The sequence below is a fragment of the Limanda limanda genome, chromosome 9 (genome assembly GCF_963576545.1).
Source record: "Limanda limanda chromosome 9, fLimLim1.1, whole genome shotgun sequence".
Lineage (NCBI taxonomy): Eukaryota > Metazoa > Chordata > Actinopteri > Pleuronectiformes > Pleuronectidae > Limanda > Limanda limanda.
The window spans coordinates 9,915,417-10,031,379 of record NC_083644.1 but is presented as its reverse complement, the minus strand read 5'-3'; the positions used below and the strand labels follow the sequence as shown (position 1 = coordinate 10,031,379).

Below are 115,963 nucleotides of genomic sequence, written 5' to 3'. Positions count from 1 at the left end.
CCACAAACGAGTGACTCAGGTTGGATGGATAAAATTGATATAAAATGGACGAGTTATATATATTAACCAATGTTGTAGTGAAGCAATTTTCTCCACGGAAAGTTGTCAGGAAATCATTAATAAACTCAGCACAACTAATTGAACCAACGAATCAACAGTATCAGAGTTTTGTCTCTATTTTCCTTGTAATTTATATCAAGCTGTTTCTTTCCAGGAAACTTTCCAAGAATGTTAAGGGAAATAACAGATTCTGTCTTTGGAACAGATATTTGATCCCAGTTTATTAATAGCTATAACAATCTGTAAAATATCAAAGAGGATGTCTTCTAGGTGGAAATATTTTTTCTGTCGATTAAATAGACCAGATATTAATTTTTCCAATGATTTAAAAGAAGAAAAACCAGCAACCTTTCACATTAAAGAAGATTCCATTGTCAAGATTCAAGTGTTTGGTATTTGAGCTTCATATATATGTTAAACAATTACGCTATTATTAAAAGTGTATAATATAAAAGCTTTTTTTAAGTATATACGATTACTGTTTATTAATAATCCTACAGTAAAGTTATATATCACTGAGTCTGTACCAAGCAGTGAGTTGGTTATCATTGAATGATGTTATAATAATAAAGCAGAGCGAGGATGAACATTAGAGGACTCTGGCTCAGCTTCAGTGTAAATGTTTACTCTGGTGTTTAGACCAAGTCGTGCTGCTGATGTGATTGTTCCTGTTGAAGTGAAGGTAAACTGCAGTACACCCCCCCTCACTCCTCCTCCTCCTCCTGCTCCTCCTCCTGCTCCCCTGGTTTTTATTTGCTCCATATGGTGTTTGACATGGTACCCAGGAAGAAAGAAAAAAAAAAAAAACTCCTGTGTGGGCGGAGGAAAAGCCTCGTATTCTGTCCGTCCTGAAATCTGATTCAGAAGTTCAGGATCCTGGAAGACAAAAAGCGAACGGAGGGGGAGGGCAGAAAGGCGCAGACGGACGGAGTGGAGGGTTTTTTTTTCTACTGCCAGAGGAGTAAAGGCACCAAATACTCTGCAGCCTCCGACCAAAGTAAGTTCATTTATATAACAACTTAAGCATCTCATTGCATGGGAACTATAATATGTGCATTTAATTAATGGAGCCAAACACTAAACCTCAGGGTCTCTGCAGTTTAAACAAGGGAGCTGCTGCTGCTGAGTGGCCACAGGATATAAGACCAGACACACAAGGACTTTTACGCACAGATCCGTGCGGGTTCTGGCTCATTTGGGACCAAGTTACGCATTCTCCTGCAGCCTTTGTACCAAACCAGTCAGGGTAAAAGTCCATGTGCTTTCTGCGGGAGGAATTTAAAAGTTTTTTTGGGGGGTTTTGCATCTGGGAGATTGGCTCCGCAGCGGGAGAGGGGTTCTTGTGCCTCGGGGGGCTCTGGAGAAGCACGTTGCCTCCATACGCGCGGTTCCACATCCAAGCCGACATGTAGACCCCCCTCCCTCGCTCTATACATGGAGAAGTCCTCTGTGTTTGGAGAAAGATCCTCGACATCGGATTTCTTTGCTTCTCCTTATTGCGTGCGCCACAGCTGGATGTGCGCCAAAAACTCAAAAGCTACCCCCCTCTAAAAAAGCGCAGAGGGAAACGCTCCAGCTCCAGACTTCTTCTGCACATCATGGTCTTCAGAGAAAATCACCTCACGGCTCAGATAACGGCGGAGCAACAAAAGAAAGACGCGTCACTGGTGTTATTCTACACCCACAGCTCCCAGTGACTCCCAGCGACAGACAGTCACTGGGATTCAGCCACAAGTGATGGGAAAAACACAGATTCAGATCGTGCAGGAGAGAAAATACATTGTTAAACAATAGTTCACTAATTACATATACACTTAATAATGTAAATCAATTACTAAAGAACGAACTACTGAGTACACTCACCCATACACACTCAAGAGCAGCTGAGTACTATTTTTGTATATGCAACTTTTTTATGAGCCCTAAAATCTATGTTTATGTTTATTATCTGTATTTTGTACTGTTTCATTTTACTGGACAATTCTTTAAGAGCTGCTAAACATTAGATTTTTTTTAAAGACGACAATAAAGAGCCATTCTATTCTATTCCAATGTCCTGTATGAATTCAGACCTATACTAAAAATGTACAAAACTGTAAAAGTAGTTGATAAAAGTCCTCATTATGCAGCCTGGGAGGCTTTAGCCTGAGATTAGGGGTCAAAGGTCAAAAAGGTCATGAACCATTCTGCTATCAGGCCAGCTATAAATGTCGAGCTAATGGGCCACCATTGTATCCAGGGCAGAAGTCAAGATTTTAGAAATACTGAGATCATATGTTCGTCCTCAGTGAAAAACTCCTAGATCTGTTTTTCACATTTTTATTTATTGGTTGAATGATATTTTTCTGTGTTTTACTTTAGTAATGAGGGTAAACCTTCTGATTTAAACCCTGAGCTAACACGTTGATAGGAAATTATAATTTACCAGACTCTGTATTGAGCCTCAATGTGTTTGTTGCATCAGGTATCGAGACCTGACAGCTATTGAATGTTTGGTCAGATTCTTGGCTTTGAAGCAGGAAACTTTTCTAACTTTAACTCACTGATCATTCAGGCAAAGTTTTTTGTGTTTTTCTAATTTAACACTGACTCACTGATCAGTCTGATTCGTTTAAGAAAAGGTTTGAAATGTTGGGATATACGTTTATTAGCTTTCCTGATGCGACTGATTGCTCCTCACTCTCATATCTGAAGCAGGGCCAAGAATCTGTTAGCTTAGCATAGCATACAGACTGGAAACAGAGGGGAACAGCTAGCTTGGGTCTGTCTTGTGTCACTGAAAAACCCACCCGCAGCTCTGTAGCAGTTTGTTTAACCCGGAGATTCACCGATTCATTAACAGACGACAAAAACAATGTGTAGATTTTAGAAAAAGTCTCGAGAAAACCAAAAAAACGTGCACAATAAAGATTTCCAACCTGCAGAGACAGCATCACGTCACAGAGGAGGATTAACTTTGACAACCTGTCAGTGAGGATTATTGTACAAGTGCTGACATCAACTCATATCTACATTAATTGGCTTTTTCACCGTCATAAAAATTGAACTCAATGTCAGAAAGCCACATTTGTCAGAACAGAGGTTGTAAATTGGTGGAAGAAAATTGGAATAAAGAAAAGAGAGAGAGATGGCAATTTTTAAAAAGAAAAAAGACATCTGCCACTGCTAGAGACTTCCACTGTTGCTCCATGAAATCAGGGTTAGAATAACACTTTAGAAGTTTTCCAGTCTTCTTAATGAATGACCTTAGAAGTTTGTCAGGATCTATGGTGATGTGGCATCTCTCTGTGCCACCAGTGGCTGTAGTAATTGGCTCATGTGGGTTTTACAGAAAGGGGATCTTGACACATGTAGGATCCCTGTGTTCATGCCACTGGCCACATTTCCCTGGTGAGGTGACTGTAACTCTGATTCTCTCTCTCTCCCTGCGACCACCAGGCTGAGTGACTATGAGCACCTCAGGGCCTCAGGACTCCAACCGGCAGAACGTGAAGGAGCTCGACAGCATGAAGGAGTCCATCAGCGACATCATCAACCAGCTCCAGGACATCGACCCGGCCCGGCTCTCCTTCTCCCCCTTCCTGGACCTGGACACGCAGATCTCTTTGGCGCCTGTGTCCGACAGCCCCGAGTCCTCCATGGAGGAGCTGCACTCGTCCTCCCACTCCGTCTCCGGCTCCCAGCGCTCCCTCGAACCACCACCAGCCACGCATCAGCCAAAGAGTGAGTTATTACTGGGACTAGTTTACTGTCGGGCGGAGCTGTGGGATCTGAGTCCAGAAGCAAGTTAACAGAGTTTAGTTTGAGTCCAACTGGAGTTACAACAGAGTCAGGACTGATTATGGCGGAGCAACAATTCATCAGTCAGTGTGTATCAAGTATAGAGCACTGGGCTAAATCAGCATCTATGTCATATACATAAAATACCTTTAAATCCTTTGTGTCGGTTTAAACTTTTGGTTAAAGCAAGTTTCTGTCTTTTGATTTTGTTTTTATCAATAGAAATAATACAATAACAACCATATACAATATAGATCCATCCTGGAAGATTACCATTTAGAAACAGGCAGGTTTAATTATTGTATAAAATTATTATATGATGATTTAAGTAAGTTTAGTTAAGTTTTTGTAAAATGTCCATTTCTGGATGTAAGACTGTGTTTGAGGAAGGGAACTTTCTTGTGGCAGATTCAAATGATTCACAGGCAACATAGTTTCTTGTTTGCCGTGTAATTTCACATGACAAAATTCATGTTATTGACGGACGTTGCAACAGTATTTGTGGTGAGTGGGGACAACTAACTAAGTGGTTTACTTAGAAAAAGGTTGTTTATCGGTTTAAAGTCGAGACGCGAGGCAGAGACAACGTTGAAGAGGCAGAGACGTGTTTAGAGAATCTAAAGAAAATCTTCTGTCCTGCAGGAGGGAACCTCGTCTATAATCTGAAGTGGGTGAATGTTTGTGACCCCAACACAAATATTCCTGTTTATGCTAGAGCAGAGATACAGATGTTTGGATGTTGTTGTTGAACACCTGGGTGAGAGGTGAGACAACATCTGCAGACTCTCCCCCACAAAATCAGCGTTATCTTTATATTTGAAGTCAAACATTTTATTTCTATCTATACTCTAAGGAGCTTTAGTTTCTCCTGGGGACGTCGATGATGATCTGGTCTTTTTTAGCTTGATGATAAATCTAATAATTAACTGAAATGAATGATGAAATTTAAGATGAAGGATTTTATGCCACGAAAAACCATCAGCGTGTTATTCTCTGGACTCCTCCGTCCGTCTCTGTCTTGCAGCTCTGAGCCCACTCGCTCCCCCTGAAGACGTAAATCGAAACAAACACATCACCAATACATTTTTATTTCTTTTTCCAGTAGCTTCTCAGCAGTTTCCTAAAACCACAAGACACTGTAACTTTTCAAATATTACTCAACCAGCTGTGGATTAATTCACATTTGGTGCAGTGTTTACAGCGGCAGGATGTTGTTTGTGGGTCTGAATCAATAAAAACAAAAAGAGGGAACGTACTTCTCTTAACGAGGGGACACGTCAACAAACCACTGAAGCTCAGAGTCATCGAAGAGGAATTAGGTTTTGGCCACAGCTACTGGAATCCATTCATTGCTGGTTTGTGTCTTTCGATGGTATTTTAGAAGATAAATATATGATGGTCCCACTAACTTTAACAAAGCCTCGTACAAAATGTTTCTGAGAGGTGACATGAGACTCAGGTGTCTGCTTTGCACGGGCAACACAAAGGAGTAGATGAGGGGTTAGAGTAAACCTGCAGCTGAAGGTTATAAGTATAATAACGATAATAATGATTGGGAAAACTCTATTTCTGAAGCACTTATTTACATAGTGCTTTACAAACAACATGGGAATAAAACAACACAGAACAAAACAAGACAACAACAATCAGAATCAGAATCAGAAGGTATTTATTGCCAAGTAGGTTTACACCTACCTGGAATTTGCTCTGGTTATTGGTGCATACAATGAACATTAGAAACATAAAAACACAATAAATACACCACACATAAGAAAAACAATAATAATAATAAAAAACAATATATATTTACTCACTTTTTACTTCTTATTTACTCACTTTTTCGAATATTTATACAAGGTAGCATTTATTTAGACATAAACATATCTATATAAAAATATATAAAAGACAAAAGATATAAAAAGTGAAGTAAAAAGTGAAATTCAAAATGCAAAAAGCAAAACAGTGTCAAAGTGCAATATGCAATGTAATACAGTATAATATAATATAATAAAATAAAATATAAAATATGTGTTAATGTAACACATCCTTGAGGTGTGGGGGCGGATAATATAAAGATAGTGTGTGAAAAACACAGTTCAAAATCGGACATTAAAAGGATATGTTCATGCAGGTTCCAGAGCCCTGAGGCCCTGGTAGTCACCCTCAGTAACCAGCTTTATGGAGATACTAGCAAATGTAGGTTGAGCATACAGGGTTAGAAGCCCCCTGATGTAACTGGGGTCCAGACAGTGGCATCTGGTATTAAAAAACCTCTGCTCTGCTTTGAACAGGCTCTGCTCCCTGCCACCACCCCCCCGGCGAGGGCCTCCCAGAGGAGCCACAGGCGGATCAGACGGAGGAGGGGGAACCGGATCAAACTCTTTCCAGTCCCATCATCACAGAGCACAACTTGGACGCCGCCACGGAAAACTGCATCAGCCCTCCAGCCCCGGCCTCTCAGGGAAACCTCCCCAACGGCACAGACGCCCCGAGATGGAGCCCGGAGTCCACCCGTCTGGACTGCACTGCTGACGAGGGCCGGCCCCTGATAGGCCCCCCCCCGGAGAGCGTGGAGCTGACAGTGTGGAGCTCGCAGGGGGGGGGAGAGACATGCGAGGCCACGGCGGGGGGGGCGGAGCCGGGACAATGCTGCTGCCGCTGCTGCCAGTGTAAATGCTGCCAGAGCGGCCGAGTCCCTGCTGCCGCCTCAGTCCTGGCCTCTCTGCTGTGTGCAGCCGGGGTCCTCTATGCACTCTATTTCTACGTCCCCATCAAGCCCCCCGACTGCCCCGACCTGGCCAGCCGCGTCATCTTCGCCCTCTGCTGCTGCGTGGTGGCAGCCGTCCCCATCCTGCTCGGTACGCCTCCTCCACCTGCACTGCTCTGACTTCGTGTGCACCACAAATGAAAGATTCAGATTAAGAGAGGATTTGGTTTTGTCTGGCCGCCTCGTCTCGGAATGTTTCAGTGTCTCCTGTCCCCTTTAATTTCATGCGCTTTCAACCTCCGTGCAGCAGACGTCTCCTCAGGCCTCTGGAGAGAAGCATAATTTCCTTCTCCTGCGCATAGCTTTAAATGGAAACTACAATAAGAGGTTGGCTGTGTGTCTCGTCTCCCAGGCTTTGACCTAATTGTTTCGGAATATTTTAATCACTTCCCAACCTGGGCATCCAGAACCAGAGGGGCAGGTGGCAAACACATACAGAACCCAGGCTCATCCAGATCATTTTCCCTCTCCACTATGTGACAGTGAGGAGTCTCCTGCATGTGGGCCACTCTCCTGGCAGTTGCTGTATTCAAATGAGGAAAATTAGCAAGTCAAAGCAGGCTGTCATATGAGATCAGGTGCAGCTAGAAGTGGCTGAAAGCAGAGATTTGTTTAGGGAAAAATGGCTCCGATTCAATTTGCTAACCGACGTTCTGCTCTTTGATCCCTCGCAGCGATGCTCACGGGCGCGGCCTGCCAGTTCTGCACCGGCTCCTTCCGCCTGCAGGAGACTTTCCCGAGAGGACGGGCCGTTCAGCAGCTGTTCGTCACAGCCTCGTCGGAGCAGCTACTCCTCTACGTCCTCAACCTCGTCGTCATGGCCGCTTTGCTGCCTCAAGACCAGCTGAAGTTGGTTCCCATAATGGTTGCCATGTTCATTTTTGGAAGGTGAGGCCTACAAGTGGAGCAGAGGAGTGAGTCGAGTGAGCCATTAGGCCTCCTGCTCTGAGGAGCTTACGTTTCTGCACAAATTACAGCGTCTAGTGGATGTTTAGATATTTCGAAAAGTTGTGGAGTGACAGACCAACACAGCCGTGCCGCTCTCATGGCTAAAAACAAACCCAGCCACTGTCATTAGCAGCCGAAGGGAAGTTTGGCAGCGTATCGCAGAGTTTGACAGAAGTTGAGATGAACTCAGCTCCTTCACTTGCCTCTGGGTTCTCAAGCTCTGCTTCTACTCTTTATTCTTCCTATTCTTTTACTCAGTCACTGAGCATTCAAGTCCAGAATGAGCCATGTGAGTTTGGTTTAACAATGAAATACAACATAGCACTTTTACCTGAAACAACAAACAACTGGCCCATGAGAAATTTAGAATCCAGACCAGGTCATTTACGTCATAGCAGGAGGAGGATTATCATTTTTATTAAAACCGAAGTTTTCTATCCGTTTGAGAAAGAGACACAACAACCATGTGGCAGGTTTCTGTTTCTTTAATTAAGCTTGACTGGGTTTTATGGGTTAAGAAAACTAGATGTAATGTGTAGATAAGAAGTGAGTTCAGAGAGGCTGACGGTTCCCTTCTGTTCATAATATTCATGCTAAGCTATGCTAAGACACGTTGAGCCGCATTTCCCAACAAATGAAACTATTTCTTTAGTTCTATATAAGTGACAGTTAGCATTTTCTGTGCAAGTGCATGTATTTTAATGAACAGTGCAGATACTGGAGCTGTTCACTAACCCTAACTCTAACCCAAAATAGATAAAGTCACAATTTCATCAACTTTCACATGAGAAGAAGAGTTTATAAAATGCAGCACTCTGTTATAGTTCTACTTTTAATATTAATGCAATAGTGATGATGATCTTTTGATTTATTGTACTGTATAATCACAGCCATTTTTATGCATCATAAGTACTTTTACTTGTAAAACTTGAATTATTCTCTCCTTTTTATACTCAATTTACAGTGCGGTGTTAGTACTTTTACTGAACTAACGTCTGGTAGATTGGTTGTTTGAAGTTAAACCTATAAACTAGTCTGACCTGAGCTAGTAGCCTGTAGGGCTGTTTTCATAGTAACTTATCTCAGACTAACTTAAACCTCCTTTCTGAAGCAACATTTCCTGATATTGCCTAACTGACTGATTTGAGTCTGCTCTAACTGGTGCTTGCTTTCTGAAACCTCACCATCAGAGCCGCTCTGAGGTTTTTTTGACCTTGTTCTGATTTGCTGTCTTGGTTTCCTTTGATCCTCCGCAGGCTTGTTTACTGGGTCAGCCTGAACGTGTGCAGCTCCTGGCGAGGCTTCGGCTCCGGCCTGACCGTCTTCCCGCTCCTCGCCATGGTGGCTCTCAATCTGTTCCTCATGTACATGCAGCATCTCAAAGAGCCACTCTTTGGCTCGCAGGACGTCCTCTATAATCAGGTCACCCCCTCTTCCTGGTCAGGGGAGACATCACAGAGCGCGAGTGGCAAACCAGACATCCTACCCACAGACATCCTGGACTCTCAGTGAGGAGGCGAGCTGCGCTTTCTTCTTCCAGAGGAGGAGATCCTTCCAAAAATAGGCCATTCCTGTGGTCTGTAGTTCAGCACGCTGCCACTATAACCTCCAAGTGTGTGACGGCTCAACTTCTACTTTTGCTCCGCCTATACAGGACTGTTTTTTATGTGGATTCATGCTTATTATCTGTAATGTAAGAGCTCTAGTGGTGGACGAAGCCTTTGAACAATGCTGTAGTCTTAAAACGCGTGTCCTTTTAAGCTATTCCAGTGCCTATATTTAATGTTTTAAACTCCCAAGTACTTAAAAACTCTGCTATATATATATACTATATATGGCTGAATTAGGTTTGACCCTAAAAAACCACGGGCGAAAGCAACTTCAAAGCTGAGACGTTATTATTATTTTAACTGTCCTGAAGGATTGTACATGATGAAGGAAGAATTAAAGCCATTTGTAAAAAAAAATCCCTTCTCATCTTTTCCATTTGTTTTGACCAGTTGATGCTTCTTGCTTTGACTGAGCAGCTATTCCTGGAGAAAGGGCGGCGTGTGTTTACAGTGCCGGGGCTGTCATTATGTGATACCGTGATCTCCATGATCTCTGCTCGCTCTCCATCTCCAGCCTGCTGGCGTCCACTCTGCTGCTGCTGCTGCTGCTGCTCGCTCCATCTGTGTCAGCTAAATCAGGCCAAAACAAAAACAGCATGTTGAGATAAAGATTAATGAGCGATTCAAATGACTGTAATTACAGGGAAGGTTGTATGACAAAAGGGCATTTATCAAGTAAAAATTGAGATTTTTCAGCCTCAAATGTCAGGATTTACTTCCTGAGATCCCCGACTGAAGGCCATGACCAAAACTGACCATTTTCTGTCTTTATAATATTTTATCAGGTCTGCAATTAAAGAGAGAAACAATATTGTTATATGTGGATTTGGCTGCAGGTCAGATTAGCTCATCTGTTTTAAAAGTTAACTTCATAACTTTGGAGTCACTGCAAAAACACTGCATGATTTCATTTAACATCTTATATATGTTACTATATATTTATATCTTATAATATATCTTACGCAGGATGTGCACACTCGGCTTCTGCGCAGGATTAATTAAATTTGATTTAATTTAACTTTTTTTCCCTTTTTTTTATATTCTTTATTTATTTATGTTTGTTTTCAAATTTACAAAGTGTAAGATATTGTGCAATAAATGTGGAACTAAATTCTTATTTAAGTCCTCTGGCATATACTCCCTGTACCCAACCTGGAATTTTACTTCAATGCCACCAAACTTCTAATCTCATAATAACTGGGAGTAATCTTTACGTCCTTTTATGTAATTTGAGTTGGGTTTGTGATTCTTTGTAGAAAATAATCTGTCAACATAAAACACGTATGAATCAAATAAGAAAGATAACGGAAACAAACACCTATAGAGAAAATTAAGAAAATAAAGAAAAGTTTATCAACTTTGAATTTTTCAAGTATAAACTTTTTAGGGAGGGACACACAAATATGTGACCACTAGTTATCCAGGAAACACAGAATGAAAACATTCAGCTGCTTAACATTTATGACAAATGTGTGTTTCCAACCACTCAAAGTAACTATCCTATAAATATTTCAATAATTCAGTAGTATTTAATTTCAACTGCATGGATACAGTATTTTTTCTTGATAGGAGAACACATTTTCAAATACCTCTAAACTAATTACCAACATTATTGTGAAGCCTTAATAATAAGAATTATTATTATTATTCACATTATCATCATTGCTGATATTATTATTATCATCATGTACTTTAGGGTATTTTCAGTGCCCAGGCAAACAGTGTCTGCACCTCACATATCTACAGCAGTGAGAGTTATTAAGTTGCAAATCCATCCAAACAATGTAATAATATCAATAAATAACCACAAAGAAATAAGAATAAAATTGAATATGATTGTCTGATTTCTGTTTTCTGTTTGTTTTTTGTTAAAAAAAAATGTAAGAAAACACGTTGAATCTGTAGACTACTGCCTAATAGTCTTATTATTGGCATTTGATGGCAATTGCTCATATACTGTAAGCATAAATAAGTATATTTGTTATTTTGAAGAAAGGTTAAATGTTATTTCACAAGTTTAAAAAAAAGGGCCCCAAATGCCCCTGGATTTCAGTCAGTGGGGGCAAAAAGTGCCCCCTACAAAATATGTAAATTTCCTACCCTGAATTATATACACAACAAATGTTAACAATCACAGGGTACATAATATTTGATATATTTAATGAAATTCCCCGTATAATTGTTGTTTTAAAGTAGACTTGACAATCGTTTTTTTGTCTGTTTCACGGGCCAGTGTTTGGTTTTATATTTGGTAAAAACTTTTCAACAATAGTTTTCTCTGGACAATCAACCAACAGTTCTCACACGAATAAATAACTCTATCATTTCACATTAATGTCCCATAAACGCTGAAGAAGGTGTTTTTCTGCTTCAACTCAAACTTTAACAAGAAAACTACAAACAAACGCCATCGTGCACAGAAAAAAATAATTAGTTATGAAACTAAAATATTTGAACTTTGGTTACAGCAGCGCCACCTACCGCTAGACCTCTGACCCGCACAGGAAACAGTTTGACGTAACCAGAATCCAAAGATGGCGGCGTTGGTCGGTGAGTGATGTTTTGACCTAAAAGACTCGTTTCTAAAGATCGTTCCCGAGTTTCCAGACTCACGATGTTCACGGAACTCAAACATCAGACACGTGGCCACGCATCTGTCGCTGTTCTGACTGCTTCCGGGTTCGAACCAGGGACTTTAAGTCAATGCGCACGCTGACCTTGCTCCGTCTGCGTTACATAGCGGCTAACCAGGTTAGCTAACACGAACTGGGATGTTAGCAGCAGCATTAGCGGACAGATTTAACGACATTCGTAGTTTTTAATCATCTCAGAGTCTCTGTCGTTTATTTATTTAATCAGTCTTCTTCGTGGATTAATAAACGAGAAGTGTCGCGTTGTTCGATCAACAGAGAACAGCTCGTCAAACCAAACTCCTCATGGAAACACACTGGTTTTAGTGTCAACACCTGTATTTACACACATTATGATCATTGAAGTATCAATTCACTGCTTTTATAAATTAATTAGGCTCTGATCCGTAAATCGGCACATTTTAAACACACAATTCTCCATTTAATAACGTTAGAATGAGTCCAGATCAGACATGGAGTGTTATAAGTGTGTTATAAGAGGTATCCCGCTGCTTCATGTGTTTACAGTGAAAAGTCTCGGTCTTCATAAAATCACTGAACTTTGTCAAAGTGTTTGCATGATGTCATCCCACTGGCAATCCAATGTTGGCTTTTATTCTAGAAAGAACAAACTTCTGAAATACTCAGTTAATGGCTGTTGTTATTATGTTTTCCTCAGTTGATCTGATGTTCTTGTTTTGCAGCACCTCGCCTGGCCATGTTTGGCTCCTTCTCATCAAGGTAAGCACCTACTAATCCTGGTCCCTGTTTAAAAACCTAATTCGATCCAGCTCAGTACTATTAATCCTGTCTCTGCTTCAGTATCACAGTCGATGGCAGGGGTTGGGTTTATTCTTCATTTTTTATATTCCTGCTAGTTTCATTCAGTCTCTCAAAATTAGATATATTTACTAACCACATTTACAGATAAACAGTTTGTTCCACATCTGACACATCGACATGTAACCAACTCATCCAAATTTAGTTTTGTTCAAAGTTTATCAGTTACTGTGTTAATGTCTGTCGAAACTGTTCCAATCAAAAGCTCGGGCTGAAACATTTATTGTGAAAGTATCAAGTTCAGGAGGACAAAAACAGCATCTCTCAAAAATGTAATATGTCCTTCACACATTAAGTGTTTTTAATGATTCGATTTCACATCTTAAGACTAATCAGCCACAACATTTAAACCAGTTGCTGTGTATAATATTCTGCTGGGGCTTTTCATTCTTTAACTAACAGTTTTATAACATACATATGCTATGATAATAGTTTCAGCCTTTTCTTCATAATGTACTTCTCTGACCTGCCAACAGACACATCTCAGTGTTTGCTGTTCAGCAGAAGAGTCTGCACAGCTGTGCTAAAAGTGAGAAGACCTGCACGAGGTGAGATTTCCAAACGCTGCCCTGCTGTACATGTTAGAATGAAGAACAGAACATCCTGTAAACACTCTGCACACGGTAAAGCTTTCCTTCTGTCGCAGTCTGGTTCCAGTCCGAGAGAAGAGCACGGCGGTGGCAGCAGCAGCAGCCATACCGAGCGCTGTAGCCAGCAGCAAGGGGGAGTATGTTATCACCAAGCTGGATGATCTGGTCAACTGGGCTCGCAGGGTGAGTCGGTCAGGCGCTGTGTTACTGTCCAGCCGCTGTGGAGCAGACGAGTGAAAGTCTGGATCCTTATTTGTTTTTGTAATATGTGAATCTAGCATGACACATGTCGCAGTTCGGTCTAAAATATCACATGGTTGGGGATTTGTCTTTCACTTGAATTACCATTATTGGATCTCATGTGTAGGTGAATCTTTTCTGAGCTTGTAATTTAAGTCAACCTTCTAGCTGCTCAGTTTATTTACTGTTGCAAAAGTACTTTTTATATGAATTGTTTTCTGGTGCAGTTATATTGTTATTTTAAACCTCTAATTAAGGCAATAATAGTAAAGGCAGCTTAACACATGTTAAACTTCATTGTACAGTCAGTCATCACTGTGGCCTGAGTGTCACACATTTTATTTTCAAGGTCTCAAAATTCAGATTGAGAGACAAAAACAGGCCGGAGTTGTTGCTTGAATGAACACTAGTCACATTCACAACACAACTATGGCAAATGGAAACAAGGGCTGTCTCAAATGTGTCATCGACAACAGACTGAGGCCTCCCCAGTTATGGTCTGTTTGCTGGACAACCAGAAAAAACTTCATTCTGACTAAAATAGAACCCTCTTTCTGCTCAGGTGTTGTGTTTTCAGTTCTCATTTGACCCAATCTTTACAAAAATCAAAACCTGCCAAATATCAGCAGAGAGAATAAAATCAATATACAGAGGGCTGACAAACTGAAGGAGAAGCCAACATAACCAGGCTGCCTGACCAGACTTAATGCACCATGGCATTCAAAACATTCTCCCACTATCCCATTTGGTGTTTTGATGATTGGGGTGTAGAGTCCAAAATACACATAGTTGATTCATTTGTTCAAGATCTGGTGACTGTGAAGGCCAGAGCCAATTAATCACATAATCGTCATTCTCATGAAACCCTTCAGTGACTCTCCATCACCCTGTTATTTGGTGTTTGTGTTTTTTGCGCCGCACCGTGAGTAACTGTGTCTCTGTGTCGTCTCTATCAGACTTGTGTGAGTTTATCATCTCTGTGTTTCCCCCTCAGAGCTCTCTGTGGCCTATGACCTTTGGGCTGGCGTGCTGCGCGGTGGAGATGATGCACATGGCGGCGCCCCGGTACGACATGGATCGCTTCGGAGTTGTGTTCAGAGCGAGCCCCCGGCAGTCTGACGTCATGATCGTGGCAGGGACGCTGACCAATAAGATGGCTCCGGCTCTGCGGAAGGTGAGAGGAGTGAAAGAGGGGGATGTGTGTGATCTCTGTAACGGAGGAAGAAGCTGTTCTTTTTGTCACTGCCCAGAGACACTGTGGGTTACAAGAGCTCTGTCATTCAAATGTTTCTGTTTGAGAGCGCTGAGAACAGTATATCCGTGTAAATGCTGGTTGGATTATCTCCCATCTGCTGGTGGATCGGTGGAGTTGAATCAAGACTTCCTCGAGCTCAAAGGACGGATTAGTTCTTCAGACTTTATGGAACAGCAACTGAACTTCCTCTCTCTTACAGGTGTACGACCAGATGCCCGAGCCCAGATACGTCATTTCTATGGGAAGGTGAGTTACGTCCTGAAGAGATTTCTGATTATATATATTCTCCTCCTGCTCTGTCCCTTTATTATTTATTATTATCCTGTAATAACTCCAGAAATGTCCCTGTGTCCCTCTCTCAGCTGTGCTAATGGAGGAGGCTACTACCACTACTCCTACTCTGTCGTCAGAGGCTGCGACAGAATTGTACCAGTGGATATTTATGTCCCAGGTAAACAAACAGCATAATGTGGAAATGATAGAATAAAAAAAATAAAAAATCATTTTGAATAGTGATAGAAATGCTGTTTGTTAAAATCACGACTCCTCAACACAGAAGTGGGTGGCTGTGATGTAGCTGTAGTATATTTAATATAATAATTACCTCAAAAACGTTATTATTGGTTAAAATCTCCTCCAACGACATGTAAGAGTGAAAATGTTTTCATCCCGTCTGTCCTCAGGTTGTCCTCCCACTGCAGAGGCTCTTCTCTACGGGACTTTACAGCTGCAGAAGAAAATCAAACGTGAGAAGAAGATGAGGATCTGGTATCGGAAGTGAATGTGTAAATTAAATGAGTGTATCTTCTATGTAAATGCTGTATTTCTGGCTTCATTTGGAGCGTCTGCTCCTCCAAGTAGAGCTGCAAGAACTAACTTCAATTAAATCATTGTTGTAATTTAGAGACAATTTAATGAACATCATTTTCAATAAAGTTGGCTTACATGAAAATGGATTCTCGTAACATCTGTTGTGTCATTAAAGGTCCAGTTTATGATTTGGGGGAAGTGTATCAGCAGAAATTCTATATATTTAAAATAGTTTTTTTTAGTAGATAATTATTTGAAAACAAAAACCCCTTTTAATTTGCTTTAGGAGCAGGTTCTCTTTACAGAGTCCACCATGTTTCTAGAGCCCAGTACAAACAAACCAAACACTGACTGTTTCCTGAAGGCCATGGTGGTTTCTCCTTCATGCTTTAAAGAGCAGAGGGGGGCGAGGAGGGTTCAGTGGCAATATGCAGCTTCACACTCCCACACACAGGTTTCAGCCACTAGGTGGCTCCTGTGACCAGCTCTGACCTCGGCTGCTCTGTGTCCACGTTCAGCAGTGATGGAATGTTTACTGAGGTCATCAAGTGGGGGGGGAATCTCTGTGAACTATACCATGTGCATGTGTTAATCATGTACATTGTGTATGCTGCAAATGTGGCTAGAAATATCTATTGTAGCACTCCCCATTACTTCCTATTCAGAGTTGCTGTTATGCAACAGCAAATTCTTGAGAGGGAGACTCCCTGGTTGTGCAGCTTCTAAAAGGTTGAAATGAAACTGTCATGTTGATAATTATCATATACAAGTTAGATGTTGTGATGGGTTTTAAAACGGTTACTGGGATTGTCTCACTTTAAAGATTCAGCAGGATGTCTGCCCTCCATAAAGCAGGGATCAATCGAAAAACTTACCTAATGTGTTTCAAGTACTTTTAGAATGATGAGTCAAATATCTGCAGTGTCAGCAGTATATCACAAAAGACCATATACCACCCAAAAGATACACCTATAAGAACAGACCACATTAGAAGGAGAACACTGGTGGATGTCGGCTGAACAGTTTTCATTATTCAGTCCACTGATTTTTTTATTGATCCATTGTTTTGTCCCCAACTGTCAGAAACTAGTGTGAATTCTAATTTCCCAAAGCACAATGAGTCACCATGACAACCATTGGACCAACAACCCGAAGATCCCAGTTACTCGGCTCAATGCGTCATGTGAAGAAAAAAACAAACCGTCACATTCCAGAGGCTGAAACCAGAAAAGATTTGGATTTATTTTGCCTATAAAACATCTGACTGATTATTGCAGTTCCAGTCTCTTGCTTTTGCCTCTTCATGTTTCTCTAAGTGCGACGTCTCACTTCCTAAAATAAAAGGGTCACGTGCTCTGGGTTCGGATCCGAGCCGCGCCAGCTGCTGTAGTTTCCCTCTTTACTGCAGCTGAGTGTTGCATCATCCATCTAATGATTAATGTGTCCTCACCAGGTGGGAACTGGTGCCCACGTGTTCAGATAACATGCAGCTTTATCTGCAGCCGTTAATGACGATACCGTCTTGTTTCCACCTTCCTAGACTGTTCAACACATATTGTTATTATGCAGGAAGTTATGCACTTTAACAAGTATGTAACCAATGCATTGCACAACTACACATAGCGTCACTACTCAAATTCTCAATTTACTGGTGTCTCTTAAAAATCTGTGAAATTAAAGATTTTTGCAGGTTCAGATTTTGATCAGTTTTCAGACTAATTCATACATGATTCCCTACATTTTATTGTTAATTGTGAAAACTGGACATTAATTTAAGAAAACCACACTTCTGATTTGCCCTTTTGTCGTCACATTCTAACGTGATTCTGCAGAGTTGAACTGGAACATGGAGACGAGACTAAACCTTCTGGGGTGCATGACAACGCCTGCATTGAAACATGTAGTGATGAATGTGCTGCTTGGTCTAAAAGTGGGTCATGCATGACAAATCTCTATATGCATGCAGTCGGCTGCTGTTCCATATTTGTTACTGGGAAGAATAAACTTTATCAGTGTAGAGATGAACACAAGTCTGATGGGACAGAAGCTGCAGGAGCTCAAAGAAGAAAATCACCTCAAATCAATAAGGTACAGGCTGTTATTACGAAACTGAAACCACACAGCAGAACGAACTGATGTCTAAGTTAATGTATAAAATACAACACAAGCAGCTCGGAAGAGAGTTGGGAGGGAACTTGGCTTTATTGAGAAATGTCCGTTAGGCACAGTGAGAGGTAAGGAGGTTCAGCTGAGAAGGCACATGAGGTGAAAGGGTGTGTTCAGACTTTACTCCTTGACAATGGTGGGAGTGATCATCTTCTTGAAGGAGTAGTATTTGCATTCACTGGGGGGGGCGATGTCCATGGTGGTGGTGCTAATCTTCTCCTTCTTGAATCCGGCCTGGAGCAGATGAGGCACCTGAGTCTCCTGGAAATCATTGACAGACAGAGTTGATCAGTCTGAGGCGGCTCACAGCTTTTTCAACCTGGCCCAGTTTATCATTAGCCTCGGAATTACTGCTGCACGTTTTTTTTACGTTGCCCTCGACTCAACCAACATGTGCACTTAGTACTGTGGCTCTCAGATAAATACAGTCACATTTTGAACAGTCCTGTCGAAACAGATGTTGCAGGACAGTGAGAATATATCCACTTCAAACAACTGCAGGAGTTAGGTGATTATACTGACGTCACTTCTCAGTAACTTGAACCTTTCTACGGCCTAAACTACTGTAAACTACTTTATTTATGGCATCACAGGAGACTAATACTGAAATCAAACTAATTACAGTTAGCAGGTATTTAAAGCAGCACTAGAGCTGCTTTCAGACAGGCACTGAACTCAGAACATTGAGGATTTTTCCTGCAATTCCTGAAGTAAAATGTGGTGAAAATATCAGAGTTGGTGACAGGCTAGTATGTCTAGTTTTAGTTTTAACAGGTTCAGTTGGATTAGTAGTGAAGGGGACAAACCTCGAACATCTTTTCGATGCTGTCGAATTTGGTCTTGAGCAGCTCGCCCCAGGAGGTCAGGTTGCAGTAGGTGAGGATGCCACCGGGCTTCAGCATCCTGTGAGCGTGAGCCTGCAGCAGAACGCACACGTCAGCAAATCAATCACTAATCAATCCTTCAATCCTTCAGGTCCCGTTGTGATATGAGTTTAAGAAGACAAACTGGTCCGCTGTGTGAACCAAATTTAACAAGATTTAATGTTATCACTGTTACACACACTATGTGTGTTTATTCATGTCATGTCATTGTCTTGTACCAAACAATTCCAGGTATTCAGAACTTAAACCCTCTGGAGTCTCAGTTGCACGATTTAATATAAATGTCCATATATCGAAGATGTTCTCCCTGCCCTTAGAGTCTTGTGCTTCCTTTGTGCTGAATCTAACATATAAGAAGTAAATTGAAATCAATTATTTTAGTTATGAAATATGTAAAAACAATAATGAATGTCATACAATCTCCAAAGAGGCTGCAATATGGGAGAAAAATGAAAGGGTCAATTTACACCCATGGTCTCATCTAGAGGAAAAGTTTCTCTTTTACCATCCTGACAAATCTGCATCCTATGTCCAACAATTACTGCAAAAAGGAACTAAGAACGAGAGTAGTCATCGTATAATAAAAGGCATTTCAATTCTTTGACCTGACGAGGACTCGGATTACAGAGGACTCATCTTTTGTGGGTGACTTACTGTGTGTAGATTTGAAGTACTCACCTTGATGAAGTCAAACTGGTGAGTGTGCCATGTGTCCGCTGACAGAGGGTATGTGTCGTACAGGATACCTGAGAGAGCAGAGACACAGTGTTAGTCTCTGAAAAGGCCTCGAGCTGCACCCATCTGTCCCTCGAACTCCACATGGATGATGCATCTTCACACCGTGTTGTCAGGGTGAAGTGATGACAACTTCACGGGATGTTTCGTGTGATTATCGCGTGTCACAAAAGTCATCAAGACAGATTTTTCAAACTGTAAATCCAGGATCGTGCATTAAGTGAAACATTAATCTGCAAGTCTTCACAAGTTCTTACCATCGAAGTGGTTGTCGGGCAGGGTAGGGACAACGTTTTCCCAAAGACCCTTAAGAGGGACGACCTGCAGTAACAAACACCAAATCCATTAGTTAGCATCTTCACGGAAAAACACTGTGGAAGCAAGCAGTTACACCAGATTTCAACCAGCACAGGTAGATGATATCAGCCTACTGACCTTATGTGGCTGAGACTTGGCCCAGTTCTCCAGTCTGGCGAACACACCGTCGTTACACTCGATGATCCAGTGCTCCTCGATGGGGAAAGACTCGATTTTAGTGGCGGCGATGGCCATGCCGAAACCGATCTCCAGAACCCTACCGCCTGCAATTCAGATCAGAGCAGAAACTCAAATCTGCTCGAGCTTTCCGGGTTTTCAGAGTCAGAATATCTTTCTACTTTCTACTGTGAGCAGGTGTGATTATGCTAGACCATTCTCAGCATTAAGACATGTGTGTATTTAAATCATTTGTGACATATTTGTACAACTGTTACATGTCTGTGAAACTGTCTGTGACATTTTTTGTCCATCAAACTTCCGGCATTCGGTATCTCAGCACATACAAATACAACATGGTTCGGTTCTACCAAAGTTGATCTGGTTCCACAACTACAATCACACCTAGACTGAGACTGGTGGAAAACAGCATCAATACTTTTGAGCCACTATTGACTGGATGTATTTCTTTTGATATAATTGTGACTTTTACTAGTTCATGTTTTCTCCCTTCGGTGAGTGTGGGAAAGCCAGCTGTTCACAATCTGGTTGAACCCGAGAGGCCAAAGTGTTTGGTTACTTAGAGGCATATACATAGATGAGGGATAAAGGTTAATTGTTATTACTTCAAGCCTTTATATCGATTTATTGGGCCTATAATCCGCTGCACACTCTGATATGTTTATTTTGTATAGAAGCTCTTAAAAAAATTAAAAATAAAACCTCCTAAAATGTATAAATCCGTCTAAAATGCTTTAAATTGTCTGTTGTCAGTTTTTAGGGGAGGTCTGGAATCAAATTATGAATTTGCTGACAAATATGAGAATACAGGAAAGTATCTTAGATACACTTGTACAAATGCTGTAGTTTAGTGGACAAAATAAATATCAAACAAAGAAAGTACATTTAAATTTCATTGTCAAAAATACTACATGCATATCACTGTAAAATTGCAGGTGAAATGTGCATTTCTGTGCACATGCCTGTTCTTTTCTCGTAAGTCTGCTGGGGTTAGTGTGGATCATTCTATTTTCACATTACAAGCAGATGAGACGTTCCCCCCCTGCAGATTTCTGTGGAGTAGTGGAACAGCTGCTCTCAGCTCAACCGTGCCCCTCAAACTGTGCACACGTGTCCCCAACACAGCTCCGCATGAAATAGCAGAGGCAGCCAAATAAGTGTGTAAACACTCAAAACATACTTTATTGTTCCTGAGGGAAATGTATTATTATTATTATTAGTATCATTGTATATGTGTGTACATATGTGTTATATATATATACATACACAAATGCACATCAGGGATTACGTGATTTTTTTCAAATTCTAAAATTGTATAAAGTAGACCAAAGTATTATAATAGTTAAAATTGGTTATTCAACATTGTAAATGTATTCCCCATGTACTTTTTTTAACTGATCTAAATTGTATCTATATAAATGCAGACTCGTGCAACAGTGTAATTCAACTTTAACTCACAACTAATACTCATTTCTAATTTTTAATTTGTGTGTATTTATGCCATTTCACCTGCTGGCAACACATTCGATAATATATATGCATGGAATATAACTGTTTGCAAAATGATCATCAGTCATTTCTGAAAGTAAATCACATGAGCATGTTGTTGCAAATGCAAAAACAAAACAAACAAAAAAGTATCCTATGAGCCTATTTTCGGACACATTATCCAAAGGGAAAGCGTCCGATAATGGATGCAGCCCCTTAACCCGCTCGCGTTACCTTTTGAGGCAGCGACCGTGGCGAGGGAGTGCATGTACGGGGTCTCCCAGCGCTCCATCACGGGCTTGCCCATGATCTCCAGGTGCGTGTCGGCCTCGTTGTACCCGGCGCTCGCGTCGTGCCAGGAGGCTTTGCAGTCCTCCCCCTGGGAGAAGATGGGCTGGGCGGCGGAGGTCATGCTGAGCTGCGGGTGGAGGAGCTGAGAGTCGTGGAGACAGAAGATGGAGAGACTCCGCAGGAGGAGGCCGCGGCTTATATCAGGCTCAGAGATGCTGACACAGCGAGACTGCACTAGGCAAACATACCGAGAGTGAGCCTCTGCAGACAGGAGGCCTCACTCTGCGGAGATAAAGCTCAGGCAGTCAGGTCCTCCAGGGTTTCTTCTCTCATGTTTCCTCTGCACTGGATCCTTCCAGTCAATCAAGTCCTAGAAATGTGTTAACGCCTTTGGCTTTGCTTCGAGGAAACTTAACAACACCATTAAAGGGATAGTTCACCCAAAAATGAAAATTCACTCAGTATCTCACATCTTATTTACCCTGTGCCTTTGACTGTGTACTTTGTTGTGTACCAATACCACTTGAGTACTTGTACATGTTGCATACTTACATGATCTGTATACTTATAATACGTGATTAGAGAGAAATTACATTTTAAGGCCACCTATGTCCTGGACATATGGCAGAACTGAAAATAAATTTGACTTTGAATTCAACTTAATTTTGGTGATATTGTTATGTAACAGTGAACAATACTTTGTTCTAGTGCCGGGCCGATAAAATCAATGCAGATACAGATTCAAGGGATGACGAAAATGACCTATATAATGACCAATATATAGGCTATATCTGAAATGTAGTTGTACTTTCCTAAGATGTTGTTATGTCCCTATGACAAAGAAATGTTAGGGTTAGGAGGTACAACCTGTAACCCAACATTCAAATCAAAATGAACTAATTAAACAGTATCAATTGAGAGCTGCCTATTAATTTAACTGTGTAATACACATTACTTAAAACTGCATCCAAAGGTCAGTGCTTCAACCATAGACTCTGGCTGATTTGTGTGGTACCCAGAGCTCGCAGCAGAGTGAGAGCTCTTTGTTTTTTCCTGCTCTGGGTCTTGGCCTGAACAGCTGAAGTCAACCAAGGCCCTGGATGTCATTCAGGCATGTTGTGCATTTGCTCCTGTTGTAAAACGTAATCTGAGCATCCTGATTAACTGGATACGGAGTAAACGAGTAAAAACATTCACACTCGTAGATATGGTTCCTGTTGGGACAATACGGACCAATAATGTCCCAAAACATTTACTTCCGATCAACACAGACACTGGAGATTTCTCTACGCGTATCACAGGAGGAGATGTTGACAGGATATTTGAACAAATTAACTCAGAGACATTATAAATTAATCAGTAGATTAATTCATGATTAGTTTATGATTAGTTGAAGCCCCGATAGCAGTGGATTATAGTTTTGTCCTGAATAATACAAAGACAAAGTAATGTGTTTTTAAATAAACATGTATCCGTAGAATCCAATGTTTTACTCAAACTGACAGACACAATCCCTCATTAAACCCTGAAGGTCTGTCGTTTTGACCATCACTCAGCCTTTTCTTGTGTGTTACATGACTCTCAGCGCCGTGAGAAGGCGTGACAGTCAAAAATGTATCATCCGATCATTTCCACAGTGCCTCTGCCCTGGTTACCCATCATCCACTTCACTCCCATTAGGTGGAGCTGAGTGGGGCCCGCTCCCCGGTGATGGTCCTCATCAAACTGCTGGTTTTCATCCACCTACCACTCTTACACAAGGCTCTTCTCTCACACTTGTTTCCACAGAAAGTCATTCATGCAGCGACCGCATGTATGCTACCTGAAGCAGGAAACGATAAACCATGATCCTCAATATTCTGCGGTGCATGTCACAGACTCCAAAAAGTCCATCTGAAACCAAATGATGAGTTATAGTCGCAGGAAATGTCTCACTTTGGTAAAGGTTGATATGGAATTTCTGCACCGCTCTCGCACACGACAGTCAAACATGACGAGGATCATTTCCACTGATTTCAGCTCCAGCAGTTTGAAAGATCTCTATTGTATCCAATGCATCATATGACTTGCAAAACATTATTGATTCTTCACACCAAAGTTAAGACCCTGTTGTGTTTTGCATGTGAATATACTCAGTTAGCAGTTTATTAGGTACACCTAGCTAGATAGTATGCAGTGTGCTACAACAGCATTAGAAGAGTTCCCCCATCGTGAAGTCTTCAGTTTGTGCTGAAGCTTTGTTAGGGAAATTTTAATTCAGCTTTATGGTCATTTTGCAGGCTGCAGTTTGTGATGAGGTTGAATTGTAGTGTTTACATTTACCATCATCAGCAAGGAGCAAACAAAATGTGCTTTATCTTACTCCCTCTTTGTTTTACTCTTACCCTATTTTTCAGAAAAATGCTACTGGTTTTATTCAGTGACTTGTTTCATCACAGGTCTCCTGCTTTGCTCTTTCACCGTGTTGTCACTGATATTAAACACAGTGCTGCCCTCTGAGATTCTCCAGCAGTGTCACATTAAAGGTCAAAGGGCCGAGGAGGCGCTGCTTCCACAAGTCAGCAAGATAATCTCTCATTTCACTATCTGTCAGGACAGAGCTCCCTTGTGTTATCCAGTTCACATTCCAGAAGATAGACATTACATCAAGAACGTGACTTAAATTTGAAAGAATGTGGTGTGACTTTGGGCCCAAAATCAGAGGCAGCGTGACAAATACAATTGTGGTAGACAATATGTTCTTGATATAGAAAAATGCTATGAATACAAATCAGTATATCATTCTTTTAGATATTTATATATTCTGTTTCCTGTAAAACTGTTATAGCATCTGCTTTATGAGTTCTGACATTGAGTTAAATATGGTAACATTTTTTTGAAATATTACTTATTGATTGAGTTTGACTCATTTCATCAGGTTTATGACAAATTAGTTTGACTTTAAAAAACCAACACATTGTTACTCACACCCAATTTCCTGAAATTATTTTTTACCAATTGGAAAACAATGCACTCAAACCCCCTAGTGGCAGTTAATGCTAAGTAGTGTGTGTGTGGTTTGTCACTCTTATATCAATTCACAGGAAAACAAGTTATGAAAAAGTGTAAAAGTTCATCTGAGAAATTGATTCCAGCTTGTACGTGATGGTACCTCCATCAGAAAGTTACTGTATAACCCTGTTGTTGATTTATAGCCGGTGCAGTGACCCATGTTCACGGTGTTGGACCTGCAGAAAGCAGTTTGTGAAACATATGTTGACCCATTAACAATGTGGGTTAGTATGTATTTCACTGGTTCCCATGTTACTCAGTGGATGTGAAGCCATTGGCTCACATTAGGAAGGATGTCCTCTGGCTTGCTGTATTACACACAATAGGAAGAGGGCGCTGTTCTTTCAGTGCAGTCTGTGGCTTTATGGTGTCTTGACAATTGTCTCAAATAGATGAGGTAAGACTGACGTTCATGACAGCCTCACCTCTAGGTCTCATGTCTTTGGACCTGTTTTGAATCGTAGCATTAACTTATATCAGAATTGAATTAAAACATGTGACTGAAGTTGAATGGTCCTAACAGACCTAATCTCTATTGACGATTACGACCCAACAGCTGTTCTAACAAAACCACATTTTTAAAGTCTTTGAGTAGAGGACAGTTACTGATCACACCATCATGACCTTGCAGTCTCCTTCTCCTGCTCTATTTTGAGTACATAATAGAGATCTGCCAGTTTCCTCTGAGAAACCTGATCAAGCTGTTTCTTTGATAACATTGTGGATTGAGCTACATATTGGTCTTAAACCCGTCTATAAATAGATAATATACAGATAAATATCTTCTCAAAGACCTTGTGAGTAAAGAAAGCCAACTTTACTTTGTGCCTTAGCTGCTGATGTATGAGTCTGTGAGAAATGTCCTACTTCTTAACACCGGCACAATGTTTCTTTCCAGCTGGCAGAACATTTTGTCACTAAATCTCAAATAACTTGAAAGCAGGTATTGTTAAACCTTCAGGAAGTGTTGAGGGGTTAATTCAACAATAAAAAGAGAAATGTAGCAGAGGACTGCTCTCCAAAAAAGTGTTTCTAACACAACATGAGTTTTCCTCCGTTGTAAAGCACAGTTTCACAGTGAAGAGTGAAACCCATTCAGTCATTATCACATTTTTGTTTGACAAGGTTGTTAAGTTGATTGGTGATTGAACTTAACTGATCCTCCAAAAAACATTTCCTTGCAGAAATAAACAAGTTGCAGTTAATAACTTGTAAGCCGCCATCATTGTTTGTTTGTCATCCATATTTAAAGTTAGAAGGGCGGGTTACTGGAGTAGCAGAGTGACTATTGGCAGAGTAAGTGTGACTGCAGGGGGTGTGGAGTGAAGGTGTTATTTATGGATTATTATGGCAGATAGCTCCTGTATGGCCACAGGTTTTCACAGTGGGAGGTGGTGAGCCTCCGCAGGGGGTCACTAAAGAGTTTCACAAGAGGATAAGTTGATGGAAGTGAAAAATATCGTAGAAGATCAGAATCAGAAAAGATCAAGAAGATGAGAGTTGGCTCATACAAGGGGTTGAACTCTGGTTTTACATTGGTCTCTGTGTACTAACACAGAATCAGACATACAGAAATGAAAAAGGACAGAAAACTGAACAAATCAGTTCAAGAATTTGACTAATTTCTTAAATTATAGTGGTGGGCGACCCAGACTGTTCTCAATAATAGCACATGAAAAGAAAGTATGCAGAATATTGGAAACACTAATGAGCAGCACCCTAAAAGTACACACCATGAGAGTATATACAAGTCAAGTGCTTCAGTATGTTGTAAAGTGCATGTTTAGAGCGTCATCAATGTGTTGAAAGATTGCAAATAATAAAAATACAGGGTCCTTACCTCGCTCAGGGCTCAGGGCCTAATCCTGAGGTCTTAAACCATGATTTTGACTTGATAAATCCAGAGCCCCAAAGTGGAAAGACGACCAGTGAGAGTTGATATATGAAAAAACTTGAAGCAGAACAATTTCTAACAAATTTTTAATTAATCAAAATGTGTGGAGCCAAATCAAATGGACTAAACCTGGAGCTGTACAGACCCCTGGGCAGTTGCCTGCTTGGCCCAGTTGTTAATGTAACCTTGGCCGCATGTTAAATGTATTTGTCTTGCCAAATACATCACACCTTGTCCATCAGTGTATGGAATGCTGCTGCTTATACTGCTGAGCACAAGGCCAGACTGCAGCGCATCACTCGCTCCACCGAGAAGGTGATGGACTGCGACCTGGCTCTCCAGGACAGTGACAACCGGGACAAATGAGTTCCCACGTCTGTTTGTTCAGGCCCGGGACCCAATCACTGCACTGCATAGATGTCCTCACCTTCAAAACCTGAACCTCCTGTGGACAACATTGATCATAACTTACATCCATGAAATTTTGAATATCTATTGTTCATATTGCACATATATGTTGTTTCCTATTTGTATGTTTTTTATATTAATGCTTGTACAAACACACCACAGTAAATTCCTTGTGTTTTACTTAATTAACAAGAAACCTCAATTCTGAAATGAAAGGTCCAGTTGGAAGAAGCTTCACCTGCTCTGAATTGCTTTGCTGTTAATCAAATATTCTTAATAATGAAATAAGAAATATTATTTATAGAGCACTTTTCAAAATCTAAGTTCCAAAGTGCTTTATGAAGGAATCACAAATATTAAAAGACAGAATTAATTTAAAAGAAACTCTTAAAGAATGATAAAAGTGTGTTTTAACAATAATCCAGGCAAAGTAGCGTTTTACAACCGACTAATTGTAAAATAATTTTTTTCAGCAAAGATAATTTCCATGAGGTGTCCAGAACGACATACTTAAAGTCCTAAGAAATCCTAGTTGAGGAAATATGTTAAATTCTCATCAATCCCAGATGTGTGCCAATAAGCCCAGGCAACAATACACCCCAATAGGGCTATTTTTTTCCTTTACTCCTATCAAAATGAAACTTTACACAATGAAAGTACCCATGAAAAGTAACCTTTTTTTGTATTACAAGTTTCTTTGAAAATGAATTTTAATATGCAAATGAGCTATACACTACTCGAATATGCCCAAAATACACTCAAATAAGCTTAATTTTGTCCTTTACTCCTACTTCAAATAAAACTTTACATTGTAAAAGTATACATGAAAAGTAACTTTTTTTGTATTACAAGTTTCCTTTGAAATGAATTTGAATATGCACATGAGCTCCACACTTACTGAATATGTCCTAATTTGCATAGGCAGAAACATCATTCATATGTATGAAAAATACATTAGTTAGTTCGATTTTTCGCTTTAAAATTAGTTACTTTGCCTGGACTACAAGGGAAGTTTTAACAAGTGACTCAGCCGGGACCAGACGTGTTCAGGTGGTTCGCTGCAGGTTTTCTTGGTCGAAGTTGAAGGAACGTGCAACTGCTCTGAATTTCTTTGCTTGTCATCAAATATTTTTAATAATAAAATAATAGTTATTATTATTTATAGACCACTTTTCAAAATCTAAGTTCTAAAGTGCTTTATGAAGTAATCACAAATATTAAAAGACAGAATTAATTTAAAAGAAACTCTTAAAGAATGATAAAAGTGTGTTTTAACAATAATCCATGAGGTGTCCAGAACAACATACTTAAAGTCCTAGGAAATCCTAGTTGAGGAAATATGTTAAATTCTCATCAATCCCAGATGTGTGCCAATGAGGCCAGGCAACAATACACCCCAATGGGGCTATTTTTATCCTTTACTCCTATCAAAATGAAACTTTACACAATGAAAATACCCATGAAAAGTAACCTTTTTTTGTAATACAAGTTTCTTTGAAAATGAATTTTAATATGCAAATGAGCTATACACTACTCGAATATGCCCAAAATACACTCAAATAAGCTTAGTTTTGTCCTTTACTCCTACTTCAAATAAAACTTTACATCGTAAAAGTATACATGAAAAGTAACTTTTTTTGTATTACAAGTTTCCTTCGAAATGAATTTGAATATGCACATGAGCTCCATACTTATTGAATATGTCATAATTTGCATAGGCAGAAACACCATTCATATGTATGAAAAATACATTAGTTAGTTCGATTTTTGGCTTTAAAATGAGTGACTTTGCCTGGACTACAAGGGAAGTTTTAACAAGTGACTCAGCCGGGACCAGACGTGTTCAGGTGGTTCTCTGCAGGTTTTCTTGCAGGTTTGCTTGTGAACTTGCTCAGTGAAAGCACCCAAGCTGCTCCTGCGGGATCAGTGGTGGATGGAAGCGGACTGATCGGGTGTGATGTCCCTTTAAAGGCGGATTTGCCCCCCGCAGCGTCGTCACTGCGCAGAGCAGTTTGAACCAAAAAGCGGAGTGACCTTCCTCCTCCTCAGTCTGACAGGCACTGAAGCCAGAAGCCGGTCGCAGCTGCAGCTCTCCGCCGCATCCGCCTCAGACATGAACAACAACTTGGTGGGAGATGAAGTCGGGTAAGACCCTCTCGCTGGAGCCTCCTCACAGCCAGTGCTCTCTCCGCTCCGAGCTGTCATCTGAAAGCTAACGCTAGCTAGCAGGCTAGGCTAGCCCTAGTAACTCAGCTAGCCCGAGGAAAGAGGGGCAAAAAGAAGAAGTGAAAGTAAATGGTTGAAGTGGCTCAGTGGTTGGTGTTGATGGAGGAACGAGCTGTGGTTGTCTCCGGGGCTGTCACTCACCTTGACACAGGGGGGGAGGCGTGGAAGTGCGGTCACTTGTTTCCCTGTAGTTTGCAGGTTAGCTGGGTTAGCTTAGCTGTTAGCTTAGCTTTCGCTTTGCCAGCGAAGCGAAAGTCTCCTCTCGTCCCCTTCGCCCGGGCGAGGACGTTTAGCGGGCACCGCCGGAGGATGGAGCCTGTGACCCCCCCTTTCCTCCTCCACCAGGGGACGTGTCCCAGCGTGTCCTCAACCAGACGTGTGTTAACTCGGGAGCTTGTGCGATACCAGCGCCTTTTAAAGTGCCATTAAAACTTCCAGCTCCATGCAGGGAGCCGGGCAGCTGCTCTCCTCTCCCCCGCTGTGAGAGGCTCTCACTCGGGCTGCTGGAGGAGCCTGGAGCCGGGGGAGGACCGTGGAGGGGAGGGGGGCTGCTGCAGCTTCTGGAGGCGGCTCACTGATGGGCTCCGTCCCGGGTAACTTACGTGGCAGGAGGTTCATCAAAAGAGCTTTTATATGGTCGAGGCCATTTCAGCCGGTGCTGGAGGACTGGATCTGAATGTGAGTCACAGGAACCGGTCGTTTGAGCCTCATCTCCTCCTGCTGCAGCAGCCTGGTGCCCCGGGTTGTGTAATGTGTGTGTAGTGGAGTGTTTAGTCAGCTGGAGCTTTGTTGTGGTTCTGAAATCTGCCATCTTCTCCACAAAGACCTGAGAGATTTTTCAACCCAGTGTGTTTTCTCTGGTTTTTGTGTGAGACAGGGCAGAGATGCTTGTCAGGCAGTTTATGAATAACTCAAAGCGATGATCAGTGACTAACTCGATTTGTCATTTATCTACTTTTCCCAGGAAACTTTTTGTGGGTGGATTGGACTGGAGCACCACACAAGGTAAGTCACACCTGTTTTAACCTGTGAATGCTTCTCACTTCATGTTCCGAGGAATTTGGAATTCACTGGAATTGGTCTGGATGGCTGTTGTAGTCGTCACTGTTGTCAGAATTCAGGATGGGTAGTTGTTCATGGTCTTGTTTGGTGGCTGAGTTTGATTAAAACCTGCTTCCCAGTCACAAGTGGGAAGTACTTAAATACGCAGTACATGTACATTTGGATACTTTTAGTAATATAAGATAATGGTATTTTTGGCTTCTACCTTTACATCAACAATGAATGGTATTTAAGTGAATTGTGGTGTTATTAATAATAATGGTGTGTGTGACATGGTACCTGGATATAATGGTGACGATGGTCAAGCAGACGAAGATAGTAATTGTATTGTTATTCTTATCGTAAGTCCTGGTTCAGTTTTGTTGTGTTTTATTCAGAGAAAATACTTATACGACTGCGTTGACACAATAACACTGATGTATTTGAAGCAAGTGGTTGATTTTGTAGAAAAATAATTGTGCTATGTGGAATACAATGTTTTGATATCAGTGCAGTTAGGATAAATGTGTCGCCCTAAGCAAAAGATAACATTTAACTTTTTCATCTCCATAATGACAGAAAGTAGCAAATATTGTATGATGAAAAAAGTTGTGTATTAATGTTCATAACCTATCAAATTACTGTATTGATGTTATCAATATCCTGTGTTAAAATGAACCAAATCACAAAAAGCCCATAGAGTATATTCTCCCTGTCACATTTCATAATTACTCATCGTTGGTAGAGTCTAGGTTATTAGTGCAATGCGCCTGTGTATACATCTCTCTCGTTCAGAGCTGTGCAGAGTTGGTTTTGTCCGTCTTAAGCTTCTTTCCACTGGCTCATGCTCAACTAGCCATTGTGTAACTTTGCACAAGGGTTTGTCCACGTTTACATTGAGATCTGAACCACAACGCTGTGTTACACCGAGCCTGTTTGCCCGCCGATGCCCTGGGGCCTTCTAGCAATGAGAAAGGCAATTACGACAACACTCTCCAAAGTGACTCCTCGTTTGTTCAAACTTGTACGCTGATCTCGATGGGCGTGTGCAGGCATTACTGTAGTTGGTTGTACGTTTGCTGCTATGTGAAATGACAGCGGGTCAGGGCTGTATTTGCTCTGTAGGAGTATCAATATGTGAGGTGAAATTGTTTCCCTATAAAAACATTGATATAATCCACAATATTCTGGCGAAAGACAAAATCAAGGTCACTGAATGACGGTTTCCAGTGTGTCATAGTTTTAGTTGCAGTTCCAGTTATGGTGCAGGTTGCTGACGATATTTTAATAGTATAATATATTGTAATGATGGTACAAGTGTTGTAAATCATCACTTCTTTGTGTTCAGGAGCCAAAGTGGGCTAAGTTAAATCTTTAAATTAACAAATTTGCAGTATTACTGTTTAAATCTGTGCTTATTTTTGGTGGTCGTTTCTTTCTCTTCTCAGAGACACTTAGAAACTACTTCTCACAGTATGGGGAAGTAGTAGATTGTGTCATCATGAAGGACAAAACTACAAATCAGTCGCGAGGCTTCGGCTTTGTCAAATTCAAAGACCCCAATTGTGTACGGACAGTGCTGGAGACAAAGCCGCATAATCTTGATGGAAGAAATGTGAGTATTTAAAGAATCAAAGTATCAGATAGTCGAATCAAGCTGAGTAATCTGCCAACGCTAAGTAAATGTATGTCATAATCCTCAGTAGTGAGAAGTTATTCAAGGAGAATTAAAATGTTGGTTGTTTAGATTGTACTTGCCTGCAGCCAATAGTACAGATGATAAAGACTGATATGTGCTTGCCCAACAAGATTTACCTGTTCAACGATTATAAGCAATATTGGCAGCAACGGTTTGAATTGGCTGAAACGAAAGTGTTGTCAGTCTAGTTTCCCCTTTCGATTTATTGTGTCATTATTAGCTCCCTCATGAACTATTTTGCCCCATTCGATATTTTGACTGAGGCAGAGAAAAGCATACACTCTGGCCAATTATTGTTATGAATGTATGTCCTTACCCTGCTGTGTTAGGTACTTTAATATACACATTTTAAGGTTACTTAGAGAAAACGTTTTTCTCTCTCTCCGCTGTCAGATTGACCCGAAGCCATGCACTCCCAGGGGGATGCAGCCTGAAAAGACTCGAACCAAAGAGGGCTGGGTAAGAGGAATCTGATTTCTTATGGCGAAGGCAAGGCTAGGTGTTTCTGCTGGACTAAGGCTAAAAGCCGTCCGTCTCACCAACCCCTCCTCCTCACGAGGTTGAATTCTGAGATCTTGAGCTTCATTAACAAAATCACTCTGACTTTAACCGTCATTTTATTTTCAGATATTTAGTGTTTTTCTAAAAGGATTTTTTTTTGTAAAGCTCACAATGAGCAGGCGCAATACCCTTGAGAGTCCTTGGAATTGGTTTGGGGCTTTGATAAATCACAGAAGCGTTGAAGAACTTACGTCTTGTATCGACCTCTATTTGTGACCAAGAGACTGCAACAATTTCTGCAGATCTCTGTTAGAACATACAATAGCCTTGTATTGACCCATAATAACGTCACAATTTTTCGAGATGTTGATAAAATGACTCATGAGATTGTCATGCATGGCCTTTTGTCACCATGCTAAACATTGGAATTATAATTGTATCTTTGCATTATTTCATATGGATGCTGCAGTTTTATTGATCTTGAAGTTAAGATATCATATTTTGTCCTTGCAAGTGACTTCTCTTTGAATAAAGCTGTGAAAACACATAAAGATTAAAAGAACAGTAAGCTATTATGATACGAGAAATTGCCTTTCAGCAGTGAACGTTTTGTCAGGCAAAAATCTCTGCACCAACTTGGGCAATTTCCGGGTCGATCAACAATGCTATCAAGCCCCTGCAGCTCTATTATAGTCATTTTGTCCCTTTGGGCAGCCAAGGGTTTTATTATTGCGCCGCTGCTGTCATTAAAGCATTTTTTTTAAGTCACATATTTGCCTGAAAGCACAGGCTTTGTATGTCGGATGCTTTTAGAAATAAGGCTCTCTTCCTCCTACCGGAACTCCTTTCACTGAGTTTAAGTCATGTAGTTGGTAGTGAATGTTTTACCAACAAAGCAGAAGACGTAACTGGTAAAAATCGTTGTAAGCAGCATCTAGCCTTTAAAGCACGAGTGCAGTGCACAGCAATGCTCAGTGGTAGAGAGTAAGTGGAGGAAGCCGTGTTCTCTGATCTGTGGAGACCAGTGTTTGCATTGACATGACATGTTAAGAATTATACCCCAGGGCAAGAGGAGAACCTAATTTCTTCTGCACTGTCTGAATAGATGATGGCTAACTGGCCCCATCTCAGAGTGATCCTTCAACAGACACTGAAATGCATACACTCCCTGTTTTCTTTCAGAAGGGCAGCAAAGCAGATAGCAATAAATCAAAGAAGATATTTGTAGGTGGAATCCCCCATAACTGCGGCGAGCCTGAACTCAGGGACTATTTCAATAGATTTGGAGTGGTGAGTATTGCCAAGCACACAATGCAAGTCAGTTCACATCATCATTAAAGACTGCTTGAATGGATGTGACATTGTACAGGGTCAATAGTACATTATAAAAATGTTGTGGGATTGTAATAGGACGAGTATATATTTGACCCAATTGAGTCTGAATATTTTAATTGGAATAAGAAGGTACCCGGCCTGGTTTGCTAAATGGAGCCACTGTTTCCCTTTGTCCCTTTCAAGGTCACAGAGGTGGTAATGATCTATGATGCGGAGAAGCAGAGGCCCCGAGGTAAAAGCTGATCCCGTTTTTTTTCCCTCTCCCCTCCCCATACCGTACCATCTTAAATCTCATGACAAACTATTCTGGCCCAAAGAGAAAAAAAGCCCCTTCAGCCCCAGATGTTCAATTCAATTAAAACACTGTAACCCTTAAACAGCAATTTGATGTATGGTAAAGGCACACAATAAAACACAAAATGCGTTAGAAGCGTGCTAAATGAAACCCGTACAAAGTCATTACCGTGCAGTGACAAATAAATCACTCCCGGGTCAAGAACATTAAATTCTTTAGCAGCCCTGATGGCCGTACACTCAGTTCAACATTAACAGATGGTATCTTGCCGTGTCCCACCTGACCTTGTGGGACAATTCCAGTCTGTTTCTTACATCTACCTGGTTACGTTTTTTTATGGAAATAAATCATTCTGAAGGCACATTTTTTATTGAGAAGACTACACCCAGTCACATTTTTGCACATTTGCTTATACATTTCTCAATTTTATTGTTGAATAATTTTTAATAATAGGGAATAATTTTCTGTCGTATAATTGATTATTGAATTAACAGTTTCAATTCTAGAATTAAACCTTTTATCAATAAGGGATGCCACACACAACAGAGCAGATTGCAATACAGCTGGAGATCCTTGGTCCATTAAGAATACACCAAGTGTGAAGCCGATAAGATGAACCTTTTGAGATACGCGCTTAATGTACAGACAGACAGTTTTCTGGATTTTGTAGATGTATGTCGATTTTTCAATGCTAGAAAATCTTCACTAAAACTTTATGAAATGGAAGAAGTTAAATTTGACAGTGGTAAAAAGGAGTTTTTGGACGTAAGAAGACTCACTAGCTGAAGAACAAAAACAAGGCACTCACAACATGCATCTGGTATATTGAGAATGGGAATATTTGTCCTTCACAGAGACCGGTTCCATCGCGGTCGCTGAAGGTGATTATAATTAAAAACTCTTATCACGAGAACAAATGGAATAATGAAAATGTTTTAAGTGCCCTTTCATACTCCAGAAATCTATTCAACATGATTCCTGACAGTAGCGGTGACGGACATTAATATCTCAGATGTTTGTCCAGATAAATCCTAAATGTATCGTGAGTGTCTGACATGTGCCGGCACTTAAAGCACGGATGGCCTCACTGGGAATCAGACCCGTGCCACCGGCAGTGTTGGTGTCAGACTCTGCTTGCTGAGTTACAGTCACAGCTGTCTCATCTGCATTTGTCCTACATAGCCATGATGTAGTGGCCACTGACCCACAACATGTATCACTGCTCTTCCTTTAAAACACCATACATTCTCTGTTGGGAGAAACCCAGAATAGTTTGTCATTGGAATTTAACATGATGTATTGCATCTGTAACAACCATTACATAATCTTTAATAGTATAAATAATTATTTTACTAAAAAACCATTAGTCTTTGAATATTGGTGTAAGTTTTCTTTACCCTGATTTAGACGTACTTGATACATTTATCTTAGACGACCTAGTGTGTGTTTTCCCGTATGTAGAAAGTTAAGTATTTTTGTAAGTAAGCCCTTTTTCTATTTTTCTTTCTTCTGTCCCCCTTCTCCTTGTGAATGGTTTGAATGTGATTAACTGTGTCTCTTTAAGATTTGTCTTTTCTCCTTTAGGTTACTGTGCATTGACTGGTAGCACAGAGGTACAGGCCAAATGTAAAAGCACTCAGATTTTTCACTTGGTCACAATGGGGCGTACACAAAGTCGCATCAAACTGTTAACTGGGCTGAAGCATAAATGTTCCCAGTAATAACAGAGAGATGTTATTTGAGCCAATGAAGTCTTCATTCTGAATCTGTGTTGATTCACAGAAGATGTTCATCCTCTGAATTTAAGATTTTTAGTTATAGGGGATATGGCCATTGGCCAAACAATAGATTGTAAATCAATTCATTGTTTGAATAAATTAAGTGTCAGATTTGTCTGACCAACATTCCACAAGCCAAATATATTTAGTTTAGAAACCATGAAAATATTCACATACACATTTTCAGTAATAAGATACTTGATAAATAATAATTTAATTGTCACACTTTCTGCCCAAAAATTAGGTAGATTGAGCAATTACTTGAAAAGTCGTTGCATCTTTTCATATATTATTATTAAATTTGTGTCCTGTTCCGTGAGTAGACGTCAAAATGACGGCTGGTCCATGTCAAGTTTCATTCATGTCAAATTATTTATAACCCCTGAGTTTCATCTGTAGCTGATATCTGATTAGAGTCAATTATCAATTTCAGTGTCGCCGAGTCAGTGTAACCAGGATATGTCAAAATTTAATGTGTCAACTTGGTTTTAAATTTAGTTGAAGGACGGGTCAATGACAGATGTTATTAATAGCGATGGATCGTGAGGCTGGGGAAATGCTTGGCATGTTACTAGAGGTCTCCAAATTTCAGTTGTCTCACAGGAGGTTCCGTTGGATTGAGGTTAAGTCCCCAAGTAGAGATCTGCACACAACCCAATTCTGCCACGGAGGAAAGTTAATCAAGTTGAAAATAGATCACTGCGGCGCTAGGCGGCCTGCTAACACTGAAAAAGTTCTGTTCCAGATTGAGTTTTTACTGAGCAGTCGGTGCGGCTGCAACAAGAAATCTCTAAAGTTTGCTTCTGGTTGATGAACGTTGTGTACCCCCCATGAAACCTCTTGAACAAAATCAACAACTTGTCACTTTGGGAAACCAGTCATGGCCTATATCTTTGTGTTATTGTTGTGAACACTATTTTAATTGTCCATTTTAGGCTTATCCTGGCTGACTCAAAAGTAAAATTACTGAAATTGGGAAAGCTTGGAGAAAGCTTTAGGCATTCTACAGTTTGTGTTTCTCCATATTTTTGTGATGCATTAACAATGGCTGCTGCGAGTGTGTGCTCCAAAGCAATATACCAAGGGACAGATCAAGGTGGGGTTTGGATGAAACAGCATGAAGTAACACAACGGGGTATTGGTTCAATTTGGCATTTATCAGTGTTAGAGGGCGAAAGAGTGACCTCATTGTTCTGTGACATTTCACGTGAAATCAAACACTGCACCTGTCATTCTGCATGTTGAGCAGTTAAACCCTCCTGTATTCTGTATTCACCAAATATTTCTCTGCACAGTAAAGAGAAATTTCCCCCTCAATCCCTCCAGGCCTTAGTCTTGGATTTGTGTTGCTCTGCAAGTCTGCGACATCATCCGAACCCCAGGAGCCTCTTGCTCAGTCTTGACGGATCCTCACTCTGCTGGAGCCCAATACTGTTCTTCATCTTGTGTTGTCACAACCCCCCTGCTACCTTGATTCACTCTTGGTCGTTGGCTAGGTTTTGGATTTATTACTTTCGAGGCCGAACAATCAGTGGACCAGGCTGTCAACATGCATTTTCACGACATCATGGGCAAAAAAGTGTGTAGTTGTAGTTTTATTTTACCCTTAAGATCAAACGGAGGCTTGGGTGACACAGTAAGAATTTAATCGGGATGCTGATGTATTTTGTGATAGTACATTTTCCAGTGGCTTTCCATCAGTGACTGTAACATTATACGGCACAAATTTAGCATTTGAAATCATAGAATAATCCGGCTGCTGACATGTCTCATCTAAGTTTGCTCACTCTATTGATCTCATAGCTTCTAAAGCCACTAATGCTTGACAAATGCTGTTATATTACAGTTTGAGCTGTCACCCAAGGCTTTGTTTATACTGACCACTCCTTTAGGATGTCCTAGGTTTATTAAATTGTACTAAAAACTTCCAAATCCAACTGTTTTCTGGCTTTTGATTTGCCATTAAAATGAGAAATAATAATAAAAGTTGAGGCTGAATTTCACAGAATCACCTAAAGGATTGGTCCAATTCTGTTCTGTTTCTTTTGTTTTCTGATATTTCTGTTGACAGGTCACTTACACGTCAACATGTTTTATTTATTTATTTCATTTTTGAAAATTTTAAGAAAAAGCTCAACCCAGTGACCTCAGTTAAAGAATCTCCATACTGTGTCCCCCAGTTTTGGTCATATTACATTTCAAATTTTTTAAAAGAATCAGAAGTATCTAAAGTGCGGTTTAGGATCAGGCACAGTAATATATGCAGTTCACTTAGTGTTGACTTTTACTCAGCGGCTGCACCAGATGGATGAGGGGTTTTCTCTGTGCAAAGACAATTCAGACAGTGTCAGGTAATCTGTCCGTCTGGGAAAAGACAATAACTTCACTATGGCGTAGGATTTAATCACACTTAATAACCTCCTGGCAAACACCACACACCTGCTGGGAACCTCAGCAGAAGACAAACAAAACCATGCTGCGTGTTTTCATTCATCCTTCAAGGATTGATCCACCACTTTGGTATAAAGTAGATTTAAGTACTCATTCATTATCAACCCCCAATTTCCCTCAAATTAAATTTTTTAATTAGGCGCTTTAATAATAAATACAGAGAAACCAGCAGAGAGACAGTCTCATTGATTTGTGAGCATAATACATTTCACAGTGTAGTTATATTCTCTCAGTCATATCCTCATATGTCTCCTGCGTCTGTCCTTGATCTTAAAATGGCTGCGTTAAGTTTCTTAAATATTTGTCTCCAAACACTGAAATCCTCCGTGTATATTTCAGCAGTTATTTTTAATTTCTTATTGACGATATTAAAGTATTCTTCTTTTTTGGGGAAAAGTGCTAGTTATTGTGGTGCTTCTGCACCTGCAAGCACAGTGCTGGTTGCATATTTGGAGTCCTCTGTGCTTTTATTTGAGAGTGGACAGTAGAACGATGAGGAAAGAAGAGAGTTAGGTCTGAATTAGGGAATGACACCTAACAAATGTCCCTAAGGCAGATGTAAACCATGGCTGTTGTGGTTTCCTACAACAAACTAATATTACAAGTAAAACATGTTGCCAAAAAATCAGCTACCAATTACCCTTTAATTTGATAATAAGAAAATATGTCAGAACTAGCCTCAGACATGTTTCAGCAGGATTTCCGTCATGCTGAACAAAGATTTATTTTTATTTAAATGGCCCAGATTATTACAGTGATGATTTTGATCCCATTTTCTTGGTAACAGCTTCAGCCCAACCTGTGTACTCTCCAGTGTGTACTCGCCCCCCTTGACTTTGCCCTGGTTTTTCAGCATGAATCGAGGCTCGACTTAATCCATTGTTCTTGACTTGACATTACCTTACGCTGGGACTTGTGGGAGCCTGGGAGATATGAGTTACCAAATTAGAAATTGGAGCACATCAAACTGTGGGACAAATCCCAGTTCTGCTGTTGGGGACCGTGCAGAAGTCATGGTATCCATCACTCGTAGCTGTGATGCCCACGGGAGAAAGCGCTCAGGTAGCTGCCGGCGGCGGCGAGGCCACTGCCGGAAACATGTGCATGTAATTAGGTCGACAGAGAAGGAAGAGGAGGCTGGGGAAGGTGGCACCACCTTAAAGCGGGGAGGAATTTGTGATTCGTTTTCCTCCCGCAAGGTGACCCCAATAACTCAACCTCTCAGTCTATTTCTGGTTGGCTCCCCCTTAGTCTCAGCCTGTTTCTTTGCTCTGGTTAACGGCTGGTAGCCTTGCCTAGTTGCAGTCAAGAAACTTTTCTTATTGGTGCAATTCATTTTAAATTGACTCGAGGCAGCAAACGTTTACATCGGACAATATATAAAACTGAAATATAAGTTAAGAAGTGAATGAATAAAGTCAGTTTCTAAGCGTTAATCATTTAAAAGTTTAAGACAATCATCAATCAATCAAATTTTATTTGTAGAGCCCATATTCGCAAATCACAATTTGTCTTACAGGGCCCTTAATCCAAGTAACCTTTCATCATAAATATAAATTAAAAGAAACTTGGAGTCTTAATTATAACATTAGGATACTTTTGACTTTGTTGACAGTATAATTTGACATTATATTGGTGTCAAACTGTATCAGTCACTATTTTCTCACCTTTGACACAGTATGAAGATTCAGTTTAAGATTGAAAAGACTGTTCATTTTTACTATCTGCATGTTTACTTTATATTCTGTTAGAACTTAGATACAGATTTCTCTCTACACCCCTCCCACTCCAGAAAAACTTATTCTGATAAATATTAAAACAAGATATTCTTTGTAAGCATTAGCTGGAGAAAGGTAAGTCACGACCTTCCATTAGACGTCCTTATCATATATAGAGGGCAAAGAAATCTATGTTTCTCAGGTACGTTAAAAAAAGCCACTGTAATTCACGTTTATTGTCTTTTTATAATCTGATTTTGGGCTCTCTGAAATTCCTGCTTGATAATTAGTACCTGAGACACATAGCTGTACATCTCTCCAGGCTACACAGTAATATTAATTAACATAGCTGCCCCACATTATTCTGATAAACATAGAGTGAAGAGTTTTCAACCTGGCCCAAAATGTTGAGATTGAATATCAGTGCTAGGAGAGGTCTGTCTAGGTGAGGGTCGTCTAGATCTTACACTGGTGTTGCCAAACGTGCCCTCCTTGTCCTTTGTCCAGGTGGAAGTAAAGAAGGCTGAACCTCGTGACAGCAAAGCTCCTGGCCAGCTTGGCCCTGGCCAGTGGGCACCCAGGGGCATCTTGACTGCAGCTAATGGTTGGACAGCACAGCCTGCCCAGGGCTGGCAACAGCCATACGGGCCACAGGGTGAGTGGGAACACGTCCAAGAGCAGAGCCAGTGAGACTCTTTGTTCAGAGGAAAACCCAGTGGTAACTGTTTGAATGTGTTTAATCCTCTCCTCTAACATTAACCTTGTGCAGGGTGGTCACTGGTTGTTCTCTCGGTTTGAATGTTTGAACTGAATCATGTGAACATTTCATATCTCAGGCATCAGTGTTGTCCTCAGTCTAAATATTCTTTCTCTCTTTTTGAAGGAGTGTGGGTGTCGACCACTGGCCAGCCCATAGGTAGGTGTTGCACCTCTATTCTACCACATAGAAAATATCTTGTCTTTCCAGTCTGTTGAATTTGTTTTTTTTTTCATGTTACACAACAGTGAATTGATCAAACTGCAGATAGATGTGTGTGTGTGTTTGCCATGTGATCTGCTCTTATCTCTAAAGGCCTGTGTCACAGAGAGAGCCTGCATTGAGGGAGGCCAATGGGCTGATGACAGTTAACAGCGCGTGTTATCACTGATTCATAATGGCTGAGCCTGCTGATATTTTTCTATTTGAGACAGATGGCAGCCTTGAATGTATTCCGGCCTCCCTCTGCCATTGGTCAGGCTCGGTTTCATATCCCCACCTCCGGGTCAACCTGCAGGACTCACTGCAGAGTCGGCCCTGTAAGGATACCTCACTGTCCCTCAGCTTCAGATAGCAACCTTCAAATGCAGTTTTTTAAACCTTTTGTCTTTAATTCAGCTGTTTATTAAATCCATAACAAATTGAAACTAGTGTTGTTTGCCTACATCTGTCCTGGAACTTTTCATTCTTCCTGTTATTGCCTGCCTGTGTAATCATGTGTATATAAACAGATATTTATATAAATCATACATATTACCTAGTTCTGTTCTCTGTTGGAGAAGGCGGGTATGTACCTCCGTTGACTGCAGGCCGGGGGACACCCACACAGCCTCCATCACCTTTCAACGCATTCCTGGTCACATCCCCAGCGGGTGGCTTTGCTGCACCTCAGGGCTACCCTCAACAGGGCTACAGCACAGCACCTCAGTTTGGTCAGTAGCACTCGCTCATTACACATTGCTGCTGCTTTGACATCACTGCAACATGCAAACAGATACTATAGCATATGTAAGGGTTAGGGGAATAAGTAGGTGGAGTTTCTTAGATCTGATATTCATATATTTTTATATATGCATGTAAAATGTGTAAAATGAATCCATGACAGGTTTTCTTGGCAACTTTGCTGTTGCTGTGGTCAGGTAGGAACCGGCATCTTATCAGACAGGGACAGATTGATGAGTTTCATGAACTGCTGCTTAAAAAGAAGCCTGCGTGGTGGATTATGACCTTGATCCAGTTCAGCCTGTTAGCAGACCAAGCTGAGTTTAGGTAAATCATAGACCAACAAAAAGTGCAGGCTTATATGTTTTAAGTGTGTTGACAGAGTAGGGACCGTTACATTTGGCAGCTGGTCCTTTCAAAAGACTTGGTGGCACAATTTACACACAATTTCAAAAAGCCTAAAATGAGATTGGATTTGGTGGATTAATTGATAAATACCGACACTATTTACAGTTTTCAGGTGATCATATGATCAACTGGATTTTTTAAATATTCGTAAATACAACTAAAGTCTATTTTTGCTCAAGTCAATGACTTTGTGTCAAAGATAATTAGTATTTTCCTGCTATAATGTACAACATTGATGAAATTAAATCATCATTATGATCTTGTTCCTATCGTACAGGTTACACTTTCGGCGCACCCCAAGCAGACCAGTATGCTCCACAAGTTCCTCCTCCGCCCACCACTCCAGGAGCTGCACCTCTGGGCTTTGCCCCCGCCACCACACCAACTCAGGACTTGAGCAAAGCTCCCACCGGGCAGCCCGACTTCCCTTATAGCCAGTATGGTAAGAAAAGCATTGTGCACAGAACAGTTTGCTGCCCCTTTCTCTCCCATTTGATCTGAATCAACCCCTCTGCCCTGCCCATCTCCCTCAGTATTTAACGGATGCAACTACAGCTCATTCAAGTTCATATTTTGAATTTTAAAACAAGCAGGAGCTCGCTCTTGGTTCCATTTAGCTTGAACAGCTACACATGCATACATGCTTCCTGCATACATGAACCTCTCTGCCTCTACTGTAAAGATGCTGCTGAAGCTTCACCACATCCAGGAGTCTTCAGCAGGCATTTCTGTAAAGTTTTTCCAGCCTGGTTGTGGATTGGTAAAAAAGATTGGTAGGTCTTGGTGGGCTTGAATTAGATCATCCTGTCTTGAAATGTTTTTTTTTAAATTTTGTTTTGCATTTTTTATTTTTTTTATTTTACTTGAATCAAATACTCCTGTCTTTTCATTTCCCTCGCCTCCACCTCCTGTTTCTCTTCCTCCCTGTCTGTGACTTTGCTGGTTTTTTTCCTGGACTTGGCCCGTTTGCCATAAAAGAGTACCAGCATGGCAATATTAGGCCTGTGTTATTTCTGGAAAAAGGCATGTCCAACCTGCCAAGTTACCTTATCAAAGATTTTCAACTTGTCCATCAGTTTATCACTCTAGAGTCTAGAGCTTTGCATGCTTGTCTGCAACTTTCAGAGCCCTGTAGATATGTAAAGATATTCAAGTCCTGGCCAAGTCATTTCTTAACCAAAAGGTCTGTAACATTTACTATCAGTCTTTGTGGTCTCTGAACTGGATTGTTAGTCTGGTCAAATATTACCTTTGGACTGGGTTAGGCTGTGATTAATGTTCCTCCTGAATCTCCCCTGAGCTGATTAACTCTGCCAAATTTCACTCAGCATGCAGGGACTTGAAAAGGAGACGTTACATCAAGCCCCTTCACTGAATGTAGATGATGATGTGCTTTATTCATTTCTTTATTGAAAACAAATGGAGGGGCACCTTTTTCTGATTGTGTAGAATAAAGACTGAGACCTGGAGGTTTTCAGCTCTGAACCAAACGAAAGACTGAAATAATGTGAAAACTAACCAGCATCCAGGGGAACAAGCTTTGTCTTCATCGAACATTCGCCCTTTAGACAACATAATTACAGATAAGAGTCAGATTTTAATTCAGAAGCCTCATGATTTTACCTCTGACAGGTGTCCATCTTGTTCAGTGTTTTCCTGCTTGTGCTTCTCTTCCATCCAGCTTTCTGCATTTAGTGTCGTCTGGCGTTAAGTCCAGTGATGGCAGCACAGAGTCTCGATGGTTTTGTGAAATGGGCAGAAAATCCCAGATGATGTCAGTGATATCAAACAGCCCTAACATGAACGTTTCTGTAGCCACTGGATATGACGCTTTCACGTGAGGTTAGGAAAATAAAGTAAGTTTGTTAAGGTTAAAGTTAAGTTTGGCTTCTGTGGAGTTAAACAATCTAAATAACTTGGTTGTCATTAGAGAAAGGATCTAACCTGTGGTTTTGCATGTAAATTTATTCATGACAAATTATTTTCTCAATAATTCCCAACAGCCTGACTTCACTTTTATTACAGTACAATGTGAAACTTGAAACTTGATGTTCATGTCATTTTCTTGTTGACTTTTCTTGTCAAACTGAAAATTGAGAGAATAATTGCAAAACCTCATGTTTGTTGTTTAATTTTAAATCTTTAAATCTCATCAGTGTAGGACTTTATTGCTAAGTTTAAATATATATATATATATAAATATAATATGCAAAATATACACAAATATAACACAGCAAGGAGATATAACACATAGTTTATCTACCTCAAATTTGATTTTGATATAATCTTTGGCCATATGGTCCAGCCTTACAAAGCACACAACATTCATGGCATGTGACAGAAAGATGCTGACATGCTGTCTATTAGAAACAAGTTTCAAGACAGTTCACATCGATTTTAACAGTGTGCTGAAATGAATGTAAACCAATGGTGGCTTGGAAGATGGGAAATTAATCTAGAAATTGATGGTCTGCTTTGGAAAATGTCTGTGGCGTGTATACAAGACATATTTGATTCAGTACGACATGCAAAACTGCTGGTGTGGTTGCGCTTGTCCCTGCTTTTATTTGCCCTCCTTTCATACATTTTTTTTGTGTGAAAACATTTCTCATGTTTTGGCATCTACCAGCATATCATGCGCATTTTGCAAGATTTCCTGAGACGAGGCTGGCATGATTTTATCCAAAGTCAGGCGTGCTAGCAGATAGCTCACCAACTCACACTCCATTTTGTTTTGACTTCCAGATGAAGCCGAGCAGTGCTGTAGTGCAGACCCAGTAACTGAGTGTAAAGCTCTTAAAGCTCAGTAAGGGGGGGAACTATGTAAAGTAGTCGGCCAACAGTATCTGGGTTCAGTCAACCTGGTCTCCTCATCTCATTGATAGGCTTGGGTAACTACCCTCAGGACCCCTCTGCCTACGGACCAACGCGTCCTTCTCACAGTTATGGTCAGGATGAGCAGGGAGGATATAGTGCAGGTAGGTGCCAGCTCGTCTTCTCCAAAGAAGCACTTTTTAAGTCCTTTAGAGTTTATAGAGCTGCACCCCGGCCCTGCCTCTTTTATTTTGCTCAGTGTTTAGTATTTTGCATGTACATTTTGCATGTACATACAAATTACCCTGGTGTACTCTTGTATAGTAAAACCAGAGAAAGCAGCCAGAGAAATTTGGCATTTTGAGCTTCAGCATGCCATCTCCCCTAGGGGCTGTGGTTTTACTATACCAAGACAGACCATGTCCTCCTTTTTTTGTTTCCTCACTGTCCGCATTGCTTTGCTGATTATAAAAGGATGATCTAATTGTCAGAAAATCTGTTCATGGTTCAGTTGTCTCTGTGCCTCAGCGCAGTCCATTCACCCGTTGTTTTTACCCCGTGTACTGTCTCCACATTGTAGCTCAAGGGGTGAGAAAGGAAAGAAGATTTAAAGACGGACACGATGCCAGTCAATTTTCAATCTCTCTCAGATTCTTGTGTCTGATGCTCCTGTCGGGACTGCTCCCTGTTTGAGCAGCTCAAAACCAATGCTTTTTCAAATTGTCTTTTCTTTCACTTTTTCTGCCTCTTCTCTTTCCACTCCAGTTATTTATAACTCTCTGTACTCCAGTATTTATTGGTGAAATTTACATATCACAAGAGTCTTGTTCTAAGAGCATGTTACCAGGGCAGGAAAATAACCAATTATCAGCAGGATGCTAGAAAGATTTGGCTGCAACTGTGTTATTAATCCCTCCAGTCATTTGGTAGTTAACAAATCAGCCATATTTTTTTAACCATGATGTCCTTTTGGTTTCTACAGTTGCTGCTGCAGCTTTTGCAGGCAGATTAGTTTCTTTCCCTGGATGGCCCTTGTCCGTTTGCGCCATCTAGTGTTGAAAACGAAGAACGCTGTGCGTGTTCTCCACATCATTTTCCTCAACTTAATTACAAATTTGAATCAAATACCAATACTGTACAATAATTTATGATGTAATGTCACATCCCAGTAATTTCAGTCGCCACAGAACAATAATCATCAAGAAGGAAAATGCTTCACTTACAATCATCAGACATGTACCAGTAAATATAACGTGTTAGGGTAAATGGTGGATCATCAAACTTATTTACACTGGTCAATTTATCAGTACTTTTAAAGGACTAAGTGTTTTCTGTAACGATGCCTGGTGATACTGACATTAAAACCCTCTTCTCCCTGCACCTCTCTCCTTTTTGTTTTCCACCTCAGGCTACGGCCAGGACCTGACAGCCTTCGCCCACACCTTCGCGGACCCCAGCCAGCCCACGGCCTCGTATGGGGCACCGACAGCTCAGCCCACCAACGCCCAGACTGCCATCAATGCGTTTGGCCGAGGGCAGAACCACAACGTACAGGGCTTCCACCCGTATCGACGCTGACGGCCGCCTATGGCGATGGGCGCTGTGTAAAGATGAAAAACAAAAACAACAAAAAAAGAAGAAGTCAGGGAAATGTTTGTTTTCGCTAAAAAGCAAAACTGGAATCCTGGATCCTTCTATGGGATGAATGCACACAGTATGTGAAAAACAGGAACCTTTACGAAAGCAGGGATTCCAGTAACTTTTAAAGGGGTGTATTGAAACCCAGGTTTGTTTTGCCTAAGTTAAGGAAGATTCAGCAGAAAGAAGCTTTTTCCCCCACGTCCTTCCCCATGTTTTATAGTAGAACTAAACTACTTTGCAATAATTTTGATTGTCTGTTCAAACACTAGCACAGAGACTATATGTAAAGAGACTTGCATATAAATATGTATATTTATGGTGGACACAAATGAAAACAGGGTCTCAAGTTTCCTCAGCTTTAAATTCTAGGGAAAAAATGTTTTTATTTTTCATTTGGTGAATTTTGTTTACTTTCTGAGCCTTTAAAGTTTGTTTAAAATGGAGATTATAATTATATATATATATTATACACAAACTGTGCAATTTTTTAAAAAGAGAATTTTGTACGATAAATGTACACTTTGCTTGTTTTTTTATTTAAAGATGTAGACTTCCCTCAGGTGGCTGTTTTGGGTGCATTTTTTGCACTTATGCAAAAAGAAAAAAGGACAAATTATTACAAAAATAAATGTTTTATCGATACAATGACTGTCGTGGATGTTGATTTGTTTGCTTCTGGTATTTCAGCGGAGAGTCCTGTAGAGTAGAGCTGCAACCGTCTATTGATTCATGAGTTGATTGTCTGCAATAATTTTGACTATCAATTGTTTTTAAAGAAAGACTTCCAAAAGAAATTCCTGATTCATGTCTTCCAGATAATATTTCTACTGCTTTTCCTGTTGTATATCTTTTGAAATAGTATATTTGGCTGTCAGACTTTTAGCTTGGTTAACATTGGTTAAAGTTTTCTGTTTTCTGACATTTTATGCTTGAATGTCACTCTAGAGCAAAAATCTGATTAAAGAATGAATTCATAGCATTTCCATTGTGAATATATGGAATTTGGAAACAAGTGTAGGTTTCACACTGGGTTCTCAAAAATAGCAATGCTCATTAGTTAGGGCCCGAGCACTGAGACAGACATTTTATTTAAATGTGATTATTTATAATTTTTTTTGTTTGTTTTTAATTTAATTTAGTTTTATTTTATTTACCTCCTGCGCAGAAGTGAACTGCGCAGGATTCCTTTAATTTAATTTAATTTAATTTTCATTTACTTTTCTTTTGTTGTTTAATTAGTTATTTATTCATCTCTTTCGTCCTGATGCTGTGTTGACTGTCTGTTCGTTGACTGAAGAGGAAACAGGAAGCCTGGTTCCAGCAGCCGGCGTCTCACAGTGGATTTCCATGGATCTGATGTTTATTCTGTTCATCTGTCCAGAGCCTCGCTGGCACATTGACAATCTGTAAAGTCTTCACAGAACAGACGACACCATGTGACTCAATTCACACAAACACAGTGGGAGCCTGTAACTTTCATTCATTCAGGGAAAAACGAAGAGCCTGATTCACATTCACACAGTTCAACATTGTTGCCTCTACGAGCTGCTCCTATAGGCCTCAGTCTGCGACGCAGGCCGCTCAGCTGTTTCTCTGTAGGGTTTGATATTCAAATTCAACCAACTTTTTCTTTCCTTCAGGCAGAACTGATGAAATGATCTCAGATAAACTTTTATTAGTTCGTAATTCATTTGGTTGATTTTTTCCCTCGCTTTAATTTCCCTTTATGTCATTGAGCAAACTCTCAAATCTGCAGTTAAACCCGTTTAGTGAACTGAAAAGCAAAGTCAATAAATTGATCAATAAAAATGAATTTGCATCTTTGATAATCTGTTATAGCTCTACAGACTAATTATTTGAATTGATATAATAAAATGTTAATTTTGTTACTTGATTAAGACATGTTATATATCACTGTATATTCAATATTTTAGATGTCTGTTTTTTTAAATTTATTTTACTATTTGATGATAATTGAAAAAGTCATTGATTGAGAAAATAATCCTCCAATGAATTGATAATGATCATCAACTGCAGCTTGAATTCAAGCAGAGGAATCCCTGGGTATTTAGGTATTTTTAAGAACTTTAAAAATAAATGAAAAAATCACATTTTTACGCCCACATCGTTCACCATCAAAGGGTCAAAACGGAAAAATAAAATTAAGTGCAAACAAAACAAAACACTGAAGTTGGGGGGATAACATCCGGGTTAAAGGTCAATCATCTTTGATTCATGGACAGCTTCCTCGCTGTTAGCACGTTAGCATGAAGCTAGCTTCCTGCTCTGTGTGACAGGAGCTGCGGTGTCTCAGAGGCTAACGTGTCTTCAACTCACCGAGGGTCCCACGGAGGTCCGAGGGGACACAGTGTGAGTTTCAACACCAGTGGCTGGTTCCTCTGTTTTCATACTGGTGTATCTCTGTGTGTAATCATTGATGTACTGGTTAAGTTAGCTAACCAGTGAACGGGCGGCTAACCTGCTAGCATCCCGGAGCACGGAGGGGGTTTTGCATCATGTCGGGTTTAAAGAGCAGACAGATGTGGGACTGTAAACACTCCGTCAGCTGATCCGTCAAAACAAAGTGTTGATCTCTCACATCTGGATCTCTCATCTGGATCTCAGGACGAGGACAAACCCACAGAGGATCGTCCAGAGTGTGATTCTTATCAGGGATGAAAATGTCTAAATTAGCTGCTCAGCTTCTTTCTTCTTCTTTACTGAAGCTGTGGATTGAATGACTATTCTCCTTAAAGCAAAACATATAAAAGGCTTCTAATACAAGACATACTATTACAATATCAAATTATTAAGATATTAATTCATGGTTATATTTAAAAATTGTGTAATAATTTGGAATATTTTTTATTGATTTTCTCGTTTTGGACGAGTGGTGGAACAAAAGAAACCTAATTGTGAGAGACACTTGCAGCTCTGGGTTATTCTCTCACTTTTCTATTTGCAGAATGAAAATAATATGATAATAATGATTGTTATTAAAATAAATATTTGTTAGAGTTCTTCACACATAAGTTAAAATGGTGCAACCCACTACAAAAATTAGAATAAGAAACAGAATTCTTTTAATTGCCAAGTATATTTACACATACAGGAAATTGCCTTGGTGTGCTTGGTGCATTGGACTTAAAACAACAATATATACAGTAAGAACAATAAGTTATGGGCACTTGCGGTGCTAAGGTGCAGTGATTGGTTTCGGGATAGTGACAATAATATATGAATTATGTGCAAGGGGGGGCAGAGTCACTGTTATGCAGGGGGCTTGTTTGTGAGCCCTACTGCAATGGGGAAGAAACTGTTCAGGTGGCGCAAGGTTTTGGTCTTGATAGAATACTTCTTATAATGTATATATAATAATAATCTAATGTATACTTATTTAATAGTAATAATAATCATTCTCAGGGGATGTGGTACTTTTAACACATAAGTACATTCTCCTGCTTATACTGAAGTATAACTTCAATTGGACTTTTATTTGTAGAGGACCTGAGAACTTTCTCCACCATTAATTATAATTAAGCATTATATGAACTGTCATATTTAATGAGCTCACTTTGAAATTCCCTCTTTTTTAATCGATAGAATATTATTGAAGTCTCTCATGAACAGGAACATACTGACGTCAACTCAATACCGAGAGCAGCTGTGTCTACTTGAGTCGCAGTTGATGCAGAGACAGAAACTAGATAAACATAGTTTCACAGGTGATGGGTCCAGACAGTGTGAGAATGCACAGTTTCAACTTTACCCTATAACCCTATTCAAGGAAGTACATTTTCTAGTTTATTTTTTAAATCACTTTACCACGAACCTAATACATCATAAAGATTAAAGTTTTATCCTCCGATCTATGTCAGTCACATGATTATTAACGATCATACCTGGAGGAGACTGAATGCTTGTCACTACTATTTACCTCAAATTTACAACTACGACATCTGCACCTCCGACAGACCTGATAAGACTTGTTATGCTCGGGTCTTTTCTTGGAACAAACTACTGTAGAATTTGTAGTTTGTTCTGTTGCTCAAGGAAACAAAACAACCTCCTGTGCTGCCCACAGTTTACAGTCTGTGAATGTAGAGTAACAGTGCAGCATTTGTCATGGTCGTGGTACAGTGTCAGAGTCATGCATCTGAGTCACACACACACCCAGTGAGAGTCTGATTGAGAACACAGCCAGGACCATCGGCTGAGGACTAGCCGCTCCACGATGAAGCAGCAGAGGGACATTTGCTCTGAATATGGCCGTCACCTCAGTAACTGTTCACTGTTTCACTGTTTCTTCAGTTAGAGCAGGTGCTGCTATGTAAACATCTGGACTCTCTTGTTATCTTGAAGCCAATCTCACTGTGTGTGTGTTAACCTGGTTCTCTACAGGGTGTCAGGTCTGGTTCCGGGTGGTTGAACGGTTAATGCACAGAGAAAAGAGGCTGAAAATCGACGACAAAAGAGAGGAGGCTGTAAAGAGGTATGCAAATGTTTTTACTCAATTGTTCATCCAATTTCCTTTCCTTTTCATTTTGATAAATTAAAATCTTTTATCCACAACATGGGTTTCCCAATTCGGCTACCTAAAAGCTATAATTTCCATCTGGTAGGTCGAGCCCTGACAATGTTTTCAACTGTAGTGATGAGAAAATGTAAAATGTGTGTGGTTTATTTATTTACTTTTCTAATAGATTGACATCGATACATTTTCTAATGTTGTATGAATTATGGGGATAATATATGTATAAAGGCAAAAAGAATAAATTAATTAATCTTGGGCTCAAATTATCGAAATTAGTTTAGCAAATGTCAAATGAGAAATGACTGAATTCAGTATTATAAACATGTATTAATCCTCAAGGATACAGTCGATTTTTGATGAGGAACACTGTATCACCTCACAGAGCGTCCCCATTCAGATTCCCTGATCAGTCTGTGTCGGCCCTCAGGTTCAGAGAGGCAGCGGCAGGCATGACGGGGGTGGACGAACTGTCGGACAGCACGGAGGTGGTGGAGATGGAGGATGTGAATCCCACCCAGTTCCAGGTGGAGAAGCACACGTGGGACGGCCTGAGGAAGATCATCCACAACAGCCGCAAGAACACGGGCATGGTCATCAGCAAGGCGCCACATGACTTCCAGTTCATCCAGAAGGACGAGGCCAGCCCGCACTCTCACCGCATCTACTACCTCGGTGAGCGGGGGGGGGGGAATCAACCCTGGGGTCTGACATGGATTCATATTCTACGATAAATGTCAGAGAAATGGTGCGGTGAGCGTACAGTGACCTGTGGAGCTACAGAGTCACCTCCCTTCCTTTCAGCCTCTTTGAGAAGTCGCATGCCTCTGTGAGTAATCCCTGGATCCAGCTGGTGAGTCAGAGTTACCAGCCTGGAACAATTTTCAAGCTCATGAAATATCCAAAGATCGGCATTGAGTCTCTTCACTGTCTCTGTGCTGGAGAAAGAAAAATGAAAGTCAAGCAGGAGCACCATTTTGCTTTGTGGACATATTTCTGTTGCAGCTCTGGCAACAGACATTTTGCAGAATGGTTTCAGTTTCTTCTCGTCTATGAGAAAACTTAAACCATCAGTAAACATTTTCATACTAAGTTTATGATCTCGATCTCTAGTTTCAAGCCTTCCAATAGATGACGAAGCACTGTATGCATTGGGATGTGCAGAGTCCTCCAGCTCTCAGTCAGGCTCCACCTCCGACTCCTCCAAATATGGATACTCCTGGTTTCAAAATACCAAGATGGCCCTAAAAATAAAAATAAATAGAAATAACTCTCGCTCAAACACCACTCAGTGATGTCACGGTGGTTTAATTCCTGCTGAAGCACCGAGTTGCTTCTACCAGTCATGGTCATGTACAGATTAATTTATCATCAAATATGACAAATCTAATCTCTTGGTAGGACATAGTTTGTGTTGTAAATTAGTGATGCATAGTAAACTTGTTGTACAAAGGTTGTACATGTCCTGATAGTCAAACCGATTGACTTCACCTGGACTCACTCTCTCTCTCTCTCTTCTGGTTCTTACAGGAATGCCTTACGCCAGCAGGGAAAACACGTTACTTTACTCGGACATTCCTAAGAAGATCCGCAAAGACGCCCTGCTGGTTTTGTCATGGAAACAGATGCTGGATCACTTTCAGGTGACGAGGAGCCTTCTTCCTCTTCCTCCTCTCTGATCCCTTCCCACCAGATGTTTAATTGTTTAGAGAATAATTGTGAAGCTTTAAAGCTACAGTTGTAAATCTCCCTTCAAAGATAAAGTAACTGAGACCACTGACCAGCTATACTGTTTTGTATTGATTCGATAAACACAAGATTCTATCATTGAGCAGAGGGGATATGTGGTTCTTTTTTATTATTACCTGGCTTTTTACTCTTCAATTAACTTAGTGTTGGTTTTTCATGCCTTGAACAAACTGTCTCTGACCTCCACCTTGCTCCTTCCTCTTTGTGACGCTGTTTCTCCTCCTGTCGTCCCTGACCTCAGGCCAGCCCGCACCACGGGGGCTTCTCTCGGGAGGAGGAGCTGCTGCGTGAGAGGAAGCGCTTGGGGGTGTCTGGCATCACCTCCTATGAATACCACCGCCCCAGTGGCCTCTTCCTGTTCCAGGCCAACAGCAGTCTGTACTACTGCCACGATGGGGGGAACAACAGCCTCATTGTGAGTTTGAGGACAGTTAAGTAACACAGCACAGAGAGGCTGTTACAGACCTGCAGGGTGGATGATGCAGTTGCTGATTAGACCAATGCGTCAATAATTCCTACAAAGAGGAGCGGATTACTGCTTTTTAAAGTCTCTTTGTGCTCCTCTGTAAAAATATGAATAGTTAGATTTAAAATGGAACGGAGCACTTGAGCTCCTCCAGAAGTTGTATATGTTTACAGAGACAACAGGAAATGCTTGTGTGTCGAGTTGCCTTTGTAAACATGAACCATGTGACTGAGAATCTTCACAGAAACAGTCAAGCTCCATTTATACCTGCTTATTATCCTGCTTACTATCCATCAATGCAGATCGATCAGTATTAGTATTAGTCAGTCTTATATAGCAACTGATATTTTACAAGTAGTTGCAGAGCAGAAATGCCAAAGGTAATTTAGAATTTTTTTTAAAAAGTTATACACATAGTTTGTTCACCAGACAGCGCTGTGAAGTTAATTTGTATCTGTTACATTTCCCAACTAATTACTTTCATTATTTATTAATCTCACAATTATATACTCTTTCAAAAGGTCAGAGAATAGGGAAATGTGACATAGTATGCTTTAACATTATAGCTTTAAAATTACTTAAACAATTAAACTGATCATCAAAGTTGTTGCTTGTAAGTTTTCTTTGAATCCAAATCTGAGGGAAATTAAAACAAATTGTAAATTGTAATCATAAATTATGTATTTATATGCTGTCCTCTTTACAATCAAATATTTTCAAATCATAAACTTCAGAGTAGAGAACATTTTTGCTATAATGTGGGAGACTTTTTTTCAACCTAAACACAAACAACACACAAAAGATGGAAATGCATGAGCACCATTGTGTTAGAATATGAACACAGGGATCTTAAGTTTCTCTTCTGTTCTCTTCCTGTGTTTGTTGCAGACTTCTCCAGTGAATCCTGTAGAGATCAAGAGCCAGTGTCCAGGGACACGCATGGACCCCAAGATCTGCCCCGGAGACCCCAACTTCATCGGCTTCATCAACAACAACGACATCTGGGTGACCAGCATCCAGACGGGCGAAGAGAGGAGGCTCACCTTCTGCCACAAAGGTCGGGAATGAAGCATGTTCAGACTCCGTCCCACCACAGCTACTTCGCATCTTTTCCACAGTGTCTTCATGTGTGTTTTTGATTTTCAGGAAGCGAAAATATAAAGGAAGACCCCAAGTCTGCTGGTGTTGCCACGTTTGTCACACAGGAAGAGTTTGATCGCTTCACTGGATACTGGTGGTCACCCGCTGCTCGAGAAGGTGAGTGAGAGATACACTTGAAAGACAATCATTGTATCTATTGTATTAATATTGATTGTCACATGAAGATGGTTTATTGTTAGAACAAAAATTGACATTTTATAAACGATACACAATGCTTGATTACAGATGAAGTCTTTAGTTTACCTGATGAAATAATACTTTCCTGTTTTGCTGGTCGTCTCTGTGGCTCAGAGTCCGACGGGAGTAAGACTTTACAGATTATATACGAGGAGGTGGACGAGTCTGAGGTTGAGATCATCCACGTTCCCTCTCCAGCTCTGGAGGAGCGTAAGACGGATGTCTACAGATATCCACACGCAGGTACACACGCACTGAAAGCCTCCCAATTTATGTAATGCACTTCAAGTTGTCTTGTGTTCTGTGTGTTTCAAGTGGTTTTGTTTCATTTGACAAAGAGAAGTTTTGTTTATACATGTTATACATATACCTGCAACAATCACTCAATTAATTGACTAGTTGATAGACAGAAAGTGGATCATCAAAATTCATGATTATCTAATAATCTTTTGAGTTATTTCCTTAAGAAAATATTCTTAACATTTGTTGGATCCACCCTCATCAAAAATCAGATATTACATTTGTCATACATGATATTGAACTGAATAATTCTGGACAAAATTAAACATCTGAATGTGTCTCTTTGGGTTATCAGAAGTTTTTTCACTGTTTTCTAAAACATAATCGGTTCATTGAGAAATTAATTTAAAAATAGTTTTAAAGTTTTGACTTTAGCAGGTTTCACTGTGCTGATTGTTACAAAACAATGTTTCACAGTTCTTGGTCATATCTTGTTTTGTGATGGTTTTATTTCTTTCCAGGCAGCAAGAATCCCGCAATTACTCTGAAAATGTCAGAAATCAGAACAGATCACCTCGGCAAAGTAAGCGCCCGTCCTTAACTCATATATTTTATTCCCCCCCACTGTGAACAAAACACTGAAGTGCTCTGTGCTGTGTTCATCTTGGTGTTTTGTCTCCCTTAGATTGTCAGCACACAGGAAAAAGAGCTGCCTGTTCCCTTCACCTCCCTCTTTCCAGGGACTGAGTACATCTCCAGAGTTGGATGGACAAAAGATGGTCGATAGTAAGTTTCTTCTCTAAGAGGCTGAAAAGCAGTTTGTTATGAAAGCTCAACCCTGGATTGTCTGTGCACCCCCTCACCCCCCCACTCATCACAACTGTACCTCTGTGTGTGTCTCAGTGCGTGGGCTGTCATGATGGACCGACGACAGCAGCGTCTCCAGTTGATCTTTTTGCCTCCAGCGCTCTTCATCCCTGCGAATCAGGATGAGGCCAGCAGACAGAAGAGCCTGGAGAACCTGGGAGACTCAGTGCAGCCATTCATCGTCTACGAGGAGACCAGCGACATCTGGATCAACGTGAGGCTCAGCACCACTCAACATCTCTACATCTGCTAACACTAAAATAGAGAGGTTTCCCAGTTCAGTTTTCCCCTCATAACAGAAACATTATTACTGTTTTCTTCGTCCTACAGGTCCATGACATCTTCCATCCTTTCATCCAAACCAGTGAGGATGAAATCACTTTCATCACTGTAAACGAGTCTAAAACCGGCTTCTGCCACTTGTATAAGATCACGTCAGTGTTACAGCGCGGCAGCTATCACTGGGCTAAAGGCTACACACACTCTGAAGGTAAATCTGTCTGGAGAAGAATGAGCTCAGATTGATTGTTGAGGTGTATAGAATAAATGAAAGAGATGAAATTAAATGTAAAACCCACTATTTCTTACCTCAGCATGTATAAGATACAATTTCAATGTGGTTTGGAACAAGTTTTCCTCATTTTCTTGGTTTATGAACATTGTGTTGACAATCCTGTGTATTTAATGTTAATATACTGCGTATGATTGTAGAATCAAGTTACTAAAACCCACTGCTCTCAGTGTGGCCACTTGTGTGACACGTTTGCTTCTCGGCCGTCAGATGATTTCAAGTGTCCAGTTAAAGAGGAGCTGACGATAACCAGTGGGAAGTGGGAGGTGCTGGCCAATCACGGAGCAAAGGTAAAATATTGTACTGTGACAAACCTTTCAGGACAAGAATACAAAAAATATTCTGACAAAAGTCTCGTTTCTGGTTCTGTTTGTTCTAGCGTTCCTCCAGTCCTCAGATTTGGGTGGATGAGGCGACCAAGCTGGTTTACTTCCAGGGAACCAAAGACTCTCCTCTGGAGCATCATCTCTACGTGGTGAGCTACGACTCGCCGGGCGAAATGGTCCGACTCACCAAACCTGGGTTCTCCCACAGCTGCTCCGTGAGCCAGGTATAGAAACACACACACATTTACAAATTAACTTTTTGCTTCAAAATATTCACACAATAAGCTGCTGATGAGATGCTGGAGATTTGTACTGCTTATATAATATGTCCATCGATACCTTCAGTAGAAAGATGTGTGTATTGGCAGCAGCAGTTAAAGCTCCACATGGATACAGCCTTCCCTACAACAAACGTATATAAGTGAAACTGTTGTCGAGGTGTTAAACTTGTCTTTTTCTTCTCTTGCTCACAGACCTTCGACATGTTTATAAGCCATTACAGCAGCTTGACCACGTCGCCCTGTGTGCACATCTTCAAGCTGGTTGGCTCCGACAGCGACCCGCTACACAAAGAGCCGCAGTTCTGGGCGAGCATGATGGAGTCCTCCGGTACCACACTGTTTGTTTATGACAGATGAAATACTGTCTCTCAAAGGTGAACTATTAGTAAAAATAAAATCTTTTCTTTGTTTCCAGGTTTCCCATTAGACTACACTACTCCAGAGATCTTCAGCTTCCCAGGGAAGTCGGGCTTCAAGCTGTACGGCATGTTGTACAAACCCCACAACCTGGTGCCCGGCAGGAGGCATCCCACTGTCGTCTTTGTTTATGGCGGTCCGCAGGTTCGATCCCTTCCACTTTAGACTTAGATTCATGCTGTGTAGATACAAGAGGCAGAACAACGAGGGATTTACCTTCTTGTGAACTTTTGTGATTTTATTGTACTATTTGGAATAGGTTTTAAAACGCGGACCACTTGTGTTTGACCTTTCCAACTGTACATCAAACTAATTCTTAAATCACGACTTGTTCGAGCTGCTGTCTTTTAACCGTCTTTCCAAGTGATACAATTATTGGTTCAAACTGAGTTACAAATCTGTACTCACTTTTGTAATCAAATCACAACTTCCCTGTATATTTCTTCCTCTTCCAGGTGCAGTTAGTGAATAACTCGTATAAAGGAGTGAAATACCTGCGGTTGAACACTCTGGCGTCTCTGGGCTACGCTGTGCTGGTGATCGACGGGCGAGGCTCCTGTCAGCGAGGCCTCAAGTTTGAAGGAGCTGTGAAGGACAAAATGGTATTTATCACCACCAAAGTGAATGTGATCAGACTTTTCTCTACTTTTACCCTGATATCTTTGTTTGTATGAAAAGTGAAAGAGCTCTTTCTGTCCTCCGCCCAGGGGCAGGTGGAGATTGAGGACCAGGTGGAGGCTTTGCACTACGTAGCCGACAAGTACAAGTGTGTGGACATGAGTCGTGTTGCCATCCACGGCTGGTCGTACGGAGGCTTCCTGTCTCTCATGGGCCTCATCCATAAGCCCGACATCTTCAAGGTCAGAACGAATGAACTCTGTTTTTCATTTAAAGTTAGTCGAGGCTTTAAATACACGTAAAAAATATAGTCACAGATCCTTCAACAGCAGATGGATTAATGTACAAAAATGTCTGGCATTGGATCCGTTTAAGCTCTTCTTCAGGCTGAATTTCTAAAGACGCCATTTAAAGCATTGTGAAACGGTGTATGTATTTTCCTGTAGGTTGCCATTGCAGGAGCACCAGTGACTTTGTGGATGGCCTACGACACCGGATACACGGAGCGATATCTGGATACGCCGGAAAAAAACAAGAAGGGATACGAGGCCTGTTCCGTGGCTCTCCACGTCGATAAACTCCCAAATGAGTGAGAGCTTCAGATCTTCATCTTAATAGTTTAAGTTTATTCAGATACTGCAGGATGTCCACATATTAAATAAATCCAAGCAGTATTTCACTGTAACTTAGGTTAGTATTCACCTGTTATAACAAGTCTGGTTACAACATAGTTCATTTCACGTACCAGTTCTTATGTAGTTTATTATTATTATTTAAGTGCAGAAGTGGATGATTTGAATCTAATTCTTTCATGATTGCTGTAACATTCACTTCTATGTATTTATATATGAACTGTTCCTGTGACACTCAGACCCAACAGGTTGCTGATCCTTCATGGGTTCCTAGATGAGAACGTACACTTTTTTCACACCAACTTCCTGGTGTCTCAACTCATCCGAGCAGGGAAACCATACAACCTGCAGGTAGGAGGACTCACTCGCATACTGATTTTAGTGTTAGACTGATGGGAAATAGTCTGAATGGGAACATTTTCTATAACTAAAGCAAGGGTTCCAATTTTTTTAGGAGCTCGTGGCCTTCATCATTTAAACAACACCTTACAAAGAAGATTGAAATCATGGTCTTGTTTGTTTAGGTCAGTTTAGTGACGTCTCCTCCACCGAGAGGTTCGGTGCAAAGCTTAAAATCAAAGCTTCAGCAGTTTTCTAATTATTTCAACACAACATAGATTTGGAAATATTTTTTAGATTTCCTAGTATTCAAAAAAAAGTACATTTATGAACCTGGAGATTGTTGTTATCTACAAACTGTTACAAAGTAATGGTCTTTTTCACCAGTCCGCTACAGTTGTGCATCATCTTTCTTGAGAATAAAATACACTTTGAAATGAAAAGGTAAGGTGGTGTGATGAACTATCCAGTAAATACCACAATGACTGTGAATGAATTTTCTTTCCTCAGGTTTACCCCAATGAGCGACACAGTATCCGATGTCCCGAGTCCGGAGAACATTACGAGATCACGATGCTGCACTTCCTCCAGCAGAACCTCTGATAATCCTCTACACATGGACCTTCTCTTGCCTTGTCCTTCCCTGCATCCTCCCTCTCCTCCCTTCATCTCCTCCATTTATTTGATGATAAATACATGACTTGTATTAAGATGTTTAACTACCAAACAAAGCATTTTGTAGCCAGAAGCTCCTTTTTGCAGTGGAAGGTTTGAAAATAATCTTCAAAAGGAGCAGGGGGCGCTGTTGGACAGGAACAAACAGGACCGAAGCTTTTCTGAGATTCTAGTGATGGTTGACGATGAAGCAAGGAATAAAAACACTGAATTGAAATGTGAGAGTGACGATACTGACGCTATAAACTTTAACTAAACACACTTTTCAGTATTGCAAAAACTATAGACGTGGACCCGCTGCAGCCGGTTTTTGGAAGCAGTTTCGAGCAGTTACAGACCCTTTTTCTTTTTTTCACGTTTCCACCAACAGACACTGGAGTAAAGTTAGAAATCATAAACCTCTATAAGAAACCGCATCCTCTTTTACTTTTTGCTTTGACACTTTTTCCTAGAAGAATGTGTGCCGCACTGTGTCAGGTCCACAAGAGAATAAGTTACACATCAAGTTTCTATCATGGACTTCCCCACACAATAGTTAATGCATTATAATGAAACCAGAACTGGTGCAACCGTATCATGACCTCTCACTGTTTCACTCAGTCGCTTGCTTTGCTGTCGCCGGAGCGCCTTTTTCTTCTTCTTCTGCTGCTGCTGACAAATATTTGCACGTTACGTATTTGCCTCTGTGCCAACGGACTGAACAATGAGATGATGTTTGACTCAGCTCCTCAGTGTGAGGGGCCTTGTAAGAGCTGAAGAGAGCCTGCGCATATAGTTTATATCAGGGAATGTGTGTGAGGACCTATGGAAATATAATGCCTTTTATATGCGTGTGTCTGATGATCATCTGTATTCTCAGAACGTGAAGAAATAAACAAGTGAACAATCTTTTTTCAAAGTCTTGTCACCAAATGAGATTTGTTTTTAAAAACAATTTCAGAGGTAATTTAGTGATAAATAAAAGACAAATTATACAGTTAAAGGTTTTTCCCATTTTTACACAAGTTTGAGTTAAAAGAACATGTAAAGGCGAATTGTAGTGATTATAGAAGAAGATACTGGTTCTTCCAGATCCTCCCAGTTCAGAAGAGGTAAAAATGTGTGTAGAGTTTCAGACCAAAGCACAAGAATACGTAACAACTTGTTCTTTTGTGGTTTTATTCAGCAAGATTAAAAACACAGATGCATTACTAAAGAGGACCTTTGAGTCACACCTCTGCCAAAGCTAACGCCCGATCTTGTCTTGTTAAATGAAGTGTTAATCGGGTTCCACCCTAAAATGTGTTCTGTTCTTCCTTGAGTCATGCCCCACCCCTCCACACTTCAGTAGTTTGAGTAATTGTGTTGACAGTAAAAACATAACCTTCTTGTCTGAAGTAAAAATTTTTACAAAATTCTGCTCAGAAATTTGGCTCTGTTTTCTTTCAGCAGAGATAAAGAGTTTTTTTAATATATTTTCCCCACCGGGGGGCAGTAGTGCTAATAGATACACTCCTGATTAAAATCTTAAGACCAGTTAAAAAATTGCATGAATTTGCATTTTGCACTGTTGGATCTTAGGAAGGTTCTAAGTAGAGCTTCAAAATGCAAAAAGAAGAAATGGGAACAAGAGACCAAAAGTTGTGAGCAGGCAATTTATTGAAAACAACAATTTAACTCAAATAGGCTGTTCATCAGCTGATCAAAAGTTTAAGACCACAGCCTTTAAAAGCCAAAATCTGTGCAAAAATTTGGATTCCATGTAATTTCCTGTCAAGTAATCACACTGTGAAGATCTCTTGATGGCAAAGGCAAAAAATCTCACCGTGTTTGAACGTGGTAGGATTGTTGAACTGCATAAACAAGTCCTCTCACAACGTGCCATCGCTGCTGAGGTTGGACGCAGTAAGACAGTCATTTAGCATTTCTTAAAAGATCCTCAGGGTTATGGAACAAAAAAATCAAGTGGTAGACCCAAAAAAATCTCACCGGTGCTGAGCCGGAGGATCCGAATGGCTGTCCGTCAAGACACGGGACGATCCTCGTCCCAAATTAAGGCCATTACTGGTGCTGACTGCAGCCCAATAACCATCAGACGGCACCTGCGAAGGAAGGGCTTCAAAAACAAGAAACGTCTTCAAAGGCCACGTCTCCTTCAACGCCACAAAATTGCCCATTTAGACTTTGCAAGGGAGCACCAAACATGGGACATTCAAAGGTGGAAGAAAGTTTTATTCTCTGACGAGAAAAAATGTAACCTTGATGGTCCTGATGGCTTCCAACGTTACTGGCAGGACAAGGAGATGCCACCTGAGATGTTTTCTACGCTGCACAGTGGAGGGGGCGCCATCATGATCTGGGGTGCTTTTTCCTTCAATGGAACAATGGAGCTCCAGGTTGTGCAGGGGCGTCAAACAGCAGCTGGCTATGTGGAGATGTTGCAGCGGGCATAGGGTTAGGTAACGACTGGGTTTTTCAGCAGGACAACGCTCCAATTCACAATGCCCGTCTGACCAAGACTTTTTTCCAGGAGAATAACATCACTCTTTTGGACCATCCTGCGTGTTCCCCTGATCTTAATCCAATTGAGAACATTTGGGGATGGATGGCAAGGGAAGTTTACAAAAATGGACTTCAGTTCCAGACAGTGGATGCCCTTCGTGAAGCCATCTTCACCACTTGGTGCAACATTCGCACTAGCCTTTTGGAAACACTTGCATCAAGCATGCCAAAACGAATTTTTGAAGTGATCAACAATAATGGTGGAGCTACTCATTACTGAGTCAGTTTTTGACACTTTAATTTCTGTTTTAGGAGGTTTTTTTTTTTTTTTTTGAGCTGTGGTCTTTTGATCAGCTGATGAACAGCCTACTTCAGTTAAATTGTTGTTTTCAATAAATTGCCTGCTCACAACTTTTGGGCTCTTGTTCCCATTTCTTTTTTTTTTGCATTTTGAAGCTCTAGTTAGAACCTTCCTAAGATTCAACAGTGCAAAATGCAAATTCATGCAATTTTTTAACTGGTCTTAAGATTTTGGTCAGGACTGTATATAACTTAAAACTAAACCACTGAGAATGAAAAGAGTCCACATAGCCTTTAATTTTATTTGATTGATAAAACAAAACTGCTGATCATGGAAGGTTTGACTGAATTGTTCCATTGGATCCTTTTTGAAGAGACATTTTAATTGTCATTGGACTTATTGGTTTTATTTTACAGCTTATCTATTAATCATAATGATTTATTATTAGAAAATGCATCCCTCATTAGCATTAATCATTAGACTGACACCTCCCAAAAGTGAAGCCAAAGCATCTTGATCGCAACCTGGTGGCTGGCCACAGCATATAACTCTGAAACTTCATGATTGACAGCTGAGACTGACTTATGATTGGTCGAGCACATGCATCGACAGGACCTCACTATCATAGCTCAAAAAAACACGACTGATCAGACTCTGGCTCTGAAGGCACAAGATGGCAGCGTTCCTACAAGTGGAGACATGTCGTTAATCATATTGAGTCTATCTGCTAAACCCACAACGATTTGCATGACAAGCTAATTTCATACTAGTATGTGTCACCTAGATTTTTGAGACTGAGTGTGTGAATGTGTGTGTGTGTGTTGTTTACACAAGGTTGTTTTCAAGCGTGAATGACGAGTTGCATTTTATTTAAGCTTTAAAAACTTTTATTTCCATCCCCTTCACTCAAATGAAATATAAAACATTGAAGAGTATGAAAGTGAACAGTGAGAAACGACACTGTTGAAGTAAAAAGTAATTCAAACACATAAACAGCAAATAATCATGAAATAAGATTAGGACATAAAACCCTTACAAAGGGAGTAAAGAGCGTCAATATGACTGAGACGATAGATATCATATAGCATAGCATAGAAATATCAAAGCAACAGGAGAGATTATGAATGTGCTCAGCAGAATGGGATGATTTCAACATTTAAAGTTAAACTCTTGTCTTCTTCTTGGGTCTCTTCCTGTTTGTTTTTGAGACAGTTTATTGTTTTCTCGACGCGGGGGTGATCTTCAGCAGCGTTGTCTTCAGAGAGTTATCTTGTCCCTTCCTGGTCCAGAACATCTCTTGTCTCCCGTGCCGCCGTTTCCTGAGCTCGCTCGGCCTTCTGGGATATCTGCCGTTGAGGTTTGATTCTCCACAGCCGCTGAACCACCAACCTCCTGCAACAGAAGAGCATCCTTGTTAAAGCCACTGTTGTTTTAACTTTTCCTGGGACAGACATTTGCTTTCTTGTGCCGAGGATAAAAGTGTTTTACCTGAGAGCAGCTCGGCACAGTTGGCGTCTGCAGCGAGGTCGTTGTCTCTGTCGGCCGTGGAGAAGGAGACACCAGAGGCTCCGGTGGTGAAGATGTCCTCCTGAATTCCGGGTGGAGCCTCCTGCTTCAGGTGCACAGCGAACTTCTTGTCTTCTCCGTCCAGGTTGAACTGGTACCGCGTGGTCTGCTGCTCACCTGCCCGATCAGACAGCTCCACCTGCAGAATGTACTGGCCTTGTGTGGACAGGGAGCGGATGTTCTCCAGGCCGAGCCAAAACTCACCTGAGGGACAAGAGAGAGGATGATATTAATATTTGTGACCAAAAAATGCAGATTGTTTTCCTTTTCTGAAAATGTTGGGTGAACTCTAATCACCATTCAGGCTGCCGAAGCCTCTCTTGTAGCTTTCCCACAGCTGGTTGAACTTCTGGGATCCGTCTTGGCGTTTCTGGATGACGGTCCATCCTGCGTCTGCAGAGGGCAGAGGGAAGGTTGAGCCAAAGACAACACAACACGTATTGTTCGTCCAAAAAATACAAAAAAACTAGTTAAGTATTTGACGCTGCAGTGGAAAACTGCTCCTGTGACTTTCTCTGAAACTTGTTTATTTAGATTCCATATTGTAATTAATCACATATGCCCAACATTAGAATTCCCTTCACGCTGATCTAACTCCCTCAGCTCTGTGCTCCACTTCTATGATGCTAAGTTTTCTCTTAGCAGTGCAGCAATGTCAGATAATTAAAACCAGACGACCGGAGGCATTTTTCCTGTTGACTCACCTGAAGTCATTTCACAGAGGACGTTGAACGGCTCCGAGCTCTCGGGCTGGATGGTGTAGATGCCGCTGGCTCGCTGCCCTCGTGCAAACAGGTCGTGACAGTCTCTGGGCAGATCTGAGGAGGGAAAATCAAACAATTCAGTAAATCAGATGCACTGAGGTGAGCGTTCACAGTGCAGCTGCAGAATCTCTGTCTTGGTCGATGCTCAATCTAAACTGTGGTGGTTGTTTGTTTGTGACCAAGATAAGGCAAAAAACAACTGGATGGATTACCACGGAACTTGGCTGAGAGATGCATTATGGGTCAGGGAAGAACCCATTCAATTTTGGTGTGGATCCAGATCAGGGGGCAAATAGGATTTTTCTTTTTTCCATTTAACATTGCGAGTTCGGACATTTTATCACATTTTCAGAGAATGATTTATGGATCGAGGGGACTGATATTTATGGGTGTGTAAAATTTGGTGCAGATCTGAATCAAAATCTGAATTTAGTGGAATTTAAACGTGTTTTCTTAAAGGGAGCGTTGGGCCCTAGTGGTGGTGCATCTTGAAAACCCTGTCAGAAGTTTCATGTCATGCTGGTTTTGTTTACTTGAATTGAAACGTGCTAAGAACAAAGCTCTCAGTGACCTAGATAGATACAGTACAGTACAGTGGGTGTGTCTTTCCTGATCTTTGGACTCTGCACTCTGCCCTGCCAGCTAGTGAGGTATTTAAAAACCAGGTGCAAAGATGAACTGTCTCCTTCTTATGTCACTGACACTGGCTGCAAATGATTTGTGTCGCAGGCTGATGCAAACTGAATTTGCTCAGGTTTTACAGAGAGTTACCCATCGTTTGGGTTTTAGTTTTGCAGTTTGTGTTAACATTGATCCGTGTTGGTACAGGGTGTGTAGCTGTTTGTGCACTTTGTCACTAATGGTTCAAGTCCCAGAGGAAATGAGGACACAGTTAACATGCTCCCATCAGTTTGGAACTGTTTTTAAAAACCCTGCAGCGGTTTGTCTGCTCACCTGATGTGTCCTTGCTCTGCTCGGCCTCTCCTCTCAGCGCCGTCTCCTCATCTCTGCGTCGGTGCGACTTCACTCTTTTATGTGTAAACTGTGGAAATCAAAACAGTGATCAGAAAATGACCTCATCTCCAGTTTGTCCTTTCCTATCAGACCGGTCGAGGGGTCAGTGTTGCATATAAACGTTGGTCCGGTGAGACTCACCTTGTCCTGCAGCGCTTGCAGGTGCACACTCTGCTTCTCCAGTTTGCTTTGCTGCTGCTTGATCTTCTCCACCAGCTCGTCGATGCGTCTGTTCTGAGCAGCCAGCAGCCTCTGGAAACAGCCGGGGAAACAAACATCAGCTTCTCAGCATCACTGGGTTTAAACTTGGGCTCAAATGAAGCGTTTATTTGAAAATCTAATTTGGCTTCAAAGTGTTTTTGAAACTCCCAGTGATCCCTCAGGGATGGAAGTAGATTCCCTGATGATGTTACAGAGCATTTATCAGTTAGCTTGATTGCAGGAGCCTCTAGTGTTTCCTTCTGATCTGAATAATAACACAAACCAGTATTTTCCACTCACCTGCATGAATGGGACTCCTGAGTCATCGCTGAAGTTGCTGTCTACTTTCGGCCCCACGAGCCCCTGGTCCACCTTCTCCTCCAGTCTGTCCATCCTGGAGTTGATGTCATCACTCTGCTGCTTCACCCCCTCCATCTCCGCCCTCACCTCTTCAGCCACCGTCCCCCTCTCCACCACCTCTGCACCCCTGGTCTTCTTGAGATCTTCATCTTGCTCCTGCTGCCTCTTCTGCAGCTCGGCCACCGTGCCATTGAAGGCCTTGAGTTTGGCGTTGACGTCCCTCATCTGGGCCTTGGTCTTGTCCACATGCTCCTTCAGGCCCTGGCCCAGCTGCAGGAGGCCGTGAGCCACCACGTTCACGTCGTCCCAGGAGGCATGTTTCTCCCGGCCGGGCTGAGCTCTCCTCTCAGTGGGGAAAGCAGATGCTGCGTGCACCAGGATGGTGAGGAGGAGGAGGAGGAGTAGTGCCAGCTTCATCTTTGTGTCTGCTGAGAGTGTCTTGTCAGGAAAGGCTGATGTCGCTCCTTGTCTGTTGTGTGCTGCTGAAAGGCATTGTGAGGGTTTTATAGCTCAGTGCTGCAGCAGAGGTCTCCAGTGATTGGCTGCCAGAGCATGGAGGAGGGGATGGGGGGGATGTTGGAGGCGTGGAGAGTTTTTGGCAGTGGTAACGCTGTTGAGGACTCATGGTGAGGATCATGATGCAATGAAAGGCCTGAAATACTGGTGGAACACCCGCTGATACAGGGACGTGATTGACGTGACGATTTACATTCAGTTTTATTTTCACAGGTCAAACATCGGATTTTTATCCCAGTGATTCACAGTTTGTTGGTTAAATGTTGAAACTGTTATATAAATGTTTTTACATTCAACCTTTTCTCTAGAGCTGTGTTTCTTGTAGCTGTTTTTAAAATACTGTTGATATTCTCTGTGGGGCTTCAACTAATAACTGGCCCTATCATTTAACCTGAAGATTATCTATTATCTCAGTTGTTGATTTAAACAATGTCAAAGATCACAAGCTGACATCATGAAATTTAATTTACTGTCACTTAAGAGCAAGAAAAGAAGCGAGCTCCTACAATTGAGAGGGTGGAATTATCATACACTTGTCATATATGCGTTAAAAATTGACTGAAGTTTGCAGATTAAATGTTGTGTGACAGAATAATCAAAAGCTCAAAGCTTCTTTAAGTGGCTTTTTTTCGTCCTAACAGCCTTTAATGAAACAGCGTCCAAATTAAACCCGATACTGAAAGATTTTGTGAAATGTTAACTGTGTTAAATCTGTAAAAAGGCAACTTGATAGTTTGATATCTTAGTTCATCTCTGTCAGTGGATCAGGACAGTCGCTGTGGCTCTTCAGCTTGAATGGGGTAAGCTGGAGAATGTTCAAAGATGGAGGAGGGACTGTGAGAAGTAGGGGAAAGTTCAACCCTCTGGGCTTTTAACACACTCATTCCTGACAGCAAAGTCCAACAATCACACACACACACGCACACACGAACACAACCAGACACAAGGCACGTGGTGTACTGATGAGGTACAGATGACAAATACTGCAACACACACACATATCCAGTAAACGTCAGCAGCCTGTGGTTTCTGTAAGAATCTTTCCAACAAGGGCATTTCTCCTGATTTAGCGAAAACAGAGTAAGCACCACATTCTAATCTAGATGGGGGATAATAATCTGCAGCTGATCTGCTGCAAAATATTCTTCCTTTTGAAAAACAATTTCTTCATCTGAATATCTCAATTTGTTTTTGGATTTCTTCTGGCTGTTTGGTCCCTTTAACACTACTTAAGGGCCAAAAGATCAAGTCATTAATCTCGGTAATAGTCAGAAGATACAATAAATAACACCTCCTCCATGTTAGTGGATGGGACATGGACAAAGTAAAAAAGTCACAGTGATTGTAGGATACATGAAACATAAGCAGTGTTCTGAGGAAAACACTAATGTTAGCATGGTACAAGTGGAAATGCTAACATAGGCATGCTAATATTTGGCAGTTTTAATGTTTAGCATGCTAGCATCTCATAATTATTGGTCAATTTGGTCAAGATGAAGAGTTCAGGGTTTCGCCAAAATTATCACAATCCATCCTGATGGGAACATGAATGTTTTGTTAAAATTTTAGGCCGGTTCTTCAGATAGTGGTTTAGGTAATTCACTCAAAACCATAAAAGTCGACCTCACGTGAAGAAAAAGACAGGATTGTCATTAAAGGTTCATCGACTTGGGACCATGAATCAAATCAAATGTCCCTTCAATGAAACATTACAGTTAATCTTATCCTTCATGAAGTGATGACTACTGACCTAACATCCATAGAGCTGGCCAGGTCGTCATAGTTCATGTTTGAGTGTAGTTACTAGGTAACATGCTGTTGTTGTGGTGGAAAACTAGATCATAATTCTACTTTGAGAAACTAAAACTGAAAGAAATCTAAAATTTATTTTTCTCAACCGCTGACTCTGATGGAAAGATTATTTGACTTGGAGGCCGAGAGATTAATCTTAATGGCTCATCTGAAGTCAAATGCTTTTGCTTTCAGACTCAGAGGTTCAGACATTAACTTTTAGGAGGAAGAGGAATGCGATGACTCAAAATGAAACCAGACAGCCAAAGAGGAACCTTATTTGTGGGACATTTTACCTAGTTACAAAGTACAGTGAGATAACACTAAAATAAACATTGACAAACTGTTGAAATGAACCTGATGATATCGGTTCGTGTTCTAAATATAGCCGAGGGACCTTTCCATCTAAGGTGTTTTCTATAGGTTGGGGGAATCAATTTCCCATCATGAGACTGCAGAGGGAGTTCCTGGCAGCCAGTGATCGAGTGCAAATATCTGTTCTGCACATATCCTCCGAGCTGACGTTAGGTGGAGCAATGTGTGATCAGCTCCGTCCAGGATCGCCAGCATCGGATCACGATGTTTGATTTATAAATGAATTTGTGCGTCTAAACCTGGTCAAACATCAGAGAACCGAGAAGGGTTCACACGGGAGGAGATGAACGTGTGTCTAAAAAATGTTGTTAATATTATCTTGTGGTAGAAGTCATCCCAAACTGAAACTGAGACTTTGGTCAATGTGTAAATTACAATCTATCAAGTCAATTGTTTTCTGTAACCTCTTGGTTCTACAGAGAATGCTAGTCCTCCAGATATATTGAACTTGGTCAGGGGAACATTGATAGGTTAATGACGTATAGTTTCTATGTTCACTGACCTTATACCCCTTCCATTAGAAATGTTCTATATAATAACATCTATATTAATTAAATTTTCAGTTTATTTCACATAAAGAGACAGATATTCCCCTGGGGAGCTGGTGGAGACCAAAATCAAAGCTTAAAGGAAAGTGCATTGGATTTACATGGAGCAGGTGTCCAGAAATGTGTAAAACAATCCCAATGACGATAAGGTCAATATTGTATTTTCCAGTTCCCATCAAAAGGACAAAAACTATACCCAAAAAATTTGGGTTTAAAGTAGGGCTGGGCAAGTTAACTCGTTTTAATCGAGTTAACTCAAGTGATGAGTTAACTCGATTGTTTATCCGCCAATTATTTTCTTTTTTCCTGTTCTGCAGAAGTCAGCAACAGACTTTCACAAAATAAAAGCCTGACTTTCACAATAAAACAATAAATAATCAAACCTGAGTTAATGCGAGATAAAATAATTAATCGAGTTAACTCATCACTTGAGTTAACTCGATTGAAACGAGTTAACTTGCCCAGCCCTAGTTTAAAGCAATGCTCCGCCCAAACAACCACTTTGATTATGAAATGCTCAGCATCTGTGGACTTAAAACGTGGTTACAAAAGGCCTGTAGCTTTGTTTGCACTGTTAATTAATCATTTGAAATAACACTACAGTGCATCAATTAAAACACATAGTATATGGATACTTGAGTTAAAACCTTTACATTCACATCCGTTTATTTTACATATATATTTCAATTCATAAAAAAGTTGCGACTTTGGAATTGTTGTATGTTCCCGTGAGTTTGTGTATCTTTGTTTTGAGCGAACCTCCATCAGCACAGAGTTGGGTGACACTGACCGACAGAGATCTTACAAAGAGCAGATAGATGATGTCCCTCAACATCACACTGAGTGAGCTTATCAGCAGGTTTGAAGACAGTCTTCATCTTACATCAACAACTGTGCAGATTATGAAAACACAACACGTCCCATCAAATCTGCACTTGTACAGTACATGAGCTTCCACCACCGGGCGGGGGGGGCTGCGGGGTAGACTGTGATTTTAGGCACCAGTGGGTTAGTGTGTGAAAGGTGAAGCTTCTGTCACGTGTCTGGAATGTTGCATCAGCCTCTCGGGGGCAGAACACCCCCCCAACATGTCAGGACTGAATCCGCAGTAACAAAACATCCAGAAGTTCTGCAGCTGCGTCAGAAGCCGTACGTATGGAATGGACAGAAAACCTCAGATTAGAAATAAAGAAAAACCTTTGTTTGGTTTGATTATTAGATCGACTCCATCAGAGGTATTGATTAAGGATAAGGCATTTTTTTTTGTACATTCAAGTCTTGTGTCTTTTAATCCCTTTTTCTTTTCAGAGGATTTGTTCTTCTTTTGTTGAGGATTAGTCATATTCTTACAGATATAATCCAGCATTATTTAGAGTTGTTATGTGGCATTCACCAGTTTCCCCAGATTAAAACAAAGTTTGAGAATGAAACAGGATCAGTGAGTAAATTAGTTTGATGCACAATATGCTGACTGTGGGGCTTTTGATTGATTGAATAAATCATCAGTTTACCTGTTTTAGTATATTCAGGTCATGAAGATCACAGAATTAGTTCATTTTTCTAGCGAGCTGGCTTAGCTTGGAGAGTTGAATGAGAAGACTGAGACCATACTGTGCTATACGTAGCAAAGACTGTGATTTAAAAATGCTTCTTATGTCCCAGCTAAATGTATCATATTATCCAACGGAGACGACAGGTTAAGTTACATGTAATTCAAGTCGGTGAAAGTGGTGCCGGTATGTTTATAAATCTATTTATAACCAAAGAAAAGAAGCAGAAATACAATGATTTTAGCTTTTTCTTCTGCCCTTTTCTTTACTCTGTTGATTTATCCATATGTTTCCAACTGTGGATGTAAACAATCCTCCGTCCTGGTTTGACTCCGGGTCTTTTATAACCATCTCAGGACATTTGGCAGACCAGAGAAGTGTGTCAAAGGTAGAGCTTCTCCAGCCTCTCGTGTTGGTGTCAACGCGGGCTTCATTGAAAACAGATGTATTTACTATCCAAAGGCTGAAACTCCATTCACTCACTTCCACTACACCGACCTTTTACCCAGATTCCACACTCACCCAGTATCTGTATGCTTGTGGCCCCGCCTTCCCTTAGGATGTGCTGTTGTTTTTTAACAATCTGATTCTTCGTCTTGCCCTTTAACCCAGAAAGCAGCATTTATTGTTCTGCAGCATCAACACACTGAAGAGAGAGAGAGAGAGAGAGAGAGAGAGAGAGAGATGGCAGAGATGTGAAAGAAGATGGCAGCTATTTCCCTGTTTTCATCAAAGGTTAATGAGGTTGTATTTAGCTTTATTTAGACCTTTGTCTTTTCCAGTGGATAAATCTTTGTAAATCTTCAGATTTTTCATGTAGCTTCATCAACAGTTTAAACATTTGACTTATCAAGTTAGATATCTCTATTTTCTATTTATTATGTTCTTGGGGATCTCGTGACATTTTACATTGCGTTTTGACCGAGTTAGATATCTCTGGACTTTTCCTCAAGCAGCATCACATTTTTAATTTATGAAATACTTTGTGACCAAACGACAACTTTGGAATTTTCTTAACTACACCTGCTAGTGACAAAAAACATTCAACCTGAATTTTCACCTATTGTCCATCTTTCAAGCCAAGAATGTGAAACCTCAGTCAGAAGAAGAATTTGTGACCTTAGGGCGAGTGGCGGAGTATCGCAGGCTTGACAGACAACTATCCCCACTCACATAATACGACCTATTTAGAGTATACAATCCACCTGAAGCCAATCTCCAAGTCTTTGGGCTGTGGAGGGAAGCAGGAGAAGTTAGAGAATGCAAAACTCCACCCTGCTAGACCTCGGCTGAACCCGGGAGTCGGATCAGAAACCTGCTGAGAGGCCACAGTGCAAACTACGCCACAGTGCAAGAACTAGACAGCGAATTGTCACAGACTGGATTACTAACTAAATAACCACTTAGATGTGGAGATGGAAATAGTTGTGTGTCGCTGACCAGTGGATTGAATAGTGGACATAGTTGATATCAGAGATGTAAATCTTGCCCTATGAGGTAGCTCAGCTGAAGCCTCTTTCTACTTATCTGAGTTGTTGTCAGTGTAAAGCTGAGTCTGTTTGCTTAATAGTTAACAAGTTATTGTGTTTCTGTTCCACATTCAAACAACAGAAATCTGTTTTTGAGAAGAGATTGTGTTTGTGCCAAGAAGGTCCGAGACTCTTTCCTGTTTGATGTATATTTCTGACATCCACTTCATGAAAGCAGGACACATTATCCTCTAGGCTTTATAAATCCATGATGAGGTGAAAAGATTCAGATTCACCTAAACTTAACATCACCATTTTCTACCTTTTAAGAATTTATACTCCCACTTAGTTTCAACATAACAAGACTGGAACCATCAAAGTCCATCTGACAACCTGTCTATTTCTCTGTGTGCTGCTCCTTGAAACGTGGATATCCCATCAACCTCTGCTCTATTTCTGAACATGGAGCCCCAGTTGACCCCCTCTTTGTTGTAGCGTTAACCTCTGCTTCAGTCCAGACGGCTATTTACTCACATGGGGTTTCACTGGTTCACTGCTCCCTTCATTCCATTACTTAATGCTCTGTATGACCATGACCTCGCTGTGAGGCAGCAGGCAGGTCCCATCACGCTCCAGCGCAGTTCACCTTTTACCCAGAAACCAGGAGGAGAACCCGAGTTGTGTAAAACGGCAAAAGACACACATTCCGCACACATGGACCTAAAGACAGCCCTCTGTAACCTCACACTGTATTTAAAGATGGACGATACACATGTGTAAAAATGTTACAGGTGTGTTTACAGTGATGCTCTGAGACATTACAGTGTGTAACCAGGTGTTCAGTTCACATCTCTGCCAATCGGAGCTCCAGCTATTTGTCTTCATAAACATGTTTAGGAGTTGGTGACTCAGATGCACAATCATGAACACACCCGCGCTAAAATCCAGCTTGGATCACTGCACTGCTCCAGGTGTCATTACATTTAGGTAGAAATTAGTTGAAAGCTATCGTGCTAATGTTTAAGATGTAAAGGATCTGTATATCAACTGGGGGCAAACCAGTGCTTTAAGCTAAATGCTGATGTCAGCATGCTATCACTGTCTACAGTCTAGTTCTGGATAGTAGATCAGATAAAACAGCTGGATGGACATTGTCCCTCTTTATGTCAAAAATTGTGTTAATGTACAATTATAGATGAGTGAAAAAATGTATCAAAAGATTAATAAACTTGATAAGCTTGTTTCCTTTCTCCGAGGTCTTGAAAACAATGAAAACGTGTTCACCACTTCTTCCTGATTGGTCCCTTGTGGACTCTCCTTGAAGAAAACATGTTTTGCTGCCAGCGTCTCTGGACTTTGAAGTGCGCTCAGAGCTGATGGACAAGTGTCCTCCTCCCTCCGTCCTGTCACTGCCACTCGCTGCTCCGCGGGGAAATTACTTTATGGGTTATTGTTCTGATAAGGAGCTGCTCGTGTTTGGCCTCCAACTCTGTTTTTCCTTCCCCTTGCTCACTGTGTGCAAAGGTTTCTACAATGTGAAGGTTAATGTTGCTTCAGCGTAAACTGTTCAGCTGAAGCTTTCGTTCATTAGGAATCACATTGCACACAGCAAGCAACTGATGAAGGATGATAGAAGTGAGAGGTTGAACACACTCTAATAAAAGGTTTTACACTTTGTTAGATAACGAGAAAAGGGAAATTGCAAAAAATGGAGTGAAGGAACGCAGTTTGGAAAAAGTATTTACAGTTGGAATAGGAGGTCGTCACCATTATCTGAAAGAGACAGAATTTGACATAAGAATTTAATATGAGGTAAATAACTCTGATCACACTCAAACACAGTAGGGGGTTAGTTGCCACCCACCATTAAACCGAACAAAGAAGATGAAGAAGATGAGCATACAGCAGCAGAGAACACAGGTATTCAAAAACTTCAAATTAATTGCATTCTTAAATAAATGTACAGAAAGATTTTTAGTAAAATTGGGTTCAGGTATGTAAAGTAAAAGTATGCGATATACAAAATATTACACATCAAGTTACTAGACAATAATAAACGTTGTCAATTACAACTTGAAGTTAAAAAGGACATTTATTAGAGAGTGATACTCAGCAATGGAAAACCAGCGAATACATGACTCTGGCACAACCTGGCAGCCAGAATAAGTTCCTGGCTTTGTCACTGTTTCGGTTTGAATAATAACTCACTCGTGGTAATAATGACTCACACAGCAACAACGTCAGCTTTTCCTTTTCTGTGCAGAGATAAACAAGCTCTTCAGCTCCCATGTTGCTATAAAACATTTACTCTGGAACAAACACTGACTTGCACTTTTGTTTTTCAGTACAGGGTGTACTATGAGTTATTATAGGTCTTATATTACCCATTAGTTCAATAATATTCATAATTTTCATTTATGGTGAAAAACGCTGTCCTGCACAGTAGCTATAAACTACTAGAATAACTTTATGATATTAACCCCATTAAAAAGATGTGGGGAATATTGGATGAATGATGTAAAGTCATAATCAGACTTTGCTCTGTATCATGTAAAGGAGAATCTGAATGGAAGTCATAATGGAAAGTATGGGAACAAAAAGTACGGGAACCTTGATTTAAGACAATTATAAATGAACCTGAATCCAGTATTGAATTGAAATAGAGATTGTTTTGTTTTGGCTCGAGTTAGAATTGGCCGACGGCTGTAAATTGCTCATCTGTGACCAGAGCTTAGGGAGGATGAGGGTGTGTTCATGTCTCTTGGATCGGATTCGAGGTCAGGCTGACCAGGAGAAAAAAAAGAGGTAGTTTAACGTCTCAGTGCCTCAAACAACTTCCTCCATCTGCACGCTCCATTAGATTACTCCCCTCATGCAAACTGCTGCTTGTTGGTCGGGGTCGTGTCAGGACGTCAGAGGGTGGAAAACAACCTGACCTTAGAAGTCAAGGGTTATCACCATCTCCCGATAACAGCAGCCAAACCAGGAGATCGACCAGAGGACACTGGACTCTGCACGTTGCTGTTGTTCTAATTTTAAAAACCTTAAACATTAACCAGTTCCTAGTTTTTGTTATTAAAATCACATCGTCATCTCATTTGCAGTTTGTCTGAAGCTGAGAGAGCTGAAAACACAACACTGATATCTTATCACCTTTTTCAGTCATTATGACAAACGACCTCAGGGACAGTTTCCTATTCAAACGTCCAGCTGTCACAGAGCAACACTATCATTCATCTGGAGTCGAATTTCGTTCTCTTTCAGTGCCTTGCTCGAAGGCACAACAGTGGTGGTAGTGACGGGGCAGCTCCTGATACCGGAAAAAAGAAAAAGAAATTCTCTGCCAGTGCAAAAATCCAATTATTCTGCACATTTTCATTCATTCAAGTAATCAGAAATATACGATTACCACCAACCAGTCAAGCTACAGGAACTATGGTGACAATCGCACCTTCTGTTCCTGAGATGTGTTGAATTATGAGCAGAACAGTGTTTACTCACAACATTATGAAGTCAGTGGACATGGACCATGCCAAAAAGTCAAAGTATCTATCAAATGCATTTTTCTAAAAGAGGATTTCTCTCTTTTTAGGGTCATTGTTATCCCACTGATGTTTCTGATGTTACATACGTTTTCCAGAAAGTTTATTTTCTTTGATGCAATAAAAAAAGGGGTGAAATGTCATGATTGACATCTGAGACCGACTCATGATCCATCCTTATATTCGTTTTTTAATTTTCCATTTTTTCCCCAATATATATCACAGTGCGTACATCTTAGTAGTTTCGCCCAAAAAAATGTGTTTTCTGCTGTGAACTTGACTTTTGACCTCAGATAAACAAGATGAGATCCTACTTGAGTCAAAGTGAATGTTTACACCAATGAGACACTAAGATATCCTGATCACAAGAATGGGACGGACAGAGACACAGCTATGGACGGTTCACTGGCTTAAAGACAAAGAGACTGAAATTCACTATTGATCTGGAGACAACAGATGACAACATTCAACCGTTGACAGATGGAGTTTGCTCCTCGTTGCCATGGAAATGCCAGCGTTGACAGATTTCATTGGATTCAATATTGATCAGATTCAGCTTCTCCAGGGTTGGGGCGGGTCTCAGCTCTTTTCCTGGCTCTGTGTCAGTGAGCGGTGTTTTGACAGTGTCAGGTTGATCATTAAATGCTTTATGTGTGGATGTTCTATTGTTCCTGCTGGGTCACAGACAGCCGCCAATCCCTGCATTGTTCCCTGTGGTCTCAGGAAGGCCGGGACTTCCTGTCCAACAAAGCTGTGGAGTGAAAGCCTGAACACATTAAACACACCGGAGCGTCGCTGTGATTTACTCACAACACTCCTGTTAAAGAAAAAAGATGTGGCGGACAGTTTGGTTCGTTAAACTTATTTTTAAGACTGAAGTTAGCTGTAGGGTTTCTATCTTTTATATTTTATGTGCTGTAATCTGTCAAATCCATGAGCATTACTTTATTTTTGTAACAGTAGAAAAATCAAACCAGATTCGATACCTTTAAAACAATAAAATCCTTAATTTGACAATTCGGTTAGTTGTAAATTGGTTTGTATGTGCGTTTATGAGTTTAGGATTAAGATGACACAAAACCAAATGACCGGGTTACCACAACACCGGGGGGAAGGATGTGGTTTGGGTCAGAAGAAGAACCCATTAAATGTTGGTGCAGATTCAGATCAGGGGGCGGATCTGGGATTTGCAAGACGTTCAACCTTTTCTCTTGTTTTCCCAGAGAATAGTTCACGAGTCTTGACACATTTAGGGAACTGATATCTATGAATGTATAAACTTTGGTGCAGCATTATATTTAATGAGACTGTTGGGCAAGTTGGCAGAGGAAGTGTTACCTCTGCTTTTATTCTTCTTTTTGCTTTTCCTAAGACTATTGCATTTACCATGAGTTGGATTTTATTGTCAAATCACTGTCTTCAAAAATCAAGAATGAATTTGATGTTTGTATGCACCGAATGAAACTGTATAATCTAAATGTTTTCTCAGAGTTGAACAGAGTTGAACTCCTGCTCTTGCAGACTCGTCCCACTGTCAAAACAAAATGAGAAAGATGAAGACTGTTTAGGTTATGATCTCATGACATCAGCTGAATATGGGCCTGGTTAAATAGCTTTAACAGTCAAAATGAAACCAGTTCAGCTGCAGGCAGTGGAAAGTTAAACTAAACCTGGCAGCCAGTAGAAGGCACATCCCCGCCAAGGACCAGCAGTCCTCTCATGAAACCACATTTCATTTTACTAGATCCAGTTTTTTATTTGCACACACTAGTAAATATCAGACGCCAGATTTATTTTCTTGAAGACCCACAAATTAGTCCCTGAGAAATCAATGAAAATTATGGAAAGACCCTATTTCACAATGTCAAAGAAAATGAAAAAGAATCCTGGATCTGCCCCCAGATCTGAGCCGCGATGAAATTGAAAGTGTTCTTTTCTGATCCGTCTCACATCCTCCCACAAAGTTGTGTGGTAATCCGTCCAGTGCTTTTTGTATAATCCTGATATCCAAAATACACAAACGTAGACAAAACTAAATCTCCTTGGCAATGGAAATAAAAATATCTGTGTTTCCCAGAGCAACAAACACACACACACACACACACACACACACACACACACACACACACACACACACACACACACACACACACAGAATTAAACATTATGTGAGGTCCTGCATTTAGACAGTGAGTCCACATGATGAGGAACAATTATAATTAACTATTAATAAATCTTCTTATGTCACGTCTGTAGTTTCACCTTCACTCATCTCACCGTCATTACACCGACAAAAGGAAATTTTGTGTCTCCAACATTCTGTGACAGGTGTAGATGAGCTGAGACTCTGTTTATAATGAGAAGTATTTTTTAATTGAACCATCTCAACTTCACAATGACGGTTTGGTTTAGTTCAGTTAATCTAACCTAATGTCCTCTTCTGTGTGAGGATTCTGACTGTTTATCTTATGCTGGTTCCCAGTTGTTTACAGTTTCTCAGTAGAAACCTCCAGTGTAATAAACCAGCTTGTGTGTTTGGTGTCAAGTGCCACGATCCTCTGAGATTATATAATACAACAGCGCCCCCAGGTGCTGGATAGTGGATACTGCAGTAAATGTAAACTTCTTATCAGTATTTGCTGCAGATGTTTATTTCTTTATTAACACGTTTTCTGTTTTCAACTCGATAAGCAACTTGGTAAAGGGGGAAACTTACATTAACCTCATTTGTTATCATGTTTTTGATCAAATTACTTTATTATTACTTTCATCATCAATACGTCAAAATGTTGTTGTTTTTTGGATTATGAATTCATTGTTGAGGTTATGAATTGTCAGAAAATAGTGAAGAATGTCTTTATTTCTTTAAGCTCAAGTTAACAAGTTCACTTTTTTTGTTTTACCATCTGTCAAAAACCTGAAAACAATCTAGCAAACTATTAGATTTATGAGGCTGGCGTAAGTGAATCTTTGGTGTAAAGTATAAATACTATACTATATCTATACTGTAATATACTACATCTGTTTTATACAATATAGATATGATACAATGTGTATATCTGTACAATATGATAGTATATCTATTCAATACTATATTCATGCTTTAACTTATTTATCCTAAACTCCATAATGTAAATGTGGGTCCAAACCAGCACAATGGATTATATAAAGGTTATATATAAATCTACTGAGGCTTCTCGTCACTTTGGCGCCATTTGACTGAACTGGTGAAAGCCCCGCCCCTCTGTCGTCACCGCCCACAGGATACAGATGTTGTTTTTCATTGGAGGATCCAGCTGTCTGTCATTGAGTCAAACACAACAAAGTTAGACAGAAAGTGACCGGAACAGGCATGATTCGGCTTTCACAATAAAAGCTTTTATTTTGTCACAAAGATTGGAAATCTGATTTTTAATAACATCAGTGTCATTGGGAGTATTATGAATGAATTGTTGAACAGGCCTGTGGGGAACAAGATATAATTAGTCCCCGGGAATGTAGGAAGAGACAGTTTATATGCTTCTTGTTAGAAAGTCACTTGAAAGAATTAACTGACATAGATTGGTAACCACCACAAACAGTCACAAACTGACTACAAGGATATGAAACATGAGGTCAAATAGATTTTAAATGACCACAAAATATAAATTGAGTGAAGATAGATGGAAAATGATTATATCAAGAGACATGGAATCTGCAAAAGAGAAACAAAAACATCCCAAAACAAATGCTAACTACCTCAAAGACACAACAGGAGACAAAACAAAACGTTAAAACAAAATCCTACAAAGTGATGTCTGCTCTTTTGTAGTATTAGTAGAGGCCTTTTTCTGAAAATTCATCAAGTTATTTTCTAATTGCACGTGTTTAGCCACCGCAAACTACAGCACAAGTTCTAGAAGAAATACAACAAAAAGGTCCCCATTCATTATCACACACACAATGACTGTTTCAAAGCTGGTGAAGAAATTGAAAAAAACTATTTTTAAATGTCAAAATTGACGTCAAAGTTTTATTTTGAAACCCCACACCGGACACGTGTATTTAACTTGACAGTGGTGTGTGTTAGTCTCTCTGTGTGTGTTTGAGTGTGTGTGTGATTTTCTTCTCCTCCCAAACTTTCCCTACCTTCATCTGAAAGTCATGAGCAGACTCAGTGTGACCGGACGAGCAGAAGCCAGAAGGTAAGAGCCACAGCCCGAGGGATCCATTACCACACATGATGCTGATTGATTATCTCATTAGTTCCCGACTGATCGACTTCCTCAGGAAACTTTCAACCGAATCACGCTCCGTGGGTTTTAGGTTCGAAACCTTCTCACCGAGTTCTGCTGATTTATCGATCACAGCCAATGTTATTGTCTCTGCAGCTGCTGTAACAACTTTATAGACTTTTAAATAACTTCACACAAGGTTGTGTAAAAACTTAATGTAAGTTATGTCTGGCTGCAGGAATGTGTGCTGTGATATCTCGTTTCTCACAGCAATGAGTTAATCGTTTATTTGGTTTCATAGTGTTGTAATGTCCAATGTTAATTGTAAAGTTCTTCTTACAAGTGTTTTCCTTCAGTATTTTGACTTTTCTTTAACTCATTGTCACTTACGGCTAATATTAGTTTTTAAAATTAATTATTTTGGATTTTCTCGAACTTATTTGACATTAAATAATTATTTTATTCTTTCGAAACAGTTCTTCACCTGAAACAGTGATTTCTACGACACAACATTACAAAAGGAAACTGGTATTTGCATTGCGAGAGTCTGAGATGAAACGTGTCCTTATCTATAATTTCAGATTACAGTTTTCTCTTGAGAAATTAAATATTGTTCTTTTGTGGTTGTTGCTGCACAGCTGGGGGCGGACTCTTCCCTAACTTCTCATGAAAGCCACTTCATTTCATAAATCTTCAAACAGATTTAACTTCTGGCTTCTTATTGATTTAATACTTTTAGTTTTACTGAATTCACCTTTTCTGTCTCTCCCGCTTTTCCTTTAGAGTCCTCATTTGTTTTTTAGCTCCTTCTTAGAAAAGTGGCTTGTAAATTAAGTGTTTTCTCCCAGACACTGTTGTGGGTGAGGCTGTGCATTGGAAGGAAAGCCCCCTCCCCTCCCTCCCCCCCCTCTATTGTCAGAAGTGTCTGTTATTACGACGTGCGTCCTCCTCGGTTTTCCAGAGCAGAGTTTTGAAAGCTGTGGATGTTCCTGGCGTTGGCTGGGCCGATAGTGACTCAGACACAGTGTCATGTTAGGTCTGATTAACCAAAACCTGCAGAGGAGGGCACGTCCAGATGTTTCCAGAAGCTGCAGTTGAGTTTAATACCTAAAAATGAAAAGGTTAAACAAAAATACCGTCCAGGCTTTGGTGCAAGTCACAAAAAACAATTAATGACGGGATAAATAGAGGAGGAGGAATTTAAATCGGATGGTTTGTGGAATGAGCTTCTGAGAAATGCAGGAAATCAGGATCTTAAGTCGAGACGTCTGAGGTAAAATGATGGAAGCTCCTTTGTTCTGTTGGAGGAGCAGAGATAAAAAATCGTCCTTTGAGTCGGTGTTAGGCTCTCTAGAGTTTTCCGGAGCTCCCTCTGGAGAAGGTGCTTCTGCAACAGGAGCCTGGGGTTTGACTTACTGCAGTCGCCTCAAAAATAGATGCTCTGTAAGTTTAGTTGGAGGTGGCTGAGTGTCTGTGTGTCTGATACTCTGGACATTTACTCTCTGCTCTGTCTGAGACGAGTGTTAGTGCTGTTAGTTCATTTATTTTCCTGTCACACACACACACTTTTCAATTCATATATTCTCACCTTGTTTACAACTTGGCACATACAGTTTATTAAATCACCTCTGAGTTCGATTTCCTCCTGCTCGTGGGTCCCTCTGCCTAATAAACTACATGCTGTCGTATTTTTAGATAGATTACCAGTGCTTTTAATTTTAGCGCCTGGACACTGAGAGTCACTCGACGTGCTGCAGAGACATGATGCAGCGAGAAAAGAAAAACATGGACACACTAGTGCTCAAGTCAGGTCTCAACAGTAAACAGCTAAACCGACTGCTTTAATAGGCCGTATAGTGGGTTTGCAAAACTCTGCCTCAGTTTCTGCAGTCTAGAAAAACAAAAACTGTCATGTCATTCAGTGTCTTTCTTCTATTCATCTAATATTTGATCTCATATACTTCCTGTAATTATTAGATTCACACCAGTAAACAGTGTGATTCCAGACTTCTCTGAAAGTTTAGAAAAAGTGTGACACGGTGCTTCAAGATTAGAAAGTGGCTCAATATCAAGGATGTGTTAAAGTGATAAAATATAAATGTCTTATATTGTTATTGAAACAGTGTTTTAAAATCATCCCTTACGGATTTGCAATATGACCACAATCTCATGTCCTAGTTTTTACCTCCCGATAAGGATACAGCACTCAACTGTATTTTAGTAGTTTTCGTCTCTAGACATGATTATTGGGAGGGTGGTAAAAGAGATTTGTGGTGTTTTGAATGTAGAAATAGTTTTTCGGTCTATGTGGGACTTCTCACACCCAAGTTGTGTTACAGAAGTTGAACCTCTAACTGGTTCCAGCTCCTCGTTCTGTTGTGACTGTTCTGAATGACTCTGTTCAGTGTTGCATTCATTCCCATCCATGTTTTTTCTGTTTTGCATTATTGCAAATTTCCTGCCTGCGTCAGTGTTGTGTGGGGAAAAAAAAGTAAAGTGTCAACCAAAGTATGAAAAATAATTCAGACAATGTGATTTGTGGCACAGTGAAATAAACAACAGAGGCTGTTATGAAACAAGACTTTTTGTATCGCATGACAAATCAAAAGATTCAATCAAAGTGTTTTCCAACGATGCAAACGTACAATTCCACATCCCACGTGATGTGAACGCAGCATGAGTCCAGCTGCAGCTTTTTTCTTTCTGTCTCCCTCACCACGTCTCTGAGGATCGTCGTCTGGTTTGTAGATCAGAACGTGTGGTGAGCGTTTTACTGGCATCGCCTCACTCGGTTCTTATTTAACCTGAATGTGAAATTGAATTGAAAGTAGTTTTGAAGTAGCATTGATGAAGTTGAAGGGGAAATCCAGAGATTCCCGAGATCGTGTCATATCAGTCGAAGTTGAATTATGAGCAGCCCTATAGGGGAAAACACCTGCAACTAATAATCTTTAGTGTGAGATACAGTGATTTTCTGACACTGAAAACAAAAAAGAAAAACATATACAATACAAATACATTGAAATAAAATCCACCACTATTAGAACAGGGTCAACTGCTTTTATGTGTTTATGTTCTGTTTCACATGTTCTAGAACAACTCACAACACATAACAAGACAAGAGAAGCTAATTCAGTTAGCACCAGTGATTAACTCATTCTCCCCTCATCAAATAAATACGTATTTTCCATGTTCGCTCACAGCTCTGACCAAACATGTGGCATTGTGGGTAACGTAGGCATCAGGTTTTGACAACAATGTGTAGATTATAACGGACAATATCTAGTTCTATAATTCTGTAAAAAACTGTCCAAAGCTGAATCAGAGAAGTTTAACTTTCTGAGTTCAACTCTTTCACCTCGAATCAGAGCTGTGTGTTTATCAGTTTGAGGCCAAACTGTATTTGATCAATGATTAAAGCGCTAAGTTGATATCCGACGTTTTACGATCACAACATTAACATGCGGGACGTTTTTTTCTTCTTCTAATGTTTAAACACGTTCTCTTCTTCCTGGAAGTCCCAGAGGTTTGTTTACCTTTTGTAAACTTCAAGCATCTTTCTCTGAGGCAACAATTAGTCTGAAGTGTGGAGCCCGTGTGAAACCTGATAGCTGGAGGCTTTCATCCTAATTAGCAGGCATCCAGGCTTTGAACATGGAAATTGCCTCTTTCTGCTTCCTGATGGAGTAGCTCTACAAACTGAAAGCAGGAGAAGCTCTGCAGAGGTTGAGCTTGGGGTGTTTGAGAGGCGGCAGAGTTTTCTACGCAGTCCTAGTTTTCACAAAGTAGAAAAACATTTGGTTTGCCTTCAGGCGTTTTGGGGTCCGGACACGGGTCTGGAGTTTCCCTCTCACTTGTGAGGAGCGCAGCTGGAGAGTCTCCGGCTCAGACGCGTCCACAACAACAGTAACGTGTCCAGAGCGCTAAGGAGAGGGGCGGAGCCTGGTAGAGCGTTCACATTAAGAAATAATGTGTTTTTGTTTACAGCACATTGACACCAGCGTCTACTCTTATCACCAGAAACTCTCAAATCTCGTTCTCCTTCCAAGTTGACCTCTTTGTCCGCGTCTGAAGTATTTGTATTATTAGAATTTATTTTTCAGTTCAGTTTTCATCAACATGTCCATTCGCAGGAAAGGCTTCGGAAAATGTCCAGAGCAACTAACTCTGCCATCCATATACAGGAGTTTTGCGCAGCATCATTTTATTTACCCCGACAGTCTCAGGATCACGAGTCATTTACTACATTTTCCAAAGATCTGAGTGTGTTTTGTTCAGAGAAAATCGTCTCATGACAGATTCATGTTTTTGCCGACTGTCCTCACTTGATCTTATCGTCATGTCATCCCTCTATACTTTTCAATGAATTCAATTAATTACATTCTTTCCTTTCCAAAATATAGTTTAATAGTTTGGGAGAGCTTGTAATAAACCCATATTTGTATCTCAGAATAAAAGCAATAAATCTCAAGCTAAAGCATTTAGGGTGATCAGTAAATTTGGAGGCACATTTAGAGATGGAGAATGAAATGTTATTTTGTGGTCTGAACAAGGGCGGATTTAGGGGTCGGGCTTAAGGGGGGGGCCTGGTCCCTGCTGAAGTCTGATTGGCCCCTGTCTCGTCACAAGTCGTTTGATTCTTAACAAATAAGTAAATATTATACACATTGGGACTTCAGCATTTTATTTATTTGATATTTGAAAAGTGTAAATATTATGTTTTCAGTGTAGCACAGTTTAATCTGCAACAGAAGCTTTTATTATCTATTTCTAAGGAACTGTGCCTGGACGTTGGACATGCACTTACTCACCATGTCTGTGACACTCAGTCCGTGCTATGAAAATATCTATATTTAGGTCAAAAATATACAATTACATTTTCTTTTAAAATTTCAGGACACTGTGGATAGTAGCTGCTGTTACTCACTCACTTCTTCTGTTTTGAGCAGTGGATTTGTTACAGCAGGATGATGCATGTGAGACATAAGATGAACTACAACAGAATCATAATGAAGAAACAGCCAGTGCAACAGTGAAAGTAACTGTTTCAGTAGTTTTTGTCTTTTAATCAGCTGAGAGAAAACTCCTATAACTTTTATTCATTTTACACTAATTGTCTCTTATGTTGTGGCAGCTTCACACTTGAGGTCACATTTGCCTACGAACAGTTGATGCTCATGAAGTTAAAATGCCCAGGAAAACAAACTGCTGACCACAGTATGGATTTAAACGTGACTGCCACTGATGTCTACCCCTGTGGTCCAATCAGACGCTCCTCCCTGTGCTATCTCCCCCCCCCCCCCCAAATGAAAAGCAGGGGGCTAAAAATACCAACGTTAACTCAAGTAGTGTCAGGGCTTGGGAAAGAGACACTAATCGAACTCGGTGCACTGAGTGCGGGAAAACACCAAAATAACCGGACGCTGCAGGAGTTTGGCAGCATCCGGCAAGAAATAAGTTTTATTTATAGGCTCTAATAATCAATCTTACAATGTTCTCTTGACTGGTAAATAGTGAAAGTGCTGAAAAAGTTTTGACTCTTGTGGGTCTTGCACCAAACTCATCAGATTCCTGCTCTGCCTAAACCGTCGGCTTCGCTCAGAAAGAACCAAACCACGACAGCTTTTGGAAACGCTGACTGCAAGTCACTGTGATGCCAGAAACCTTTAAACCCAACTTTCCCTTCATTGGCTCAAACAATGAAAGTTCTGTGGTGGTATTCAGACGTTCTCTGTCGCCGTCTTGAAAACGTCCGCACTGTTCCTGCTTTTGAATCTGATGCCAGAGGAATGACTCTGTGAGGCCTTGAACTTCAGGCTCACACTCTGAAACATGGGCCTGGTTTCCCAAAGCCCTTGCAGCACAGACATCACCTCTGTTCACTGGCTCATAATGGAGCAAATGTTGTGTTTAGCCCAGAGAAGCCTGTGGAAAAGCTCCACTGCCCTATGAAGTCATAGAGGACGACAGAACAAGGTCCCAACACCAGGTTAAAGTGCTGAAATGAGACGGTTTGCAAATGAAAACAGTCTTTTATATAATATTATTTATTATCTAACTTCCATGTCTTGTTTTGATTATTTTATTTTTGAGTAGCAGTGTTAAAATATTATGTAGCATAATAATGCTGGTGCTACTTTCTGTTTGGGATTAAAGGGGATATCAAGTGGTTTTATTATGGTGAATAACTTAAGCCTGCCTTTTTTTAAAGATCATTTTCAAACTATTTATAAGAGCAAATTTTATTTTATTATTATTGTTGAGTAATTAATAACAGTAGCCATGACGTGCAAATCACAAAACACGATGACAAATCGCAAAACACGGAGGCACAGATGAACTTGCTTTTTTTTCAGTTAAGTCATCTGCAGGTATTAGTGGAAATCCACAGCCTTATCTGCAGATTAATTGATCATCTAAAATTAACCTTGGTATATATGATCTGCTGCTTTTTTTTGAAAATTGATAACTTTAAAACATGTGATGTTAATAAGGAAAACCCAAACAGAACGATAGAAAGAAAATAAATAAATAATCTAAGGCAGCAACACTGATTTGAATAAAAGCTAAAGTTAATGTTAACGGTCTTTTGCCAATCGGGCAAAATCATTGTCTCAGAGTCGACTGCAGAGCATCAACATGCTTAAATTAAGTTTCACAATCTCAGCCAGACATCGAACTACATCTCACTGAGAGTACAGGAATAGTGAGCAGCCTGAATCTGAGGCTCGGTGATTCCCTACATCAGGGACACTGAATTAGAGCCCAGAAACATGTATTTTCCACGGGAGCAGCTCAGCGATGATGAAGGTGTGTTCTCAGGAGCTCCGGCAGACATTTCAAAGACCTGCACACATCCTCTGCCTTGTCATTACCACGACCTTCTTCATCAAAGCGATGCTGAACCAGTATAATTTCCAGCAGTGAAGGAAATAACACGATAACAGACACACATTTAAGATGTTTCTTGGCAGAAAACAGCAGAGGCGGACATCTGGTCTTGTTCTGTATTTATGCAAATCAAACATCTGGAGGCTCCGGTGGCTACTGTTGTAACAGAGACAAATGGGTCACAGTCTCCTAAACACAAATCTAGGTCAACTCAGACAAACTTTAAGACGCTCTGAACTGGCTCATTTCTTTATTTGTCTGTCTGGAAAACACAAAAAGCTTTTTTTAGTAGAGAAATCCGGAGAAAGGAGAGAAAGTTGGTCAAATGCTGCTGATATTTGAGCTATATAAAACATTTTCATGTTGGGGAAACAAATCTGGAAAACAAGGTGTGTTTGGTCCGAAGTGCAACGTGACATCAGGGCTGGAAACTGGCTAATTGGGGGGAAAACTTGATTTGTGAGCACGGCTTTGTTCCAGGGAGGGACGGCCAGCCGGCAGGCATCGGTCGGCCTCAGCCTCAGCCTCAGCTGACTAGCTGCTGCTGCTGCTGCTGCTGAGATATGAAGTGCGTGCTGTTTGCAGCTTTTCAGGCTGTAAAATGACAACAACGTCATTGTTTCCAGAAAGAAACGTATAATGTTGCCTTTACAGTCAGGTCTATGGTCCTGTGGTTTTCCATGTTTACTGGATGTAAAACCACAGTGCAGTTTTCCCCAACAAATGCAACTTGTTTCTGTATTCCTTAGTCTCTGCAGAGAAAATGCAAAAAAAGCAACATTAGACTGTAAATGATATGTACGAACATTCAGTTCGATGAATGAATGAGCATGTTGTGGTGCTGAAGGACTTTTTCAAGGTCCTCTTGGCATGTTGGCTTTACTTTGGAGAATTAACCACAGTTCCTCCTCTTGTTTAATCCGTCTCAGTGTCTTCTGTCTGTTCATGTGACTCCGTGATGCTCAGGGTCTGTGGAGGACTCCTTATTCCTCTGATGCTGCAGTTCTGTGTGACTCTCGCTGAATGTCTGGGGTTGTCGTCATGTTCCAGAATGAACTGGGACTGGCCAGATGGTTTTAGATGATGGATAAGAATCAAAACATCTAGTGCCTACAACTGGTGCACAGTCCTAAAGTTCTGTCGTTCATATTGGACCATGACCAGCAGTGAGCTGTTGGCTGATTTTCAGTGTGAAGCAGCTGTAATGAGGGTCATCATCTCTAAATCTCAAGTCTATTGTGCTCTGCCAGAAAATGGTGGTTTGACTGCTCCTGGTTGCGAACATGTTTCTGCCTCAAGTAGTTAATTTAAAGTACATTGGGGTCTCGTTTACTAGTGAGAATAAGAAGGAATGTGCACAAGAACTTTAGGTAATGTACACTGGGATCTGCGTGAGCTGCATTGATGCTGGATGAACCGTCCTATGTGAGAGTCTAACTTACTGAAATTCATTAATACAATTCTATGCTAAAAGAGACGAAATAAGACCACAGATTTCTTTGGACTCAAACACATTGGAAACCCGTCACTGTGTGTATTTAAACTCACAGTATTATCCTGGTTGTCATTGGGTTTTTGGAATATTCGCTAAATTATTTTCTGCACAAGGACATCCTGGAAAGGTATATATCCTGAAAAATCACGATGTTCTGCTTTAGCTGTGCAAGTTTCCACGATGGGCCTCACTCCAGTTCACATGAGATGCAACTGAGCATTTTCAGTGGAATATTACCGGTCTATGTCAGTCCTCAGCATAGTGGGCTGCTTGTCTGCTGAGTTTTATACAGAAACAGCATGTCCACATACTGTCGGGTCAGACTGGGGACAGACTGTTCGCTGTGGCGGAGAATAACCTCTCAGGCACTAACGATGAAACGGTTAATGGTAAGCATCCCACCTCTGCAGAGCTCAGACAACCAGAAGCTAAAGTGTCACAAGACTCAAGTGTTGAGATAAGACTCAGTTGCAGGAAATCCAATAAACCCCTAATATTGTTATGATCATGTGTACAGGAGGATAAATAACAGGGTTTATCATGATTCATTAAGTAATGGGAAGTAATTAAATCATCGTAAAAGTAATGTACTTGAAGGCAAACAAAAAAATATGTCAGAACGAAGCAGTGGATAGATTTGGGAATTTTCTTTAATCGTTTTACAGTGGACAGTGGTGCGTCTTCATTAAAAGTTTGAGCCTCTGGCGCTCTACCACCATCACTGCCTCTTCATCTTGAAACTGTCCAAGTGTTGGAGTTCCCCAGCAACTTTATTCAATTCACTTTGACATTTTGTGACACCAGAGGGCGGGGGGGCTGGGAGGCCTCACTAAACTGTTGGAAAACAGTGTCGCCACAAAGAGGCACAATGCGTCATTGTGGAGGCTGAATGTGCTTGATTGTGTTTGCTGGAGAATCTGGAAGGAAGAGGGAGGAGAGGCAGGACACGTGATGTTTGAAGTCAACCTGATTTTGATTAAGGACATTTTTTATTTCCTGTGTCTGAACAGTGGGACTCGCTCGATGTGGACGATGTGAAGTATGATGTAAATATGATGTAGAAGTGATGCAGAGATTGGGGAAAGATGGCATGTGGTGGCAGAGTCGTGTGCATCAAGTGAAAGAGCGCTGCTGTGTGTGTGTGAGCCTCAGTGTACACATACACACACACAAACACACACGTACACACACACACACACACACACACACACACAAGTTCTCACCAAAAGTGATAACGTGTTATCTAACGTCAGTGTGATGCATCATGTGATGCTGGCCTCTGTGCTGCTGTCGGCTGCTGGATGTGCTCTGTGTGTGTTTCTCTGTGAGTGTGTTTGTGTGTGTGTGTGTGTTTGTGTGTGTGTGTCACACTGGTTGTATTTTTTCAGCTCCCAGTTTTTGCTGGTCTTCTCACCAGTGTTTTCCTGCTGTGTCCAGGAAGCAGCTTTCAGGACAGTCCGATGGGTTTCCTGGCAGGACCCCCCCCCCCCTACCAAGTTCCTACTGGGAGACAATGGGAGGTCTCACACAGGGCATGTAGGGATGTGTGTGTGTATATACGTGTGGGTGTGTGAGGGGGATTTATTGGGGGAGTAGAGGGCTTCCCTTCAGGAAACTGTAGATTTATCCCGGCAGCAGAGAGGCCCGTGTTCCAGGCCTGAATGGCCTCATGAGGATGAAGGCATGAAAGAAATCTTCGTCTTCCCTCCACAACAGATTTAGTCCTGGATTATAATGGGGTTCGTGTTTTAGATTAACTGGGATGAGAGTTAAAAGTTTTGGAAAAAGGACAATTGCTTTGAGATCCTGTTGTAGAAAGCAACTGATAACTCCAAGTTAAATCTTGGCCTCAGCATCTTAAAAACAATCTCAACTTGAGGTGAGGATCTTGACTCTTATCTTCTAGTTGGATTCTGAGTCTGGAATCGTTTTCTTTTCTTTTCTGTTTGATTCCCAATTCATCATCCATCCATTATCTATACTGCTTGTCCTCTTAGCTTAGGCCAATCCCAGCTGACATTGGCCGAGAGGCGGGTAACACCTTCACCATCAGGGCCAACACACAGAGAACAACAACCATTCAGGGGCACATTTACACCTATGGTCAAATTAGAGTCTTCAATTAACTTGACCCCAATCTGCATGTGGTTGGACTGTGGAGGAAAGTGGGAGTACTGGGAGAGAACTCACACAGACCAGGGGAGAACACGCCACCCGTAACCTGCTGTGAGGTGACAGTGATAACCACTGTCCGCTCAGTTACATCAGATGAATACAAATGGTACAGAGAGCACTTCATATGATTAATGCTGCAGATTCGATTTATTTTACAACTTCCTTTTCAACACTGTTGTTTCTTTGATTAAATTATATTAAGTGCAACTAATACGCTTAATTGTAAACACATGTCCTGGTTAGCTGTGAGGTTCGCTTTAGCTTCCAGGCGGTCATATCTCACAGCCAGAGATGATATCAATTCTAAGCGACTGCTCAGTTCAGTCAATAACTTCCTGTGCAATTTTACACAGAGCAGACATTGAACACATTGTGCACCCTTGACAACTATTTACGACAAGTAACCACAACAAGAGAAAACGTGCAGTTGTAGCCTCCCCACGGGATCTGGCCTCTGAGTCAGACCTCTCCAGTACATTTCCAATTATCAGGGGGCGTTATCGTCGATTATCAGAGAACAATAACACACCCAATCAGAGCAAGGCAACATGAGATGAAGTGCTCAGCGACACAAAGATATTCACAAAGATATCAACAACGTGCAGTTGTTTGTACACTCGCTTTTGCCGATACAAGTAGCGTCTTTGTTCCGTGGTTTCTAAGAATTTTTTTATTTTTATCCAGAATAATCCAGACATAAATATTTGTCATCAGAAAGTTCAAGTCACGATGAAAATCAAAAATTTGTATCACCGGACAGAAAACCGTCTCAGCTAATCAGCCAAAGGCCTAAAACTAAATTCTTATATTCACTTAAGAAATAGGTCTGAGGATTGAAACAGTGAAGGTCCTCACAAGTATAATAAACCAAGAGTGTATGTGAGCATGGTGCATCAGAGTGGAGGCCAGTACTGGTGGTTTGTATCCATCTCTTTGTGTGTGGGTCCAGATTTCTGAATGGGCCTTTTTCTCATGTAAAGTGGTCAGAAAGTTGCTGTCAGTGAGAGAGGATGTCGGCTTTCACTCACTCTCCTCCCTGTCCCCCCCCCCCCCGCCTCTCTGGCTTCCCCTCTCGTGAAAGGGTGGCGTTGGGGATGAGGTCACGGTTTCAAAACATGGCCCCAAGCCTCAAACCAGCACAACATTTCCTCTGCCATGAACTGAACTGACTGCAGGACGACTCAGTTTCCTCTTCTACACTAAAAAGCTCAGAATTGAGTCAGGGTGCATGTCACATGTTCCCATGGAACCTGAGGAAAAAACTGAATCAATAACAAATTATATTTTTAGGGGAAACCCTTACGGTCACTGAAACGCTGATCCATTGGAGATTGTTATAGAAATAAATGTCCTGAGTCTGCTGGAAGTCAACAGGTCGAGGTCAAGTTAATTAAATCTTACATGACGACAAAGAAAACACACAGTGTTGCGGTTTGAATGGAACGTGAGCTGCTCACATGGTTCGCCGCTCTGACCACAGTTTGAGTCCATTTACATTGATGATGTGGGTCATGGTTTTGTCATATCTGTTGATAATTATAATGTTTTTCGGCCACAGGAACTATCCCAGGGAACCAAGAACCTTTTCAGGGCTCGAAAGCTGCGTTTCAACAGGAAACCAGGAACTGAATTGGGTCCTTGTGTGGAGCTCCACTTCTCCAAACCTAAGTGGCTGTGTTTGTTAGGCAGAATGTGACTAATTGGTCAAACGCAGAAACTCTGGATACTTCAGTGACTGTTCCACTTAATTCATAAAATAAAGAAGCATTGGATACAGCTTCTATTGGTATAAGGGTCAGATGAAGTTATGTTGTCGTCCTCTGGTTAGTTTTTTCATTCAAGTTGTCGTCACAGTTACTTTATTATTATTTACACATTGTTTCACAAAGCACAGACATCTCCTGATTGTCGTACTGCATTCAAACTGAATCACAATGTAACATGAACTCAGTTTGTCGTCATAGATACGGAAAATCTATGACTGTTCAGTCATTCTGAAGAACAACGCAGGCCATCTGTTCACAATAGAACCAGTAAAAGTTCACTGGTTTAAAGTGGTACGCCCAAAATGAAGCAGCATATTGTCTTTGTATAAATATGGGATTGTGTGTGTATGCGTGCGTGCACATGCATTTAAAGGTAATTTTTGGGGGGCTTGTGTGAGTGTCATAATGTGTGTGTGTGTGTGTGTGTGTGTGTGTGTGTGTGTGTGTGTGTGTGTGTGTCTGTGAGAGAGAGACTCAGCTGGTCAGGACTGTAGAGGAGAGAAGGAATGCAGCTTCTCACTGCAGTCTGTAATTTGCTGCCTGTCATCAAATCAGAGAGAAAAACAGCAACACTTGAGCTGAGGGGTGTGTGTCTGTGTGCGTGTCTGTGTGTGTGGAGGGTGAGAGGAGAGATGAGAGTCATGTGAGGGGAAATGACAGTCTTGTGATGAGAGGAGGCGAGGAAACATGGAGAGGATCTGATGAAGGGAAAAGAAGTGAGGAGGTGAAGAAAGTACAGAATGGAAAAACAGAGAGGAGGATGATGTTTGTGGAGAAGAGCAGAGTGAAGAGTGTGCTCGGGTTGTGCTTTTAATGATGAATAATGCTCTACAAAATATGATATAATACTTGTCCTTCTGTACAAATGAATAGTTGTGAGAAGCTGCAGTTCTCTCTGCTGCTCCTCTTTCTTTTAATGAGCTTTTCATGGCGTCTCAATGCTGCTGCACCACAGATAAAGTCCAGTGGATTATTTGATGCTGTTTAATTGAAACCGATCCTGCAGATACAATCGGTCTAGATCAGTTTAACCAGAAATCCATCACTGAAAATACAGTCTGCATACTTCTCTCAACATTAACTCCCAACAACCTGTAAGGCCTCTCTGCGAGTGTCTGCCTCGTTCTTTTTGTTAGTGCCGTTTACTAAAACACACATCATGTCTTATCTGAGGTGGTATTTAGATTTAATGCCACCTCCTCCCACAGTGAACAGACATGCAGACTGGGGCACGGTCACTTGTGTGTAGGTGTTAGAGTGAAGAGTTGTGTGTCTCTGTCAGCCCCGGTGACCTGTCCAGGGTGCACACAGGAACTCCAGCTCTCGTGCAACCCTACTGTAAATAACAAGCTGTACAGATAACTGTACATAAATATAATAAAATAAAATCTGCTGATCTAATCTCATTCTGGAGTGTATCTGGGTAAAACTGTCGTCATCACATGTGCCTGGCATTCTCTGTAATGTGTAATCTGGTGTCACTGTCCCGTCTATGTGAATGACGTAGTAAACAGTTCATATTTAAAGATGCATACTTTATTGCCATTGATATAAAACATAGCACTGCTCTCCTGGAACTAAAGTCACACTGGTGGTTTACCTAGATAATCTGAATATAATAACTTTGAGAAAGAACAAAAGAAACGACGTAAGAAATAACGTAGAGAAAATAAATGGAGATTATGAAGTTTATACACAGATTTAAAGCGAAAAAAAGTAATCTAACCTATTGTCTAAGCACAGAAAGGGAGATAAGGTTGGAGAAGAGTTATTTTAATTTTAAAATGTCTGCAAATTATCCAACCAAGCTGGATTGCACGTTACTAAAACTGACCAATAAACAAACTACCGGTGAATCATGTGGCTTGTTTATAAACTCTGGTTAGTTTGGTTTTAAACTGAACTCTTGTCTCTGATTTGGACCGAGGTCACAGCCCTGAAAACCTTGCGTCTGATTGGTCGGGACGCTGCAGCATCATGCTGGCTGTGGTCTGACCTGAGACAAGCAGCTGACAGAGACACTGAGGAGAAACAGAGCAGCGACTGATAAGAAACAGACCAGAACCACTGTTTTCAGGTGGAGAAGACCCGGGTTTTCCGTCCATAATGATCCATAATGTAATTTGTACTAATGATCGTCTGTCCGACTGAATGTTTGTGCTCTGTTCTTTGACAATAAACTGTCTGTCAGCCTCAGCCTGAACCAGCAGATGAACTGTGTGTGCGTGTGCGTGTGATGAATGTGTGTGTTCACAGGTTATCAGCAGTCAGTCATAAGGGCGACCAGCGTGTTGCAGCAGCATGTGTCAGTGAAGGAATGTGCCTGAGGCGGCCGGAAAACACATCTGTGCGTGTGTATGTGTGTGTTTGACACACACATACACACTAAATGAACGACTGCATGTATCCCAGGTTATGTGCGGGGGGGCAGGGCACAGGTTAGTTTATCTGAGACTGTGTTCAGTTAGATGTAACTACCTGAGATATGCACTATGAGACTTTTTGTGACACAGCAACCTAAACCCCACAACCCTGTGACAGTGAAGATTGTGTCAGAGCTTCACCTCGTCACAGTTTACACAAGTCACACGTCGGGGGGGGGGGGGGGGTTCCTACACTCGGTGGTCTTATCCACGGCTCCTCCAGTCAGCAAGTTGAAAAGAATTTAGTAAATCCCCCAAATCCCCCTGTGAATGGATGATTTATACAGAAGTGCTCTATGAATGAGACATAAACATATGTATAAATACAGCATATTTACCATTAGTCATTCAACTAGCATCTCCTTTCTACTATAGAGAGCTGGCGTGAAAACATTCAGAATCCCAATGTCAGTGAGTCATCTGCAGCGCTTCATAGGTTTAAATAAATGATGTGCTTTTGAAAAACAATCTAATGTCACTGTTTATCCAATGACACAACTGGATTGAAGAGTTCAGGCCTGTGAGCACATCGAGGGGTCGTAGGTCATTCAGACACGTTTGTGATCAAGTTTTAATTCAAAATCACAACTGAAATGATCTCACTTTACTTAGTAAGGTCAAAACTATATGATATTAAAGAGAAACCAAACAGTTCCTACAATGATAAAGCAAAAGTGAGTCAAAGAAAAATAATCACTGTTAACGGGATGAATCAAAACCAGTCGTGATGTGGGCGACCATCTGTCTAGGGGTGAGAGGAGAGAAAATGGTGAGAGGAGAGAAAAGGGTGAGAGGAGAGAAGAGGGTAAGAGGGGAGAGGTGGGTGGAAAGGTGAGAAGAGAGGGTGAGAGAGAGAGAAAGATAGCAGGAACAGTTGTGCAACTGTTTTATATAAGCTCTAGCCCACTGGTTGTTATAGTGACGACTATAATAGGGATTCTTGTAGATGTAATGATGTTATTAATACATATAATAATAATAATAATAGCAGCAATGGTCATGGTGCCAATAATAATAGTACTGCTGATAATAATAATAATGAAAATAATAATAGGACAGAACAGAATAATTAGAGGAAGGCACAGTTGAGACAGCTCTCGCACTGCAGTGGTCGTAGTTATATCTCACGATGAGCTGTAAGTTATTTCTGTTCCTGCAAAGTAACAATGGTTTAATAGAAGATTTCAGTTTCCTACGGCCTCAGCTTTGGGTGACTGCAGATTTGGTGAAGCTGGTGGAGCAGATCTGTCTGTTGCTCCCGAAGCCGTTAACTTGGGTTGAGATCTGGTGACTCAGCGTGATTTACATCAATTTCATCCTCAAACCTTTTTATTCAAACGTTTGCATTTATTATGTTTGTGTGTTGCTGTGATATTTGGTCTGGTACAATGGCCTGAGTGTCTCTCTCTCTCTCTTCCAGGGCTGTGTGGAGCAGTGAGGAGGGAACCAGCCTGAACTCCAGCTGCATGAATCATTCACTGAGCGGCTGAGAGGTGCGCTTCCTTCAACACAGCACAACACACTGCTTTGCTTTGCTTTAAAACATCACATGTTCAGTAATCTCTGGCATCTGGAACATTTTGTCTCTTTACTCCGTTGTGTGATCTCCAAACTGTAATTGTTGATCTTCAATTAATTGTTTTACTTGTAAATCACCTTTTATTTGTGTTTTAAAAGCTGCTTTATACTTGGCATGATATGATTTTTCTTTTTTACAATTGATTCCTTGGTGAAAATCTTAATTTCACTTTTTAATGTGCAGTGTTTTTCTGTGTTAGAAAAAAGCAGTTCATAACTTCTGCCACGTGCACCCAGCTTTATTTTCCTTCGTTTTTCACGTGTCTGAATAAATGGACATTAAGCCTGGGGGGAATAATCGATTTCCCAGGGAAGCAGTATTAATGTCAGTGGTCTTGTGGTGAGGAGAATCCTGTGGTTTCTCAGTAGAGCTGGACGGTGTAACACTCTTGTTAATGGAGCAGCATCCGTTTGAAGGGTTTTTGGACAATGTTCAGCTTTGTTGTTGACTTTGTTCTGAGGTATTTCCCATGACTGCTATCTTCACTCAACAGACTGTACACACACGCACACACTTAAGACAGGTATTTTCAGTCTTACTGACATATGTAGAGACTCTTAAGGGAAATCAGATTTTTGACTTCCATAATGACGATCCTCTGAATGTTCCAGTAACCACTTGGAAGGCTAGAACACACACACACACACACACACACACACACACACACACACACACACACACACACACACACACACACACACACACACACACACACACACACACACACACACACACACACACACACACACACACACACACACACACACACACACACACACACACACACACACACACACACACACACACACACACACACTTGCTCTCTCTCTCTCTGAGGTATGAATGATGTCAGCCTCAGTGTCCTTCAACACCTCTAAAGAGGAAAAGCAAACAAGCCATCCATTTAACAAAACCTCTTTATCTGTGAAAGAAGGGAATTCACCTTCCTTTGAATTGAGTCGCAGGTTGTTGCGAGTGCCAACAAGAAAACCACATAAACCTCTTCAGGCCTTTTCTGCACTTTGTTGTACGTTTACTGCTTCTATAAAGATGCATCTGCCACGTTAGAAGATGGGCTGTATTTGTTAGTTGTTGTGTAAAGCTGTCTCCCATTAACAAAATATGTTGATGTGGAGCACGTGAAGTCGATGCTTGCGGAGAAATCTACGATAGAGAATCCAAACACGCACCTCTTGACTTTAAGGAGAAAAGTGAAACTAATGTGTAATGTTTTAGAAATGACATCACTTTGCTTCCTTTTTGGTTCAAGTAGCTTCAGGAAAATATAATTCCTGTGTTTCATTCAGCCAGGTGTTGATTTGAAGCTGTGTGTGCTGAAAGGTCCCAGTCCTGAAAAATGACTCAGTCGGTGCAAGTTAACCCGAAGCTGCCTGGTAAGAAACTGCCTAAAGATGTTTTTGTTTTTGTATTTCCACTTTGTTCGATTGTTTTGTAAACATGCACATGTAAATATGTATTTGATATTCCAAGGAATGCCAGTTGGTGACGATAATAAGAAAATATGCAATGTGCCAAAAAAAGTGGATGATTAGAAGCCAGGAAACATAGAAATAAACAAGATAGTTCTTTGTTTATTTACGAGGAAACTTCTTTGAATGCCGATGATGTATTGATGTTTCTAAGCTACTCGTGTGTTTCCTTCCAGATCTGCGCTCTCCATTCATCTACACCAATCAGGAGGACGCTGACCAGCCAGGTTCCTACTCCGTTCAGACTCCATATGGTTTCCAGCTGGATCTGGATTTCCTCAAATATGTAGAAGAAATAGAGAGTGGGCACAATCTCCGCCGGGGACCTATCAGCTCCCGCCGCCTGGGCAGAGGGGTCAAACTCTCCCAGAGGAGCACGAGTGTGGGGGGGCGCACCAGTGGCTGGACCTCCACAGAGTCTCTAGCCTCCCCAGCCAGTGAAGATGGCAGAGTTCCTCCACCGCCACCACCACGCAACCGCCTCGGGTCAGCACCCTGTGAGGGACTCTCTCTTTCCCCAGTGACCCTCCTCACAGTCCCTCCACTGTCTGCTGGAGCCAAAGTGCCCCCCCCTCCACCGCAGCGAAACCCTAGAGTTGAGCGGACTCTCCTTGAAACCAGCCGGCGGCTACAGCAGGAACAAACCCACCAGCATCAGAATGGCGGCCGATTCCAGCTTGCAGATCCTCCCAAGCAGCTCTTACCCTCCTTATCCACCCAGCCTCTGCAGAGTAACTGGGTTAAACCCAGTCCTCAGACCTCAGGGCGCAGTACCCCTGCTACTGGCACCGCAATGACTCCCATCCCTCCCAGCCAGCTGCAGACAGTTAGAGAGCAGATGGCTACGGCCTTGAAGCAGCTAAAGGAGATGGAGGAGAGGGTAAAGGGAGTTCCTGCACTTGAGAGAGAGGTAGCCAAGCTTCGTGCAGAGAAAGACATGCTCCTGTTAGACCTGGAAGACAAGAAAGTGGCCATGGAGGTGGCTCAGCAGAAGCAACAGTCCAAAGAGTCTTCTACCCAAACAACAGATACCCTTCAAAGCCAAAGTGACCCCCATATGCAAGGTAAACAAACTGCACCAACCTCACCGGGTCACACAGGGCTTGGAAAACCTGGTGAGCTGAAAAGGTTGACGGAGAAGTTTGCAGGGAAGGAAGCGAAAAATCCAGAACCCTCAACAAATGTTTCAGTAAAAGTTCCACAGAAAGTTGCAGCTGTTGAGAAGAGATCAGTGGCTGCTGGGGACGACTTGCCAATGGACTCTGTTGTTTTCTACCACTGCCAGGGTGTGAAAGATGCCTGCGTAGACACCAAGGTGAATGTCTGTGAGAAATGTACAGAAACAGAAGCCCCTCTGGTTCACGAGGAGGGGGTACAGGCCAGCGTAGAGACTGCAGAGGCTGAGGTTTGGGTCATGGAGTCTCTACTTGGAGTGACCAGCGAGGCGCAGCGGGAGATTGACACCTTACAAGACACCATTAAATTTCAGCAGGAGACCATTGCGACTCTGGAGGAACAGTTGAGTGTGGTTGACAACGACCTAGGGATGCTTAGAGCCAAGATGGAAGAGAAAACCACTAAAGTCACGTTTGAGAAAGGGGTTCTTGCAAAACCAGACACGATGCATGTCCAGACAGAGACAGTGACTTCTGAGTTTAAACATGTTGCAGTTCTATGCCGTCCAGAGGTGATTGATGCATGTGTAGGGGAGATTCTGACACCAGATCAGACAGAACAGGACACCCAGACGGATGCTCTACAGGAACCAGCAGAGCCAGCTCCTGTTGCACTGGTCAGCACTGGGTGTCAATGGGAGAACTTGTTTGAGGAAAAGACTGTGGAGCCAAAAGTTACAGCACCAAAGAGGAGACAGTTGACCATCGCTGAGTACAAGGTGTGTCCAGAGGAAGAGGTTGTCTGCACAGCCGAGAAGGAAGAGGACGAACAAGGACAGAAAACTGAGGCTGGCGACACCAAGACAGGTTAAGACTTTTTTAGGTCTAGCACATCATAAGAGGCTGCTTCAAATAGTTAGCTTTCCACAGTATAAGTCAAAGGTTGATCGTGATAAAAACACAACAATGCATCATAAGTAACAGCATTCATGAATGAACTATCTCAAGAACTATTTCATGTTTGGTAACAAGTGGACAATAATGAAAAGACTATACACAATATCATGTCCAAATAATGACAAGGAACCCTACATCTTATGAAGTACAATTAAAAGATTACTAAACGAGGTACTAAATAAAATGCCAATGTACCCTTCAGATTTAAATCGAGAAATAGAAATATTGTGTAGTTTCTGTTCCATGGAAGAGTCTTGCTTTTGTGTGAGGTATGTGTCTCTCTGGTGTACTTTGTTTGAACTATTGTTTGACCATTGTGCTTCCTACTTGACAATAGGTTTGCTGAAATCAATCATGAAACGGAAGGATGGGAGTAACTCGGGTGAAACTCGCACAACTGGCAAGAAGAGCCTGCAGTTTGTTGGTATTCTAAATGGAGGGTGGGTAACATGAAACCTAATTTTTATTTTTATCACAGCAGAAGGTTTGAAATAACACTGCGAACACATCAGGTCACAGGTGTTGCTTTTGAAGAGAGAGACAACCAGGTCCATTACATGTGAAGCACATAAGTTAGGAATCAATCCTCTTGGTTACAGCAAATATTTGTGCCTCCCAGGTATGAGTCAACATCCAGTGAAGAGGAAGAGGGGGAGGAAGAAGAGGACGAGGAGGACGATGGAAGTTCTTCTGGAGAAAGTGGGGAAGGGGAGTGCTTGGACAGCACAGAGGAGGACGAGGCTGCTCTTGAGGAAGAAACATCCGAGGAGGAGAGGAATGTCAACCTGGACGAGAGCGACACCGATGAGGAAACTCTGAAAGCTGGAAGTTATTCATCTGATGCTGTGAAAGAGAAGTAGGTTGTTGTTCTGGGAAAAATAATATATTTTTTTCCTGTAAGTTTGTAGCAATAGAATCTATGTGCAGAAAGCGGTGAGTTTTTTGTGTTTAGACTTCATTCATTTGTTGTTTTGTTGCAGGTTTGAGCTGAGCTCAAAAATGCGTGAAGCTTGCCTCATTTTAAAGAATCACCTGAACGATGACATTAAAACACTGAAGAGTAAGGAAGTGGTGCGTCCCTGCATGCTTCTTCAAATCCAGAGTTCCATTTTTAACATCATCACTGTAATAATGCAAAGTACAGGAATTTATAATTGGATGAAGGCTGTGTGATTGTATCGTATTGTTTGAGGATATTGTTTAGTCCAATGAAACATAAATAATGAACAAATAACCAAAACAGAAAACAGTCACCAAAAAGTTAGTCAGTGTACTAACTCAAATTGTATCTACAAATGATCGAATCTGAATAAGAAATCATGAATGAATAAGTTACAATAGAAATCCTCATAATATCACCTCCTTTCAGAATGCCTCAGATTAAGTTTTTCCAGATTCATGCATTCTTACTAATAACCTGCCTCTGGACCCTCAGCTCTCCAGCACCCACACTGTGCAGCTCGAGTGGTTCCGCGTCTCTAGTGCCAAGATGGCTCAGCACCCGCGGGTCTCCGACTACCTGATGGCGCTCACTGAAGTGTCGTCGGCTCTGCTGCAACACGTCGTCAACATGACCGACGGCAACGGCAACACGGCTCTTCACTACAGTGTGTCCCACTCCAACTTCGGTGTGGTCGGGCTGCTGCTGGACACAGGTTAGCGATTACAGACTCGATGATTGTGCTTCTTGTATGCTGATGGACAAGAGGAGTCCTTGGTTTACTTGAGGTTGTTGTTGTGTGTATTTCTGTGTGTTTAACACTTACTGAAATAGAAAAACAGCTACAGCTAACTTCTCTAGGCTTCATATAATCTTCTAGCTAAGCTGGTCCATTCTTTCCCACAGGTGTGTGCTGTGTGGATAAGCAGAACAAGGCCGGTTACACGGCCATCATGCTGGCTGCTCTCTCTACTGTGAAGGAAGAGGACGATATGGCTGTGGTCAAGAAGCTCTTCAGTCAGGGCAACGTCAACGCCAAGGCCAGCCAGGCAAGTCACCATCAATCCATCGCAGTTCAGAGACACCTGGACACAGCACTCGTGTGTGAATGTCACAGTTATTCCTTTCATACACGTGTCTGTTTTCGTTTCCAAGCGAAAATGAGCTCCGTCTGCACACGTTTTTAGCTCTGTGATAATCTCAATCCAGACTAATACATCTGAAAATGCATAGCTCGTGGCCATTGCTGATTTACACAGAAAGCAGGTTGTCTACTCTGCAGTTGGTTGCTTTAATTCAAGAAATACTTCAACAAAATTAACAACAATGGTGAAAAGTAAGAGCAGGGATTTTGTCTACCTTACAACGTTTTGTCTTTACAGCTTGGTAGTCAAGTCATGATGAGAACCAATTGGGAAGCGAATGTGAGTCATTGTTTCCGTCTTTTCTGTCCCATAATACAGATTCTTCAAACTAAAAACAAGGCCAACAGCGTTAGCTAGATTTTAGGAGATCTAAACTCTGGAACAGTGTGGACAACAGCTAAATGTAGCCACAGGGATGCATTTTTAAAACTAAAACATAGAGGTATGGATGTAGCCTAACATCACACAGATTTTTAAATGTAGATGGTTATTTTTCATTTCATATTCTGGAATTATAAAAGATGATTTAATTTCCCCTGAGAACTGTGAAAACATTGTGTCCAAAAAGTGCACAAAGAGCCTTTGTGAAGCTGTAGTCACATCCATCAGCCAGAGGCCTGGAGTCAGTCCTCACATAGCCTTTTAAATCAGTTAAGTCCTATTTGGACACAATCACTTAGATTAAATTAAACATAGGATCTATACGTTATAGCCAAAATGGAAAATCTAGCAATTATAGCTTATTATTTATCTTTTATTAGCATAAAATATTTTGTAGTTTCACTCCCTTGCTGAATATATACTTGTTTTTTCTCCTTTTGTTGTTTTAATGATTGAGCTATTTGGAGAGAAGGGAAAAACAGAGAATAATGTCCCGGTTTGTTTCCATGTTTATTTTAGTGACTAGGTGTTACAAGCATCTCCTGTTACGTGATTAATGAATGTTGCATTCAAAGCCAGCGACTTGAGAAATAATTGATTATATTTCAAATTGGATTAGAGAAGTAGAAAGCCTGACATGACGCAGAAGTCATTCCTGAGAATCTGAGGACTTTTCTGTTGTATCTCTGGTTGATCTAATCTGGTTGTTTAGTGTTCGTGTTTGGACATGGCCGCCTGACACACCCGCACGCTGCCAAGTCATAGGACTCTATGACTAAATTTATAGCATCACCGGCTATAAATCAAATTATTGGCACTAGCTATTGTTGCTTCCTGGAACAAACCCCAAGACATAGACATGCAATGTAATTTTAGAGACAGGAATTTAAAATGTACTATTTTCTGCTGAGTTATGGCATTTGCAAAAAATACTGAGAGCCAAGTAGAGGACTGAATGCTCTATGGTGGAAGGGATTTGCAAAAATATAAATCAGGGCAGTGCTGAAAAAGAGAAAAGACAGGTGCTTAGCAAACAAAGGAAATGAAAAAAAAAGAATACAGCTTTACGTTTCCTAGTTCGTCAGCTCTTTCCTGAGTTGATAGTAAAACCGTAGAACCTCTGATAATAGTTTTTTGTTTTGTTGTTAATATCTCTTCAGATAAACATGACTTTTTCCCAAAGCTTAATGGCCAATCTTTCCAGTGTGACAGCATTTGAAAACTAAGTCTTGAGAAGAATTATTCTCTACTTCTATCCCTTTGCAGGCGGGCCAGACAGCATTGATGCTAGCCGTTAGCCATGGGCGTCAGGAGATGGTGCGGGCGCTGCTGGAGTGCGGAGCCGACGTCAACGTGCAGGACGACGAGGGCTCCACGGCCCTGATGTGTGCCAGCGAACATGGCCGAGCCGAGATCGTCAAACTGCTCCTGGAAACGCCTGGCTGTGACATATCCATCGTGGATAATGTAAGATGTTGACATTTTAGTCTTTTGGCCTGTGTGGTCATTGAAACTTTGAGTGAGCTTCTCTAAGTTTCACTGCTGAAAACATCGGAGCGTACTCTCGTCTGGGATTCAGCTTAATCTGCGCTCAGGAAACGGCTCCTCATGGGAAAGTGGTCCATGCACTTTCCTCTCCTTGTCGTTTCTTTCTCTCTTTCTTAGTCTATGTTTTGCCTCAGTAAGCAAGATAAGTTCAAGAGCCACCATCAGATTAGTTTCATCTGCCTTCTGTTTAAATCACTGCTGTTTACAGGAAACACAGTCACTGGTCTACTTGCAAGCCTCCGGGGGGGGAATAACAAAGCCGCAGCTCCACTGTTCACAGCCACAGACTCAGTTAGTTAGGCACACATAGCTAAGACTAGTGTAATTGTAATATTCAACATTATTTTAAAGCCCATATCCAGCCCATTTCAATCTGTGAGGGTAGGTTAAACAACTTTTTGTATGAATGCACCACAAACAAAAGATCTTACCCTGGAACACAACTCGCCTCATTGTGACATTTGTCCTGTATTTGATGGCTAATCTGCACAGCTGAGTATTTGAAAGCTATTTCACACTGGATTGGTCTGAATGCTTGAAGGAGCAGACAGACAGACAGACAGACATATTTGTGGAGTGTTCACATCTGTCCCACAATGAGTTGGCCATTCGACACAGGCAGCTCCTGGATTGTGTTTCAGTGCAACACAGCTGGACTGAGCAGTGGACCCAAGAGAGGGGGGGTGGGAAAATATTTGGAAAAGCCCCCACCTCCTGTCCTCCTGAAACAAAGAACAGCATGACAAACCGGGACTGTAAAGCAGAGTGGACACGTACACTCAGCTGCACGTTTGTTATTATTACCGTCTCACACAATCCCTGCATTAAATCGCATGTTTGTGGAGGTCGTAAAGTTCATTGCCGCCACAGTGGAGGTTACGTCTCGACCCACTTCTGTTTGTTTCCATCAGGATTACACACACAAAAAAAAAAAATTCTAAACCTATTTGCATCCAACTTGGCAGAGAGACAGGGCCTGGGCCAGGAAAAAACACATAAAACTTCAGTCCAGATGTGGTTAATGATGCCCACAAAGTAGAATAAACACCTCTCCAGAACAGTAAAAAACAAAAGTCATTGTTAGCTCAGGGTACCTAACAAACTGTTTAAGTGAAGAAAGAAACAGTTCCAATCCTGCATCTTTAAAATGGACTTTTCTGTGACGGCACACACTGTTTATTTGTTTCAATGTCTTATATAAGAAATTATTTTTATTTTAATTAATGCAGCACCGTCTAATGAGGTCTAGAGTTAAACATGTCAGGAACCTAAATGCTCAGTGGGAGTGTGAGCGCTCCACTTGTCCAGCTGTGGCAGCGTCACTGGATCATATGGATGAAAAAAAACATGTGCAGATGTGATTTCCCAGTTCTTACTTGCAGCTGCAAAGGGTGGAACAGTTGGAACCTGATAACAAACTGGGTGATGTCATTACTTTAATCAATTGTTGACTTCCTGTGGGATCAATCATGAGATTTAAAGAATATCTGATATATTGGCTCAGAGAAAAATAAACACATCATTTTTGTACGGTTGTTTTTGACCAAGACATTTACTCTGGTCTCGACTCGTACAGAGGAAAACTAAAACTGGTAAATTCTGCATGTTGTGTGATGAAAATTAAACCATGACCCCAAATCGAGTTATGTACCAAACAACAGATGCCTGCTTGTTAGCTACTGCCATGGCCGGAGGGAATTCTTTCAAGTACAAAACGTAACTTGGATTCAGAGATGAAGTGATTCTATTTGGTTACTTAAAAGACTTTACGAAACACCTTTTATGAAACGTTTTTTATAAAACACGCTTCCGATAACACGTTAGGTAAAACATCACGTTTTTTGAGTCTTGTACGCACAAACTGCAGGAGAAATTAACATCTCAGAACGATGTGGCTCACATGTCCATCTCTGTTCTAGTTAGAAACTTATTCTGGTGTTTTCAGGATCTATTAACTCACTTTCTGCCCTTCCTCTCTCTCTCCCCGGCTGACGACAGGATGGCAGCAACGCTCTGTCCATCGCACTTGAGGCGTCACACAATGACACAGCCGTGCTGCTCTACGCCCATATGAACTATGCCAAGACCCAGCCTGCTGTGGTGAGTGCACCCTCCCACCGGCCCCCTCCCCTGTGAAGATGTGCCCACAGAATACACAAGAATTTAATTTAGGAAAACAGGGAGTAGAGACTGTAGTGGATTGAGTGAGTTGATGAAAATGGAGAAGTCACACAACACTTTGTCACCCACAATGACGCACAAAAGGAAACATGTAAAGAAAACATACTAGGGGGGGGGGGGGGGCACCTTTAGTGGTGCTGGTCACACTCACAGTCACAACATAACTGACCAGTGAGCAGTGTCTCTTGTATGAGAAGTGGCTCAGTTCCTGGAAGCTCTCACAGATTCAGTGTGGGTGTGGGCAGCATTGACAGAAGGTGCACTGCTGCCCCCTTCAGGTGACACCAAGCTCCTGCAGATTGTTGGCAGAGCCAGATTCCAAAACTATTGCTTTTGATTTGAACTTATATATAATATATATACTTATTTAACCATACATTTTTTTTTGTTATTCTAAAGATTTAAATGTGAATACAATTGAAAGTAAAGTGGTATTCATATTTACTGGATATGAAATATGTAATCTCTACCTAATGTTTAATATTTGCATTTCCTGCATAACTCTTAATTCTGATTCTGACCACTTTATTAGGTACACCTTCAGACTCTAATGCAATTCAATAGAAGTTACATAAAGATACCTTTAATAAAACGGGACTTGAAAACCCTGGTTTATGTCTCCAATAATGTGATTAAAGCTTGAACATTATGAGCTTTGTAAAGATGGATGTTATGATAGAGTCCTTGTGCTGGACTAGTGTCGGGCAATATGCTAAAATCCTTCAATCAGGCAGCATCAGCCACACAACTGCTGATTGACGATATATTCAAGCGCACGTGTGTGAACCCTACACTGTAATTTCTAGGATTATTCAGGTGTTGCTTAGAAAGAGCAGATTTCAGTGGGAATTCACTTGCTGAATAATAATCAAACCCACCCTGTCCCTCTCATTGTGTCTTTCAGGGGAGTCCAAAGGCCCAACAACGCAGCCCCACCACTCCTCAGAAGCCCTGGCCTGCGTACTGACCTGATCACAGCCTCTCGCTGAGGCCGACGCAAGAGCAAACAAAACTGGATATGAGCTGAGAAAAGCTCCACTGGAATTTACCTAAATATATATGTATTTATATTTTTGCCATATGCCCTGCATTTATAAGTATTGTTGATATGAGAAAACTATTTTTCCATAAACGTTGTGAATGGTTATATTATATACTTGACTAATATGAGCTCCTAGCATGTCTAAATGACGTCTCCAGCGCTTGTTTTTTCTGTGACAGGAGCTGAGGCCTTTTGTTTATTATTTGCACTTCACAAGTGTTTTACTGTTGAGGGCAACTCACACAGTGATGGCAAGAAAAAACAGCAACTGTCCTTTTCCAAGCAAGCCCACACACTGACACAATATGCATCACAATACGTCACCATCTCATAGTGAAGCCCAGTGTTGATGCTTCAGAAAATGTGCGTAGTGACTTCCTGAATTGGTTTCTTTAACATAACACATTTTATACTTAACAACATATATGCTGTGTCTACACTCTCTGCCCTGCCTTGGATGACTGATATGTGAACCTGTTCTCCTTCATAGTCTGCACTAATTGTTCATGTATTGTATGTTCATATAAATGCAGTATATATTAAATAAACATACGTATTTACATAAAAGACGATTTTGTGTTTTTCTGAATTACAAACGTTTCTTTAATAATGAACTTCTTGAAACTAAGTGAAGGTGGATTTCTCTGAGTAAGTTCAGGATAGTATCCGGGAGGCTGTCCAACAGATACAGCTCAATAACAACTGTGTGATGCAGCAGAACTAAACATTTATGTAAATCTATGACAGAATTGAAATAAACAAAATGTGCCTTTTAATACCAGACATCGTGAGAATATGGTTGAGCTGAAACTGTTCTGTTGGCAGAGTGACCTTAAAATTCCTCCTGAACATTGTGCAAGTCTGATTAACTTGTTTGAGCTTTAACCAGCTGTGAGTATTATCATCATCATCACTATCATCAGACGCCAGACGCCTTGCCAAAGAGAAGCAGTTCCTCTTCCAGCCATCACGAGGTTATTGTGAATCATGTGTTCAGTAACAGCGTGGCCCACAAACAATGTTATACAAATTGAGAGAGAGAGATTTCCTTGAATTGAGTGTATTGATCAATAGAAAACGTGGTTATTGTTCTGACTGATGTGCTTGTTACTTTATGATAAATTCAAATTTAGAGCAGAGTAGAGACACCAGTATTCTTCTAAAGCACGAGGCAGTCAACTGGGTGAGGTGTGATCATGTGCTGAATGGATTGATCTGTTGGATTATTTAAAAAAGGAAACCTTTCAGATATAACTCACTACTATAATATCTGCTTAAGGCAAATCACTTGCTGTATCATTCAATCATTTTTTAATTATAGTAATATTTTGGTTCTGTTTGAAGTCATTTCAACTTGTCTTTCTAAATTCTTTATTTTAATTTTGTCATAGTAAATACAGGGTTGTATGATTTTGAAGAAGGAAATGATCTGTAACACTTACATTTTTTAACACTGCAAAGTTAATGATAAACTATTTAAGCCGAGCTTAAGATCATGACCATGGCTAATATTGAAAACGTCAAAAATTGTCTTCAGAGAAGGTTAAGTGACGTGAAAGTAACGTGACAGAGGGACTCATGATGTAGTTCCTGGAAGTATAAGTGCTGATGTGCAAAAGGTCTTTGGAAACAAAGGAACATGACTTGTAGACTGTGGAGAAGTATGAAAAACTGATTCCTATTCAGCTGCAACATCCAGACACAACACATCCTCTTTGACGCGACAATGTGACGTCCACCAGACTGAATAAATGAGTTACAGATGCTCAAGGGAAGCAAATTGAAGCGAACAAAGGGACATGAGTTAAAGGTCCAGTGTGTCAGCTTGATGTGAAAGGGATATAATTGCTGAAATTGTATATGAAATAATCTTAATGATGTTGTCACAGTGTGTTTCATCTAACATGTTGTTTTCTTTACCCTAGAATCTGACCTTTATATTTAAATACTATATATATTTATATTTACTCAGGAGTGGGTCCTCTCTACAGAGGCCACCATGTTTTTTTACAGTAGTCCAAACTAGACTCAAACACCATTTTTTTTAAATGAGAACTGAAGGCTTCCACAGGTTCGCTAACGTGTTAGGAAGGGGAGGGTGAGGGGTATTTAGCTGCAACATGCAACTTTACCACTAGATGTCACTAAATTCTAAACACTGAACCTTTAATCAAGCCTTTTGCAGCCAAAAGGATTCTATCATACACTCCACAACAACATAAAATACTGTTTTTGTAGCAGAAAATAGCAGTTATTGAATTTAAATAAATTCAAATGATGTATAATATATTCATGTTGGAATAATTACAATAAATATAGAAAAAAAGTTACCTTGAAACATCTCAGTATTGAGTGTCTTACGGTAAACAATGCAAATTCACATAGTTCTTTACTATTCCTATTATATCCAATAACTTTAAACATAACTTTTCCAAACATCCCCATGTCACTCCCTCATTTAGCTGCCTTACTTACTGGATGGTATAGAGAATATCCATATACTGCAGGGAAAATTCATACCACTGTACAACACAAAAAAAGCATCAGTAAAGAAATCAGTTCACTTTACTTGAGTACATTTTACAACACACAACATTTAACAAAGTACAACACAACAAACAAGAGGCAGGACATCAACAAAGCAGAGCAATGAGAATTTATGGAAAACAAAAAAATGGATTTAAACGGATTAAAGGGGATCAGTTTGTCTACTTTTGTAAGCTTCTGTAAGTTGTAAGTTGTTGATGTGTGAGGCGACCTTGTGCAGTATGAAACTGATCTTTAGTCAAAAAGACATGTAAGATAATCAGGAAGTTGACCAATTAGTGCTTTGTAAATAAATAAAATGCAGGATTGTTCCCTTCTTACTGCCAGCGACTGCCACCCAACTTTTCCATATGCCACAAAGTGTTACATTCTAAAGCCATCGCCTGTTATGAACCTGAGAGCAGAGTGATGGACGACATCGAGTGGCTTAAGGATAAGGAAAGAGACCTATCACCCCAGTGTATGTTGAAATGTTCCCTTTTATTAGTTTGTTTTCAGGTTATTCGATGCTATAAAAATCAGGATTGAAAGCTTTTTGTTTGATTAAAAGTTTTTATCATAACTTGTTTTTTATAAGACAAAAAGTGAGATTACAATCCAACCGAAAAATGGGTTACTCTGACTGCGCGGAGCTATGATGCAGATGTGTGGAGCCCTTGGGCCTCAGCATCACAGTAGCGTCAAGTCACCGGAGTCTTGTCATGCAGAAGAAATTGATTTCAAATTCTGTTTCATCAAACACCACAGAGCAGCATACGACTGATCCTGTGATTTCACTTCAAATACCTCAAATAATAATGCTCCGATTGGAGTTCACTGAGGGTTTCACACATTAATTCAAATATATAATACAATATAAGCCAGGCCCAATTTTGTTCATATTGACGTTTGAAAAAGTTTTGTAAACCTGTTATGAACAATGTTGAATACATACATTGTGATGAATAATAGATTCCACAGAACTTCATGATGGTCTGTATTTACTATAAGTCAAGTTTAAATCCTGATGATGTTGCCCTTTTTGCAGTCAAAATAATTTAGTTAGGGGACTTATTTCATTTATACTATTAAATTTGGGAATGGCATTGGTTATGGAGAGACTGTGCCTGATCACATGCCATTAAATTGAATTTACAAGACTGTTATTTAACTGATTATCAAATAGAGGTACTATTTGGGAAATCATCAAGGTCACGTAGGGGCACTTGACAAAAGTCACATATAACCAAACTGTATATGTCCTACTATTTCTGTCCACATGTTTTACTAATATCATGAAGCCCTTATGCAAACTTCACCCAGAAAGGCCGTGGCCTGAAGATCAAACCAGGAACCTTCTTGCTACAAGGCTAACCACTGCTCCACTGTGTCACCCTTCAGTCCCTCTGAACAAATTCCTTTTAAGATACAACAGATTCGTTGAATAATAGTAACCACAGTGCAAGTAACTACTCACAAAAATGACTGATTACTTCAGGATATAGCAATCACTTGTGTTGTATCATAAATATTGTAATGACAATTGTCCAACATAATTTTGAAATGCTCAAATCACCTCAGAGCATTCAAATACGAGGAATTTAAAATGAAATCACAGGATCGGTCAAATGCTGCTTCACGGATTTCGACGCGACAGACTTTGAAATCGATTACTCCTGCATGGTCTTGACGCTCCTGTGATGCTGTTGCCTCAGGCCTCCACATCAGGCTTTAAAAACCACGGCAACATCCTCTCCAGCACCACTCAGCCAACAGCGAACCACCGGGCCTGTTTCATTGTATCCTGCAGCCTCTTGCTTTAAAGTAGAACTACTCGTCAGAATGGAGTATCACCACGCCTCAGAGATGAACGGAGTCGTGTCCGATTACCTGAACATGTGCATCGAGTCTAAACAGAAGGGTTTGTGCAAAGAGAAAGAATCCAAGGAGGAGGAAGATTCGGAAAAGCGGTCCCTGATTGAGAAGTCGTACAGCACCATCCTGAGTGAGCTTGGAGAGGACGTGGGCCGGGAGGGACTCCTGAGGACGCCGCTGCGTGCAGCCAAAGCCATGCAGTTCCTCACCAAAGGCTACAAAGAAAACACCAAGGGTGAGGATAGATTTCTGTTGATTTTACTGATGAAATGCAAAAGTCATTTCATTATGGCAAAAACAATTATCCCAAAATGACTGTTGAAATAGAAAAAAAGTGACTGTCCTGGTCTCGTATGGTCGATCTCTCGCTTCTGACTTACTCCAGTATTATTGCAGAATGTCAAAGTAACTTTTCGTCTTCACACAGATATCTTGAACGACGCGATCTTTGACGAGAACCACGAGGAGATGGTGATTGTCAAGGACATCGAGCTGTTCTCTCTCTGCGAACATCACCTGGTGCCCTTCTTCGGCAAGGTAACTTAATAACAAAGCCACAAAACATTCTTATAAAACACTTACTTTACATTAATAAATGCTATAATGATACGAGCAGATTCTAATATTCTGCATGAGATTTAGTGAGCCTGTACCCTGACAGACTGCATTGTTATGTTTCAGGCTCACATAGCATACCTTCCAAACAAGAAAGTGGTTGGTCTCAGCAAACTTGCCAGGTAGGTGACGACAAGAGATAAACACACAACCCACAGGCAGTCAACACACACACACACACACACACACACACACACACACACACACACACACACACACACACACACACACACACACACACCCATGTATATAATTCTCTATTTTTATCTTCTTCCAGAATTGTTGAGATCTTCAGCAGGAGGCTTCAAGGTAAAACAGTTGACTAAGATTAATTTCTTCCTCTGTGTCTTTTTGTCCTTGCGTATCATTCATTCTCAAAATGTCTCCACAGTTCAGGAGCGTCTGACCAAGCAGATCGCTACGGCCATCTCTGAGGCTCTGGAGCCGGCGGGAGTAGCAGTGGTGATTGAGGCTGTGTGAGTATTCAGCTCTTTTCTATCATGGTCCTGACTTTTCTCATAAATTGCACCTTGTTATTTGTACGTGTGGAGGATTGATGGAGAACATTGAGAGGCAATTGTAGACAATTTTTAAGATTAATCAACTGTTATATTTGTTTTTCTACATAAACAGTCACATGTGCATGGTGATGAGAGGCGTGCAGAAGATGAACGCCAGCACCGTTACGAGTGTCATGCTGGGAAGATTCCACGACGACTTCAAGACCAGACAGGAGTTTCTCGCCCTCACAATGAGGAAGTAACACGTTTTTACCTCAACACACGGTTAAACAGGGAATTGTACAGTGTTTTAACACGTATGTTTTATGTGTGTTTTTTTTGTTATTGGCTAGTTTACTTAAAATGATATTGTATTTTTGCAGCCTTGTAAGTGATTACAAATATCAGATGCAAGAAATGCAAATATCCCACACAAATACAGTATGAGTATTCTTATCTTTATTTATGTAAACATTTGTCATTTTTTGTAACTGTCCTACATTTACAGCCAATAACTGTGAATATGCAATAAAAGAAATGTTTAACCCATTAACTGGATGCAACTTGTGTGTTTCTCTCTTTAAGACCAAGATAAACCTTATTTTATAGTTTGCGTGCACTTTATATGACACCACCATTAAGACACGGGGCCAATGAAATGCATAGGGATTTGCCTCTGTACCTTTACTTCATCATTAAGAATCTAGAAGCCAGTATGAACATTAGTTGGGTTTGAAATAATCTTTAAACAGAGTCATATCTGAAGTTTGCAGGCTGCAATCCTGTTTCTGAGAAATTATGATTCTATGACTGTTCACTGAGTTTTCACTATTACTGTAAGATAAGACAAATACATTTTACTGGTCAGTGTCAGTATCAATTTATAGCAACTATAATAGCCAATAAATATATAACACATATAAAATCAAGTTAAACCCTTCTTATTGTAGGAAATTATTTATTGATTGTTGGAAAGTAACTCCATCCAATCGCTGAAGTTACTGCATCTCAATATACTCTGTCTGAGAGTTAAGGACAGGGGATGTCGCGCCTTGTTAATCTATATTGTTCACAAATTGATTGATTGATTGATATTTATATAATATTTTGATTGCATTCTTATCTATTAAACACTTCTCAGGTTTAACTTATTGTTTAAATTTTAACACAGTTTTTGATGGTGAAAATTTCATTATAAAATTATTTTAACAATTTCTCTTTTATTGTGCATTACATTATCAAATTATGAAATAATTGTATCTATGTATTTATTGAGTTGTTAAAACATTTATTAATACTGAAAAATGTATCAATATTTAGTTGTATTACAATGGACCTGTCACTTATGGACCTCCATATTCCATATTGTGCAGATATTTTTCAAATGAGCAAATCGTTAAATCAATCACAAATATTCAATTTACAGTTCATAGATTAAAGATCCAGTGTTTTATCAGTATTCATATATTTCGACATACTTTACATATGGTGAATTACAAAGTACAAACATTAGGAATATATAAAGTACAATAGTAACAAACTTAACAAATGCACTGAATTTTAAACTTTGCCTCAAACAAACCCGGGCAAATCGGTGTAATAGTGCCTTGCCAGAATTTATTCACACAACATTAGTCTTGTTGTGTCATCTAAGATTAAAAATATATTATACAATGCTGGGTTTGTCACTTTTGTAACGACTTAAATTATAAACACTCCCATTATTATTAAACCAGAGTTAAACACAAAGAGTCCCACCTGGAATAACCTTCACTATACTGGCAGTTTTTGAGGGTTTAAATGATTCATATTATTAATGTTAGAGTGATATTAGCTGACATCTTTTCTAAAAAAATATGTTTCAATATTGTCTAAATAATAAAACGTAGTTGTATTAAGTTACATAAACCATAAAACCAAATAACCTCTCGGTGCATTAATCGTTAATATATGTGGTCAAGGCTCTGACGGATGTGCTGGGTTCACGATGAAGTATTGTAAGTTGTGGGTAGATAACAGCCTCGTGTTGAGATGCTCAGGTCGAGTCAAGGTCAATGTTCAGGATTTACTTCAACTGACTTCTACCTCGAAATATCCTGCGTTGGAAATTAAATGTTCCAAGCTAATGCAAATGGCGCCATCACATTTAAAGCTGCACCCGGATTCTGTATCGTTATCACCACACAGCTTAACAATGGTATTGTATAGTAACTGATTCTGTTTTAGAATCTTTCGTGAACAAAGTGACACACTAAAAGGTATTTGTGTCTTTAATATGTTGCTTCTAATGAGTTTTACCAATAAGTCTTTGAAGCAAATGAGGTGACATAAAAGTTTTTGGAAACATAAGAAAAAGCCTCACAAAATCCATGAACAACTGTGAATAATCAGTGCAAAATCGATAATGTCTTCAGTCACAACACACAGAAAAAAAACCACAATATAGAACTGAGCAGACTGAGCATTTTCTCTGAAATATATCATGTGGAGAGTGGAATCTGTAAATCACTGTACATGACAGGCAGAGAATCAAAAGTCCATTGGCTTCCAAGAATGTTGCTTTAAAGAACAATACCGTGTCAAAGAAGACAGTTAAATGTATTTTCTATAGGTCCATAATTTTACAGATCAATCATTTTGAAAACCCTTGTCAGTGGGAAAGGATTATGTACCTTAAACTATCTCCTTCAATCCATATAAACACAAAGAATATTGTAAAAGACTCTAAAGGGCTTGTCCTCAGGAAGCACAAAGACAGATGTAATGGAAAAAGAGAGAGAGTAGGCAAAACCCTTGAGAAAAAAACACATGGGAAAACTGAACAGTTCAACCATGTGAGACAGTCAAGGGTTGTATTTCCGATTTCTCTCTTAATCTCAATTAAATTAATTTCAATGCCCCATCCAGGCTGCAGAGCCACGGTAAGACTCGCATGTGAGTGCTGATTGTTCTACACACTCGAGACAAGCCTCTGTGACCACACAGCGGAGCATGGGACTTCTAGGCGTTTAAAGTCATACAGAATCACA

At 40.8% G+C, this 115,963-nt stretch overlaps 7 protein-coding genes and 1 pseudogene across 10 annotated transcripts; 6 read left to right on the top strand and 2 right to left on the bottom strand.

The window, feature by feature from the left end:
* Positions 1–3,509: 3,509 nt before the first annotated feature.
* On the top strand, positions 3,510–9,067 carry LOC133010082 (transmembrane protein 79-like). The gene is made up of 4 exons (XM_061077502.1): positions 3,510–3,783; positions 6,132–6,698; positions 7,282–7,495; positions 8,812–9,067. Exons 1-4 carry the CDS (start codon positions 3,510–3,512, stop codon positions 9,065–9,067), a joined length of 1,311 nt encoding a protein of 436 aa, XP_060933485.1.
* A 2,620-nt stretch (positions 9,068–11,687) lies between these two features.
* ndufs7 (NADH:ubiquinone oxidoreductase core subunit S7) lies at positions 11,688–15,674 on the top strand. The gene is made up of 8 exons (XM_061077889.1): positions 11,688–11,715; positions 12,500–12,536; positions 13,112–13,183; positions 13,282–13,408; positions 14,460–14,639; positions 14,920–14,966; positions 15,083–15,171; positions 15,404–15,674. Exons 1-8 carry the CDS (start codon positions 11,700–11,702, stop codon positions 15,499–15,501), a joined length of 666 nt encoding a protein of 221 aa, XP_060933872.1. The 5' UTR covers positions 11,688–11,699; the 3' UTR covers positions 15,502–15,674.
* Positions 15,675–17,708: 2,034 nt separating this feature from the next.
* On the bottom strand, positions 17,709–21,808 carry gamt (guanidinoacetate N-methyltransferase). The gene is made up of 6 exons (XM_061077920.1): positions 21,533–21,808; positions 19,751–19,896; positions 19,573–19,636; positions 19,259–19,326; positions 18,503–18,613; positions 17,709–17,957 (listed from the first exon to the last, which is right to left on the bottom strand). The coding sequence occupies exons 1-6, from the start codon at positions 21,708–21,710 to the stop codon at positions 17,817–17,819; spliced, it is 708 nt and encodes a 235-aa protein (XP_060933903.1). The 5' UTR covers positions 21,711–21,808; the 3' UTR covers positions 17,709–17,816.
* A 7,150-nt stretch (positions 21,809–28,958) lies between these two features.
* On the top strand, positions 28,959–47,196 carry dazap1 (DAZ associated protein 1). Of its 3 annotated transcripts, XM_061078552.1 has the most exons (13): positions 28,994–29,087; positions 30,133–30,173; positions 31,658–31,824; positions 32,302–32,367; positions 33,592–33,699; positions 33,928–33,976; positions 37,314–37,396; positions 40,494–40,641; positions 40,870–40,902; positions 41,178–41,282; positions 41,526–41,675; positions 42,371–42,535; positions 46,316–47,196. In XM_061078552.1, exons 1-13 carry the CDS (start codon positions 29,056–29,058, stop codon positions 46,483–46,485), a joined length of 1,317 nt encoding a protein of 438 aa, XP_060934535.1. In that variant the 5' UTR covers positions 28,994–29,055; the 3' UTR covers positions 46,486–47,196. The 3 variants fall into 3 exon arrangements, with proteins under 3 accessions (XP_060934537.1, XP_060934535.1, XP_060934536.1); XM_061078554.1 differs by lacking the exon at positions 41,178–41,282 and having other exon boundaries at positions 28,959–29,087; XM_061078553.1 differs by lacking the exon at positions 41,178–41,282 and having other exon boundaries at positions 41,505–41,675.
* A 1,629-nt stretch (positions 47,197–48,825) lies between these two features.
* Positions 48,826–60,496, top strand: LOC133010389 (dipeptidyl peptidase 9-like). The gene is made up of 21 exons (XM_061077953.1): positions 48,826–48,918; positions 50,950–51,040; positions 51,510–51,754; positions 52,610–52,722; positions 53,070–53,243; positions 54,183–54,351; positions 54,441–54,551; positions 54,747–54,875; positions 55,394–55,455; positions 55,558–55,658; positions 55,776–55,953; positions 56,070–56,229; positions 56,521–56,600; positions 56,690–56,860; positions 57,110–57,245; positions 57,333–57,478; positions 57,790–57,936; positions 58,042–58,194; positions 58,399–58,541; positions 58,824–58,935; positions 59,434–60,496. The coding sequence occupies exons 2-21, from the start codon at positions 50,985–50,987 to the stop codon at positions 59,524–59,526; spliced, it is 2,679 nt and encodes an 892-aa protein (XP_060933936.1). The 5' UTR covers positions 48,826–48,918; positions 50,950–50,984; the 3' UTR covers positions 59,527–60,496.
* A 2,787-nt stretch (positions 60,497–63,283) lies between these two features.
* LOC133010390 (angiopoietin-related protein 4-like) lies at positions 63,284–66,778 on the bottom strand (annotated as a pseudogene).
* Positions 66,779–80,185: 13,407 nt separating this feature from the next.
* On the top strand, positions 80,186–107,987 carry kank3 (KN motif and ankyrin repeat domains 3). Of its 2 annotated transcripts, none has more exons than XM_061077773.1 (12): positions 80,186–80,260; positions 96,461–96,533; positions 97,931–98,013; positions 98,286–100,091; positions 100,519–100,621; positions 100,801–101,037; positions 101,162–101,252; positions 101,617–101,836; positions 102,028–102,170; positions 103,914–104,114; positions 106,194–106,295; positions 107,281–107,987. In XM_061077773.1, exons 3-12 carry the CDS (start codon positions 97,977–97,979, stop codon positions 107,341–107,343), a joined length of 3,003 nt encoding a protein of 1,000 aa, XP_060933756.1. In that variant the 5' UTR covers positions 80,186–80,260; positions 96,461–96,533; positions 97,931–97,976; the 3' UTR covers positions 107,344–107,987. The 2 variants fall into 2 exon arrangements, with proteins under 2 accessions (XP_060933756.1, XP_060933755.1); XM_061077772.1 differs by having other exon boundaries at positions 97,927–98,013.
* Positions 107,988–111,786: 3,799 nt separating this feature from the next.
* On the top strand, positions 111,787–113,197 carry LOC133010804 (GTP cyclohydrolase 1 2-like). Its single transcript, XM_061078441.1, has 6 exons — positions 111,787–112,054; positions 112,247–112,356; positions 112,501–112,556; positions 112,712–112,743; positions 112,826–112,910; positions 113,068–113,197. Exons 1-6 carry the CDS (start codon positions 111,787–111,789, stop codon positions 113,195–113,197), a joined length of 681 nt encoding a protein of 226 aa, XP_060934424.1.
* Positions 113,198–115,963: the final 2,766 nt, after the last annotated feature.

Coding starts and splice junctions, on each gene's coding strand:
- gamt (XM_061077920.1), bottom strand. CDS start 21,710: ATGACCTCCGCCGCCCAGCCCATCTTCTCCCAGGGGGAGGACTGCAAA. Junction 19,637..19,750: donor CCAAGTCTCAGCCACATAAG/GTCAGTAGGCTG, acceptor TTGTTACTGCAG/GTCGTCCCTCTTAAGGGTCT. Junction 18,614..19,258: donor ACCAGTTTGACTTCATCAAG/GTGAGTACTTCA, acceptor GTTCTGCTGCAG/GCTCACGCTCACAGGATGCT.
- LOC133010082 (XM_061077502.1), top strand. CDS start 3,510: ATGAGCACCTCAGGGCCTCAGGACTCCAACCGGCAGAACGTGAAGGAG. Junction 3,784..6,131: donor AGCCACGCATCAGCCAAAGA/GTGAGTTATTAC, acceptor TGCTTTGAACAG/GCTCTGCTCCCTGCCACCAC. Junction 7,496..8,811: donor GCCATGTTCATTTTTGGAAG/GTGAGGCCTACA, acceptor GATCCTCCGCAG/GCTTGTTTACTGGGTCAGCC.
- dazap1 (XM_061078552.1), top strand. CDS start 29,056: ATGAACAACAACTTGGTGGGAGATGAAGTCGG. Junction 33,700..33,927: donor ATTTCAATAGATTTGGAGTG/GTGAGTATTGCC, acceptor GTCCCTTTCAAG/GTCACAGAGGTGGTAATGAT. Junction 41,283..41,525: donor CTCACTGCAGAGTCGGCCCT/GTAAGGATACCT, acceptor CTGTTGGAGAAG/GCGGGTATGTACCTCCGTTG.
- ndufs7 (XM_061077889.1), top strand. Junction 13,409..14,459: donor TGGTCAACTGGGCTCGCAGG/GTGAGTCGGTCA, acceptor TTTCCCCCTCAG/AGCTCTCTGTGGCCTATGAC. Junction 14,640..14,919: donor TGGCTCCGGCTCTGCGGAAG/GTGAGAGGAGTG, acceptor TCTCTCTTACAG/GTGTACGACCAGATGCCCGA.
- kank3 (XM_061077773.1), top strand. CDS start 97,977: ATGACTCAGTCGGTGCAAGTTAACCCGAAGCTGCCTG. Junction 98,014..98,285: donor AGTTAACCCGAAGCTGCCTG/GTAAGAAACTGC, acceptor GTTTCCTTCCAG/ATCTGCGCTCTCCATTCATC. Junction 106,296..107,280: donor CCAAGACCCAGCCTGCTGTG/GTGAGTGCACCC, acceptor TGTGTCTTTCAG/GGGAGTCCAAAGGCCCAACA.
- LOC133010804 (XM_061078441.1), top strand. CDS start 111,787: ATGGAGTATCACCACGCCTCAGAGATGAACGGAGTCGTGTCCGATTAC. Junction 112,357..112,500: donor TGGTGCCCTTCTTCGGCAAG/GTAACTTAATAA, acceptor GTTATGTTTCAG/GCTCACATAGCATACCTTCC. Junction 112,911..113,067: donor GCAGTGGTGATTGAGGCTGT/GTGAGTATTCAG, acceptor CTACATAAACAG/TCACATGTGCATGGTGATGA.
- LOC133010389 (XM_061077953.1), top strand. CDS start 50,985: ATGCACAGAGAAAAGAGGCTGAAAATCGACGACAAAAGAGAGGAGGCT. Junction 54,876..55,393: donor CTACAGATATCCACACGCAG/GTACACACGCAC, acceptor ATTTCTTTCCAG/GCAGCAAGAATCCCGCAATT. Junction 55,456..55,557: donor GAACAGATCACCTCGGCAAA/GTAAGCGCCCGT, acceptor TGTCTCCCTTAG/ATTGTCAGCACACAGGAAAA.